The 106373-nt window shown below is 55.5% G+C and overlaps 4 protein-coding genes across 5 annotated transcripts; 3 read left to right on the top strand and 1 right to left on the bottom strand.

The window, feature by feature from the left end:
* Positions 1 to 10525: 10525 nt before the first annotated feature.
* On the top strand, positions 10526 to 40644 carry MYO15B (myosin XVB). The gene is given in 64 exon segments (XM_052658646.1): positions 10526 to 12579; positions 12969 to 13032; positions 13199 to 13308; positions 13480 to 13558; positions 13849 to 13971; positions 14222 to 14325; positions 14489 to 14552; positions 14706 to 14819; positions 14960 to 15121; positions 16050 to 16163; positions 16276 to 16334; positions 16410 to 16542; positions 17549 to 17644; positions 17891 to 18022; positions 18970 to 19095; positions 20213 to 20290; positions 20494 to 20612; positions 20701 to 20746; positions 20898 to 21022; positions 21420 to 21537; positions 21772 to 21935; positions 25039 to 25132; positions 25787 to 25843; positions 26154 to 26211; positions 26413 to 26543; positions 27534 to 27629; positions 27732 to 27967; positions 28054 to 28232; positions 28461 to 28533; positions 29010 to 29171; positions 29455 to 29555; positions 29651 to 29727; positions 29847 to 29931; positions 30121 to 30234; positions 30377 to 30480; positions 30579 to 30836; positions 31047 to 31128; positions 31503 to 31637; positions 31689 to 31947; positions 32065 to 32155; positions 32269 to 32488; positions 32941 to 33053; positions 33262 to 33321; positions 34060 to 34135; positions 34269 to 34387; positions 34523 to 34641; positions 34726 to 34867; positions 35072 to 35183; positions 35287 to 35444; positions 35852 to 35997; positions 36170 to 36230; positions 36328 to 36400; positions 36763 to 36839; positions 38076 to 38152; positions 38254 to 38369; positions 38462 to 38556; positions 38658 to 38735; positions 38864 to 38960; positions 39144 to 39289; positions 39431 to 39546; positions 39803 to 39948; positions 40060 to 40193; positions 40275 to 40415; positions 40585 to 40644. Coding segments are annotated over 64 exon segments (9258 nt in total).
* A 409-nt stretch (positions 40645 to 41053) lies between these two features.
* Positions 41054 to 70671, bottom strand: RECQL5 (RecQ like helicase 5). Its single transcript, XM_052657520.1, has 20 exons — positions 70529 to 70671; positions 69879 to 70016; positions 68763 to 68884; positions 67254 to 67772; positions 66351 to 66453; positions 65544 to 65655; positions 64218 to 64380; positions 62654 to 62733; positions 45316 to 45534; positions 44978 to 45077; positions 44810 to 44846; positions 44629 to 44687; positions 44469 to 44542; positions 43845 to 43938; positions 43481 to 43615; positions 42694 to 43232; positions 42460 to 42550; positions 42045 to 42263; positions 41797 to 41866; positions 41054 to 41707 (listed from the first exon to the last, which is right to left on the bottom strand). Exons 2-20 carry the CDS (start codon positions 70003 to 70005, stop codon positions 41607 to 41609), a joined length of 2964 nt encoding a protein of 987 aa, XP_052513480.1. The 5' UTR covers positions 70006 to 70016; positions 70529 to 70671; the 3' UTR covers positions 41054 to 41606.
* Positions 47602 to 54592, top strand: SMIM5 (small integral membrane protein 5). Its single transcript, XM_052657521.1, has 3 exons — positions 47602 to 47861; positions 53099 to 53258; positions 53676 to 54592. Exons 2-3 carry the CDS (start codon positions 53132 to 53134, stop codon positions 53783 to 53785), a joined length of 237 nt encoding a protein of 78 aa, XP_052513481.1. The 5' UTR covers positions 47602 to 47861; positions 53099 to 53131; the 3' UTR covers positions 53786 to 54592.
* Positions 70672 to 70850: 179 nt separating the features above from the next.
* On the top strand, positions 70851 to 103222 carry SAP30BP (SAP30 binding protein). Of its 2 annotated transcripts, none has more exons than XM_052657444.1 (11): positions 70851 to 70984; positions 72194 to 72303; positions 74624 to 74671; positions 91221 to 91263; positions 95893 to 95981; positions 98016 to 98107; positions 98888 to 98948; positions 99630 to 99681; positions 100653 to 100711; positions 101834 to 101918; positions 102134 to 103222. In XM_052657444.1, exons 1-11 carry the CDS (start codon positions 70879 to 70881, stop codon positions 102313 to 102315), a joined length of 927 nt encoding a protein of 308 aa, XP_052513404.1. In that variant the 5' UTR covers positions 70851 to 70878; the 3' UTR covers positions 102316 to 103222. The 2 variants fall into 2 exon arrangements, with proteins under 2 accessions (XP_052513404.1, XP_052513403.1); XM_052657443.1 differs by having other exon boundaries at positions 70856 to 71021.
* The last annotated feature ends 3151 nt before the right edge of the window (positions 103223 to 106373 follow it).

Below are 106373 nucleotides of genomic sequence, written 5' to 3'. Positions count from 1 at the left end.
GGCTGAAGCTGAAGCTCCAGTACTTTGGCCACCTGAAGTGAAGAACTGATTCATTAGGAAAAACCCTGATGCTGGGAAAGATTGAGGGCAGGAGAAGTGGGAGACAGAGGATGAGATGGTTGGAAGGCATCACCGACCCAATGGGCATGAGTTCTAGAGTTATTCTTCTAGAGACCGCTGTAGCTTCAACCCCAGCAAGTCACACTTGGACAAATTATTTACCTGCTCTGCATCAGTTTCTCCTGGCAAATAGGGTGATAATAGTATTCCTTCTTTATCTGTTGTGAAGTTTCTATGAGTCCATGTAGTTAATGGGTTAATGATGGTGCTGACCCTGTTCAGTTCAGTCGCTCAGTCGTGTCCGACTCTTTGAGACCCCATGAATCGCAGCATGCCAGGCCTCCCTGTCCATCACCATATCCCGGAGTTCACTCAGACTCACGTCCATCGACTCCGTGATGCCATCCAGCCATCTCATCCTCTGTCGTCCCCTTCTTCTCCTGCCCCCAATCTCTCCCAGCATCAGTCTTTTCCAATGAGTCAACTCTTCGCATGAGGTGGCCAAAGTACTGGAGCTGCAGCTTTAACATCGTTCCTTCCAAAGAAATCCCAGGGTTGATCTCCTTCAGAATGGACTGGTTGGATCTCCTTGCAGTCCAAGGGACCCTCAAGAGTCTTCTCCAACACCACAGTTCAAAAGCATCAATTCTTCAGCGCTCAGCCTTCTTCACAGTCCAATTCTCACATCCATACATGACCACAGGAAAAACCATAGCCTTGACTAGATGGACCTTAGTCGGCAAAATAATGTCTCTGCTTTTGAATATACTATCTAGGTTGGTCATAACTTTTCTTCCAAGGAGTAAGTGTCTTTTAATTTCATGGCTGCAGTCACCATCTGCAGTGATTTTGGAGCCCCCAAAAATAAAGTCTGACACTGTTTCTACTGTTTCCCCATCTATTTCCCATGAGGTGATGGGACCAGATGCCATGATCTTCGTTTTCTGAATGTTGAGCTTTAAGCCAACTTTTTCACTCTCCTCTTTCACTTTCATCAAGAGGCTTTTTAGTTCCTCTTCACTTTCTGCCATAAGGGTGGTGTCATCTGCATATCTGAGGTTATTGATATTTCTCCCGGCAATCTTGATTCCATCTTGTGTTTCTTCCAGTCCAGCATTTCTCATGATGTACTCTGCATGTAAGTTAAATAAGCAGGGTGACAATATACAGCCTTGACGTACTCCTTTTCCTATTTGGAACTAGTCTGTTGTTCCATGTCCTGTTCTAACTATTGCTTCCTGACCTGCATACAGATTTCTCAAGAGTTAGGTGGTCTGGTATTTGCATCTCTTTCAGAAATTTCCACAGTTTATTGTGATCCACACAGTCAAAGGCTTTGGCATAGTCAATAAAGCAGAAATAGATGTTTTTCTGGAACTCTCTTGCTTTTTCCATGATCCAGCGGATGTTGGCAATTTGATCTCTGGTTCCTCTGCCTTTTCTAAAACCAGCTTGAACATCAGGGAGTTCACGGTTCACATATTGCTGAAGCCTGGCTTGGAGAATTTTGAGCATTACTTTACTAGCATGTGAGATGAGTGCAATTGTGCAGTAGTTTGAGCATTCTTTGGCATTGCCTTTCTTTGGGATTGGAATGAAAACTGACCTTTGGCAGTCCTGTGGCCACTGCTGAGTTTTCCAAACTTGCTGGCATATTGAGTGCAGCACTTTCACAGCCTCGTCTTTCAGGATTTGAAACAACTCAACTGGAATGCCATCACCTCCACTAGCTTTGTTCGTAGTGATGCTTTCTAAGGCCCACTTGACTTCACATTCCAAGATGTCTGCCTCTAGATTAGTGATCACACCATCATGATTATCTGGGTCGTGAAGATCTTTTTTGTACAGTTCTTCCGTGTATTCTTGCCACCTCTTCTTAATATCTTCTGCTTCTGTTAGGTCCATACCATTTCTGTCCTTTATTGAGCCCATCTTTGCATGAAATGTTCCCTTGGTATCTCTAATTTTTCTTGAAGAGGTCTCTAGTCTTTCCCATTCTGTTGTTTTCCTCTATTTCTTTGCATTGATCGCTGAAGAAGGCTTTCTTATCTCTTCTTGCTATCCTTTGGAACTCTGCATTCAGATGCTGATATCTTTCCTTTTCTCCTTTGCTTTTCACCTCTCTTCTTTTCACAGCTATTTGTAAGGCCTCCTCGGACAGCCATTTTGCTTTTTTGCATTTCTTTTCCATGGGGATGGTCTTGATCCCTGTCTCCTGTACAATGTCACGAACCTCATTCCATAGTTCATCAGGCACTCTATCTATCAGATCTAGGCCCTTAAATCTATTTCTCACTTCCACTGTATAATCATAAGGGATTTGATTTAGGTCATACATGAATGGTCTAGCGGTTTTCCCTACTTTCTTCAATTTGAGTCTGAATTTGGTAATAAAGAGTTCATGATCTGAGCCACAGTCAGCTCCTGGTCTCATTTTTGTTGACTGTATAGAGCTTCTCCATCTTTGGCTGCAAAGAATATAATCAGTCTGATTTCGGTGTTGACCATCTGGTGATGTCCATGTGTAGAGTCTTCTCTTGTGTTGTTGGAAGAGGGTGTTTGCTATGATCAGTGCATTTTCTTGGCAAAACTCTATTAGTCTTTGCCCTGCTTCATTCCACATTCCAAGGCCAAATTTGCCTGTTACTCCAGGTGTTTCTTGACTTTCTACTTTTGCATTCCAGTCCCCTATAATGAAAAGGACATCTTTTTTGGGTGTTAGTTCTAAAAGGTCTTGTAGGTCTTCATAAAACTGTTCAACTTCAGTTTCTTCAGCATTACTGGTTGGGGCATAGACTTGGATAACTGTGATATTGAATGGTTTGCCTTGGAGACGAACAGAGATCATTCTGTCGTTTTTGAGATTGCATCCCAGTACTGCATTTCGGACTCTTTTGTTGACCATGATGGCTACTCCGTTTCTTCTGAGGAATTCCTGCCCGCAGTAGTAGATGTAATGGTCATCTGAGTTAAATTCACCCATTCCAGTCCATTTTAGTTCGCTGATTCCTAGAATGTTGACGTTCACCCTTGCCATCTCTTGTTTGACCACTTCCAATTTGCCTTGATTCATGGACCTGACATTCCAGGTTCCTATGCAATATTGCTCTTTACAACATCGGATCTTGCTTCTATCACCAGTCACATCCACAACTGGGTATTGTTTTTGCTTTGGCTCCATCCCTTCATTCTTTCTGGAGTTATTTCTCCACTGATCTCCAGTAGCATATTGGGCACCTAATGACCTGGGGAGTTCCTCTTTTGGTAACCTATCATTTTGCCTTTTCATACTGTTCATGGGGTTTTCAAGGCAAGAATACTGAAGTGGCTTGCCATTCTCCTCTCCAGTGGACCACATTCTGCTAGGATCAGGGAAAACATCGTAAGAGTTTGATGCACAGGATGTCTTTATCCTTTTTTCTTTGGCTGCACCGGGTCTTAGTTGCAGCATGTGGGATCTTCACGTGTGTCATGCGAACTGTTCGTTGTGGCCTGTGGGCTCTAGTTCCCCGAACAAGGATCAAACCCGAACCCCCTGCATTGAGAATGCAGAGTCTTAGCCACTGGACCACAGGGAAGTCCAAGACGTCTTTATCTTTTACCACAAATTAAGCTTTGCTGTTTCAAACTTAGGTTGGCACCGGGATCTTCAGTCTGTGGGTCAGGATCCTGCACCAAAAGTGGGTGCCAAGGAAGGAGTGGACCATCACACTGGGGGAGCTGGGCGGCCCTTCCCCTGCCTAGGAAGAAGGCATGCTTTTGTGACTGCCTGTTTATGGGGGCTTCCGTATGTTTTATCCATTTAGCTAAGTTAACTCACACAAATGGACAAGCGACATGAAGTTTCCTGCCAAGTAACTAAGGATTGGAGATACTACTACTAATGCAAACACCAATAAACCAGAAGAAAATGGCAGAGCCAAGACTTCCATGGCTCAGAGAAGCTTTGTGGCTGCAGCAATGATCCAGTTAATCAGCTCGAACAGGAAGTCAACAGCAAGTACACACACCTGAAAATACCTAAAGATCTCTTTGGAAATTTTGAAAATGGATTAACCCTGTGCCCATTAAGGATAAGCTTGGCCTTAAGTACTTCTAAGAGTGAGCTTATGGTGGTGGTTCAACTTTCAGTTCTGAAGAAAACATTGTCATATTGGGAACATGAGCGGCAATTTGTGTGGCCAGGCAGGCACACACGGAAGCACTTGGTGCGCTCTGGAAAGGGGATTAATCCCGGTGGAGGAGTGGGGTGTCCAGGAAGAGCAAAGCAGTCACTGAGAGGGTGAGTTGACCAGGAAGGCTGCCAGATGGACAGGATGCGTGAGCGGGAGGGTCACTGCCAATTCCAAGGGCCTTGGACACAGTTGGTCTGGAGACTTAGTTCTGAGGGCCTTCGGCATCCTATGTTTGAAAGTCAGGCCAGTCCTACCCTTTATCACTGGCTTTGTCTGTGACTGGCTGTGTGACCTTGCAGGTCATCTGACCTCACTCCTGCACCTTTGTTTACTTATCTTTAAAATGGGCTGTAATAATAGGGCGGACCTCAGAGGACGGTAAGGATTCACTGAGAATCTGGAACATCCTGCAGGAGTGGGCTCCCAGTTAAGACCCAAAGGAGGTGAAGGTTATTGTGAGGTGAGTGAGGCCAGGAGAGGAGGAGGTCGCTCAGGAGGGAGGGAGGGAGTGTGTGCGGAGCCAGAAGAGGACTCACACAGGTGGAGGAGGTGGTCACAGCCCTTGTGAGCAGAGCGGAAGAAGGACAGGTGGGAAGGAGGAGGCGGGGGTGGCACCCCTCTCCCCTGGTTTGTCTGAGGGCTTCCCTGGAGGCTGTTGGAAACCACACAGCCAGGAGGTGGGGGGCATGGGGAACCAAGCCTGTCTGGTTCCAAAGCCAATCCCAGCAGAAGTGCCGTGGAGCAGCATGGCAGGACCCTCGAATTGGATCCCCAGTTCCTCACTTACTGCCTACATGTCCTTAAGCCACTTACCCTCTCTGAGCCATTTCCCCATCTATGAAATGAGACCATATCCCCTTCCTAAGGTTTGGGGAGGTTTGGATGAAATGAAGCTTGGGAAGGGAGCTGAGGCTCAAGGGATCAGAGGCGGCCTTGCCTTCCCAGCTGTGTGCTGGTCGCTCAGTCATGTCCAACATTTTGTGACCCCAGGGACTGTGGCCTGCCAGGCTCCCCATCCATGGGATTCTCCAGGCAAGAATACTGGAGTGGGTTGCCACTTCCTTCTCCAGGGGATCTTCCCAACCCAGGGATCGAACCCAGGTCTCCCGCATTGCAGGCAGACGCTTTAACCTCTGAGCCACCAGGAAGTCCCAGCTGAATGCGAAACAAGTGCTGACCTGGATCAACAGGAGAGAGAGGAGGGCCCAGGAGAAGGCTGGAGACTGGAGATGGGAGTATGGAGCTCTCCGTCTGCTCCAGTGCTCACAGGACACACTGTAATGGGTTGGACAAATTGAAGTTCCATGTATAGCTGGTAGCTCTCCTGCCAGGTCTTGGAAGCCAGACTGAGTGGGCATCCCAGTTCTGACACTCAGCTGTGTGCCTCAGTCTTATCATCCATGAAATGGGAATCCTTATACCACCCATCCCTTGGAGTGCTCCTAAGAGTTAAACGAAGGCTTCCCTGCGGGTTCAGTGGTTAGGAACCCTCCTGCCAATGCAGGAGACTTGGGTTCAATCACTGGGTAGAGAAGATCCCCTGCAGAAGGAAATGGCAACCCACTCCAGGATTCTTGCCTGGGAAATCCCATGGGAAGAGGAGCCTGGTGGGCTACAATCAGCAAAACAGTTAGATACGATTTAGCAACTAAACAGCAACAAAGAGTTAATTGAATTTGTGTTAAGTATGTAGAACAATGCTTGTCATACAGTAAGCCCTGAAGTGTTAGCTATTTTTTATTATTTTTATTATTATCATCACTATTAGTCCAGAACAAAACAGAGCTCTTTCTCTATGCTATTTATTATAAAACACATACAGAATAACACAAGTCAAAGGAGTACAACCCAGTAAATCTTCACAGACTGAACAGTATCACCCACGGAGGCTTCCTTGTGACCCTCCTGGTCACTACCAACCTCCCACCCCCAACCCAGGCACCGCCCTGTAACTAACTTAGCTCAGTTTCCTCTTTTTGTCCTTTATATAAATAGAATCAGACAGTGAATTCTATAACTCTTTCACGACTGGTTTCTTCACTCACCATCATGTTTTGTGAAATAACCCAGGTATGTCGCTGGCAATGGTATGCCGTTATCAATGCGACAACTGATCGATCTGCTTTTGGCAGGTGAAAGGGGCCCTCTGAGCCTGATTGGCCATTGCCTTGCTCAGTACTGGTGGTGGGGAAGCAGAGTGTGGAGATTTTTAAAGACTCCAGTTTTATGAGTCAAATGTAACCAACGTTACCCGTTTGTTTGTGTTCCTTCAGGACAGCTGCTTCCTTGGCAAAGGCCAAGGCACTTTCAACTCCTTGCTCAAACCAGGCATCTGGGCTTGAGTGGCCCTCCTAGGTAACGTGAGTTCTTGTGGCAGCTCCACCCAGGTTCGCTCCAGATGTGCAGAGAGATGGGTGTGAGGCAGTTCAGTTCAGCTGCTCAGTCGTGTCCGACTCTTCGTGACCCCCATGGACCACAGCACGCCAGGCCTCCCTGTACAGCACCAACTCCCGGAGTTTACTCAAACTCATCTCCACTGAGGCAGTGATGCCATCCAACCATCTCATCCTCTGTCGTCCCCTTCTCCTCCCGCCTTCAATCTTTCCCAGCATCAGGGTGTTTTCAAATGAGTCAGCTCTTTGCATCAGGTAGCCAAAGTACTGGAGTTTCAGCTTCGACATCAGATCTTCCAATGAACACTCAGGACTGATTTCCTTCAGGATGAACTAGTTGGATCTCCTTGCAGTCCAAGGGGACCCTCAAGAGTCTTCTCCAACACCACAGTTCAAAAGCATCAGTTCTTCGGCGCTCAGCTTTCTTTAACTCTCACATCCATACATGACTACTGGAAAAACCATAGCCTTGATGAGATGGACCTTTGCTGGCAAAGTAATGTACCTGCTTTTTAATATGCTGTCTAGGTTGTTCATAACTTTCCTTCCAAGGAGTAAGCGTCTTTTAATTTCATGGCTGCAGTCACCATCTGCAGTGATTTTGGAGCCCCCCAAAATAAAGTCAGCCACTGTTTCCCCATCTATTTCCCATGAGGTGATGGGACCGGATGCCATGATCTTCATTTTCTGATTGTTGAGCTTTAAGCCAACTTTTTCACTCTCCTCTTTCACTTGCATCTAGAGGCTCTTTAGTTCTTCTTTGCTTTCTGCCATAAGGGTGGTGTCATCTGCATATCTGAGGTAATTGATATTTCTCCCAGCAATCTTGATTCCAGCTTGTGCTTCATCCAGCCCAGCGTTTCTCATGATGTACTCTGCATATAAGTTAAATAAGCAGGATGACAATATACAGCCTTGACATACTCCTTTTCCTATTTGGAACCAGTCTGTTTTTCCATGTCCAGTTCTAACTGCTGTTTCCTGACCTGCATACAGACTTCTCAGGAGGCAGGTCAGGTGGTCTGGTATTCCCATCCCTTTCAGAATTTTCCACAGTTTGTGATGATCCACACAGTCAAAGGCTTTGGCATAGTCAATAAAGCAGAAATAGATGTTTTTTTCTGGAACTCTCTTGCTTTTTTGATGATCCAGTGGATGTTGGCAATTTGATCTCTGGTTCCTCTGCCTTTTCTAAAACCAGCTTGAACATCTGGAAGTTCTCGGTTCATGTATTCCTGAAGTCTGGCTTGGAGAATTTTGAGCATTCCTTTACTAGAGTGTGAGATGAGTGCAATTGTGTGGTAGTTTGAGCATTCTTTGGGATTGGAATGAAAACTGACCTTTTCCAGTCCTGTGGCCACTGTTGAGTTTTCCAAATTTGCTGGCATATTGAGTGCAGCACTTTCAATCAGCATCATCTTTTAGGATTTGAAATAGCTCAACTGGAATTCCACCACCTCCACTAGCTTTGTAGTGATGCTTCCTAAGGTCCACTTGACTTCACATTCCAGGATGTCTGGCTCTAGGTGAGTGATCACACCATTGTGATTATCTGGGTCATGAAGATCATTTTTGTGTAGTTCTGTGTATTCTTGCCACCTCTTCTTAACATCTTCTGCTTCTGTTAGGTCCAGACCATTTCTGTCCTTTATTGAGCCCATCTTTGTATGAAATGTTCCCTTGGTATCTCTAATCTTCTTGAAGAGATCTCTAGTCTTTCCCGTTCTGTTGTTTTCCTCTATTTCTTTGCATTGATCGCTGAGGAAGGCTTTCTTATCTCTCCCTGCTATTCTTTGGAACTCTGCATTCAATGGGTATATCATTCCTTTTCTCCTTTGCTTTCCGCTTCTCTTCTTTTCACAGCTATTTGTAAGGCCTCCTCGGACAGCCATTTTGCTTTTTTGTATTTCTTTTTCTTGGGAATGGTCCTGATGCTTGTCTCCTGTACAATGTCAGGAACCTCCATCCATAGTTCATCAGGCACTCTGGCTATCAGATCTAGTCCCTTAAGTCTATTTCTCACTTTCACTGTATAATCTTAAGGGACTTGATTTAGGTCACACCTGCATGGTCTAGTGGTGTGAGGTAGGTAGGAGCTAACTGGAGAGCCCACCAAGGAAAGCGCCACAACCTGGAATGCCAACTTCCCCCACTTTGATTCTGGGTGGGGCTGCCGGTTGAGGAGAGGTCAGAGGTCAGCAGGGGCACAGGAGTCCTGTGGGGGCACTTAGATTTGTCATGTTTCAGAGGGGAAAAAATGTTGGATGATATCCTGCCTCGGTGCCATGTGAAGATGGGTGGTCTCCTCTCTTGTTGGTGGGAGTGTAAACTGGTACAGCCTCCACGGAGGAAAATTTGGAGCGCTCCAAGTTATACAAAAGCACACACCCTATGCCCCTGCAATTCCACTTCTAGGAATTGATTCGGCCTGGACACAGAGGGAATCAATGTTGTCTGTAATTGAAGCAAAAGGTTAGATGAAGGCAGCCTCCATTTCAGTCATAAAAGTCTGTTAACCTAAAATAATTTTAAGAGCCAATTATTTTACCAGCAACGAATTACAACATGGGACAGCAATTAATGCCAACTACACACACCTCTGCAGGAAGGAAAACTTTTTATAAAGGAAGCTCTTTTATAGAGGAAAAGGGGAAGCTGGGAGAGGCTGTTATAAACAAAAAGTCCATAGGAGGAAATTGGAAGTTTGAAGTATAGCAGCTTTTCATTGGCTTAGTTTGACAGTTTCTCATTGGCTGAGCTATTGCCAGGCAAGGGGAAAAACTTTCTTCCTCCAGCTGGCAGCAGTAAAGTCACTTCCTGCCTGAGATCCAAAGTACATCTTTTTCTCTTGGGCTCTATATCGAGGTGAACTGGTTAAGTGTATAAGGACTCCCCCTTCTGGCCTCTGGCCTCCATTTAGTGAGTGTTTCCTTTATTAATTTTCACACTATCAATAAAGAATTGGTTAAACTCTGGCACATTCATTTGCTGGAATATTACAAAGTTGTAAAAAAAAAAAAAGATTTTTACTATTATGAAATCTCCAAGTTAATCTGTTAGAGTGAAGCACCATGAGCTAGAAAAGCTTTCACCTGTTCTCAAAGGGAAAAAGAATACTTGCTTTTCTCTGCCTGGGTAGCTCTGGAAGGAAATACAAGAAATGGGTAACCTCAAGGGACAATGAATAGCTGTGGGTCAGGAATGGGAAACTTTCATCTTCTGGACTACCTGTTCAAAAAAACTTAAATATTAGAGCAACACACACATCTGGGTGCTCAGGAATTTATTGGGGTCCGATTATGTTCCATGACTAAGAAGCATTTACTTACACCAGTCCAAGGTGTACATTTATGTTTTATGCAGTTTTCTTTAAATTATATTTCACAATCTAGAACAACAACAAAACTAACAACCCTCACTGGCTTCTGGCCGTGCACCAAGGTCTGCCTGGTTCCAGCCTCCAAGGGGCTAAGGGAGGAGAGTGGGTCCCCTAGAGCCCCCCAGGACAAGAAGGATAACCCGAACAGGTTCTTTTGGCACCCGCCCCCACCCCCTGATGCCAAAGTAGTGAGGCAGGAGCAGAGCATGGGCCCCCTCGGTAGGGCCCAGTGCCAGGCTGACAGCAACTCAGGGCCACATGGTTGCCCTGTCCATGGCCTTTGTCCGCACCTGCAGCTCTTCTTTCCTGATTGGCCTCCTCGCTATTGTTGGCCTTGGAGGTCAGGACCGGCAGCCACCTGCATTATTGATGCCCTTGGGTAAGGCGGGAGATGTGGGGGGCGGGTAGATGGAGCCTATAGCCCCTATTAGCGCAGAGCCTGTGTGGTGTGCTGCTGAGGGCACGCCTGTGGGCAGCCGGCTCCTGGGGCGAGAAGAGGAGACAGCCACCAGGAAGCCATGGGCAGGAGCAAGGGCAAAGCGCCCCAGCACCTGGAGGGACCCGGGAGGCCCCCCTCGGGGGAGCAGGAATCCGGGTCTGCCAGCGCAGACAGCGTGCCCAGCCAGGGACACCGAAAGGGCCATCGTAAGGCCCACAGGGAGCCCAGCGCCGGGCGAGGCCAGGAGCCTCCCAGTGCCCACAGGAAGCCCACTGGAGGGGAGAACAGGGACTGCAGACAAGCAGAGGCGGGGCCACCGCCGGAGGCCGAGGGCAGAGGAGGCAGCGGGCATGCTCGAGGGGGATGCCAGGCTAAGGAGAGCAGCAAGCCGGGGGACGGCCACGGGGGGCGCCTGGAGGAGAAGGGTCTCCGAAGAGGAGGAAGGACACGGGAGCAGGACCGCGGCAGAAGGAGAGGAAAACGACGGGGACGCTCGGCTCAGCGGGCCCGCCGGGAGACACGGAGCCTCGACAGGGACACGTCGGGCGGAGATGGGGCCAGCTCCTGCCTGGACAGCGAAGCCCACGAAGCCCAGGAGAGCCGCAGCCAAGGTGGTGGGACCCCAGAGCGGAGGCTCAACTTGGAGCAAACGGACATGGCCTCGGGGGGCACTCAAACCAGTGCAGAGTCAGCGCTGGAGGCGCCAGGAGCTCCCCGGAACAGCGACAGCCCGAGCAGCAGCGACGACAGAGGCAGTGACAAGCCCCCCTCGCGGCCCCAGAGCCCAGAAGGATCGTCGGGGGCGAGGCCCCAGGGAGAGACCGAGGATTCCGGGACAGACCCAGACTCGAGTCAGGAGGGGGCCGGGCCGTGCCGGAGCCCAGGAGCAGCCCCAGGAACGACCCGCGGGGCCCTCGAGGCCGGCGAGGCTGACCATGGTAGAAAAGCCGCAGCTTCCAGCCTCCTCGAGAGCTGCATCCCCCGGAGCTCGTGGGGTTCTCAGGACCCCAGGCAGGGCGGGGATGCAAGAGACGATGGGGTGCAGCCCGAAGCTGAGCCGAGGGGCGCCCCGCCCGAAAGAGCCGAGGCCTCGAGCGCCCGGGGTCAGCGCCGCCAGATTGGAAAGGTGGGGAAGGCGCACGAGGCGGTGGGCGTGAGCGACGAGGGGTCTCGGGGAGACGGGCCGCGGGCCCCAGCGCCGCTGGCCGCCCTAGTGGCGCTCCGCAGGCTCCGCGCGAGGCCCCCGCCAGGCCCTGCTCCCCAGGCCGCCGGTCCCCGCCGCGGCAGCCTCAAGGACCGGCTCGTGCGCGTAGCGCGGGCCCTGGGGCTCCTGCGGTGGCTGCGGCTGCGGCTCCAGGGGCGCGCGGGCGGCGCGCGGGGCCCCGGGACCAGCGAGGGGACGAGCTGCGGGCCGGGGCCGCGCCGCCGCCGTCTAGCGCTGAGCCTGGCGGGCGTCGCGGGGCTGTGGGGGCGACCAAGGCCTCCCCCTGGCGGCGGCCCGAGTTCCCCGCAGGTTGCAGAAAGCCCAGCTCACGATCCATCGGAGGACGAGCACGCGACCCCAGATCCCAAGTTCGCCGTCGTGTTCCCCAGGATCCACGGGGCAGGGAGGACCTCGAGCCGCCGGAGCTCAGAGGAAGGGTTCGCGGACGCCCGCGCCGAGCAGGGGCGCGGTTGGTCCTGTGCGGGGGCGTCTGCGGACAGTGCAGGGCGCAGGGCCAGTGTCGAAGGGGTGGCGGAGTCTCCCCGCGGCTCTCTCGGCCCGAATCCCCACGAAGAGCCCCCGCTCGACGAGACGGGCTCCAGCAGCGAAGCGGAGCCCGAGAGCTTGGGAGCCGCGGCTCCGGTGCATTGGGCGCAGGGCTCTGACCCTCACAAGGGCCCCGGGCTTGGCACCGAAACACTGCTGCCCCGACTCACCTTGGAGACCCGCCGGCGGCCGGAGGGGACCCCCGGCCCCCGCGGGTCCTTGAGGGATCGGTGGGAGCCAGAGGACGAGGTGGAGGAGGCGCTGGAGAGGGACCTGGAGCTGAGCCTCGTGCCCGGCCCGGAGGAGCCTCCTTTTCCCGGCGGCGCCGACGGCTGGAGCGTGGGGGAAGGCCTGGAAGACACCGAGGACCTGGCCCGGCTGCGGTGAGTGGGCGCGGTTCCAAACCTGCCCTGCCTGGGTCACACCTTCTCTTATCCCACCCTACCTCCGATTTTTATGGAGGGTCTCCTTCGAAGGGGTTTTGCCATACAGAGTCGTCAGGCTGGAAGGGGCAGGAGAGGGGTGAGAATCCAGATGCCCTTTTTTTCTCTAATTGGCACAAAGCTTCCTTCTGAGTCAGCAGCCTAGTCCTGCCTATTGTGCCCACGGTGGGATCTCTTATTCAGCAGGGGCGGCGGGGGGAGGGCTGTGTTATGGACCAGCTTGGAGAGGGTGTGGGACTTGGTGGAGGTGTCTCTGCAGCCAGCGGGGGCGCTAACCCAGAACCTCTTTCTGCTCCCAACTCCCCTCTCCTCCACCCCACGGCCCGTAGGTCAGTGTGCGACAGCTCCATGCTGCTGTGTCTGAAGAAGAGGTTTCACCTGGGCCGAATCTATGTATGGGGGACCCAGCAGGGGGTGGTGGGCTGGCATTCCCTTTCCCCTGGGGTCAGAGGGCCCTCTGGGCACACCCCACCCAGAGTGTCCCCTTCCATCCTCCCTGGGCTGGGTCCTGAACCCTGTTCCCTCCACATTCTGATGAGAGCTTTCACTTTCTTCCCAGACCTTTGGGGGGCCCCACCTGCTAGCTCTGAACCCCCACCGGGCCCTGCCTCTCTACGCACCTGAGGTCCTAGCCAGCTACCGCCCTGGGAAGACCCCCAACACCACCCCGTATGTGAACTTGCCCCACCAGGCCTCTGCTCCCACCGGGTGGCTACCCCAGCACGTCACACTGACTGAGGTCCAGGGGACTGTGGGCAGGACCTGCCTGCACCCAGGAGACCGCAGGGTGCCCATCGCTTGGTAACCTTCTCTCTCATCTGCTTCCAACTCCTCCCCCAGACACATTTTTGCTGTTGTGGCATCGGCATATAGCCTGTCTGAGAGCACGGGGCAGGCCACCTGCATCCTTCTGGGGTGAGTGGTGGCTGAGCCCTCAGGCCACGCTGAGGGCCAGGAGGAGGGCGATGTGAGGTCCGTATTTGAAACTGCCTGTCCGGTCCACTGCTGGGCAGCAGCTCTGGACTTGCTAAGACCGTGCCCCTTGAACAAGGAGGCATCTTGGGAACTTTTTTTTCTGTTTGACCTCCTTGCCCTGGATCTATGTTTCTGCATTTCTGGGAGCCTCTCTTAGGGTGGGTGTCACTTCCAGGTGGGCACATCCCCACTTTGGGGCTCATTTGGGGTCACCCTATGTGCCCCTTCCTGGAGGCCCTGCCAGCCTTTCTCTCCTGCAGTGGGCACAGCGGCTCTGGGAAGACGGAGGCAGCCAAAAAGATGGTGCAGTTCCTACACAGCCTGGAGTGGGAGCAGACGAGGGAGAGAGGGTGTCGGGTGAGGGCAGCTCACCGTTGCCCAGGGGTCCAAGAGGGACCTTCCCACTCCTCTGGGCCAGGAGAGTGGTCTTCAGGCCTCTGGCTTCTCCTCAGGGGCAGCCCCAGGCATGGCCTACTGCGGGGAGGGTGGGCTGGGGAGACTGACCCCTCCCTGGCCCGGCAGAGCCCCTACGTAGTATCCTCGTCTGGGATGCCTCATCAGGGGCTGCTGCGCCCAGAGATACTTGAATGTCCCCCCTCCCACCCAGCTGGACACCGTGCTGCCCCTGCTCAGCAGCTTTAGCCATGCCAAGACAGTCCTCAACGCCAATGCCAGCCGCTTCGGCCAGGTCCTGTGCCTCTGCCTGCAGCGGTGAGTGACGGGGGTCCAGGTGGGCAGGGGCACCCACGGCCGGTTCCCCAGATTGGGAACCTGAGACTGCCACCCTTGGGTCCAGCCCTCGGTGGGTCCCACCCGAGCAGGGGCCCCGGGCCACGTGTGCCCTGGGCACCCTCACTGTGTCCTGTGCCCACAGTGGGGTCGTCGTAGGCACTTCTGCATCACATCATCTGCTCGAGACCTCGAGGGTGGTGTTTCAGGTACGACCCCGGCCCGCTGCTCCCAGCGCGGGGGAGAGGGAGGCGCTGTGACCCCTCATTCCCCCGGCCTGCCTTCCCCTGGGGGCTTGTCCTTGCTTCCCGGGGCACAAGACCTGGCTGCCGCTCCCCCTAAGCCAGTCCTTCTCCCCCGAGGCCCAGGCTGAGCGGAGCTTCCATGTTTTTTATGAGCTGCTGGCGGGGCGGGACCCTGTAGAACGGGAACAGCTCTCCCTGCAGGGGCCAGAAACCTACTACTACCTCAACCAGGTGAGGGGAGGCGCTCCCCGGTGCTGGGCGACAGGGCCTGCCCAGGGAGGGGTCCCCGCTTGGGGTGTAGGTGAGGGAGGCCATGGGAGGCCCGTCCTCATCCCCGGCCCCTCACCCTTGAGCTCTGCTGTGCTTGGCAGGGCCGCGCCTGCAGGCTCCAGGACAAGGACGATGCCCAGGACTTCAGAGGACTGGTGAGGGCCCTGCAGGCGCTGGGCTTGTGCACTGAGGAGCTGACCGCCATCTGGGCTGTGCTGGCCTCCATCCTGCAGCTGGGCAACATCTGCTTCTCCTCGTCAGAGGTGAGCTTCCGCCGAGATGCTGGATTGGTGGTTTGGCTCATCTGCATCATCAGCGGTAACCTCAGAGTGTGGGAGGCCACCCGCAGGGCCTCACTGCTGTCCCGGAAAGTGGATGGATTTCCATCTTTTTTTTTTTTTTTATAAATGTATTCATTTTAACTGGAGGCTAATTACTTTACAATATTGTAATGGCTTTGGATTTCCATCTTATAAATGAGGAAACTGAGACTAGGGTCTTCTGCCTCTATACTTATCCCATCCCACTAAGGCACCACCCTAAGACGGGTGCTTGGTGTTACCTGAGCAGCTATGATGTACCTGGGGCTTCACATATATGTGTGTGTGTGTGTGTGTGTGTGTGTGTGTGTGTGTGTGTATTTGGGTGGGGGTCTACACCGAGCAGTTTGCATGATCTTAGTTCCCCAACCAGAGATCAAACTTACACCCTCAGCAGTGATAGAGCAGAGTCCTAACCACTGGACCATCAGGGAATTCCCTACATAGAGTTTCTTTTTTTTTTCAATATTTATTTGGTTGCACCAGGTCTTATTTATGGCATGAGGGATCTAGTTCCCTGACCAGGGATCAAACCTAGGCCCCTTGCATTGGGAGCATGGAGTCTAAGCCACTGGGAAGTCCATTTAGTGCTCCAGAGAACACCATCACATAAAGCTTATTATTTCCCCTCTAACGACAAGACAGTGGAGGCTCAGGGAGGGGAAGAGACTTGTCGGGGCCACCAGCTAGCACAGAGGTAAAGTCGGATTCACACTCAGGCCCTCAGACTCCAGAGCCAGCCCCTCCCCCGGCCCAGGTCTACCTCTGGGTCACGGGCACCTTGCCGGTCTGAGCGTGGCGCTGCCCCCACCCATGGGAAGCAGCCAGTCCAGAAGCACAGCGCTCCCTGCTCCCTCCCGCCTCTGTCCAGAGGGAGTCCCAGGAGGTGGCTGCCGTGTCCAGCTGGGCTGAGATCCACGCCGCAGCCCGGCTGCTGCGGGTGCCGCCCGAGCGCCTGGAGGGAACGGTCACCCGGAGGGTCACGGTGAGCCTGGGGGTCCTGGGCAAGGGGGACCTGAGCAGACCACCCAAAGGCTTGGGGAGCCCCGGGGTGGGCCTTGGGCCTGGCGCACCAGCTGCACATTCTCCGCCCTCAGGAGACGCCCTATGGCCAGGTCTCAAGATCCCTACCGGTGGAAAGCGCCATTGATGCCAGGTAGCCCTGAGGACAGGAGAGAGCCGGGAGTGGGCCTGGCCCCTGCTGCATGGGGCTAACTCACCACGTTCCCAGGGACACCCTGGCCAAGGCCCTGTACGCACAGCTCTTCACCTGGCTTCTGAGGACCGCCAACGCGCGGCTGGCGTCCCCTGCGGAGGCAGGCAGCACGGTTACCATCTCTGTCGTTGATGTCTACGGCTTTGAGGTCAACCCGGGGGTGGGGCCGAGAAAGGGGTGTCCACCTCATCCTGGATATTCCTGGGGACCCCAGCAGCTCTGTGGGGCACACTCATGTGCTGCTTGCCTCTCTGACCATACGATGGTCCATGAGACAGCTGTGCGCTTGTAGGTACAGCTGCCTGCCCTGTCCAGGCGTGGTGTCACCTCTGGAGAGCCCTGCCTGCTTGGCTTTGTTGCAGAGTCTCATGGAGCCTTGAGGCGATGAAAGACCTCAGGATGAGTCAGTCTCACTTCCTGTGTCCAAGAGGCGGCGGGAGAAGGGGACTCCCCCAAATCACCCTGAGTTTCCATAAGCTCGTCACCCCTTCCCAGAATATCCGGCCCCCTCAGGCCAGGGAAGAGGGATGAGATGGGCACCGGTCACTGTCCTCTGCTCTTGCCTCCTCTCCACGGCACCTGTGTGTGTGTATGTATATTCATATGCACACTTGTGTGTATTTTAGAGCATGTACAAAACTCTGTACAAAGCTGCATGAAGCAGGGGCTCTGCTAGGCTTGCTGGCCAGGTGTTGGGGACACAGAGGAAGGAGCCTGGAATTCTAACAGGAGGACTCCTGGAAGGCTTCTTGGAAGCGGCAGCCTGGAACTCTGCTTATGAGAATGTGGCATTCGGATAGTCCCTGAGCTAGGCTGTAGGAAAAGGTGCCTTCCAGACCACAGGATGGCTGTGATCAGAGGCCCGAAGGCTCACAGCGGTGCTGAGGCAGAAGGCAGGGGGACAGCTTGCTGGAGGGGAGGCCCGGCTGGGGCTGGGGCAGCACTGAGGTGGCCGCATGCTGGGCCAGGGTCTTTGGACTTGACCCTGGAGGCGGCAGCATCAGCCCTGGGGCAGCATCCTGCCTGGTGCTGGGAGAATGTGGGCAGCGGTAGGAGCGGGGAGAAGGGCACCAGGCCTGTGTGCTGGGCCCCCTAGCTGCCCCGGCCCCCCCCACCTCATGTGGGTGCCCACCTCACTGCTCACGTGCCCCCAGGCCCTGCGGGTCAACGGACTGGACCAGCTGTACAACAACCTGGGCAGCGAGCGCCTGCAGCTGTGGTACAACCGGCTGCTGCTCGCCCAGGAGGAGGTACAGGACTGGGCTTGCAGGAGGCCGGGGATGCCCAGCTGTTTCCTAGAACAGAGGCCATCCCTGGGGGAGAGAGAGCACTGCACTGAGAGCCCGCCCCAGAGCCCCCTTGCTGTAGGCCGTCTCAGTCCTTCCGAGCCTCAGTTTACACATCTGTACAATGGGAGGGTCAGCCCTGCTCTGGGTCGGGTGAGGCCCCCCATGGACACGGGTGGTCTCCACAAACCAAGTGCTGGCTGTTCCCAGGAGGAGTGTCGGAGGGAGTTGCTGCCCTGGGTGCCCATCCCCCAGGCCCTGCAGGAGTCCTGCCTGGACTTCCTGGTAGACCAGCCACACAGCCTCCTGAGTATCCTGGATGCCCAGACATGGCTGTCCCAGGTGAGCCCCTCATGTTGGGGGACAAGGAGTGGGGGGTGCCTGGTGACCAGGCCAGGGCCAGCAGGGCCTCTCAGGGGAGAAATAAAGTCTGAGGTCCTGGGACCTTGCCCACAGGCCCTCAGCACAGCTTGGGAAGGCAGTGGCCACACTGGGTTCAGATCTCTAGTCTCTGGATAATCCTGAGTGAAGTGCTGACCTCTCTGAGAGTCCTCACTGCAGGAGGGGAACCATCGTGCCTGAGGGGCTGGGTGGTGCGGACTGTGCAGGCTGCGCGAGGGGCTTGGGGTTTCATCAAGAGTCTTGTTATAAGTTCTTAAACTCCATAAAATAGCCTCTTACTGGATGACTTTTTATATATGTGAATCTTTAAAAAAAAAACACACATCCCATCTGTTTAATGTTTCATTTGAATGTACTGTATCCTTCCGCCTTTTTTATTTTCTTGGCCACACTACAAGGCATGTGGGATCCTACTTCCCTGACCAGGGATCAAACCCACACTCCTCGCATTGGAAGCACAGACTCTTAACCACTGGCCCGCCAGGGAAGTTCCTGGATGGGTTCTTAAAAGTATCTGAAAAACTTGCTCAGAAACACCTGTAACTGTGAGACCAGTCTCCCAGGAGTCATTGCCAAAACTGCCTTCAAGTCCCCCAGCCCCGTTTCTTTTAAATTATTTTATCAAACGTCTCTAAGCTGCCATATCTTATTGACTGAGGTGTGCAAGTCTTCATGTTTTTTCTTGATTGTTCAAAATAGTCCCTGGGAAAGAGGTTGTGCCCTTTATAAAGACTCAGATATGGAGCGACTTTCGAAAAAAGCTTGGGAACCAAACCAAAGCTCGCCGTGTGTTCAGTGTCTGTGGTTTTGGGGGGCAGGGGAGAGAGGCACAGCCCCTCCAGGGGAGCCGCACCGGCAGAGGCCTGAGCCTCTCTTCCTCTCATCAGGCCACGGACCACACCTTTCTGCAGAAGTGCCACTATCACCATGGCGACCACCCGTGCTACACCAAGCCCCAGCTGCCCCTTCCCATCTTCACCGTGCGACATTATGCCGGGACCGTCACCTACCAGGTATCGGGTGAGGGCAGAGTGACCCTGGGGAGTCACCTGATGGGTGAGTGGGCTAAGTGTAGGGAGACCTCTTCCAAGGCTTTAACCATCTCTCTCTGCCTGGGCCCCTCTGCCTCACCTAGTGCATGACTCACTGAGCTCTGGGCAAGCATTGTGGGATGGGGGAGTCAAGGCCTTGGGACCTTCCAGACCCAGAGGGGCAGAGCATATGCATGGGAGCTGGCTCTGATGACCTCAGGGAGTCTGCTTCTCCCTCTGTGCCTCCATTGTCCTCATCTGTAAAATGGGAAGGGGAACCTGTCCTATAGCATTGTCCTGCGGATTAATGTAATTACATGGAAGTGGTGGGACAGGTGCCTGGCACATCCGGGTACCCAGTAAAGGGACCTCCTCTCCCCCTTCTGAGTTTCATGATGACTCCACACCTACCCAGGAGGAGAGCTTCAAGGGGGTGGGGGCCTGGTATAAATGGTATATTCAGGTGACTGGTTTGGGGTGGAGCAAGTCATCCTTGTGGGTGGGAAGTGGTATCTCATTGTGGTTTTGATTTGCATTTCTCTAGTGATTCATGAGGTTGAGCATCTCTTCATGTGCTCCTTGGTCATTTGTATATCTTTCCTAGAGAAATATCTATTCAATTCCTTTGTCCATTCTTTAATTGTGTTGTTTTTTTAAACTGAACTGTAGGAGTTCTGGATATTAATCTAAATATTAATCCCTTATCTGATATGTGATATTTCCTTCCATTTTGTGGGCTCTCTTTTCACTCTCAGCACTGTATTCTGATGCACAAGAGGTTTTCATTTTAATGAAATCCAGTTTATTTTTCCTTTGTTGCCTGTGCTTTTTGTGTCGATTCAGGAAATCATTGCCAAATCCAGTGTCATGAAGCTTTCTCCCTTTGTTTTCTTCTAAGAGTCTTATGGTTTCATGTCTTACATTTAGGTCTTTGATCCTTCTATTTTGAGTTGATTTTGGTACATGGTGTGAGATGAAAGGCCACCTTTGAAGCTGGACTGTTAACAGAGGGAAGAGGCTGGGTCACTTGCCAAAAGGACTGGCTTCCACTGCATTCTCTCCTTGACTTCCCCTCCCCACCTCACATTGTCTCTCGCAGGTTCACAAGTTTCTAAACAGAAACCGGGATCATCTTGACCCTGCCGTGGTGGAGATGCTTGCCCAGAGCCAGCTCCGGGTGCCCCTGCTGGCCGTCCTGTACCCCCGACCCTGTTCTGTCCTCCTCACCCAGACAGTCTTGCCCAAGGGGCTGGCCTTCAAGATCCTGGCACCTTGAACCTTTGGCTGGCCCACCCCAGTGCCCCAGGGAGGGGGGATGGGGGGCAGGCTGGGCTATCGACAGGCCCGGCGAGCCGGCGCAGTCCCTGTCTCACCCCGCAGCTGCTGAGCCGCCTGTTCCAGGAAGCAGAGCCTGATGAGTTCAGAGGAGGACCGGGCAAACCCACGCTGGCCGCTTGCTTCCAGAAGTCCCTGGGGGACCTCCTAGCTCAGCTGGGCAGGTGAGAATAGTGCCCCCATACCTGACCCCCGGGGAGTTTGAATAGGGGGCCAGTCTGTGCTCACGTGACTCCCCTTTCCACCCACGAGGAGCCATGTCTACTTCATCCAGTGCCTCAGCCCCAATCCAGGAAAGGTGAGCCCTCCCAGCACCTGGCTGCAGAGCCCTCCAGTCCCTGCCCTGCCGTCTCAGCACCCCCGCCCCTCCTGTGCCCTGCCCCGTGCTCCCCATGGCTGTGAGCCCCTCTACTCCATGTCCTTGGCTCTGCCATGCTGCCTGGCCACAGCTTCCAGGCCTCTTTGACGTGGATCATGTGGCAGAACAACTGCGCCAGGCGGGCATCCTGGAGGCAGTGTGTACCCGCAGCGCCAACTTCCCCATTCGCCTGCCCTTCCAGGCCTTCCTGGACAGGTAGGGCCCAGGATGGGGGGAAGCAGGCACCTCAGGGCCAGGACTCACTAGGCAGGCCCCCCTGGAGTGGCTGCCGGACCTGGGGCTCCTTCTGGGGAAGACGGACCCACTTTCCCAGGGACTCTTCTTCCATTCTCTCTCTCCTTCTCTCCCTCCATCTGTGTCTCCTTCCACTATTCATCAGTCACCCCCACGCCTCTGCATGCCTCTGTGCATTCAGGTATCTCTCCTCCTCTTAGCAAAACTCTCCTGGGTGTCTGGCACATAGTAGGTGCTTTCCATAATCATTGTTGAATGACTTACAGACTGAATGGACCCAAGGGGCTCGGGGATCAAATGAGTGTGGGGAGAGGTGCTCGTGTGCTTGTTCTGACTTGAGTTATCTATCCCTGGGCAGATTCCGGGCCCTGGGGACCGAGGAGCAGGGCGAGCTCTCTGACCGGGAAAGGTGTGGCATCATCCTGAACCAGGTGCTAGCGGCTGAGTCACCCCTCTGTCACCTGGGAGCCACCCAGGTGGGTGGTGTGTGTGTGCAGAGAGGCAGGGAGGGCTGGCAAGTAGGAGGAGCATTCTGGGATCCTCTCAGAATCCAGTGGTCCTTCCAGGTGGTGGGGAGACAGAGTGGGCTGGGTGTCCCGGGCACCCCAGGAGAACGGGTTGCCTGGAAGGAGGCTGAGGCCTCGGGAGAAGGGCAGGGTGGTCCCCGCCTGCACACCTGGCCCGCCTCCAGCCCACACCTCTGCCCCCAGGTACTGCTGCGGGAGCCGGGCTGGCAGCAGCTGGAGCAGTGCCGGGCCCAGCAGCGCGCCCAGGCCCTGCTGACCCTGCACCGAGGCGTCCGCGTCTGCATCTCCCACCAGCGCCTCCGCCTCCTGCCACGGAAGCAGGCTCATGTGCGTGGGCTCCAGGCCAGGTGTGCGGGGGGCGCTGAGACTGTAGGCCTCCTCAACGTGGCGGGGCAGGCTCTGGGAGACATAGGGCCTCGACGCAAGTCTGTCTGCCTGCATCCCATCGGCACTGGACTCTTCTTGCCAACACCCCTGCCCATACCTCTGCTGTCTCTTCTTGAATGCCCCCAGCCACAAGGAGCTCATTACCTGCAGAGGCTACTCAAACCTGCTGTCTTGACTCCTTGACTAGTGGTTTGCATTTTTTTGGTCTGCATTGGGTCTTCATTGCTGCATGTGGGTTTTCTTTGGTTGCAATAAGCAGGCGCTGCTCTTCGTTGCGCTGCAACGGCTTCTCGTGGCCGCGGCTTCTCTTGTTGCGGAGCACGGGCTAGAGTACAAACGCAGGCTTCAGTAGTTGTGGCTCATGGGCTCAGCTGCTCAATGGTATGTGGGATCTTCCTGGACCAGGGATTGATCCCATATCCCTCACATTGGTAGGCAGATTCTTAACCACTGGACCACCAGGGAAGTCCAACTGTCCTTTCTTCTAGTCCATTCTCCACCCTGCAGCAAGAATACTCTCTCTCTCTCTTTTTTTTTTTTGGCTGCAGTGGGTCTTAATTGAAGCACGCAGAATTGTTGGTTGTGGCATGTGCAATCTATTAATAGCTCCCTGACCAGGGGTCACACCCAGGTCTCCTCCATCGCAGGCAGATTCTTTACTGTCTGAGCCACCAGGGAAGTCCCTCCAAATCGTTTCATCACCAGCAAGAACTCTGTACCTGTTCAACAATCATACCCCGCGGCCCCTTCCCTCCAGCCCCTGGTAACTCCCAGTATACCTTCTGTTTCTGTGAATTTGCCTATTCCAGACATGTCATCTAAGTTGACTCTTACAGTATCTCCCTTTACATCTGGGTTATTGCGCTAAACATATTTTCAGGGTTTGTCCCTTTTATAACGTGTCAGAACATCATATATTTTTTTACACCTGGAAATTGTTCCATTGTGTAAGTGGACCACAGCCGTTCATCCATGTATCTGTTGAGTGTGCATGTGGGTTGTTTCTGCCTTTGGGCTTATTGCAAATAAGGCTGCTATAAACATGAACATGCAAGGTACAGTTCAAATCTCTGCTTTCAGTTCTTTTGGGTCTTTACTTTGGAGTGGAATTCCAAGTTATCTGGTAATTCTGTCTTTACCTTTCCGAGGAACTGCCAGATTGTTCTCCTTAGTGGCTGCACCATTTTGCCTTCTTACCAGCAGTGTGTGCACCTTCCAGTTTCATTACATCCTTGCCAAGACTTGTTATTTTCTGCTGTTTAAATTATCGCCAACCTAGAGGATGTGAGTCGGAGACGATTGAGCGACTTCGCTTTCTCTTTTCTCTTTTCATGCATTGGAGAAAGAAATGGCAAGCCACTCCAGTGTTCTTGCCTGGAGAACCCCAGGAACGGGGGAGCCTGCTGGGCTGCTGTCTATGGGGTTGCACAGAGTTGGACACGACTGAAGCCACTTAGCAGCAGCAGCAGCAGCAGTGGATGTGAAGTGGCATTTCCTTGTGGTTTTGATTTGCATTTCTCTAACAACTAGTGGTGCTGAGCGTCTTTTCATGTTCTCCTGGGCCATCTGTGTGTCTCTCTGGAGAAACAACTACTGAAGTCCTCTGCTTGATTTTTAATTGGGTGGTTTGTTTCTTATTGAGTTGTAGGCATTCTTTATATATTATGGATACTGAACTCTTATTAAATATTTGATTTACAAGCAGTCTCCTCTCTGTTTTTTATATATTTATTCTTTTTAGTCTCCCCTCTTGATAGTGTACTTTGATGTAAAAAAAAGCTGTAGATTTATTTTTTATTGAAGTATATTGGTTTACAATGTTGCAGGTATATAGCAAAGTAATTCCGTTACAAATATATACATGCACATATATCTCTCTATATATTCTTTTACAGATTCTTTTCCACAATAGGTAATTATAAGATAGTGAATATTATTCTATTATATATTGTATATAGATATATATGTATGTATACATTTGTAACTGAATTACTTTGCTATATACCAGCAACGTTGTAAACCAATATATTTCAATAAAAAATAAGATCCTTGTTGTTTATCTATTTCATATCTAGTAGTGTATATAGTGGAGAAGGCAATGGCACCCCACTCCAGTACTCTTGCCTGGAAAATCCCATGGATGGAGGAGCCTGGTGGGCTGCAGTCCATGGGGTTGCAAAGAGTCGGACATGACTGAGTGACTTCTTTTACTTTTCACTTTCATGCATTGGAGAAGGAAATGGCAACCCACTCCAATGTTCTTGCCTGGAGAATCCCAGGGATGGCGGAGCCTGGTGGGCTGCCATCTCTGGGGTCGCACAGGGTCGGACACGACTGAAGCGACTTAGCAGCAGCAGTGTATATAGATTAATTTTTAAATATTTATGATGCTCAGGGCTGCTTCCTTGAGAAGTCTGGTCTTTCTTATATCTGGAAAATTCTCAAAGATATTGTCTCTTCAGGGATCTATTAGACTTCCCGAGGTGTAATTTTTTTCATTTTTAGGAGTTCTTCTTGGGGGGAGGGGAAAAAAAGTTCTGCTTCTTAAATAGTAATGTGCCAGACTCTATTCCAAACACACCTCTTAATTCATTTCATCTTCTTGTGGAGCAGACAATCCAATAATTCTCCTTTTAGAGGTGATGAAAATAAAACACAAAGAGGTCAAGTAGGGAATTCTCCGGTGGTCCAGTGGTTAGGACTCAGCACTTCACTGTCAAGGGTGTGGGTTCAATCCCTGGTTGGGGACCTAAGATCCTACAAGCCACGAGCATATTCAAAAAAACCCCCAAAACCCAGAGAGGTAAAGACCTTATCCAAGACTGCTGTGACGAAACAGTAGAGGAACGCGCCAGGGTGGCCGGCTCCAGAGCCTCGGGCCTCAACCCCCTGTGCACAGCAGCCTCTGGGTTCACTTGCTCTTCTGTCCTGTCCTTTCCCTGTTGCTTGTTAGGCAGCTGGGCGCTTCACTGGGGTCTGGTTTTACACTCAGGTCTTGACTTGGAGGATCTGGGTATTGGGTGTGAATGCGGACTCCTCACTAGCCCCCTTCCCGGCCTCCAGGAAGCGTTACCTCCGGCGGCGGGCAGCTCTGGGGCAGCTGAACACCATCGTGCTGGCGGCCCGGCCCCTGCTCTGGAGACGGAGGAGACCACAGGTGAAGCCCACGGGTGGGGTGCTGCCTAGGGTGTGCTCAGGGGAGAACCCAAGCCAGCCTTTGCCGGTCAAGCTGGCCGAACGAAGACAGTGACCACCGTCCACGCCCAGCCACACAAGGGGCGAGGCCTCAGGGACCACTACTGGCGGAGTGTCCCATCCCCGCTGCCTGGCTAGGGCAGCCTGGGGCCTCTGGGAGCTCATCGCCTTCCTTCATGCCAGGGCCTGACTCTCTCTGCCAGCTGGGGTGCCTCCATCCCCTCCAGGGGCCCCTTGGGCTGCTCCCTGTCTTGCCCGATGACTCCGACGTGAGGGCCATAAAGCAGCTCGAAGGTCAATGCCTACACGCCGCCCTCTCTCCTGCCCCTCCCTGCCTGGACTTTGTCCCCCAGGGACCATTTCTTCCCTTCCTGCTGCCCTCTTCCCGGTCCTGGCAGACGGGCAGCAACACCCACAGCGCTTCAGCTGGTGAGGGCTCTGGAGGGCGAGGGGCAGACGCCAGCCCCCTGGGGTCCATCCACACCTGTTCCGCTGGTGCCCAGGCCTCCTGGGAGGAGGAGGGGTCAGCTGAACTGCCCAGCAAGCAGGGAACATCGAGGGAGCTCGGGGTGACGCTTCACGGGGACACCATCTCCTCCCGCATCTCCCCCAACAGCTTGGGCGTCGGCACAGCTGGCACAGCATCGGGGCCTTTGAGACGGTGCCAAGCATGGTAGGCGGCCTGGAAGCTGGAGAGTGTCTGCTGGGTTGTGAGCCTGCTGAACCTGGCCTGGCTTGAGGGGGAGCGTTGGGTCCCAGGGGTGCCGAGATGGGTCCTGTCCTCAGGCCCATCCATTGTGCCCCCCCAAGAAGAGGCCTGGGTGCCCTCGGTTTCCCTCTGAGGGCTCAAGGGGCCCCATTGGAGTGCCTAGGACTAGAATTCTTGGTCTCTGGAGGGGAAGCTTATAGCCCCAGGGGTGAGGAGGGCCCCTGGGTCCCTGTGCCCCTCCCTGAGTTTCTGGTCAATTGCTCCCATTCACCAGGAGCTGGGGCGCTTGGAGATCCCGGCTGAGCTCGCCACCATGCTGAAGACAGCGGAAGGTGAGTCGTGATGGGTCTCGTTCTTCCACAACCCCCTCCTCTCCCGGTAGCCACTCCCTCTGATGCTCTCTCTGGGTGCCCCCAGCTCACTGCCCGGCTCCCTCTGCACTGGAGCCAGGGGCTGATGCTGGGAGGTGGAGGCGACACCAGAGCCAGTTGCCTTACCTGGGCATTTCTGGGCTGCCTCCCGTGTCATCCCAGGCCGTCAGCACACCCGGGTCCAGAGCATCACCGAGGCCATGCCCCCGGAAGTTCCCGCCCGGCCCAGCCTGACCCTCCCACCTGACATCAACCAGTTCCCCTTCTCCAGCTTCATCTCCATCGGCTTTCAGGTGGGCTTCCAGGCCTCAGCTCTGCTGGCTGCTGCCCAAATTTCCCCAGACACGAGCCCCCAAACGCAGGCAAAAGCTGTGTTTTTCCTTCTTTCTCCAACCCTCTCCTCCATCTCCTGTTGTGGGGATTGTGGATGCAACTGCGTTGCTCGGAAAATCCGTTGAACCCACATCTCAGTCTATTGTTACTTATCAGTGATGCCACACCTTTGTTACACCTGCAGCATGGCCCTGCCATTGAACGCTGAAGTTGTGCCTTTAAAGCGTGTTTAATGACAAAGCAGAGTGTCCAGGCAACAGAGTTGGAAACAAAAGCAAGATTCAAAAGTGCCCATCGAGCACGGTCCCGATGTTCCAGGCAACAGCTGGGCGGGTGGGGAGATGACGTGTGTACCTTCACACAGGAAGTAAGACTAGGAAGAAAGAGGTGAAAATGTTAACTCTGGTTATACCCCGCAGTGGCATATTGATGGTGGTTTTTATTCTTCATCCTTTTCCCTGTTTTCTGAGTTTTCCATATGCACGGGCTTTAGTTTTCTAATCAGAAAGAGTAATTTAGGTGTATGGTTTTCAATATTTATTTTTGTTTTGGCTGTGCTGCATCTTTGGTGCTGAGAGAGCTTTCCCGGGTTGCGGCGAGCAGGCTTCACATTGTGGTGGCTTTTCTCGTTACGAAACAGAGGCTCTAGGGTGCAGGCTTCAGCAGTTGTGGTGTGCGGGCTCAGGAGTTGTGACGCATGGGGTTAGTGGCCCTGTGGCACGTGAGATCTTCCTGGACCAAGGAACAAACCAGTGCCCCCTACATTGGCAAGTGGCTTCTTAACCACTGGACCACCAGGGAAGCCCAATCAAGGTGTATTTTTAAGGCGCTTTTCCTCTCCAGCCCATCTTCCTCTCGTAGGTTCCTTCAGGGCTCCCCCGGCCCTGTGTCTGGCAGGTCAGCACGGATCAGCCTCTGCTCAGGCACGTGGCATCCCCCCTTCCTTGCAGGAGCCCTCCTTGCCCCACCCTGGGCAGCTGCTGACCAAGCCCCTCACCCAGCTGGACGGTGAGAACCCTCAGCATGCCCTGGATATCAACAAGGTGGTGAGTGACCCAGCGGGGAGGGGACAGGGTGGGCCTGTGCCGGGGTGCTGGCGGGCACAGGGAGCCCTGCACGACCTGCCTCCCCCGGCTTGGTGTCCGCAGATGCTGTGGCTGCTGGGGGACGGGTCGCTGGCGCCCTGGCAGGAGCAGACCATGGGCCAGTACCTGGTGCGGCAGGGGCAGCGCCGACCGGGGCTGCGCGACGAGCTCTTCAGCCAGCTGGTGGCCCAGCTCTGGCGCAACCCCGACGAGCAGCAGAGCCAGCGCGGCTGGGCCCTCATGGCCGTCCTGCTCAGCGCCTTCCCTCCGACGCACACCCTGCAGAAGCCACTGCTCAAGTAGGGGGCTCAGTGGGTGGGGGGGCCCCGCGGACAGGGTCAGCAGGCCACCCCAGGCTCACAGCGGCCCTGTGCTGTGCCCGCAGGTTTGTCTCTGACCAGGCCCCCAGGGGCATGGCAGCACTGTGCCAACACAAGCTGCTGGGAGCCCTGGAGCAGACGCAGCTGGACCCTGGGTCTGCCCGTGCCCACCCACCCACCCAGCTCGAGTGGACAGCTGGATGGAGGCGGGGCCGCATGGCACTGGATGTGTCCACCTTCAGTGGTGAGGCGCGCGTCCTGCTCAGGGCTCCCACGGCAGAGTCTGCCCGGCACCCTCGCCCTCCCCTGACCCCCTTCCCACCTCAGCCCTCCCGATGTGATCCTGACCTCCCGATGTGACCTTGACCTCCCTGTCATCCTGCTGGTGGGACCCCAATGGGACAGCACCCCTTTCCCCGTCAGGGTGGACCCTGCTGTCCCTCACTCTCACCGCTGCCCCTCCTCCTTGCAGAGGAGTGCTACTCGGCCGAGGTGGAGTCCTGGACCACGGGGGAGCAGCTCGCCGGGTGGATTCTACAGAGCAGGTCTGGGGGCCAGGGATGGGGGAGTCTGGCCGACACTGACCGTTGTCCCATCCTCCTTCTGAGTCCTCCTCACCCTCCCAGCCTGCTGTCCCACTGAGCACCTTCTGCGGCTGCTCCTGCAGGCCAAGGCCTGCAGCCCAAGGGGTAGGGGCAAGGTGTGGGGGTCGGCGGGCAGGGTCTAGACAGCAGATTCCAGATGGAGAGCAAGTAGGGAGTATTCCTGCTAGATTTGGCCCAGATTCTGATCAAATTGGTAAAGTAAATACAGCAGAAAAATACATAAAAACAAACAAAAACAAATACATCAGAGCCAACGCAGAGGTAGGGGGCCTTTTTTGCAGAAAAAGAACGGGAACCAGGTCCTCTCACCCCACTCTGCAAGCGCCTCCCCCCGCCGCACCCCCAGGTCCTTGCCGCTTCTGGACGGTCACCTGCCTGGCTGACCGCCCTGTCCTCCCTGCCCCTGTCTCGCCCAGAGGCCTGGACCCGCCCCCGCGCGGCTGGTCTGTGTCACTGCACTGCAGGGACTCCTGGAGGGACTTGGCCGGCTGCGACCTCGTGCTGGACTTGATCGGCCAGACCGAGGACCCGGGGGACCCGGCCAGGCCCCACAGCTACCCCATCGCCCCCCGTGGCCTGTAGGTGCCACCCCAGCACCCCTGGCCCGCTCCTGTCCCTATCCTGTCGTAGGCGACCCCACCGCCACCCTGTCATACCCTGGGGTTCCCCGGTGCTGCCGCAGGTCCAGCCCTCAAGCCTCCTCCCATCCCGTGGGGATGACCCCGACACCACCCCCCGCCGCCCCTCTCCACAGCAGCTTCTACACCTTGCCTCAGCCTGGGCACCCCACCTCCTTAGCTGGGCCTCCATGGCTGGAGGTGGCCCCGTGAACCCCTTAGCTGGGCCCACTGTCTCCTGCAGAGCCGAGAACATCCCCCTGGCCCCCAGCATCCAGGCCCCCTCATTGCCCCCAGGCCCACCTCCGGATCCAGCCCCAACACTGCCCAGCAGGGGGCGCACAGGTAAGATGGGGGTGGGCACACTCAGGTGGGCAGGGCGATGAGAATGGGTTTGCAGGAAGCCCCTGCCCCCAGCAGGTGACGCCAGCCCTCCGTAGGTGAGTCCCGGACCTCAGGGAGCCTGGATGGCTTCCTGGACCACCTCTTCGAGCCCGTCCTATCCCCCGGCCTCAGCGTGAGTGTCCTGCGCCCCAGCCCAGCCCAGTCCCTCCCGTTCCGGGGCCTCTGCTGCCCCTCCCAGCCCTCCTAGGACTCTAGCTCTGACCTTTTGACCTGTGACCTTTGCCTTCACAGGATCTGGAGCAAGGCAGGGCTCTGACTGGCCGCATGAAGGGAGGGGGTGCCATGGGGCCTATGCAGCAAGGCAGCTACCCCATGGGTGAGTGCGGGGCTGAGCCCATCTGGGGTCTCCCTGCCCACGGACGGGGCGAGGCGTGGCCCGGGCTTCCCACGCAGCTGCCGTCAGAGCTCCAGCCCACACCCCGGTGGCCCATGCTCATCTCCTCGCCTGGGGCTGGAGGGAGGCTGTCCAGGTGGGCACTGACGTGGGAGGACCCTGTCCCTACAGTGTACCCAGGGATGGTGCAGATGCCCAGCTACCAGCCAGCCATGATGCCGGCACCCATGCCCATGATGCCAGCCATGGGGCCAGTCCCAGGTAAGACTGGACTGTGGCTGCCCGGTCCCTTCTTTGGGGGGTGGGGGGGTGGTGGACTGGGCCTGGAGGAGGGAAGGTCCCACCTGGAGGGCACAGTGGGCAGGGGCTAGGAGCTCGGCCATGGCGCTAACCCGCCCTGACTGCCTGCCTGCCCACCACACCCCAGCCATGGTGGTACCACCACAGCCACAGCCCGTGCTTCCCAGCGTGGACGCGAGGCAGCTGGCGGCCCAGCAGCAGGACTTCATCAACCAGCAGGCGCGGATCCTGGTGAGGACGGGCAGGGCCCACAGATTGCCTCGTGGGTACCAGCCTGCAGGGAGAGGCAAGGCGGGCTCTCATCCGGCACATCACACCCTGTCCATCAGGCCCAGCAGATGACCACCCAGGCCATGACCTTGTCCCTGGAGCAGCAGGCAAAGCAACTGAGGCAGAGTCAGGCCCTGGCCCCAGCCCCAGCCACAGCTCCAGCCGCAGCTCCAGCCCCAGCCGCGGCCCCGGCCCCAGCCCCTAGAGCAGCTTCCCCGACCTCACCTCCTCCAGCCATCACCCACAAGCCCAAGAAGACACCCACCCGCCAGAAGGAGCCAGAGAGTGGCCTGGAGTTGGTAGGTGCCCGCCTGACGGTGAGGAGCCAAGGCTGGGGAGATGGCAGGGCCTGGGATGGGCAGCTGACTTCAAGGCTGCAGACGTGGGAGACAGGGGGTTGGGGATGGGGCCGCAGGGCGATGCAGAAAAGATGCTGCCCGGCCTCAGCCCCGCAGGTCCGAGTGGGTGCGCTGTGCGAGCGGCAACTTGGCCAGCAAGGCTGCTCCTTCTGTTCCTCTTCCTGCCAGCAGGAGGCCCCACAGGAGGCTGAAGACAGGCACCCACGGCCCAGGAGCTTCCAACAGAAACGAGACTATTTCCAGAAGTTGGGTGAGCGCCCTTGGGAAGACAATCAGACACAGAGACTCAGACACCGCCCCCGACTGGCCAGGGGATAGGGGGTTGCCCTCTGGTCCCGGTGGCCCGTCCAGGAGCCCAATGTGCTTAGTCGCTCAGTCGTGTGCAACTCTTCGTGACCCCATGGACTGTAGCCTGCCAGGCTCCTCTGTCCATGGGGATTCTCCAAGCAAGGATACTGGAGTGGGTTGCCATGCCCTGCTCCAGGGGATCTTTCCGACCCAGAGATTGAACCCAGGTCTCCTGCATTGCAGGCAGGATTCTCTACCATCTGAGCCACCAGGGAAGCTCAGAGGGGCGGGCCAAGTGGAAGGTAATAGACAGGACCAACTGGGGGGCATTTACAGGGCAGCAGCCGAGCAAGGTGAAGACCACGAAGCCTCCAGCCAAGGTGGCGATCCCCCAGGCAGAGGCGGTGCAGGACGAGGAGCCAGAAGAGGAGGAAGAGAGAGCAGGTGGTGAGGAGGCGGGGGGCAGGCTGGGCCTCTGGGGTTCTGCCCAGGGTCTCATGTCTTTCCTCTCCTCCTGGGCAGGGCCCTCACCTCCGCCTCCCCCGGTGCTGAAGAAGCTGCCACCGTCGCGAGGTGCAGCCAGAGCTGCCCAGGAGGCTGAGGCTGAGCCGGCCACGGAGCTGGGGCCTGGCAGGGGGCACAGGCCGGCCGGGGGCAAAGCCGTGGTGCGTAGCTCGGACCCTGAGCCCTGCCGGGCAGAACCCAGCAGGGAGATCCGCAACATCATCCGCATGTACCAGAGCCGCCCCGGCCCCGTGCCTGTGCCCGTGCAGCCAGCGAGGTGCCAGGGGAAGGGGGAGGGGAGGGAGGAGGGGAGAGGAAAGAGGGGAGGGGGAGGAGGGGCTAACCGCTCCCCAGAGAGTCACCCTGTGAACTCATGACCTCTTCCTTCTTTCAGGAAGCCCCCCCAAAGTTTTCTAAAGAAAAACAACCCTAAGGATGAGGCTCTGGCTAAGCTGGGGATCAATGGTGCCTCCTCGCCCCCTCAGGTGAGGTGCCCTCTGGTCCAGAGCATGGCCACTCCATTCTGGAATCCTCCTGAGGCTTCCCGGGGTGAACTTGGCCCTGAGTCACAGCCTCTGTGTGTTCCCTGCCTCCCCAGACGCTGTCCCCCAGCCCAGGGAAGGCCCCACCACCACCCGTGGCCCCTCGACCCAGGGCCCGACCACGGCTGATACCCTCCAGCTCCATCAAGGAGAAGCAGGGGCCCCTTCAAGAGCTGTTTGGCCAGAACCCACCCACTGCCCAGAAACTGCCCCCTCCGCCAGCACCTCCACTGCCTCCGCCCTGGGAGCCAGCGAGCCCTCCAGCTGAGCCCCGCAGTAAGGAACCCCACATTCCTGCGCGGTGGGCTTTGGGGGGGCGCGGTGGGGGGGTGATTTCCAAAGACCTCTCCGAGCTCACAGCGCCGAGGTCAGCGGCTCGGGCTTCTGGACTTTGGAGCCGTGGGCGAGAAGCCCCAGCTTCCGCGTTCCCGCGGGGGGCAGGGCCGGGGCACCCCCGGGGCCTGTCTGGCACAGACGGACTGTCACACACAGGGCGTTGGCCCCGGCAGGAATTTAGTGGCCCTGCTGATGTGGTCAGGGAGGCCCCACGCACGTCTGGGACAGCTGGAGGCGGGAGTTGGGATGGCAAGTGGGAGGGAGGCGGCAGAGGTGAAGCTGGCCGGGCGTGCGGGGCTCTGGGGAGGAGGGTCTTCTCTGCCTGTGCCCCCATCACCCCATGCCCCCAGGCAGGTCCACACCCAATGCTCATCGGCCCCTCCATCTGCCAGGCTTGGTGGAGCCCATGGGGGACGAGGGGGTCTCCACCCAGCTGCTCGTGCCCTCCGGCAGCGTGTGCTTCTCCTACGCCAGCGCCCCCTGGAGGCTGTTCCTGCGCAAGGAGGTGGGCACCAGGGTGGGCTTCAACCCAGCCGCTCTGGGTGGGGGGCGGGGCACAGGCTGTGGAGGAGCCAGCCTGGGACCCCAGCGTTGGCTCCCTACAGCCCACCTCCTGGCCTGGTTTCGTCTGAGCCCAGGAGGCGAGGTGGGGTGGGAGCCAGGCTGGCGGGGGACCACCCCGGCCACTCTCGGTCTCCCGTGCCCCCATCCAGGTGTTCTACCCCCGGGAGAACTTCGGCCACCCCTACTGCCTCAGGCTCCTCTGTGAGCAGGTGAGCACCCCGCCCCACAGGGGTATGTGCAGACAGACCACGCTCCGCACCCCTGGCCAGGTTACCACCGTGGGGCGCTGGCGTGCTTCAAGCCCTGCCTTCCTTTATTCCTCACAACATCCTTCCGAATGAGGACCGTTTTTGACTTCTGTGTGTTAGTCTCTCAGTCCTGTCCAATTCTTTGTAACTCCATGGCCCGCCAGGCTCCGCTGTCCATGGGATTCTCCAAGGCAAGAACACTGGAGTGGGTTGCCATGCCCTCCTCCGGGGGATCTTCCTGACCCAGAAATCGAACTCAGGTCTCCCGCATTGCAGGCAGATTCTTTACTGTTTGAGCCACCAGGGAAACCCCTTTTTGACTCATAACGAGGATTCAAAATGAAGCGTATGCAGCACCCAGCACAGGCCAGGCACAAGCAGGTGCTTGCCGGCGCCTGCCTGCCGCCTGTGGATGCTCCCAGAGGCTCGGGTTTGCTCCCCCCAGTTCTACAGCACCCCTCCTCCCCCAGGTCTGTTCTTTCAGGGATGCTTAGCTGAAGGAGGGATAGCAGCTCGACTAGTGCAGGCAGCTGGGGGGGCAGGTGGGAGCTCTGGGTGGACACGGCCCTGAGCTTGGAAGCCCCTGCGTCCCTCAGTGTCGCACCCACGGGGCTCTGCAGCTTTTCCTCCGTGCATGGCTGCATCTGGGGTGCGCTGAGGCCTCAGGACTGGGTGGTGACTGCCTGGCTTGCCCCCCAGATCCTGAGGGACACCTTTGCTGAGTCCTGCATCCGTATCTCCCAGGACGAGAGGCGCAAGATGAAAGACTTGCTGGGTAGGGTCCAGGGACTGCAGGAGGCTCAGAGAGCTGGGTGATGGGGGTTGGGCCTGTCCAGAGGGAGGGAGTAAACTCTGGGGTCCCCGCTGTGAAGGAGCCTGGGGACAGGCTGGGGCTCTTCCTGCCGCAGGAGACCTGGAGGTGGGCCTGGACTCACTGGACACGGCTGAGGACGGTGTCAAGAAGCGCATCGTGGTGGCCGCCAGGGACAACTGGGCCAATTACTTCTCCCGCATCTTCCCTGTCTCGGTCAGTGAGGCTGGGGATGGCAGCGGGCTGGGTGCCAGCTGGATCCCTCGGGAGCAGGATGAGAGCTGGGGCGGGCTGGGTGGACGGTGGCCTAGAGCTGGGAGCCGGGCTGTGACCCAACTGCCTTCCGAGCAGGGCGAGAGCGGCAGCGACGTGCAGCTGCTGGCTGTGTCCCACCGGGGGCTGAGACTGCTCAAGATGACCCAGGGCCCCAGCCTGCACCCCGACCAGCTGAAGACTCTCTGCTCATACAGGTGAGCGGAGGCCAGGGCTGGGGCTGGGGGCGGGGGTGGGCTGGTGAGACGGCCCCCCGGCTCATGCCCTCACCCTGGGCGCAGCTTTGCTGAGGTGCTGGGCGTGGAGTGCCCGGCTGGCTCCACCCTGGAGCTGTCGCTGAGGAGTGAACAGCTGGTGCTGCACACGGCTCGGGCGGGAGCCATCAAGGCCATGGTCGAGCTCTTCCTGAGCGAGCTCAAGAAGGCAAGTGTGGGCTGGCTGGGGGCCTCCACCACTGCTGCCTGCTGCCCAGTCTGCCTTGGCTGGTCTCGGGGCTGTCAGCCATGCTCCTTTGAGCTGCCTGGAGTCGGGGACGCTGGGTGGAGGGTGAGGCCAGCAAGGGAGCAGGGGGGACAGGTAGGAAGGGGTCACAGCAGGCTGGCCCCTCACCCGCCTGCCCACCTGCAGGACTCTGGCTATGTCATCGCCCTGCGAAGCTACATCACCGATGACCACAGCCTCCTCAGCTTCCAACGTGGGGACCTCATCAAGCTGCTGCCGGTGGCCACCCTGGAGCCAGGTATCTGCGGGGCAAGCAGGGTGGCAGGCAGATGAGGCGGCGCCTCCAGTGGGCACGGTGCGGGGTGGCGCGTGGGTGAGGCTCTGTCCTTGGGCGTCTCTAGGCTGGCAGTTCGGCTCCACGGGCGGCCGCTCCGGACTCTTCCCTGCTGACGTCGTGCAGCCGGCAGCTGCTCCGGACTCGTTCTTCTCGACGGAGCAGAGGAGCAGCCAGGGGCACAAGGGTCAGCTGCAGCGCAGAGAGTGGGATAGGGCATCGGAGGTGAGGAAGACGGGAGAGGCCAAGGCAAGGCCTCAGTAGGAGCCGAGGAAAGGGCTCCGTGGCCCCGGGCAGCCAAGGACCACCCCCCCTGCCTGGCGGGCAGCGCTTGGCCTGGAGCCGCCCCTCCGCCCGCTCCTGGTTTCTTGCCCTGCCGCTCCGCAGCAAGACTGAGCTCCCTGTGGGCCAGGGCGGGGCTGTCCGCCCCTCATGCAGCCCTCGTGGTACCTAGTACGGTGGCGCCTGAAAAATGCTCAATAAATGGCTCTTGACCTTCTGGTTTCTGGTGGTGTGCTCACTGCAGCTGCTCTGCCTGCTCCTCTTGGGGTGGGCGGGGCTGGGGGCTGGGGCAGGGCCTTGGGACAGGCCAGTGGACCCTTAGGTGGCACCAGGTCTCCTGTGTTTCCAAGTTCCCCACCCACCCCTGGAGCCAGGCGCGCAGTGACAACTCGGCCACCAGCCTGTCCCCCTCCGTGGCCTATGTGGCCCTGCCCATGGACTCTGACTACACCATGCAGGAGTTTGCCCTGCGCTACTTCCGGAAACCCCAGACCCTGTGAGTGCCCTTCCTGCCCCCACCCCGCGCCAGTCCATCCTCAGTCCCCCTGAAGTGGGCCTCCCTGCTTGAAGCCCCTGAGCCAGGGCTCTCTGTACCCTCTAGACCCGGCCTGGGATTGGGGGGTGGGAGGGCTGAGCAAGCAGGGGTGTACTCCCCCATCCCCCCTCAGGCCGGCCCAGACCAGCGGAGATGCTGAGAAGGCCACGGCCAGCCTGGTGCAGTACAGCAAGGTAAAGGGGACGGTGGGGGGGGAGCCAAGCCCGCGGACCTGCCCACTGGCCCTGCCCCACCGGCCCCAGACCTACAGCCCAGCCTCTTTGGCTGCAGGCTCCCATCCAGAAATCGCTCATCAGCTTCAGTGACGAGGACACGAACAGGCAAGCTGTGGAGAGCTTCCAGGGTGAGTGGCCACAGCCTCTTGGGTCCCTGTGCCTGCGACCTAGGAGTCCAGTCGCCTTCTTGAGTTTGCCTTCTCAGGGAGGCGCACTGGTGGCTCCTGTGCCACATGGCCCTCCCCACTTCGACTCATGCTCAAGGGGTTGTGGCTTGTATGGGGTCTGCGCTGGAAGGCAGTGGTGGGTCCAGCTCACTATGCGCTCTGCGTAGCCCTGGGGCCCACAGCATCCCTGAACCTTGTCTCACTGGTAAGGCTGGGACTGCCACCCCGCTTGGCTCCCATGCATCTTGACAGCAAGGCACGAGATGGCCCCACGTAGCGATGGCACCAGCCACGGCTCACCATGCATCTTGTCCTGCCCACAGCTCTGATGCAGTTTATGGGGGACCAGTCCAAGCAGCGGGGCAAGAACGAGCTGGATCTCCTCTACGGGCTGCTGAAGGTGAGCACGGGCTGCTGAAGGTGAGCACGGGCTGAACGTGCCGGAAGCTGCAGGGGAGACAGTGAGCCCTGGGGGCCCCTCTCGATCTTCCTGCTGGGCCTCCAGGGCATCCCCTTTACATGTTCAAATCATCCAGTAATGTTCATTGAGCAGCTGTTACATGCTGGGCCCAGGACAACTGGGCCAAGTTGGTCAAGCCCCCACAGAGCTTACAACCTAGTTACAGAGGAGACGGTTGGTAAACCATCATGCAACATGCCCGGGGCCAAGAGTGCCTTGGAGAGAGAGAGAGAGTAGGGGCGGGGCTGCTGTGGTGCAGCAGGCTTGGTGACAAGGTGATCCTGGAGCAGAGGCCTGAAGGAGGCCAGGGAGTGAGGCCTGCGTGCCTCAGGGCAATGCATGTGAGTGGGTGGTGGGGGGTTGGGGGGGGAGGGGAAGGAAACTGGTGCCAGCGAGTGAGGGGGAGTGGAGTGAGAACCGGGAAGGGCGGTGGGTCCAGAGTGTGGAGGCCTTGCCCTCCACTGTCAGGACGTCCGAGTTTTCAAGATTGGGGAAAGCACTGGAGAGTTTGAAAGACGACGTGTCTTACAATTCATGGGTTTGCTCTGGCTATTGTCTGTGATTCTGGGAGTTTAAGGGCAAGGGAAGTGTTACTGCCATGATCCTAGGTTAGACATGGTGCTGGCTCAGGCCCAGAGGCAGCAGGAAGGGTTTGTATAAAATGCATGTGGGGTGTGAGAGAGTGGCCAAGGATGACACCAAGGCTTTGGTCAGGGCACTGGCTGGTCTCCCACAAGGATGCCTGAGTGAGGGAGCAGGGCTGGCCTGTGGCGGAATCTGTTGAAGTCTGAAGTCCCAGTCTTCAAGTGGAGGGTCTGGGCTTCAGGGGAGATGTCTGGGCTGGAGGCAGGCCCAGGGTGTCATGAGTGCAGACAGAGGCCCAAGGGCACTGCAGCCTCTAGAGGTCCCGGTGGTGAGGGGAGTCAGCTGAGATGACTGGGACAGAGGGACCAGAGAAAGAGGACAGGACCCAGCTCGGCCTGGAAGCAGGTGAAGTTGGTGACTTGGTGAATGGCCAGCAGTACAGATGCTGTTGAGCGGAGTGAGACCAAGCCTGAGAGAGGACTGTCGCTGTCACCCCAACCTGGCCCCTGCCCGTGGCCATTAGCAGGATCTCTCTGACCTCAGATTCCATGCCATCCCAGCCCCACCGCCTTGCCCCTCCTGTTCCCACAGCTCTGCCAGGAGAAGGAGGATCTCAGGGACGAGGTTTACTGCCAGGCCATCAAGCAGGTCACAGGACACCCCCGGCCGTGAGTGGGGGATGGGGGTGGGGGGAGGCGGGGGGGGCCTCTCAGGGAAAGCACAGCACCGCGGCCTGGCCAGCCTGAGGCCCAGGCTCTCTGCCCTGCAGGAAACTCTGCGCGAGAGGCTGGCGCTTCCTCAGCCTCCTCACGGGCTGCGTCCCCCCGTCGAACACGCTGATGCCCTACGTGACCAAGTTTCTGCAGGACTGGGGTCCTCACCAAGGTGCTGGCAGGGAGGGGCTTCTGGGCTGGGGTCTTGGCTGCTCAGGGAGGGGCAGGGAGATGCTCACAGCCCGGCCTGGCTCCTCTCTGCAGAGCTGGCCCACAGCAGCCAAGAGCACCTCCAGCGCACAGTCAAGTATGGGGGTCGCCGGCGGCTGCCCTCCCCAGGCGAGATGCAGGCCTTCCTGGTACTGGGGGTGCGGGCCAGGCAGTTTTCCAGGATTCCCAGTGGGTGGCAGGAGCTGGGGCCTCTTTCACGGGTGGACTGACCCTGCGCTTGTCCTGGCAGAAAGGACAAGTAGTCCACCTGGTCCTAATTCATTTGCCTGGGGGTGTGGATTACAAGACCAATATCCGCACTTTCACGGTGAGTGCAGGGCCACAGCAGGGGGCGGGGAGACACGGGAAGCCGTGGGTCTCAGTTCTGGGAACCCCCCCCACCCCCGAAGTCCTGTTCCTTCCCCAGCACCATCACGGCTCTGTCCACATGTCTAGGTGGCAGCAGAGGTGCTGGAGGAGTTGTGCAGGCAGATGGGCATCACGGACCCCCAGGAAGTGCAGGAGTTTGCCCTCTTCCTCATCAAAGGGGATGGTGAGCCACCTGGCCTGGGGAGGAAGCACGGTCAGGGTGGATTCCACTGCTGTGGCCTTGAGGGAGGCAGTTCCCATGCTTGGGGCTGGCCGGGCCATGGGCGGGGCTTGGGTGGGCCGTGGGCGGGGCTTGGGCAGGCCCTGGTAAGCCTGTTCAGGTTGGGAACCTGGACTCTTGGTGCAGATGAGCTGGTGCGGCCCCTGTGGCCCCAGGAGTACCTCAACAGTGTGCTGGGGGGTCCGGACGTGAGCCTGCACAGCCGGCGGCTCGGCTGGGAGACCCGGCTGCACTTTGACAATCCCACCTACATCAGCACCCACTACAGCCAGGTCTGCCTTGCACAGTAGTACCAGCCTCAGCTGCCTGGGCAGGGACCCTCCAAGAATCCCTGCCCTCAAAGGAGAAGGGAGGGTGCCAGCAGTGGGCTTGAGGCTCAGGAGCAACCCCCTTGCTGCCCCCGTCCCGCTCAGGTGCTGCGGGACTACCTGCAGGGGAAGCTGGGGCTCAGCCCCCAGGAAGACACCCGACTTGCCAGATTGGCTGCCTTGCAGCAGCTCAGCAGGAACAAGGAGGAGCCCCCCTCAGAGTGAGCGTGAACGCAGCCCCCATGCCTCCTGTCACCCCCTTACCCCCTCCTCCAAAGTCAAGGCCACTGGTGCCCTTCATGACCCTAACCCAGCGGGCTGTGTACACCTGTCCCCCATCCTACCCCACACTCCTCCAGGGCAGGGCCCACACCTCATCCATGTGTCTGGATCCCTGGTCTCACCCACGGTAGCCACTGGTTCATTGATTTAGCACCAGCTGTTTGCCCAGCCTTGCCTGACCAGGCTGTGCCCTAGGCAAGACCTCCTGGCTTACTTGCCGAGGAAGCAGCAGTGGCAGCAGCAATGGCAGACGAACGTGGCCACCGTGAAGAGCCTGATGGGCCGGGAACTGAGGCAGCTACAAGGATACAGCTCCCAGGAAGCACAGATCAGCTTCATCAGTGGGTCTGGGGCAGGGGGCGGCCAGGGAGGGGGAAGGGGGCACCCAGGAAGGAGGGGCAAGGGTAGAGGGGCTAAGCAGCTTCTCCACCAGCCCTGCTCTCCGTCTGCAGAGGCCGTGAGCGAGCTGCCCCTCTTCGGGTACACGGTCTACCCGGTGCTGCGAGTGAGCAATCCGGCCCTGCCCAGCCCCGGCCTCCTGGGGCTGAACCGCCAGCACCTTGTCCTCATGGACCCCAGCTCCCAGGTGGGCCGGGCTCCTGCCCCCGTGCCGGCCTGGGCACCCTCGGGGCACTGGGCTCCCCCCGACACTGACCCCACCCCCCAGGAACTGTGCTGCTCCATCGCCCTGAGGGACCTGCAGCGGCTCCACCTGCTGAGCCCACTGGAGGCAGAGGGCTCCCCTGGCCTGGAGCTCAACTACGGCTCAGCCGACAACCCCCAGACCATCTGGTTTGAGCTTCCACAGGTGGGTGGCCTCCGCGTGCCCTGAGAAGGTGATAAGTGCCTCACCCAGGCCCGGTGTGCCCAGCCGCCTGGGCCCAGGCTGCTGCGCAGGGCTCTGGCATGGTGGGGCTGGGGGACAAAGGCGGGGGGCTGGCAGGGGAGCCCTGCCCTCATGTGCCACACCTGCACAGGCCCAGGAGCTGAAGCACACCATCACCTTCCTGCTGGACGGCAACCCTCCTTCCAGTTAGGGGCCGTGCTGCACCCAAGGGGGGGGCAGAGATGGAGATGGGACCCCTCCCCGGCCCATGTCTCACCTCGACAATCTCCTCTGGGTGTGGTGAGGCCAGTCTGGTTTGGACTTCAGCACCTGGCTGTCCTGGAATCCACTGCAGCATGGCCCAGAGTGGGGCTGCTACAGGGACTTCAACTGGGGAAGTTCTGCGAGCCTCGCTCTGGGGTGGGCCTGTGGTGGGGACTGCAGGAACTCGGCTTGGGTGTCTGGGGGGTCACCCAGCCTGGGAGAGATGTCCACCTGGGCCCTGGCCCCACATCAGCACGTGCCCAGACCTGGGAGGAGCGGCTGCTGAGGAAATAAAACTCCTGAGAGAACGGGGCTGCACGCGTGCGTGTCCAACTGGACACTTTATTCTCCTGTAAATGCTGATGTCCCGCCCGGTCTTCCTGACCAGGAGGTGAGCAGGGGCAGGGCGGGCTGCTGCCCCTCTTGGCATGAGCTCTGCCTCTGGGCTGGACTGCAGGCGGCATCGTGAGGGGAGAGGGCGGTGGGGGTGGACCAAGGGCAGCAGGGGCTCCTCCTGAATCGGCTCCATGGCCTTGGCCTGCTGGGCCTCGCCCTGAGTTTAAAGTGTTTTAAGAGGTGGAGGGACCATTTTCTTTCTGCTCCTCTGGCAGCCACCACACCATATGCCCCTTTCTCACCTGGGGATCTGGCCCAGAAAACCCAACTGCGAGGGCCAGGAAGGCAGGCAGGCAAGGAGAAAGAGGGCCTCAGGCTTTGCGAGCAAAAAGAAAGGTGGGCTGACCGCGCTTTGGGAGGTGTTCGGGCCCATTTCCAAAGTGAGGTGTGGCTGGAAGCGGGGAAAGCCTGGGAGCAGGCCGCCCACCCTCCCTGGTCCTGAGCGACGCTGGGGTGGGCCACGCTGGAGTCTGGGGGGCAGGCAGGAATGTGGGCCCCATCGGGCCCCATCGGTCATCTCTGCAGGCCACACAGGCCGTGCCAGTCGGCTTCACTCTCGCACCGGGCTCGGCCACGGAACAACTGCTTGATGACGTCCTGTGCCTCTTCCTTCACTAGATTTGGGGGGGAGGGGGCGTGAGGGCCAGTCCCCTCCTGGCAGAGCCCCCACAAGTCCCTCCCGGCCGGTGCCGCTCACACTCACCGCTTCTTCCCGGACAGAGGTTCTGGGTCAGTGAGTGTGAGAGGTGGCGGGCGAAGGCTTTAAACAGTTCCTGGAGAGAGAGGGTGGGGAGAAGCCAGGAGCACCCATGCCAGGACCCAGGGCAAGGCAGACCCTGGAGGGGGCCGCGGGCTTCCGCCTTTCTTGTCCTGGACTCACGCTTCCCCCACTCCGTCTGCACCCCAGTGCTCCAGACTCAGGGGAGAACAGGGCCCATCCACCTACCATACCTTGGATGCAAACTTGCCCTCCTTGTAGAAGGGGGTCAGACACTTGACCACCACACTCGCAGCCTCCTTCAGGGAAATGCTGGGTGCCGAGAGCTGGCAGGAGCCTTGGGGGCTCGGGGGGCTCTGGTCGCTGGCTGAGACGCTGCCCTTTGCCTCAGCTAGGATGGAGGCCTTGGCTGAGGGACGTGGCCTCTTCTGAGCCTGGCTCCCCGGGTTCTCCTGGGCAGGGCCACAGCGGAGGGTCACTCTGGGGTCCCCTGTTCCGGGCCCCTCCCTTCCTTCTGGAAGACGGGGTCTCTGCGTCCGCTGGCTCCCTCTGGCCCGGCCCATCTGCCCTGGGGTGTGGACAGTGGAGACAACTGTCTCGGGGCCCCCCAAGCAGGCTCCAGCATGGCAGCCTTGTGCCTCTCGGTACCTGCTGGGGTCTGGGCCGCTTGCCTCTCTGTGCCTCCTCTGTGGGGCTGGGCTGGCCTTCGGGGGGCCTCTGGTCTCTGAGCGGGCAGGCACTGGCCGGAGGGGGAGCAGGCATCAGGGTCCAGTCGCCTCCACCCCTTCAGCCCGGGCAGCCCTGCAAAGCCTGTGGCAGGAGCCAGCCCCGCTGCAGAGGCCCAGGGAGCCAAGGGGATGCCAAGACTGCCCACACGCTCACCTCGGCCCCTCCTCAGCGCACTCCTTGGTATCGGGGCGGGCAGCCAAACGCCCCACGGCTCCATCCTCCTGCCCTGAGCCCTTCTCCAGGAGCGTCAGGGGTCTCCACACCCCATCACGGGAGGGGCTGGTACTATCTACCCCTAGGGCTGCAGTGAGTGGGGGCGGGCTCTTGGTCCTTCGGCAGAAGAAGCGGGTGATGTTCTGAGAGTCCTTGAGTGCCGCGGCGGCCAGGAGCTGCTGCTTCTTATTGACCCGGACCTTGGTGGTGGGGCTGCCCCGGGCAGGGCCTCTCTCCTCCTCGGGGGAGGGCCCCTGACAAACAGCATCGCTCCCGGGGGCCTCTCCTTGGAGCCCGGGGAGGGGCTCGGCGCACTCCGTACCCTGGCGGTCACAGGGCCGGCTGGGGGCCCCCTGCTCACCACCCTGCTCAGGCCGGGGCTCTTGCTCTGGGACCCACGTCTTCTCCATCAGCTCTGTGGCCGTCTGGAACAGGCAGGAGCCTTTGGGGAAACCAGCTCCCACCCGCTTGGGCTTGAGCTGCGAGGAGGAAAGAGGCTGCTGACCACAGGCCCCTCCAGCACTCGCTGGCAGGTCCAGGTGTGGCCGCGGGGGCCGGGGAAGGCAAGGCTGGGCAGGCCAAGGCTTGGGTGTTGGGCTGGAGAGAGGTGCTGGCGGGCTTCCAAGGCAGGGGAGAGCAAGGGTCAGGGCTGTGATGCCAGGAGGAGCAAGGACAGTGCTAATATGAAGGGCGAGGGGCCGGGGCACCGGTGGCGTGGTGGACTCACCGAGTACACCTGGGAGGCAGGCAGGATGTCATGCTCGGTGGGCTCCGGGGGCTCGGCCTGGGCGCTGCAGCTGCTGGTGCTGCCTCCCACACGGTACAGCTGCCCCTCCTTCGAGGCTCTGTGGATCTCAGCCACCTGGGGCGGCGGGGGGGGAAACGCCCTGGCTGGCACCCGCTAGCTCCAGGCTTCCCATGAGTGGCTTCTGTGGCTCACGCTTGCAGGCAACTGGACACTGGACAAGTTCTAGCCCCATGGGGCTGGCTAGAAATCCCTGCAGCCACGGAAGGGGGGGAGCTGGGCTTCCCCCTACATGAGTGGTCCCCTGGGTGGGGAGCCGCCCCCCCCGCCCCTGCCCAGTGCCCACCTTCTTCAGCACGCTGGCCTTGTACAGGTTGGCCACCTTGGCACTGCGGAATGTCTCGTGTTCCAGCTCCACTGCCTTGGCCTGGAGGTCAAGTCTGAGGGCAGCAATGGGATTAAGGTGTCAGGCCTGAGGTCAGCCCTGTGATTCTTGCAGGGGACCCTGGAGATGGCTTCAGGGCCTGGTGGGAATGGCCTTGGGCACAGGGATTCCAGCCTGGACTGTCTGGGCCCCTATGGCTTTCTGTCCTTCGGCAGTTCCTGGCAGCCTGTCATGGCCCAGCCTGCCCCCGGTGGGGCTGTGTGAAGACCCACACCCCCTTGGGAAGAAGATGAGTCACAATTTGGGGAGAGGTGCACAAATAAACTGGAGGCTTCCTAGGAGGCTCAGTGGTAGAGAACCTGCCTACCAATGCAGGAGACACAGGAATGCAGGGTTGGATCCCTGGGTCGGGAAGATCCCCTGGAGGACAAAACAGCAACCCACTCCAGTATTCTTGCCTGGAGAATCCCATGGATAGAGGAGCCTGGTGGGCTACATACAGTCCATGGGGCCGCAGAAAGTCGGACACAACTGAGGGACAGGGCATGCACGCCCAAACAAGCCGGGGGGGCTGACGACACTCACCCATCAGCGGAACCTGTGGCCTGGTGGTTACTGCTCAGCGCCTCCTCCAGGAGCCCCAGGCAGTGCTCACGGGCCTGCATCAGGGCAGGAAGGTGGTCACACAGGTCCCAGGTGGGGGGAGGAGCCTGAGGGCAGGTGTGAGGAGCTGCCCACCTCCTACCTTCACAGTGAGCCTGGGGATCTTCCTACTGGCAGCCTCTCTCAGGGGACAGTCCTCATCTGCGGGGAGGAGAGGCGAGTCCTTCCAGCCTACTGCCTGCTCTCGCGCGTCCCTGACCCCCCCAGCGAGCTTTCCGCCACCCACACCCTGGGATCAGCCCAGGGGACGTCTCTGTACTGACCTGGGGGTACGAATTCTTCTGTCTTGGGGTCTTTGCCCTGGAAGATGACATGAAGTCCTGTGAGTCATCCTATCCCATAGCAACACAGCTCCGAGTCTAGCATAAGCGAGGGGCTGAGAGGGTGTGAACAGGGGCCACCCAGAGCCACCTGAACCCTGCCCCCTTCACCTTGCGCAGGCGCATCTGCTTCTGGTAGAAGAGATTCCATTCCCGCTTCTGGGCCTCGTCTCTGCCCTCGTCCCCGCTGCCTCCAGACCCTTCATCATACCTAGGCGACAGGCTGGGCGTGAGCTGTCCTGGGTCTGGGCTTTGCCCTCCCATCACACGTCTGGTAGGGCAGTGATGTCTCTGATGCCCTGGATGCTTGGGGGCAACGCTGATGTCCTGGCCCCAGTGTGGCCCTCGGGGTGGGGGCATGTGTCACTTCTGATCTGGCCTTGGCCCCAAGGAGAGAATGCCAGACTCTTTCTAGTGGGTTGGGGGGCCCTGGCCTCATGGCCCCTTACCTGCTAAAGCCCCCGTAACCCCTGCGGCCTCCTTCGTACAGCTCGGGGTCATAGCCGTTCCCTTGGGAGGGCCCAATGCAGGTCTTGTTCCAGCTGCTTCTCTGCTCCAAAGCGTCCAGCTGCTTCCGCACACCTGCGGGGTTCTGGCAGCAGTCACAGCCTTTGGTGCAGGCGGGGGGCAAGTCCCCGAAGTACTTGGCAATAGCAGCATGGCGGCACCTGGAGCAGGGGTGGTGAGGGACCTGCTCGGGCCAGCGTTTGTTTACCCAGCCCCCAAACTCTGCCTGAGCATGGCTGTCTGGCACTGTGGCCAGCATCTCAGGCAAGCCTCACAAGGCATCACTGGGCTGGGTGGGGTGCCCATTTTATAGATGAGGACAACGAGCTGAAGGAGATTCCTCAAAGCCATGTAACACATGTGCCCAGGGGAGCCAGGGCACGAACCCGCTCTGCTTCTCCATGGGGCACTCCTCTGGGCTCCAGGCCCCGGCACCCTCTCCATCCTCCGGTAGTGGGGCACCCTGGGAGGAGCATCGCCTCTGGGTGCAGACTCTGACTCTGCAGCTGAGGCTGTGTCCTTGGGGAAAGCGTCTGACCTCCTGAAATGAAGCTTAGGCACCTCGAGCATAACACGCCTACAACATGGTACAAGGAGAGCCCTGGCCTTCTCGGGCAGCGTAAGAGCCGAGACAGCGCTGCGGAGTGCGCCACAGCACTCAGCACTTAGGGCTCTTATTACCGCTCCTCACTGTCTGCTGAGTGGGAGAGGGAACAGCAGGAAGTAGCCCTACCCCACCTCGGCGCTCTGCTCTGCTTCTGTCTCCTGGCGACTCCTCCCTGTTGTCCCTAACAAGCCTCTGCCTGACCCAGTGTACACGGCCCGGAACCGAGAGACTGCTTGAGAACAGGAACCAGGCAGCTCTGGGCTAGCACCCCATGCTGGGCACTGGTGAGCACAGCCTTGGCCGTGGTCTTCCTCCTCACATCTTCCTCTGCCCTGACCCACCACAGCCCCCTTGGGGTGCCAGCCTCCAGCAGTCTCTCCTGTGGGGGCCCAGTGGATCACTGGGGCAGATGTAGAGACCGGGGCTGGGGGGGAGGGCACAGCTCCATCCGGGCCATTACAAACAATGGTCCCTGCAGCAGGCATGCAGCACAGGGTGGGCGAAGCCTCTGGAGAGGCCAGGGCAGAGGCAAGGCCATCCAGGTACCACATCCCAAAGACAAGAAGAGCTGGCACCACTGCTCTAGCTGGGACACGACTTAAACACAAGCACTGCCTGGGGCTGCAAGGAACAGGCTGAGGAGCCGAGACCCCAGGCCAGCTCGGAGAACACCGCCCAGAGGAAATGTGGGCTGGCTGCGCGGCCACCAGAGGGCGCCATCCCCGCCGCACCCAAACCCACGCTGCTCACCCCGCCGCCCAAGTCCGTGCCGCCTGCCTGGCCTCTGGGACACTCTGGCATCCGAGTGGTGAGGCCACAAGCCTGGCTTCCTTCCCCGCACCCTCCCCCAAGCCCTGACTCACTGGCGTTTTGTGCTCACACTCAAAGGGCTCCATTGACAGCTCGCAGATGCGGGCTAGGGTCGGCCCCTGTCCTGCTCCGGGCACCGCCTGGTCTGCTGGGGTGGCATGACCAGCCAAATGTCAAACGGCCCTGCTGGCCACTGGGCTTCTGTGGAGCCCATCCCTGCTGGCCGGGCCGGGAGTGTGGAGACAGCCCCAGCAGACACTGTCGAGAAAAGAGCAGCAGTGTCCTCTCTCCTCCGGGGCCACCTCCCGAGGGACGGGCTAAGCCTGGGATACTCCCCGGTCACTCAGGACTCCCGAGTCCTTCCCTGAGATGTCGCGCCAGAGGGCTGACAGCCTGGGTGGTCCAGCAGCTCCCCCTCTTTCTTTCCCAGGAGAAGAGAGGACGGGGGCCTGCTGGGGAGTCGCCTGAAGGACAGACTGGGGGCTGAGGGACATGGGTCCCCCAAGGGGGCCGGGGTGCCAACGGCTGGAGAGCTGCAAGCCCCCTCCCTCCCGACTTCGCCGCTCAGGTGGAGCCTCCCAGAGGTCATCCTTGCCAGGGAACGTGCGAGTCGCCCTCCTCTTTCATCAGCTCACAGCCCAGGCCCAGCCCACACCAGCCAGGAGGGAGGAGAGGAAGAGGAGGAGGAACAGGAGGGCAGACCTCAGGGAAGGGAGCAGGCACAGGAAGGCTGCAGGACGCCCTCCCGGCAGGGATTCCCTCTGGGCACAGCAGGGGCACTGGCTCCCCACTTGAGCGGCCGCCCCGAGTAATGTGACACTTGAATCTCCAGGACGACCAACAACAAAAAAGCGGAGGCCGAGACAGCAGCTGGCTGTCAACAGCCAGGAGCTCCGCTGCGCTGAGCAGAGGCACCCGGGGCGCAGCCGCGGGTCAGGAAAGACGCATCCGCAAAGGAAGGAAGAGGTGTGAGCCCGGCCCGGGCTGGCCGGGGGAGGCAGGGAGGAGAGACACTCGAGGCCGCTGGGCTGCCCTGCACCTGTGGCCGCCCCCGCCGCACCTGACTCGCAGGTGAGTGGCCGGTCACAGAGTGGGGAGGAGGGAAGGGCGCCGCCAGGGTCCCCTGCCTCGAGGGTGGATCCACCACGAACACGGAGAAGAGGGTCCTGGGGGACACACTAGGGCACAGTCTCCAGACAGCGTCCCCTTCGAGCCTGGGCTCTCCCCTCTCCCGCTGGGACCCAGCACGGCCCCGGGGCTGAGGCTACAGCCCTCGTCGCAGGGTGGTTTTCTCTGTTTGCTGAGCAGGCAGAGGGCCCTGGGGAGCCTGCTTACTCGACAAAAGTTAGTTTAAGCTCTTTCTATTCAGGGGGCTTAAACAAGGGATTTGGCTGGCCTGGCCGGGGAGGGAGCTCTCGCCTGCCCACTGAGCCTCCCTTTCCCCCCGGGATCAAGTACCTGCTTTCTCCCAGTTGAGGCCCAGCCAGTTCAAACCACCCAGGATGTGGATGTCCTGAACAAGAGCAGCAGCTCCCACCTCTTATAGGGGGACGCTTGTTCTTGGCTAGGGGGGGCTAGGCCCAGGTCCTCCTCCCAGTGCCCACTGAGATCTTCAGGAGCCCCCAAATCTCCCTGAGCACCAGGCTAGTGCTTGAGGGCCCTAACCCCAGGGTGGGGTAGAAGTGAAGCTGGGGGGGGACTGCCCTACCCCAGTACTGGGCCCACAGTGCGGACCCCTCCACACACACTGCTCCAGCCTCCCTGTCCTCACACAAGCAGCATTAAAGGCTCCCTCCCCAGCCACCCCCACCCCTACCCCCCAGATGTCTTCCCCAAGGCAAACAAGCCCACATCTACCTAGGAAGGAAAACAACCACCCAGGTTACGGTGGAAACCAAACATCAGCCTGTGTGTTCCTGGCTCCACTGAGGCTGTAGGAACTGGCCTGGGCTGCAGGCTGGGGAGGCTTAAAAGCCCTGCAGCGACAGGCGGTGATGACAGAGAGAGGGGACAGACGCCGAGCGAGGGAGGGACGCAGCGGTGAGCCACCGCGAGACGGCCCAGGCAGGCAGGTGGGGATTAGAGTCTGCAGGCCCAGAGGACGCAAGTGGACGGGGCCCCTCAAACACAAGTCCCTCAGCAGGGACACAAGGGTGATGCCCAGCTCTGGGACTGGGAAGAGTCAGCAGCAGCAAGCAGAGCTATGGGGCTGGAGACCCTGGGCTGCTGAGGGCTCAAGTGTCTCCCTTCCACCGCAAGGTGGGGCTAAGGCTGGAAGCGCAGCACACAGTGGGCACCTCTGCCTCGCTGGTTAGGCTTCGGGAATCTGCTAAGACACCCACGGCCTTCAGTTATGCCTCATTCCGGTTGTTTCTCCAACAAGTAAGGGTGGATGAACCCACCTTGATAAAATAACGAGGCAGGGCAAGAAGCCCTTGGACCCTTTAGGCACCAACACGCCCTTATCAGTCACCAAACAGCTGTGCCTGGACTTGGAGCGTCAGTTTGGCAAGAAGGAAACAGGGCCACTTCAGTACCAGGTGGCAGCTGTCTGGCCTGCAGGACGCCTGCTGCTCAGTTGCAAGGCCCTCTGTGCCAGGAGATGCCACCCAAAGGCATGTGTCCTAGTCCCTCCAGCTCTGCCAGCCTTCCCTCAGCCTGGCACATCTCCCCGCTCTGCAGGCTGCCCCTCTGGCTGGGGCAGGGCCATGAAGGGCCATACGGGCCGAGAGCCAGGGAAAGCCACCACTTGTTCTGGCTGCTCCTAACTGAGGTGCTACCGGGCGTGGGGCTGGGAGATACTCTAGCTTCCTTGGTTCACAGGCAGGAAGTACAGTCTGGGAAGGAGTGTGGCGGAACTGAGCTAGGAAGACTGGCAAAACATAGAGAGAGGCCCACAGGGCTTCCCTTCCCATCTCCCTCCAAACATGGGAGGAAGGTTAAAGGGACAAGAGGCAGCCCTCCCTGGAGTGCCCCCTCTTCCCGGGCCACACCTGGGAACGCTGAGGGCTCCCTGCTGAGCAACAGCTGGGCCACGGCCACACGGTCACCTGACGACGGCTGGTTATATCAGGCACCCGGCGTCAGGCACCCTTGGCCTTGCTTTAAATAGTGTGCTGGGAAGCCCGCCCGGGACCTGCTGGAATGTGCCTCCACCCTCTAGGAGTACAAGCCCCCTCCAACTCCCCCATGGGGCCCACTAAGGCTCCTTTCACTCAAGGCCAAGCTGGAAAGGATGAAATAGCAACTGGAGACCAAAGGGGGCTCTGGTCTTCGGGGCAGATCCACGCTTGTCCCCAGTGCAGACGGGATCCCACGGGCACCCCCAGGGCTGACCCAGGCGCAGCTGGCTGATTCCGGTCCCCACAGGCCCCGGCCGTGCGAGTCTGTGGCCCGCAGCTGGCGTGGACGGATGCTCTTCCCAGAGTGGGGCCCGGGCCCCCCGGGCATGAGTCTGCAGCTTTCTCACTTCCTAAGCCCTGAAGGGCCAACAGGCCCCGCCTTTACTGCACAGCGGTTCAGCCTCCGCTCCACCTTCCTCCTCCCTGCTTTGGGGATCACACCTGCACCCCCTCCGCACCCCGACTGACCAGGGTCTCCAAGCAACCTCTCGCTCAGAAGCGGAGCCACCCCCTCTGCAATCCCTCCTGAGCCTTTAGGCGTGGGGGCACAAGTGGAAAAGCCCCCCTGCCAGCCTGCGCTCCCTGCTTCCTCTGAAGGAGTGTCTCTGATGGCTCCATTAGGCAATGCAGGCCCTGGGCCAATCAAGCTGAGAAAGACAGGCCAAGTGCAGCTAAAGAAGGGAGGCAAGAGCAGCCCAGCCCTGGAGCCTGGTGCACGCTCCCTGAGGGCTGCGGTCGGCCCACTGGAATGGGCCAGGCGGGCAGGCTCTCATCCTCCAGGAAACCCGGGGTGTGGGACGCCCAGGGGCCCAGGACCACGCTCCTGTGCACACCTGCTCCACGGGTCAGCGGGAGGAGGTCTGCTCGGTGTGACCTGAGGAAAGGGGTCCTCATGAACTTGACACAGAAAGACTCGCAAGATCTGCCCTTTGGTGACAAGTCACAGGAGGTTCTCAAAGAGCAGGCGCGGCCCAGTGAGTGAAGACGCTGTGCTCCAGACTCCCATGTGTGGGTGGGGCTGGTCTCCGCAGCCCTGGTCACACGAGCCAGGCCCTCGGTGCACGGCTCCTGATCTTGTCTGCAAAGATCAGGCTTCCCAGGACAGGCGTCCAGGGAGGCACAGTGTGACCGCGGAGAGGTCCCTTCCTCTCTCCAGTCTCAGGGTCCCCAGGTGCAGAAGAAAGGAGGCAGAAGGGGGTGACGCATGGCATTCCAGAATCGTATGCCTCCCAGGACATTGGAAGACTGGGCTCCTGATCTCCTCTGCAGAAAGGTGCAGACCCTGGGCTGCGGCATGGGAGAAGCTGGGGGGCTCTGACTCCAGGAGCTTTGCCCTCTGACAGAACACCATCCAGTCCTCCACGGAGCCATCGCCACCTGCCTGCGGTAGCATCATCACTTACAACACAGCTCCCCGCCTCCAGCCGGCCCCCCACCACCTTCCTTCACCTCACACACCACAGACATCCTGGCATGAAGGACGCAGACGACACTCCCCAAAGGTGCTGGAGGAAGGCGTGCGCAGGGAGGGGGCCGTGACGGCCCCCAAAGGCCGTCTGGCCTCTCCCCACCCAGAGCGGAACCACGTGCCCCGGGCACTCCCGGAGCCCGGCGCTGGGCCCACCCCTCCCTCCTGACAGCCTCAAGGTGGGCACCCCGTCTTCATGTAAAATGAGGGGAGGAAGAGACCCAGAGAGACAAAGTGACTCCGAGTCACAAAAGCAGGGAGGAGGCCGGCAGCATCAAACCCAGGGTGATTCAAATGCTGTGCTACAGGGCCGGCTGGCCAGACGGGAGCAGGAACCCTGTGGAGGAGGCACCTGTGCCAGCCACCATCCAGGCCCTGAAGGACCGCGAGGCGGACGGGGGTGGGGGGGCAGAAGTGGCCTAGGTGACCACAGGTGGGGCTTATGAGGCCTCCAGGAGGTCCCACCCTCTAACGGCCAGAGCTGCCCAAGAAGGAAGGGCTGGGCAGGACGGGGGCTCCCCTCCTTGAGCAAAGGCCGCATGCCAGAGAGGGCAGGGAGCCAAGGGCAGCGCAGAGGGCCCGGCGGATGACCTTCCAGGCGGCTCTAAGGACGCTCCGCTGCAGTGGCAGGGCCGGGGGTGACCACAGCCCGCACCGGGCGAACCTGCCAGGCAGAGATCAGGGACGGGGCGGTGGCAACAAGAGCTTAAGGCCTGGCGCAGGCCCGAGGCCGCTGGCAGCCCCGCCTCGGTGAACAGGTTGAGGCTGGGTTGGCCCAGGCTGTCTCTGAGCCCTCTCTCAAGAGGCACTGGCTCCCTCGTGCCCACCGGTAAGGCGCTAGGGGAAGAAAGTCTCGGGTATAACGTGCCTTGACTCACTGACTTGGCCTGGGCCTTCACCTTCGGCCCCTCAGGCAGGACGGGCCGGAGGAAGCCCTGGGTCAGGGGGCCTGGAGGCTGACCAGCCACTCAGGGGGGCGGGGGGTGTGGGGGAGAAAGAGGACCCTCTTGAGAGCCAGAAGAGCAGGTCCCAGCCAGTAAGAGCGGGGCGGTTACACCCTCCCTGGGACGCCTGGTCCCATCCTGAAAGAAGACTCCTTGGGGAAAACTGGAGGAGTACGGTGTCACCCCACCTTCTCACAGGAAGACACCGAATGAGGAAAGAAACGGGGCTGATGAGAGGGGTGGGGACCCCAGGGGGCCTCAGACCACCCCCTCAGTCAGCGCTCACCTCTGGCCGACCCTGGCCAGCAGCCCCCAACAGCCTGCTCCCGGGAGAAGCCAGCCCGCTGTCCCCAAAAGTGACTAAAGGGAAGGGTGCCAGGCTGGGATCCCAGAGCCCCGTGTCCCTACCGGGAAACCAACCGGGAAGCTGTGTCCATACCAGACACCCTGACAACACCTAGGAGTTGTGTCTCAAAACAAAGGAGTGGAACAGGGCAGTCACCTTCACGGCCAGCAAGTGTGGCTGACCCTGGCTGCTGGCAGAGCCCTCCCGGGGCTGGCTGTGCCCGGCGGGGCCTCAGCCTCCCCCGTGTCCCTGGCTGGAGCAGTGCCAGTGCTGAGCGAGGGCCCCCACGGCTCGCTTCCTCCCTGGTGAGCCACCGGACTCTGATGGGCGAGACCTGACAAACTCGTTCTGCGGGCCGGGGTGGGTGAGAGGGCGGACTCTCGGGAGCCAGCTCTGCGGGGACGCCAGGCCCTCTCTCTGCTCTGCAGCCCAGGAGGCACCCAGCAGGGGCCCGGCGCAGCATGGCAGCCAGCAAGTTCGTGCAGGAGATACACTCCATCGGGGACAGGCTGCTGCTCAAGCTGCAGAGGCTGCCGCAGGCCGAGCCCGTGGAGGTCCTGGCCTTCTCGGTCCTGGTGGTTTTCACAGGTAAGCCGGGGCTCCCGGAGTCTCCTCGGCACCCAGGGCTCTTCCTTGCGTCTGGGAGAGGAAACCACGGTGCCAGTCGGAGGGCTGGGTGGTTCCCCAGACAGAGGAGGAGCAGCAGATGTCTCCAGAGGGTGGGGTGGGGGGCAGGGGATCTCCCCCTATTCTCCGACATGCTGCGCCTGGGGATGGGGTGTGCTGAAAACCAGGGCCCAGGGATGAAGGGAGCAAAAGCTCTGGGGGCCGGCGTGGGGACAGTCACTCCTCTCCCCAGATTCTCGCTGCTTCTGACCCGTAAGCAGACCTTTGGGGAAGGTCCTCCAGGCCCCCAAGGGGGCTTCTTCAGAAGTGAGGTGCGCGCTTTCTCCCCTACCCGGTCTGAGTTTCCCGTGCTCTCTGCTGTCTCCCCACCCTCTCCAGGCACTGTAGTGCTGCTGCTACTGATTGCCTGCGGCTTCTGCTGCTGTCAGTACTGCTGGCCCAGGCGGAGAGGCAGGAGGACCCAGGTGGGACCCATGACCCTACCCTGAGGGCCAGGGAGATGGCCGAGAAGCCGGAGAGGAGACTGCCGACGCCACGACCCAGGTGTCAGCCTGGCCCCGCAGCCCTCACCCCTCAAGACAAAGACCCACGGCTCAGCCCTGGCTGAGCCCAGGGACCCGGACGCTGACTGAGAGACGTGGAGCCTCAGCAAGGAAACGTGCTGTTTCAGCCACAGAACTCTCACCTGCAAGGTGCCCAGGAGGGATCGATGGTTTCGAAGATAGAAAACCACCAGGGATTCTTTGCCGACCTGAGTTTTTTAACAAAGCACAGAGCGTGGTCCCCGTACTCACAGAACAGCCCGCATCTGTGGGGAGCTGGCCCTCGGGGGTCCCATGCCAGAGAGAAGCAGGCCAATCAGAGGGGCTCTGTGCAGGAGCTACTGGGTCCCAAGCGCCCCCCAGAGTGGGGAACATGTCAGTGTTCTATTCCAGGGTTTGCCTGCTTCTTTCCAGTGTTTGCCTGCTTCTTTCCAGTAAAGGCTTTCTGGTTATGTGTTTCTGCGGTGCCCCACTCCCCGGGCTGGGCCCTGTGCATCGGGAGGGCGGCATGCCAGGAGACCCGGGGTGTGGCCAGTGACTTTTCCTTGCAGCCTCTGCTCTCCTTGTGCCCACGGAAGCTGGAGAAACACGCAGGCAAGAATGCCACGTTGGGGGGAAGGGGGCAAGCGGGCAAGACTCCGGAACCAGGGGAGGGCTGCCCTCCTGCCGAGCGCCGCTCCCCGATGCCTGGTCGGCCGCGACGGAGGCTGCATCTGCCCCAGGCAGGTGCTGGGCTCAAGAATGCCACGCCACAATCACCACGGCCATTAATTGTAGGCGGCATGCCCTGTCCTAGCAGGTCCCCTCAAACTTCCGGAATAAGAGACGTGAGGTCCCTACTGTCGTCCATAACCTGCCTCCCGACCGCAACATCCTCTCCCCAGTGGGCCAGACGGTCTGGGTTCCAATCCTCACCACCACCCCCCACCCCCGACCAGCTACATGAACAGATGTGACTCGACCTTCCAAGGCTATGTTTCCTTCCCTTGTGAAATGGGGACAATCCTGGTACCCTCCTCCTCGGGTAAGCCTGTGAGGATAAACCAAGATGGCCTTGGCACGATGACCTGGCCCAACACTGGGCATGTCCTAAGAGCTCCACCGATACGAAGCATCCTTATTTGCCCCTCCATTTGGGGGGCTGAGCCAGAGCAACGTGGACCCGTTTTAAGGACTGTTCCTGCTGACACGCAGCACTGCCTGCCTCCTGCCCTCCAGTTTACTTTCTCTCCACAGAACTTTCCAGGTAGAGCTACAAACCCAGGAATGAGTGTAGGGGAGGCAGAGGCTCTCACAGTACCTGATGCCCTCCCCCAATACCGGTCCATCAGAGCCATGAAGAGCGCTGTGTTCTTTACACACCTCCGTCTTCTCGGCCTGTGCAGCCTGCCCTGGTTGCCACTCGGGAAACAGGGAGGGGAGAGGGGATGCCAGCCCCCGCCACTCCACCATCTCCAGATGGCAGGCCAGCAGGAGAAGCCCTCTCCCTGGTTGGTTTCCCTCCCCGGTGTCCAAGGACTTGTCTAACGGGTTTGGTTTGGGTGGAAGTCCCAGAGAGGAAATGGTTCCACAGAAAATAAAAGAAATGCAAGAATCTGTCTGTACACTCTACCCTTCTACCACCATCAGAAAAGAATGGGGTCAGAATAATAGTGATGATAGTAATAACAATAACAGTGAGGACAGAGGCAGCTAAAATGCACCCAGGGCTCATCCCACCCGCAGGCGTGTCTGAAGCCTTTTGACACAGATAAATCCATTTAATTGTCACAACAACCTAATGCCAAAGGGACCATTCTGATCCCCTTTTCAAAGGTGAGGAAGTAGGTAACTTGCCTAAACTGGACCAGCTGAACAGTGGCAGGACCCGCCTGTCTGGCTCACCACACCCAGGCCTCCAGCTGCAGTGCTGATAAGGCTCCACTCCATCACCCACCACCTAACAATCTCAGGCCCCAAAGAGCCGCACCCCACACCCTTCCCTGTGAGCGGGTGTGGCCTAGGAGTTAAGAGCTGGGGTGGGGCCCATCTTCAGCTCCCTCCCAGAAGAAAAACACAGGGAAGGCGGGAACATGTGAAGCCCTGCCTTTCCTGGGCCTAGCACCCGAAGCTGGAGGCTCCCCAGGAAGGCGTCGGTTCAGAAGACACAGCCCAGTGTGATCTTCCTTCAGCAGGTTCATCAGCATCGAGAACATCCTTCGTCAGGGTAACTGACACTGAGCCTCTTTTCTAGAAAAGATTCAGGCTCCTGGGTGCAGCTGCCAAGAACTGGGGACCACGGGCAGCCCTGGCCACCTGCAGGTGGACAGGAAGTTCACTCGTGTTTTCCTCCTCCAGGCCAGGCAGCACCTAACTGCCGAGTCCAAATAAGATGCCGTCCCCGCCCTCGCGGGATTCCAGGAGCACAGCCCCGCCACCAGCGGCTCCCCCGCAACTGTCCGGTCAGGTCCCAAGCAGGCTCCAAGCCCCCGCGGCTCAACCAACCAGACCTCCTTGCGCACAACAGCAGCCTGACACACTCTGATCGGCCCTCTGGGGAAGATAGGCATGGAGAGGAGACAGCAATCCCCCTCTATTGTAGGAAGGAATATACAAGGAGGTACAACAAGGCAGCTGGGGGCCAGGAAAGAGGCGCTGTCAGGCCGCCCAAGCCCAGAGAACACCCGGCTGATGCTGGCGACCAGACCTCTCTGCTCCCACCACCGTGCCACCCTGGACCAGGCCGCCAGTCGCATCTACCTGCGGTCTCTGCCGCAGCGTCCCACCGTCTCGGCGCTGATCTCCGCGCCTCTTCATGCCGCAGCCCCTGCCTGTGGCCTCTGCTCCAACAATGCCCACGATTGTGCTCTCGGTGTCTCACAAGGGTTTTTCACTCCCCGCTTCGGATCTGCACAGTTCACTGTCCAGACATCACACCTCAGAAACTACAGTCAAGCCACCGGTGCAAGAATCTCATTAGCAGAGGCCACACAACACCGTTTTCTCTGAAATCTGTTTTCCTGAACCTTAATGTTTGAAAGCAATCTACAAATAACAACCTTCAGGACAATATATTTGCTTATGGGTAACAACAAATTCCACAGCCTAAAAAACAGAGGACAGGGAGTTCCCTGGTGGCCTAGTGGCTAGGATTCTGGACTTTCACTGCCGTGGTCCAGATCCAGTTGTGGTCCAGATCCAGTTCCTGATGAATCCCCTGGCTTAGGTTCCTGAGATTCTGCAAGCCACACGATACAAACAACAGCAAAATGATCATTTAAAAAATTAACGAAAACAAAATAATTCTGTACTTAGAAAATGTTTCTTCATTCTCCTTGGGAAGCAGCTGGCTGCTGTCCCCTAATTCTAACTCTTACATCATCTTCACATCTCAACTTAATCATTGCTCCTCCCAGGGGAGTCCCCTGGGCCCCAGGCCATGCCAAGGGCACCAACAGCATTCTCTACCTCTTCCCATCATATCACTCCCTTCCTGGTGATTATTTCAGAAGAATTTTTTGACCTGGGCCAGCAATTAATAGAAAAAGTCAATTAAAGCAATGTTTGCGTATATGAGACATACATACTCTCCACTCCTCATCTGAGATGGAAAGAAACACAGACACACACATCTTTTCTCTGAGTGTGGGTTTGCTGATCAGGTCTCCTGACTCGTCTATTTGCTAATTTTTCTTTCTTTGAGGCAGAATAAGGGGACTTCCCTGGTGGTCCAGTGGTTAAGAATCCACCCTGCAATGCTGGGGACTCAGGGTCGATCCCTGATCAGGGAACTAAGACCCCACATTGCCTCGGAGCAACTAATCCCACGTGCCACAACTTCTGAGCCTGTGCACCACAACCAGAGAGTCCATGCACTGCAGCAAAAGATCCCATGTGACTCAACTAAGACCCGACACGGTCAAACAAGCAAATAGCGCTTTAAATTAAAAAAGTAAAAGTCGGCTTTCTAAAAAAAGGCATCTGCAAAGAAACCTGATTGTGAAATCCTCTGCATTTTTAGGAACTGTTAACAGCTGTCTTGTCCACATCTATTTTTGACAGAAATGCCATCTGAATGATTCTAAAGTGGTCAAGTAGTATTTACAGAAAGAAATACGTTCCCTCTCTGCTTGTTCTGAGGTCCAACATAGTGCTTCAGAGCTCAGATTGTGCAGCTGAGTGGAACAGCTGGGTCCAAACCTCAGAGCAGTAACTTCTTAGTTGTGTGACCTTGGGTAAGCTACCTAACTGCTCCGTGCCTGTTCCCTGGTTGTAAAACTGGGGTTTCGGCTATTACCATTGCTTCCTTTTCATGTAATGTTAAGTGCAATTATGTAATTATAATAACAACTACAGCTGCCACAAAACAGGTTGGGGAACAAATAGCTGACTCTTGATAAGAATCCAACTAAGCTGATGGAGTGGAAGCCCAAGGGTGTGCTTAGACCCCGGCAGGCCAAGGGCATTCATTAGTCAGTGTGTTTTACAGAAGGAAATGTGAGGCAGCAGGTGAGCCCGGGTCAATGAGGCCAGGAAAGTTAAGAAGGACTTCACGGAACTCGGCCACCACCTTCTCCAGCTCCAGCTGCACGTGAGAATCACCTGGCGAGCTTTACCAAGCACAGGGTTCTAACACACCCAGAGGAGGGGCCTTCAGAAATACTCCCACATGACTCTAACAGGCCGTAGAAAGGAACCCCTGGGGGGGCAGAGCCTGCTTCTCTTGCTCACAACTGGACACAAGGTGCCCAGCGCAGTTCCTGGCCACTGTGGACACTTGACTCCCGTCTTTTAAGGAGGGATGGCGGCCACCAGGTTCCATGCACCAGGGCACAGGCCCCACTCCCGCTTCCTGGCCGCTCCATCACACCATGGGTGGGAACCCACAAGAAACAGCTGAGGCCAGGCCTGAGAGGCAAAGATACCAAGGGAGAAGTCAGGGCTCCGCAGGAAGCCGGGGCCTCGCTGGTGATAAACACCCCCATGTTGGTTCCAGGAGGTGCCAGCAGGAGCTGTGGTTAATCATCTACCTGGTGCCATGGAAAGCAAGCAGCCATGGGTGGCGCCCCAGCCTGGGGCCTCCTGAGCAGGTCCTTTCAGTGGACACAGGTGAGGGGGACAGGTGGCCTGGGGCAAGGGCCCTGGAGCCATTCTCTTCCCCCCGCCGCCGACTCCAATTCTGATTTGTCTCAGCCAGGACACTTCAACCCACATGCCCTGAGCAGCCCTCCAAAACAGCATCGCAAGAGGGCAGAACACAGCAGAAGGGGTAAGTGGGAAAGGCTGAAAGGGAATGCGGTTGCTCGGCAACAGGCCCTAGGCCACCTTTGTCTGCTCTGGTGACAGCAGGCAGGTCTGGTCAGGGCCAGCCATCAGAGTGACCCCTTTTCTTCCCCAAAGTTGCTTCTCTGAGTCGGGGAAGAGCTCTAGTCTCCTGGCAGTGTCTTCAGCTCGGCCCCACAAAGCGTGGCTCTGAAGGGTTCCCCTGACCCACCCTCTCTTAGGACACAGAGCGAGAGCAGCAGAGCCGGGTAATAGCACCTCCCTTCTCCGCCTTCACTCCCTTCAACTGGCTACCAGCTTGTAGCCTGCCCGGCTCAGCCGTGTTTCAGATGACGACTTGGTCCTGCCTCTGAGGAAGCCGGCTGAGCTCCCAGCTTGAGTCTGTCCACGCCTTGACTCCAGTGCAGACCTCTCAGTTCACAACTGAGGCAGGAAAACCGGGAAGGGTCTATATCAGTGCTTTTCACTTATTTTTTGGCCGTGTCACATGGTGTGCAGGCTCTTAACTCCCTGACCAGGGATCAAACCTGTGCCCCCTGCACTGGGGTCAGGATTAGAGTCTTAACCACTAGGCCACCAGGGAAGGCCCTACAGCAGTGCTTTTCAGGTTCTGGCTGAGCAGGTCTCAGGGATGGGAGAGAAAGTCCCTGATCACAGCAGGGCTATTCAGGAAAGGCCTGGGGAAGGCAGAGCGCACCGGACCACCCCCACCCCTGCCCTTGGTGCCAGTCCCTGCTTTCGCTTTTGCGGAGGAGGAAAGCCCACTTGCTGCCTGCCGGAGGCACCGAGCCCCATGACCCAGCGTGCCTTCAATGCCCACTAACTGCAGAGGTGGCCGCTGCTCTGAGACGGCACCAGAGAATGGAGTTAGGGCAGCAGGGAGCAGCGCATGGGGAGGGCTGTGGAGAAGCCCTGGCATTCAGGGCCTCTGTCCCCGCCTTCCAGGTTCAAATGGACAGAATGCTATCAAAATACTCCTGGAAGATGGAGTTCTGGCAGAACCCCTGGGACCTGGGGGGCCTGGCAGTGATCATCCTGTTCTTCACCACGGTCCTGTCTCTCGTCTTGTTTGCTATCATCTTTGGTTTCCTCCCCATGACCAAAACGACCAACCAGAATGAAGAGTCGTGACCTGACTTTCTGCAGGCCAAGGGGGCCACTCTCAAAACACTATGTACTCTTTCTTCAAAGCCCTTTAACAGTCTGGAATTAAACATTTTTCATATGATTATCTGATAAATGCCTGTCTTCCCCACTGGTTCAAGTACCAGAAAGCAGGGGCTGGGTCTCTTTCTGTTCCCCATTGTACCCCCTTTTCTGGTGTGCCTTGCCCAGAGTCAGTACCAATCAATGTTTGCTGGTTGAACAAATGAGCAAAGGAATGGATAAACAGAGGGATGCCTGAACTGCTGGCTCTCTGAGTCTGGAGACCCTGGGAGACAGCAGAGCCCAGTATAATCTAGGCCTAAACCAAAGCAGTTCTTCCCATCTCAGGGTGCAGAGGTCTCTAGGCCAGAGGTTACTTTCCACCTAATTACTATTCCTTTTTACACTCAAAGGTAAATTTGGCCACGTCATCAGTAATCAAATGCATTTCATGGTCGTGCTCAGAGAAAGTAGCTGCACACAGAAGAGAGGAAGCCGGCTGGATGCCCCACACTGGCCTTCATATGGCCTGCATGTCTTTTCTCTTGGTCCCAGAGGCGCCCAGGTATCCCTCACAGAGCCCCCCAGCCCCCATGCACCCCCTACAATGCAGCCTTTGTAGACATGTCCCCGCCTCTGCCGACGCCATCAGGCTGGCCTGCCCCTTGCTGCCAGGTGCCCTCCCTTCGCAAACAGCTGCTTCAATGTCAACCTCAAACCAGGCTATTCTTAGAAAAGCGGCAAATGTCTGGTGGAGAAGGGGCTTTGCCTTTGTGCTATGTACCATTTGTGCAATAAAGAGACATTCTCTTTCATTCAAAGAGCAATTTCAAATCTAGCCACACCAGCCATGCTGACTCCATCCCAGGGCCTGGAAGTCCTGGCATCAGACACCCTCACGTGCAACAAGAGAGACAGGAGATAAGGCGGCTTACAGGGCAACAGGAAGCCCCCCAATGCCCGGCCCCTGACACATTAAGAGGCCCCACTTCCCTGGGCTGAGATAGAAGGCAGAGGCCCCTGGGAGGACCTGGCCTCTTGTGTGGTGAGCTGCTGCAGCGTAGAGGTAGCAGAGCTAAGCCTCCGGACAGCCTTGCAGAGCCTCAGACTCATCCCCAACAAGAACCCAGCCAGGGCGCTTTCCAGCACAGGGGACTCTGATACCCAGCAAGGACACAGAGCCCTTTCAGGACAAGCGCTTCTTCACTCAAGAAGCTGAAGGAGGCCTAATTTAGCAGTTCATAGTAGGAGTGCCTACAAAGGGCTCTGGTCACAGGGGCTGTGGGCAAGGGTCCTGACCACCTCTGCTGGGCGTGGTCTTGCGAGACCAAATGAGAAATGGCCGCTTAGAGAAGGGAACAGCTTCAACCCAGGGGCCACCAACTCATCAGTGAGCAGGAGGGGGTGAGAGTCAGAACGTACGGCCCAAGTAAGAGCCTCTCTGGTCTCCAGAGGAAACCCTCAAACCTCTGCTGGACACGAGCATCGTGCACTTAATCAGCTCCGTGCTTCCAGAATCTAGTCTGGCAAAAACCAAGGTGGCGTGTGTGTATGGAAACGTGCACGTCCCTGACAATCAGAAGATGGGGATTAGCATCTGTCCCACTGTGAGCTTCGTGACCACGACCTCTCTGGTCCACTCGAAGTCTGAAGCCATCAGCTCTGCATCTACCTTACAGGTTGTCCAATGAGATCTAACCAATGAGAGCAGAGGAATCAAAGAGCTTTCTTGAGCCAAGCGCTATACAAATGCCAGGGCTCCCAGCCTGTCTCGAATGCTCCTGGATGTCCCGCACACAGTGTGCCCCCAGCTGCTCGTGCCCGGCACCCACCCTGAGCAGCTATCAGGCTCTTTTATAGCCCCTCTGGCAGCAGACGTGGATCAAACAGATACGTGGTTTCCAAAGTGGGCAGGCTGCTGTTACGTTAGAAATATGGTGTCTCTCCAAGCACAATACCGCCCCCTCCGCCTCCTAAGAGATAAGCTGAGCCGCATGTTTCTGTTTGGGTCTGGGATGAGACTGACTACCCTACAAGTGAAGCCAGTGGTCCAGCTCCGCGGCACGTGACAACCACAACGCCAGTGGCGCAGAACTGGTCGCATCTCTTGGAACTGAGTCATTCACGGGGCCAGCCACTCTGGAAGTGGGTAGAGTGGGATGGGTGGGTGACCGCCCAAATTACGCAACGAATCCTCACAGGGCCAGAGTTTCTGAGGCCCTCCATGGAAAAGTGGGCGGTACCACCTTCCATGCTCCCTGACAGGAAACATCCCACACGACGGCCTTCAGCAGGCAGGGGTCCCTTGCTGGCCCAGGAGCTGCCCTGCATGAGCTGGTTAACGCATGGTGACGGGGGAGGGAAAGGTCTCAACACTTGGCTCCACACATGAGATACGTCACTCACCCTGACGCTTCACAGAAGGCCACCAGGGCATCAAAGGCCAAGACTGCAGCTTTATCAGATGCTTTGTTCCCTCTCTTTTCCTGGAGACAAGAAACAACTGTTCAGCAAAAGTCTCACATAATTGGATGACCACACAGCCCAACAAATGATGAGACAGAAAAACAGCAAGGGACACTAATTAAGACATTCACAAAAAAGCCTCCTCCACACCTGACCATGCATCACCTGAGCAGCTTTTGGAATATAGAAATTCCCCAAAGTTCCAGCTCTAGTCAGGGCAGGTCCCAGTCACTTTTTTAAAGCAATTTCAGGTGACTCAGTTCCAGAAATAGGCTATGTATATATACTCTCTATCTTTTTTTTTTGGCATGTGGGATCTTAATTCCTAGACAAGGGATCAAACCTCACCCCTTGTGGTGGAAGCACAGAGTCTTAACCACTGGACCAGAGTCTTAACCACCAGACCACCAGGGAATTCCCGACCTGTATTTTAAAATTTAAATAGATATTGCCAGATTGCTTCCCTCCGCAAAAGACTGTAACCCTGCATTTTTCTCCTGGCAAAGTGTAGACACTCCTTCCTACGTGTGCCCACTAGCAGCAGGGTTTAAGCTCATTACACATGTGTCAGACTTAAGTTTGATTTGCACCTCCTTGACTACTACCAGATTTTAACATCTTTGGATATATTATTTGATAAGATTTTCTGGGAATTTTTGTTTCATATCCTTTATTTTTTCTTGTCAGTTGGGGAAAGCTCTCTATTAATTGCCCACTTTAACCTTTTTTCCAGGTCTATTATTTATCTATTGCCTCTCTTGATGGTACCTTCACCACACAGAATTTTTCCATAGGTTCAAGATTTATAGAAATTTAAGATTATTTATGTATCCAAGTATTTGGTTTTTTGAAAAGGTAGCTTTGTGGATGTTTAATTTACATTACAAAAGTATCTTCACCGGATCTCCAGCCCCAGGTGACACACAGGACTAATGTTAATCCTTTTTCTTTGGGCCACACAGTTTTTAGGACCTTAATTTCTTGACCAGGGACTGAACCTGGGGCCATGGCAGTGAAAGCACCAAGTCCTAACCATTGGACCACCAAGGCAGGATTGATCCTGACTATGGGCTCAGAGGTAAAAGCGTCTGCTTGCAATGCGGGAGACCCGGGTTCGATCCCTGGGTCGGGAAGATCCCCTGGAGAAGGAAATGGCAACCCCCTCCAGTAGTCTTGCCTGGAGAATCCCATGGAGGGAGGAGCCTGGTAGGCTACTAGTCCATGGGGTCGCAAAGAGTTGGACACGACTGAGCGACTTCACTTTCTTTCTATATAAAATAACACACACACAACAGACTGTATGAAGATAAACTAAGTATAAAGAAAAAAGTCTAACCTTGTTACAAGCTATCTACCAACAACACCGCATTCACCCCCTTGTAGTTTCAAGCCTCAGAAGCACCCCTCCAGATTACAGAAGCTCCATCTGGGTTTAGAAATACGCTGTGTGAAATGGTGGAGCGGTGGGTTCGGGCAGGAAGGGCTCTTACTGTCCAGGACTCACCTGGAGTTTTGCAACTTCCTTCCTGATCAGGAAGCTGACTTGGTCGCGGTCGCTCCTGGAGTAGTAGAGGCGGCACCAGGAAGGCTTTCCATCTCTGCCCGCCCGGCCAGACTCCTGGTAGTACCCAGCCATAGACTTGGCAATATTCCAGTGGGCAACAAACCTAGGATCCAAGGGACAACCAGCATGAGATGTGGTGGGGAAGCCGAGGGGAGGAGAGACTCTGGGATGGCTGAGCAGGGCCCTTCACAGGTACCAGGAGTGGGGAGGCTGGCAGGGAGAGACAGGACCCCAGAGTAACAAGGCTAGGACACCTGCAGCCTGCCAGCAGGCCTCCCTGCCGTGGAGCAGCCCATAGAAAACGTGGTGGATTTAAATAAGATTAGGACACTTAGGAGCCGGATAAGTCCTCGACAACATCTTTGAAGAGCAAAAAAGATAACACTTACTAAATACCTACTATGAGCCAGTGTACATGTTTGTCTTGTTTAATCATTACAGTCATCACCACGTGAGCTAGCCTCATTTTATAGACAATAAACTTGGGATTCAGGAAAGTAAATTCGTACTAGGGGATGGTAGAGCTAGGATTTGAGTCTAGGGGTGTCTGATTCCAAAGCTGGCCCCTAACAAGACACAGCTGACCCAGGGTTCAAGCCCTGATTCCAAAGTCCATGTTCTCTCAAGTGTAGTTCATGGTCTAATTCCTACCCTGACCAAGGCAGGGTCACTGTGAGACTTAATGAGACCAAATGTGCAAAAGTGCTCTGTAAGTCACACAAGGCATTACTGTTGGTATTAATCTGAGCAAAGGACTTGGGGCTGTAGCTCATAATGTCTCCAGAAGGTCAAGAGTGGCTGGAGGTAAAAGATACCCCAACAGTGGCCAGTGTGGGGCTAGGAGGCTGGAACGCACCCATCTCTGCTGGACTGTCCAGTAAGCAGCAAGAAAGGGAGACAGTAACAGGATCTTTGCCTTTGCCTTCCCATAGGGAGTGGCTTTAAGATACTTCATTCCACTCTCTCACAAGCTCCAGTTGCTAAGATGAAAGTGAGCGGGACTGTGTTAAAGGGTGAGCCTGAGGGTTGGCCATGCTTCTCTGCCGCCACGCGGCAGACCACACAAGGACTGTCAGCATCTGGACTATGTACCAGGGACGCTGTCCCGGGGCCTCCATTCCCCGCTCCCTCCCCCCGGCCCCCGGCCCCCGGCCCCTGGCCCTAGAAGGACACAGAGTCCTGGTCCTCCAGGCAGAGCACCAGGTGGCTCGCCCCCACCCTGAGCCAGGGCCCGAATGGCAGAGTCAGACAAGAACCAGAACTCACCTGACATTGGCTTTGTCCACTCCCATCCCAAAACTAATGGTCGCCACAATTACAGGGACCTTCTCCTCCATCCACTCGTTCTGCACCAGTGTTCTTTCAGGAGCCTTCAGCCCTAGAACAGAGAGGGTGAGGAAGGGAACTCGCATCTCTTGTGGGTTTCCCTTGGGGCCTACCTGCACACACACTGTGAAACCATCACCCACCAGGTGTATGACCTTGGGTCAGGCACTTAAGCCGCCGAGCTTGAGCCAGTCAACATAAAGACACTGGCCTGTGGGTGGCAAAGGTTCTCTCATAAGTGTGAGAGCCAGGATTCAAACCCAAGTCCAGGGACTTCCCTGGTGGTGCAGTGGCTAAGATTCCGTGCTTCCAATCAGGGGGCCTGAGTTCGATCCTAGTCAGCAGCTAGATCCCACATGCCACAACTGAGAGTTCGCATGCCACAAGGAAGTGCCACGACTAACACCCAGTGCAGCCAAATAAATATGACAAAAAGCAACCCCCAAACACCCACGTCGTTATTGGCCTCCAGAGCCTGTGCTCTTGCCACAGCACCAATTCCTGGACTAAAAAAACTCATCACCTGCTGCTGGGTGGGCATAGGGTGACGACAAGAGTTCAGGAGATCCTTTTCCATCTCATTCATGTCTAGGCACCTTTTTGTGGATTTAAGTGAATCATTTTAGCTCTGCCTGGTATCTGGAACTAGATGATGGACCGTCTGATCAGCAGGATTCTTAAGGAATAAGAGACTGGCTAAGAGGCTTCTCCGAGTGAGGAGAGCCACGGAGCCCAGGCACCCCTTACCTGCATGGTACGCCTTGGCATTCACACCCCTGTAACTAAGCTCTATGGCCAGCTGTTCACAGGCCTCTCTGGTTCTGCAGTAGATGATGCCGCCGCCGGACAACTGAATGTGGAGACACAGGGAGAAAACAAGCATTGGGAAAACAAAACACTCAGCCCATCGTACTATGGCCGCTTCAGAAGTGGCTCTTTCAGCCTCATGGTCTCCTCTGAGGCAGACCACCTAGCACAGCCCCGCCACTTTCTAACAAGGCGGGACCACACTGGCTCAGAACTCAACCTTTCCAACCTTTCTGCCTCCTCCCCTCAAGCCCTGGATAGGTCTCCAAAGGAGGAGTCCAGGAACCCCAGCAGTGAAACAATGCCAGGAAACCAAAACGCTTGTGTGAGAGTTTTAAGAAGCTACAGCTGGGGCTTCCACCGCAAGGACCACAGGTTTGCACCCTACTCAGGGAACTAAGATGCTCCATGCCACACAGTGCTGCTGCTGCTGCTAAGTCCCTTCAGTCGTGCCCGACTCTGGGCGAGCCCATAGACGGCAGCCTGCCAGGCTCCCCCGTCCCTGGGATTCTCCAGGCAAGAACACTGCAGTGGGTTGCCATTTCGTTCTCCAATGCATGAAAGTGAAAAGTGAAAGTGAAGTCACTCAGTGTCCGACTCTTAGTGACCCCATGGACTGCAGCCTTCTGGGCTTCTCCATCCGTGGGATTTTCCAAGCAAGAGTACTGGAGTGGGGTGCCATTACCTTCTGCGCCACACAGTGCAGCCCCTCAAAAAAAGAAGCTACAGCTAGTCCTGGCTAAGAAAGCTGGAAAAAAACGAAGTTTTTAGAAACGAGAATCTATCTCTATGCTGCGGCTAGCACCCCGCTGGCCCTTCGACCCCTGACTTCAGTGCCCTCACCCCTTTATCAGCCTTCTGTCCAAGAGCCTTAAGGCAGAAGTCCCTCAGGTTCCCATAAGGATCAGGAAGCAGTTCCTTGAACTGCACGTCATAGAAGAGGTTGGCCCGGAAGCAGGGAGTCTTGAAGATAGCAACTGGCTGCTTCAGGTGCAGGGCAGCAAACACATCCTCTCGGACCTGCGGGGTGGCCGTGGCGGTCAGAGCCACGCACGGGGCATCTGCCAGGCGGGAGCGCAGGGCTCCCAGACGCAAGTAGTCAGGGCGGAAGTCGTGCCCCCACTGGGAAACACAATGAGCTTCATCCACCACCAGGTAGGAGAGCAGGTGGCGAGACACCAGGGAGTTCAGGGTGGGCTGGAAGGAGGTGGAAGCCGCCATCTCTGGCGTGATGTACAGAAGCTTGGTCTGGGGCTTTTCCTGCTCCAGGTCGGAAAGCAGCTCCTTCCTCTCCTGCACCGACAGCTTCGAGTTCAGGGAACTCACTCGGACCTTCAGAGCCAGCAAGTGGTCCACCTGGTCCTGAAGGCAGAAGGGGGAGAGGCCCAGAGCAGACAGTAAGTGGCCCTCAGGACTCAGAGATAAATGTCTCCATGACTCCCTGAGGGTAGTTCACAGGCATAAATTATCCTCCTTCCACCCTCCAACGTGTCTTCTCTGCATAAAAGAGGTAAAGAGGAAGTCGTGGAAGTGTGGAGCTAGACAGACACGGCTTTAATCCCAGCTCAATTACCACATGCTCTTCAGCTGGTCCTTAAACTTTCAACTTTCTCATTTTCTTTCTCTTTACTATAAAGAGTAAAACTACCTAATAGGATTGCTGCAAGGAATAAATGAACTTTTATGCCTCAGAGGCAAGTTGACACCCCGAAGGCACTTAGCACAAAGCCTGAGACTAGGGCACACTCACGAAGCACGGTCACTGTTGTTCTCTGCCTTGCCTGCTCTCTTTCTCCTTTTCCTCATGGTGGATGGCTCTTACCCACACAGCCACACTTCCTCATTTCTGATTCTACCGGCCCAGCTGCAGGCTTTAAATATAGCCAGAAGTACAGTTAACAACATCCCAACAAGTTTCTCATCTGTTTTTCTGTCTCACAGCTGTGTACCCACCAGAAGCAAGCAGAACATACGAGGGATTCCCCCATATCAATTTACCTCTCGACCCATCTGTATCTTCTAGAACATCAACAGTGCACGTGTATACATATGAGAATGTATGTGTACATACACATACAGTTCCATGTTCCTCCAGACAAAAAGTTACAAAGGAAGGTAAGAACCTCAGGCCATCAAAACAGAGAGGACTCAATCATAACCCACCAGAGTGATATGCACGAGTGGAGAACCCCACACTTAGGCAATTCAGAAACCCAATACAGAGGAACAAAGACAAATCAAAGAAAAGCAAGAGGCAAAAGACCAGTGAAAGAAGTAAAACTTCCAGCTACCAAAAAAAAAAAAAGTCCCCTAAACTTTCTGGCCTGCCATCTTCATTCACCTGAGCCTCACCTGAATCAAAGCAATGAGAGGAGAGACCACGATGGTGATGCCTTTAGCCAACAGAGCAGGGAGCTGATAGCAGAGGGACTTTCCTGCCCCAGTGGGCATGCACACAAAGACATCCTTATCACCTGCAAAAGACAAGAAGACAACATCTCAACGCTCCTGCCTTTTATATATTCCCCTCATCAAGGCTGTTGACAGTTAAAGGATAATGTAAGAAAAACCCCTAGTAGAGTGTCTGGCACATGGAAGGGTCTCAATATCATTGCAATTCCCTTCCCACCCTTTCTAGGAAAAGGGGAGCGATCCAGGGAGATTTAGCAATGCCAGCCAATCATTTTCAGAACCGGTAACAACTATAAGGGTAAGGAGTAGGAGTCTGCTGGGACACGGATGGCTGAACTGAATCAGGTTGAGCTGAATCAGGATTCAACGAAAGCTGAATCCTTCTGGATGGGTGATCGTATCTGCGTAGACATGGATACAACATCACTTAGAGGGATTTTGTTTATAAATGTTACAGTGTCACTGACATTACATTCCTGCTCCCCCCTTGACAAGCTTCATCTATCAACACAGCTCCGGTTTATAATGTTATTACTCCTTCCCTACCAGGGACCCAAGCCACTCTATCTTCAACAAAAAAATTACCTGGAAGATGACTGCCTTAAGACTATTCCTGCCAACTACACCCCCACCCCCCACACACACACTGCTGTCTACACCAAACAAAAGAGAATGGAAATATATAGTGTTTTCAAAGACAACCTTAGCTCTGACTGTGAACTATCAGAATCAGAACAGTTGGGTGGTTCTGCCGATAAAACTGTAAGTAAGTTAAGGGTGACACGTCTACATCTCCAAAACCAAATATGGCCCAAAGGCGGGGAGGTAGGAAGGGTTAGAAGGAAAGTGCTCTGCAGGGAATTCCCTGGTGGTCCAGTGGCTAAGACTCCGTGCTCCCGATACAGGGGGGCTGGGTTCAATCCCTGGTCAGGGAACGAGTTCCCACGGGCCACAACTAAGACTCTATGCAGCCAAATAAATAAAAATAAATATTTAAAAAAAGGAAAGTGCTCTGCAGCAGCACAAATGTAAACACAGGTAGTTTGGTAACGTTACCTTTCACTACAGCCATGATCGCCCTCTCCTGCAAAGGCGTCTTAAAAGAGTCAAACCCAAAGACCTTTTTCAACATGCTCCGGACTCGACGCTCAGGGTCAAAAGGAGAGGAAGGGTGGGTACTCATCTTTACCAACAGTGGCCAAAGGTTAAGGCAAAGGTGATGATCATATGGTTGCAACTAGAAACCTCTGTTCTGCTTTTAAAAGACTGCTTATTTTATAATCTCTATGAGTATAAATTTGCTTTATTATACTCAAACAATGCACTATTTTCAAGTAATATAGCTCCAGGTGAAGAGCCTGGAGCAATACATTCTTGAGTAATTAACATCTCTATTTTTATGCTCAGTGAAAATAAAATCTTCGAACTATCCCAGGGCACCGTACAGCGCAGAGCTAGAAATCAGATCACGAGAAGAAACACAAATGTCAGGAACAGTTTGGAGAAGATGGAATTTTTTCCCTAAGATCCACCCTCTACTCCATAAGCGCTGCCACTGACAACCATTCTTCCTCTGGGACCTGACCCCTTCTTCCCATCACCCTCTCCCCCACCCCCCGGAGGGCAGCTCTCCCCTTTACTCAGCCTCAGATCTGCTCATTTCTCCCTTTCCCAGCGAAAGCCTCCCTCTCTTAACCCCAAGATATCAGAGCCGGCCGTGGGCTCCGAGAAGCGAAGGGCTCTTGTGGGGCCGCTGATGCCCGCTGGCTCGGGAACTACTCGAAGACCCTCATACGCCTCAGGTAACTGAAAAGCCAAACTGCTGGGAAAGCAGTGTCAGGTAAATCCCACAGAAGCTTGTGTCCGTCGCGCAGTGATGACGTTATGCAAGCGTTGGCACGAGGGGCGGAGCCAGGCGCCGAAAGAGCCGTTTTGATTGGTTCTCGGTCTGGAAGGGGCGCGGGGTCTCCTGGGATCCGGAAGAAGTCGCCTTTCTGCGCGGAAGTCGGCTCTTTCGAGTCATAGAAGTGAGCCACACCGGGGCTGTGGAAATAAGATGGCGGGGAAGAAGAATGTTCTGTCGTCTCTGGCAGTTTACGCGGAAGATTCAGAGCCCGAGTCTGACGGAGAGGCTGGAGTTGAAACGGCAGGCAGCGCGGCTGGTGAGGCCCGAGCAGGGAACCGGAAAGGGAGAATCAGGTTACTGCTCCCCTAGCCGGCGGGAGGGAAAGAGATGGTCATTGTACCCCAAGTATCGGGCCCCGGAGCCCTAAAGGGCGCTCAGGATCCTGGGCTAGACCGAGCATTATACGCTCTGTAGCACGAATGGACCGTCTCCTTCCTTGGATTCGATTATCCTTCCGTAATTTACTTAAAGTCTCCGTGCTGGGCATGGTGCTGGGCAGAAGGATGGACAAAGGGGATAGAGGATCCAAGGCTACTGAACCACTACCTGTTTTCTCCGGGCTTGTTTGTGGGGAAGAGCGAATCTTTTAATTGATAATATGCCCTAGACATATCTTGGAGCTTTGTACCTCCGGTCTCCACCGCGAGAGAGTCTTAATTCCGTAGATCTGGGGAAGGACCTGAGTATTTGTGATCCTTCCAAGGCTTCTTGGCGATTCCGTTACTTTGTGAGTTGTTCAAAGCCCATCAATATTTTGTTACCGTATTCACGTTGAGAATAACAGTAGTAAGAAGTGGGAACAGATTTATATGGGAGTGAAGAGAGGCAGCAAGTTACCCAACATATTTGAACCTTGGTTTCCTCATCGGGAAGTGATGGAGGGGCTTGGACTGTTAGCTTCTCAGTGCAAGTGGTCTTGGCCTGTCTGGAAGTTCTCTGCTGGTAATTTGCATTGTTTGGCGGGGGTTGTTGTTTTTGTTTTAAACATAGAAAAAGATTTTGTTTCTCAAGTAGATACGATTGGGAACCTCTCAAGGCACCCCTGTTTTAAGATCCAGTTCCTAGGGGAGGACTCACAAAAATGAGGGTGACAGAGTCCTCATCTTGTATGAGAAGACTAGTTCATTGGTGCCTATTATACAAAGTAGACATAGGCAGATCAAAAGAGGGGCTTAAACAACGTGATATAACAGTTGAGAGGAAAGTATGCTTCAGTTGGCATAGGTGGATTGGAAGCATTAAAAATGAAATTTAATATTACTTGGTTTTCTTTCCTGTTCTTTTAATGAATTCATACACTAAATTTTGTAGTCTTCCCCAAAACGGAATCTGGGCCAGTGGTCACTTAAATGAGATTTAGGTTTTCCTTGTCTCTTAAGAGATAGTCCTGGCCACTCAAATGACTCAAGTGTTTTTCTGCATTCTTTTTCCCAGTCATTCATCTTATTTTTCTCTTCTGTTTAAGAGGAGAAAGGCGGCTTGGTATCCGAAGCCTATGGAGAAGATGACTTCTCTCGCCTTGCGGGTGATGAAGATGGTTATGAAGAGGAGGAGGATGAGAACAGCAAACCGTCGGTAGGTAAATCTATTCCCAAATCCACAGCTGCTCAAAGCATCATTTCATTTGTCGGAAACTTTCTGACCTGTACCAATAGTGTTCCATTTCCCCCTCCCCTCCTTTTTTGGTGTGTTTAGTATCAGTTGAGAGAATTAGATTGGATATCTGTAGTTCTCTTTGAAAATCTAATTTTTTTCACCTGAACCATTTTGTATTAACCTTTGTATTGAAACTTGGAGGCAACAATTGTGGACAATTTTATTTAACCCAGATATCAATAGGTGTTTTATGTTGGTTTTCCCTGCTTAGATAATTGATTCCATTTGAAACAGTGCATTCATCCCAACTGATGTATCATTTATATCTGCAGTCAATTCTGTGTTATTTGTAATCTCGGTTGGGGCTCATTTGAATCTTTCAGTTTATTAAAAAGACTGGGAAGAACCGTTATTTGTGATTTGATATTTATTAAATCCTTTCTTGATGTTCTACTTGGCACTTTTTATCAGAGTGTTCTTGATCATCAAATCTTGCTTAAAGTTTAGTATGTGCTGACTAGCAAAGAAAAAACTTGCATCTTAATTTAACCAGAAAGACTTTAGATACACTGTCACCTAAAATTTAAAAGTTCGGAGAACTTAACTCTAGAGAAAAACAAGGATTCAGACTGGTGCTTAACACAGACATACAAACTTGTACCTCAGTATAAAATCTGGCTGGTTAGCAACAGCTTTAATTAAAACACCTAATGAATTGGTGATGGACAGGGAAGCCTGGCGTCTGCTGTCCGTGGGGTCGCAAAGAGTCGGACATGACGGAGCGACTGAACTGAACTAAATGTTCTGTATTATTTGTTTGAAAATGTTATGCATTGCTACATAAACGTTAGAGTTAAAATGCTTTACAAATTAAACAAAAAATACCTTTCGTATATTCTGTTCTTTTGGAAGATATTTTTATCCCTTGAGGTTTCCCCTTCCCTATTATTGCTGATAATTCAGAATTGACTAAAATTGTTTAGAAAAGCTTTGTAAGTTGTTCCATTTTCCTGACTGCTCTTAAGTGAGTACATACTGGCTTAACATCCAGTAACTATTTTCTTAAGGAAATTTGCATGATGTGTGTTTTTGAGGTGTTCTTCTGCATTTACTTTGCATAGAATTTTCACCATATTTAAGCTTATTTCACATTTTAGTAAAATCCTCGCATCCAGTCTGAATGTATACATTTCTAAAATGTGCCTGTATTTAGCTGAGCTACATCTCTGATTATTTGGCCTGATGGGTTTCATTTGCAGCAGATTGTATTTAAAAGCTGTGGCTCTCTTGACACCTTGCAGAACAATTCAATCTCAGAACCATCAGGCTAGTTGAAGTCTCTCAGGTGGTGGTTATATTCACATCTGGTGTGCTCTTTCATATGGGGAGGGGGTCATTTAGAGTGACTGAAAACAGCATTTTCAAATGAAACTTTCCATTGGATGTGAAATTACAGCTCCCGTGCATTGGGGTGTGCTCATGGTGGAACAGACACGGGAGACAGCTGCCTGACAGGGTAGCTGATTTTTGACCTTCATTGGGTTTCAGTGGAATGGTGGACTAGCTTGTGTGAGGCTGGGGCACACATTGGAAAATGTCATGCCCACATGGTGCTCCGTGTCAGGCAGGCCATTTGGATAAGGAACAAGGCTGCCTAGAATGGGTTAGTTCTCCAAAAGCCTGGATGGAGGCGTAGTCCCCTCAGCTGGGTCCCAGGACAGTCCTGCCTTTCCCAGATCACTTGCCCTGGTCATTTGATGCCTGCCTTCCTACTGTTCATGCTGATGCAGATATTGCTGGGTTGACGCGCTCGGGTATAGCGTTAGGTGAAAGGTCATGGCACTCAGGGAGGTGAATGCTGTCCCGGGACCTCGGAGTCTGATGTCTTTGTGTACATGAAAGGCAAAGAAGGAAAAAAGGATTCCTGTTCTTTGAAATCATGGGTATTTCATTGGCAGCTCCATGCCTGCTTTATCCTGTGGGGCCTGATCTTCTTTTCTCAAGTGTATTGCAACCTTTCTCCGTTTTTGTGTGTGTAGTCTTTAATCTCAGGCATTTTCATTGATATAGACTATGGCCCTGCTGGAGTAAGGACTTTGAGCGGCTGATGTTCTGTTTTTCCTACCCAGAACATCTCTTTTTCCCCTCCTCTTTCTCTGGAGCCTGGGTCATATGGTAGGGGAGGGATTCTTGGTGGGACGACCCAGGCTGGGTAAATTTGTTCCATACCCTAGTTGTGCATGTGAGAACCTCAGGCCCACTCCTTTAAGCTTAATCCTCTAAATTCTTTGTCTTGTAGGAAGATGACGATTCAGAGACTGAAAAACCTGAGGCTGATGACCCAAAGGTATTTGGTGTTGGCTGTGGTGGGGTGGCTGGATATGAACAAGGCATTTTTAACATTATGGCTCAGTTCATATGTCTGGTTCCAGATCTGTCCCACTAACATACCATGCAACCAGTGTGATTTGAGGGGGTGGGGGTGGGTATCAACCCAGCTTTAAGAGAACTGGAGACCACCCTGGACTGTCTTGAGGCAGCTTAATTTGCAGCCCCCTACCTGTTCTCTAAATCCAGGTGGGCTTTGTAGGGTCTGTGCCCCATCAGGTGGGTTAGGTGTGGGAATGTTTTTAGAGTCAGGAAGCTACAAGGGCTGCCTCATGCACTGTGGGTTCTCTTTAGTTGTCCAGACGTGAAGAAGGGCCGTAGAGGGCCAGACAAAATGAGACCTCTCCCAGCTATTGGGGATGTTGAGCCTAAGCCTTGTTTTTCCAAGCAAGTGCCCTTCCACCCTCCAGTAAACCATACAGAATGGTTTGTTTTGAAACAGCATGGTCATTTCTTATTTTTCATCCCAGTAGCAGCTGAGAGTAATTCACACATCTTTGACCCCATTGTGATAAAGGTTAAGACACAGACACACAGCCCGCCTGCATCCCCCATGTTAGGGAGCCCTTGGAAATCAACACAAAACCCAGCTTTCAGGGTGACCCGACGCAGTTCTTGTGGAGGGTGAGCGTCGGAACCAGACTGAGCTCCACCAGCCCAGACACAACACAAAACCCAGCCTTCGGGGTGACCTGACGCAGTCCTCGTGGAGGGTGAGCGTCGGAACCAGACTGAGCTCCACCAGTTCAGACATCCTCTGGTCCCCAGTGGCCAGCAGAGGCCCCGTGACGGGGGTGGGGCAGAAAGACCGAGTCCCTGTGGCATCTCCCAGGACTAGAGATGGTCCCCAGCATGCGTTTCCTGTGTTCCCTGTGCTTCGTCCTGCTCCAGCTTCCTCTTCTGCCTAAGCTGGCGTCACACTGTCTTCCAGGTCTTAGTCTCCGCCTCAAACCCTTCCCACCCCTCCCTCTTCAGGAATTTTTCTGTCACATTTAAGTTTTACTTCAGTCAATATTTAACAATACTTTTGCTTTTCAAACCATTAATTTTGCATATTTCTGCCTTAAGTATGTGAAGTTTCTAGTGTTAGGATGTGTCACTGGAGATGTCATTTATTCTGTCAGCAAATGAGTTGATGTCATAACTCTCTTTTCCGCTAGATGGCCCTCCTTCCTACATTGGCTTTTTAAGATCTGCTTTTAATTTTTTACTATAGCACTTTTCAAAAGTTTTTTTTTTTAATTGGAGGATAATTTTTACAGTGTTGTGTTACTTTATGCTGTACAACAGTGTGAATCAGCTATAAGTATACATATATTCCCTCCCTCTTGAACCTCCCACCCACCCACCAATTTGGTTTCTTTACACAGTCAAAAGCAAGAATCCCAAAGAACTTCTGTTCATTTTGGTTTTATCTTTTGATGTTTTAAATACATTTTTAAAATTTTAAAATAACATACCTATTACATACTAACATAAGTAACATTTTTATGAGAAATTATCACCAAAAAAAAGAACAAAATTTTAGCATTTTACAAGTCTCCTTAATGTCTAATGTCTAGTTGAATAGGCAGCTATTAATAAGTTCTTATAGCTACTTCTGTGTTCGGTCTGTTGCCTTATGTTGTTTTGGTTGAAGAATTTGAGGAAACTGGCTTGATGCAGGCAGGTCATTGGAAAACAGTATTTTGGTAGCCCTACAAGTCCTTGTGGGTATACTCTGACGCTTCATCAAAACTCAGCAGATGGTAGTTTCCTAAAGATTAGTTGCATCAGGAATGTGAATCCCTATCAATGAACTGTTCGTTCTCTGCTTCGTTAAAATCCTTGGGTCTCTCCCACTATAAATGCCTGTTTTTCTCCTCCTTGATATCACATCATTAAACACTGGTGATTTGGACAGTGTCGGCTCACTGCATTATGTGGGTCCCCTAAATGTTGACACATTTAGTTCTACAGTGTCAAAAAAAGATGCTTATTTGTTAACAACATTACTGATCTCATCAGGCAAGTCAATAAATATCAGACAGCGATCATGCTTACAGTGGGAAGTAGGTATTTTCTCAGATTCTAGTCTTTGCTAGAGAATATGAATCTTATCGCCAGTAAATAACCATGAGAGAGTGACAGATTTAGTCTTTAAGAAAATGCCTGCCAACTACGTAAGTCTGAATAACTAGTTTGTCAGTTACTTTTTCAAGCGGAAATGATGTTCCATGAAGAAAGCAGCTTGTTCAGCTTGTAACCCAGTCACACAAAATGTTAAAAAAAAAAAAAGAACTCAGGTCAAGGATCAAGGTTAATCATTTTTACTGCTTCACCAGGGATATTCCTAAGTAAAATTGACTTTTTTTTTAATCGAAAATTAATTATTGCTAACTCTGTGTCCCTGCCTCAGTTTATTCTAAAGGGACAACAAGTTACATTGTTACTTCTATAAATGTAACAGTGAAAGTGAAGTTGCTCAGTCATGTCCCACTCTTTGCGACCCCATGGACTTTAGCCTACTAAGGCGCCTCCATCCAGGGGATTTTCCAGGCAAGAATACTGGAGTGGGTTGCCATTTCCTTCTCCAGGAGATCTTCCTGACCCAAGGATTGAACCCGGGTCTCTTTCATTGTAGGCAGACACTTTACCATCTGAGCCACCAGGGAAGTCCTGTAACAGTGAAAAGGGCAAATAAATATCTTACTCAGTGTTATACAAAGGGGTTTTGACCCTGTAGACCCCCAGGGGTCCACAGATCAACTTTGAGAACCACTGTTCTTCAAAACCAAAAATCTTAGGTGGGTAATGTTAGTTAACTGATAGCTGCTTTCATTGCCCTCTGCATGTCCATTGGCTGCTAACCTCATGGGGGTCTTGAGCCATGTTGAGGGCAGCAGAGCATCCCAAGGATGATAAACCTGCATCATCAAATCTGCCTCGTTTGTTTCATGAGGATTAACAAAATGTAACAGACACTTAGCTTTCAGTAGTTAGTTGTGATGACCAGCGCCCCCTTGGCTCGCTTCCCAGGCCAGCCACACGTGTCACTGGGCTTGTTTTGGGATTTTGGAAGCCGCATTTTAAACCGGAGTGTGCTCTCTCTGAGGAGAGCAGAGGTGAGGGGACTTAAAATGACGTCAGGTGGAGAAAGTTAAGGAGCTGGGCGAGGGAAGACCAGGGCATTGCTGGAAGTTCTGTCTGTTTGAAGGTCTGATGAGGGCAGGGTGGTGGCAGCCCCATGCGGAACTCAAGGAATGCAGAGAATTTCAGGGAAGATGTTTGCCTTCACATAATGAAGTCAAGTGGGCCTTAGGAAGCATCACTGCGAACAAAGCTAGTGGAGGTGATGGAATTCCAGTTGGGCTTCCATTTCAAATCCTAAAAGATGATGCTGTGAAAGTACTGCACTCAATATGCCAGCAAATTTGGAAAACTCAGCGGTGGCCACAGGACTGGCAAAGTTCAGTTTTCATTCTAGTCCCAAAAGAATGCTCAAACTACTGCACAGTTGCACTCATCTCACATGTTAGTAATGATCAAAATTCTCCAAGCCAGGCTTCAACAATACGTGAACCGTGAACTTCCAGGTGTTCAAGCTGGATTTAGAAACGGCAGAGGAACAGATATCAAATTGCCAACATCCGCTGGATCATCGAAAAAGCAAGAGTTCCAGAAAAACATCTGCTTTATTGACTGTGCCAAAGCCTTTGACTGTGTGGATCACCATAAACTGTGGAAAATTCTTAAAGAGATGGGAATACCAGACCACCTGACCTGCCTCTTGAGAAATCTGTATGCAGGTCAGGAAGCAACACTTAAAACTGGACATGGAACAGCAGATTGGTTCCAAATCGGGAAAGGAGTACGTCAAGACTGTATATTGTCACCCTGCTTATTTAACTTATATGCAGAGTACATCATGAGAAATGCTGTACTGAATGAAGCACAAGCTGGATTTAAGATTGCCAGGAGAAATATCAATAATCTCAGATATGCAGATGACTCCACCCTGATGCCAGAAAGCAAAGAACTAAAGAGACTCTTGATGAAGAGGAAAGTGAAAAGGCTGGCTTAAAACTCAACATTCAGAAAACTAAGATGGCATCTGGCCCATTACTTCATGGCAAATAGATGGGGAAACAGTGACAGACTTTATTTTGGGGGGCTCCAAAATCACTGCAGATGGTGACTGCGGCCATGAAATTAAAAGACACTTGCTCCTTGGAAGAAAAGTCATGACCAACCTAGACAGCATATTAAAAAGCAGAGACATTACGTTGTCGACAAAGGTCTATCTAGTCAAAGCTATGGTTTTTCCAGTAGTCATGTATGGATGTGAGAGTTGGACCATAAAGAAAGCTGAGCGCCAAAGAATTGATGCTTTTAAACTGTGGTGTTGGAGAAGACTCTTTGAGAGTTCCTTGGACTAGAGAGAGATCCAACCACTTCATCCTAAAGGTAATCAGTTCTGAATATTTGTTGGAAGGACTGATGCTGAAGCTGAGGTGAAGAACTCACTCATTTGAAGACCCTGATGCTGGGAAAGATTGAAGGCGGGAGGAGAAGGGGACGACAGAGGATGAGATGGTTGGATGGCATCACTGACTCAATGGACATGAATTTGAGTAAACTCCTGGAGTTAGAGATGAACAAGGAAGCCTGGCATGCTGTAGCCCATGGGGTCGCAAAGAGTCAGACACGACTGAGCGACTGAACTGAACAAAGAACCACCCATCTTCTCAGGCCAAAAGTGGGTCAAGCTGCTTCAGGAGGTAGTGAACTCTATTTCTGGGCCTTTTATGAAACCACTAGTCACCAGTGTCCTAAAAGAAATGTGAGGGTTTGAGTTGGAGTAAACCCCCAAGGTGCTTCTTTGGAAAGGACTTGGCATTGTGGATAAGCAAAGTTGTGTATTTTCCAACTTTATTATCTGTTGACTTTGGGAATACAAAAGTAGAATACGGAGACTGGAAACGGCCCTCATTTTTATCCCACTGATGTTTGGAGTTACCTATGAGTGCTGCTGCTTCTAAGTCGCTTCAGTCATGTCTGACTCTGCAACCCCATAGATGGCAGCCCACCAGGCTCCCCCGTCCCTGGGATTCTCCAGGCAAGAACACTGGAGTGGTTGGCATTTCCTTTTCCAATGCATGAAAGTGAAAAGTGAAAGTGAAGTCACTCAGTCGTGTCCGACTCTTAACCAACCCCATGGACTGCAGCCCACCAGGCTTCTCCGTCCATGGGATTTTCCAGGCAAGAGTACTGGAGTGGGGTGCCATTGCCTTCTCTGACCTTTGAGTGCAGAGTCCCATATTTGGGAGTTTGAGGAAGAAATGAGACTCTCCAGGTCCCACTGCCCCCCACCCCCCTACTCCCCCAACAGAGGGAGCATGTGTTCCTGATCCATCAGCCCAGGGTGGCAGGGATCGGACCCTGGGGTTGGCCCTAAACCAGAGAAGAGGGGCTTGGAGGAGATGGCAGAGTGTCCCGCAGGAAGCAGGACGCGGGGCACTTATCAGATCTTGTTCTCACCTCGCCTCAGCAAGCAGCCAGACTCAGGTGTTCTGGTTACTGAACAGAAGGTGGCGCTGCTGTCCTAGACAGAGGCAGACTGGGCGGGGCAGCCCTCTGGCTCCTCACCGCAGGGATGGGCCCCTGAAGCTCAAGTGCTTCCTCCATCTGTTTGCCCTTGGCCCACAGGTTTCCCTTTCTCCACCCTCCTTTGTCCTTGTTTTACCTTGGTTGCCCTGGAACTTTTCCCCTTGTTTATTTTTTCCCCACTCCCACTGTTCCTGTAGATAAAGGTATTTCCACTCAACCCACTGTCCCTGACACGCTCTCTTCCTCTGCAAACAAAACACAGGCACTGATGAGCTGGCACAGGTGAGCTGGAGCAGCCTGTGGGCAACTCACTGGGAGGCCCAGCCTCCCATTGCGGGGCGAGGCGCGCTGGTCCAGGCTTTGACCCGGGGAAGGAATCCTCCAAGCCCAAGGAGCAAACATCTGTCAAAACAAAATAGTGTTTCTGGGTCAAGAAGGTGACATTGGGTGGAGAAAAAAATTGTTCCAGCATTTTTTAAAAGGCGTGAACAACCCCAGTTCAGAGAAAGCATTTCAATAATCCTTTAAGCCCCAAAAGTAGTGCAAAAATGGGGAATTCACAACCCAGAGCCAGTCTAGTGGGTTTGGAGTCGGAAGACCTGGGTTGAGCGCTGGCGTGGCTTCCATCCAGTTGTGGGCCAACAGGCAAACTTCAACCACTCTGGGCACGTCTGAAGTCAGGGCTGTGATACCAGGCAGTGATGGCAGCGATAGGGGAGAATGTGTAGGAATGTCTTCTTTCTCAGCCTAAGATGGAGTTTTGAGCGATGTTCGGCAGTCTGATTCTATGTCCCCATCCTGGAGGTCAAAAGTTACTATAGTTTCTCAGTTCACAGCATCCTTGGTGTCATGGGAATTTTTCACAGAACTCCTAGGCCAAAAGAAATAACAGTTCTGTTCAGTAAGTAATGTTCTCCAGTCAGCATCAGTGTCCTCGTGATTTAATGTGTTACTGTTCGGTGGCTAACTCTTGACTGTAGCCCACCAGGCTCCTCTGGGATTTCCCAGGCAAGGATACTGGAGTGGGTTGCTGTTTCTGTCTCCAGGCAATGTTGCCAACCCAGGAATTGAACCTGCGTCTCCTGCAATGGCAGTCAGGTTCTTTACCACGGAGCCACCTGGAAAGCCCCACAATTTAGTGTAGCCTCGTTGGAAAAACAACCCATAAATTGGTGTGGTATCAGACAAGATGTCGAGTAACTGCTGTTTCCCTTGAAATTTGTAAATTTCATGGCCACTTCCTGGGGTGCCTTGACAGACAGTTTGGCAGTGTGGCACTGCTGCATTGGTGGATACTCATAGAGTTTCAGAGCAGTGGGGCTTGGTGGAGGCCTGGCTCAGCAGGGTGAGTGGGCTTCTGCCTTCAGTGGCTGCATGTACACACCTGAACTCCCTCAAGAAGAACCAGCGTCCTGGTCACCAAGTGTTATTAATTGACCTGGAACTGAGATGAAGGATTTGCCTAGGGCAGAACTGACTCAATAACTTGTACTCTTCCTGTCCTCTCCAGCCGCTTCTCCCCAGCCCAGCATTATTAATGATCTTTGAAAATGTCAGAATCAAAGGCCTGGAGACTGAAAGCAGCCCACAGAGCTTGTTTCCCAGGAGTTTGTTGTTGACACCCATTCTAGGAAAAACTTCAGGAGCCTGCCAGCATTCTCTTAGTGACCACGCAAGGAAAGAGGCGCCAGCTTCCGCAGGATCTGTGCAGAGCAAGATGCTTTCCTCCCTGGGCTTTGGGTCTGTTGGCTGTACCTCTGGAATCAGAAAGGGAGACGCCAGACTTTTCATGAACAAGCAGCATAGGGTTCTAGTCATCCTGAAGGATACTCCAGAGACAGGCTGTGGGGGTGGCAGAGGAACCAGAGGGTCTTTGCAGCCAGCGGAGATGGGCCATTGTGTGCCTTTGCTTGGTGAGCTTCTGGGGAAGCCTCCCTTGTGGATTGTTCTACTGAGAATTCTTTTTCAGGATGGGAGAGCAAAGGTTATCTTGTTAGAGTTTAAATGTGGGCCTCTTAGAGGTCTTTGACATGGAAAGGGTCATATGGCTCTTTTTCTGGTGGTTATCCTGTCAGGGTTTTGTTTTTGTGTGTATCTTGTTGTCAGACTATCATAATAGCAAGACTAAATATTTAATGAAAGAAAAAAATCACCTAATACCATGATCCTGACAGTGTAGCCATTTTCATTCTTCCATCTTTGTTGGTTTGCCTGTGTAATAGGGTAACTATTTTGTATCTGGTTTTGTTCTCGTTTGTATTATAAACATCTTCAGTGTTGCAGTAGTCTGGGTAATTCTATAATGTTGTTTTAGTCTGACTCTTTTGCGACCCCATGGACTAGTCCATCAGGCTCGTCTGTCCATGGGATTTCTCAGGCAAGAATCCTGGAGTGGGTTGCCATTTCCTTCTCCAGGAAATCTTCCTGACCCAGGGATCGAACCTGTGTCTTCTGCATTGGCAGGTGGATTTTTCTTACCTCTGAGCCACCTGGGAAACCTAATTCTATAATAGCATGACATAAATGAAAAATTACACCTGAGAATTACAGGTGGGTTTTATATCTCAATAGAACTGCTTTAGGAAAGATTGTTTTTATACTTTTCTAAATACCTTCAACAAATGGAGAATGATGACGAGGTTGAGATTCACCAACATTTGTTCTAGTAGTAACAACACATTTTTTAACACCAATTCTCTTAGTCCTTCTCATATTCAGCTAAGATAAAATCCAGAAATGGCACATCAGAGTAGCAAAATATGAAAGTATTTTTGTAGTTGTTGGCTAAAGTGTTGTATAGGCAATTTCTTTTCAGTGAGAGTGACAGACAGGAAATGTGCCGTGCTCTTCACACAAGTCACAAGAAATAATTCATTCTTTAAAATGTAAGTTCTCGTTGGAAGTCCGCGGGATTGTTCACCCAGTAAGGGAGGCTGGCTCAGTAGGATTCAGGATTTAGTAGCATTTCTTCTGTAAGCCCCCAGGAAGTCTCTAGGCTAAGGACGGGGTGGCAGCACCCAGTGTGTAGGTGATTAAGTCCTCAGGACCTGCCCTTCCGTTCACGTAAACTCAGACATTACTCACTGGGGCCTGATCACTGTAGTTAAAAGATAATAGATCTGGCCGTCTTCTCCTTAAGTGGAGGGTGTAATACCTGCCTGCCTGTGACCTACTGTGGAGTCATTGCTGGAGAGGAATTTCACCTCCTGGCTCTTCAATGTTGGGTGGCCCAGATAGTAAAGAATCTTGCCTGCAATGCAGGAGGAGACCCAGGTTCAATCCCTGAGTCAGGAAGATCCCCTGGAGAAGGGAATGGCTACCCACTCCAGTATTCTTGCCTGGAGAATTCCATGGACAGAGCAGCCTGGCTATCTCTAGTTCATGGGGTCACAAATAGTCGGACTTAACTGAGCAACTAACACTTTCACTTTTTCCAATGGTTGAACCAAGGGTTTCATAGAAATTGTGGCTATTCACAGCCTCCTAGTCTCAAGGGAGGAGGCAATAAGTTGGGAAATGGTATTTCTAGGCTTTGCAGTCAGGCTGGGGTTTGAATTCCAACGTTGACATTTACAGGCAAGAAACTCCTTCATTGTATTTTGCCTCGGTTTGCTCCTCTGTGAAATGGAAATAATAGTTTGCCTTACGGTGGTGTTATGAGACTTGATGGATGTATGTTAATGTCTGGTGAGTTCTGTCTAGGGTATGAGGAGGAGGATATATGTTTGGTCCCTCCATCTTGGTTTTCATTTCCTGCCTGCCCCGGTGTTGTGGCTTCCAGACCCATGATCCTTTTAAGTACTGATTAGAAAGAAAAAAAAAGTATGACTCACCTAAGCGCAGAGAAGGAAATGGCCCTTGACCATTCCCGGCTTGTGAGCCATCCAGTCTTGTCTTCTGGCTGTTGTATTTGGCCTTTGAACTGTTGAAAATACCCAGGCCTATTTACCACCAGCATTGCCTTGCTATCACCACAGTGAGTGGCCATTTGGCCTTCTTTTGGGCTGCTCTTGAACAAGGCAGAGGTGGTCTTCACAGAGTAAGTGACAGAATTTGCACACCAGGGAGAACCCACCCACCCCAGGCTAGGGTCTGCAAGTCCATTTGGGTGATGATCTGATCTGAGCAGCAGACAGAAGGACAGAGGCAGGGCAAGCTGTGCAAATAGTTCTCTTGTCCAGATTGAAAGAAATTCAAGGTAGGTCCTTTGTCTCACCGCCTTCAGAAGGCAGCTTGGCTACATGTGTAGCCGAAACACCACTGGGAGAAACGTTGCGGTTGCTGGGAGTTGTGATCTCCTGCAAAGGGAAGAAGGACCACTACTGTCCCTCTCACCCCCCATCCTGGCAGCCCCGCAGCTGCCAGCAGGACCTTCTTGACTGCACTTGCCCCGCTCAGCTGAAGTGGAGACTCCCAGGCGCCCCACCCTGCCCCTGCGCGGTTCTGCATCCAAGAAGGAGCCGCTGCATGCCCGGTCCACCCGCCCATTAGCCGAGCAGGCCCCAGCAGACTTCCTTCCCTTCGGGGCCACATGCCACGGATTTCTAACCAAGGTGTGGCTGGGTGCCTCCTTCCCCAGTGAGGACTTAGCTTTTCGAAATTTGTGTTGTAGAAGGGAAGCTGCCTGTCTTTAGGGATCCAACACTTCTCACCTCTGTTTCTTGCTTCAGTCCATGTCCCTTGAGATGCTACTGTAGGATTCCTGGGTTTGATAGGATTTTACTCATTTGTATTGAAATTGGGCTTCCTAGGTGGTAAAGAATCCCCCCGCTGCATCTTCAAGTGTCTTGAATCAGATCTGTGGTTTCGTTTGAAATAGTCAGCATAGTCTCCCCTTGGGAGGTGGCTCCAGCCAGAGCTTGCCTTCACATGGAGCCTGGGTGGGTCCACGTGACAGAGGCTCAGCACCATGCGGAGCCATGGGCATTACCAAAGCCAGGATTTCAGAGAGACTGTTCCTCCCCCCTCCCTGCCTTTGCTTCCATCTCCAAGGCCAGCCCTGGAGCTGGCTTAGTTTGTCTTGGCAGACGCCTGTTTAACCCTTTCCTGTAAAAACCTCTCTGCTTGTGGAGCTGAGCCTTTCCAGCAGTGAGCTGGGGGTGAAGGCAAGTCCATTGAATCCGAAATGGCCCCACTAGCTTCCGCCCATTTTTCTGATAAGTTGAGTGTTTCCATCCGCAGGCGGGCAGCCTGCCGTGGCAGTGGCCCAATCCTAACCATCAGGATACAACTGAAGGAAATGGGCTTTCTCCTGGGCTCTCCTGGGTGTGTAGGTTAAGCAACCCCTGCCGGGGGGCTGCGCCTCATGGGGCTGCCCCCACTCGGCTGGGTTCAGTGACAGCCGCTGAGTCTTGGGGTTCCTGCCTCTCGGTCCATGCCCCCAACACTGTCAGACCACGATGATTTTATTCTGGAGCTTGGAGCCATTTGGAATGGCTGCTTTCTGGGCATCCTGAAGTGACTCAGGTGTCACAGAAAACCTCGTTTGTCCATCAGCTTGAAGCCTTCAGGCAGCCTTCTCGGGGCTTCCTTGGCTCTTGAAACAGCAGGATTGTCTGCCCACAAGTTCACGAGGCTGTCATGAGAACTAGATGAGATCTTTCACTGACGTGCTTAGCATGATACCTAACATTATTCTCCAAGACTGAGTTCTGTTCGATTCACATGCCCAGTGTTTGGCCCATTGCCTGGTATGTAATAAATGCTTGATAAGTTATTTGTGGAATAAATAGATGAATTAACTTTATAGTAATTTTTTTTTTTTTTTTGCCTTCAGATCAGAAGCAACAAGGTAGACTTGAGGTGTTTTAAATTCGGTATTGGTGCGTGCCCCCGCCACACACACACCTCCCTGCCTATCCCGTCACCAGCCTCTATTGCAGTTCTGCTCCTTTAGCTCCTCTGCTACCTTTCTTTCTGATGTCGAGTCCACACGTTGAAACTCCCTGTGGCCTTTAACAGGTTTGGAGTCTGGGGGTTCAAGCACTGAAGGTGATGTTTGCTTTGAAACCCTAAACTGGACTGAAGAAAAACTGACCACTGGCTGGTTAGGCGTGGGTGGCGGCGGGGAGGAGGGGAGGGTGTGTGGCGGTGTGTGTGTCTGTGATCAGTGTTTGAGCACCTGTTGTAGGCAGGGCACTGACTGTTGCAGGTGCTGGGAACACAGTGGTAAATAAGACAGAACACAGAACTGGGCAGATGTCCTCTCGTTGGCCAGATGGGGGTGGGGTGGAGGCCTGCTTCCTTGAGTGTAGGTCTGAAGTCTAAAGGGGGCTTCCTAGGCCGGAGTGGGGGACGGGATGATCCAGGGAGCTGCCTTGCCGGGAGCCTGGTGCAGGGGAGGAGGCCAACATGACCAGCAGAGCGTGCCCGGGGCCTCAGGCCACAGTGAGGGTTCTTTTTAAGTGGGATCTCTGCTCATGGAGTGCGACATCACCAGGGCTTTGTAACTGCTCAGGAGCCCCAGGTCTCAGAGGACAGAAGATTTGGGAGGCTTTGTTTCTCTGATCTGCCTCCCCAGCTGCCCCCTACTTTTAAGATGCAGCATTTCATCATCGGCCAGAAAACCTAGTCTGGAACATTTCTTTCCCCTGGAGTGGGGCGCAGCTGTCCTTTGCCCTCTGCTCAGAGGGTTTTCTCTGTGCATAGTGCTCCCGAACGTGGGGAGAAGAGGCAGAGTTTAGATTTGGCGGAATCCAGCTGCCAGCTTGCCTTGTCTCAGGTTGGACCCCAGAGCTTCGAGTGCACTTTGTGGGGCTGGCTCTCAGAAGGGTTCATGAAGTGTTGGCTGTAAATAAACCTCCATCCTTGCCACTAGGAGCTGCCGCTCCTCTGCTGAGTAAACCCTCCAGCTCCCGTGGCCGCTTGTCGCGCGTCATGGAGCCATATTGTTTTCACTTCCTTCCTCTGCTCTGGTCACGGTTTTGCTGGTGGCTGGAGTTTTACATTCTCTGCAGGGGAACCACATCTCAGATTCCGTAATTCCTAAAAATGCGGCCCCTGCCACAGGGCTGTTAGATTCTTCCAAGTCTCAGGCACGATTAACTGCACAACCAAAATTGTGAGGTTCAGATCACAGCCCTCCCGGGATGGCCCCAGCCCACGGCAGCTGCCTCACACCCTGGTTGGAGGGACTTAAGCCCTGGGAGAGTAGGGGGTGCAGATGGTCTGAAGAGAGGCGTCAGGGTTCTCCTTCCTCCTTTCTCACTTGGCTCCGCGGGACGATGCGGATTTTGTTTTGCTTTGTTTTTCCTGTGTCTGAACAGGACTTGAACTGGAGAGCAGAAACCAGGTTTGCCTGGCCTCTCCCCCTGGGAACTGCTGTGTGCAGTGCTCTCCCAGGCAGGATGCCCTGTCGCCACTTTCCTGAGGAACCGGGTGAAAAGCCCCCCGGGGTGTCTGAGGGGGCGTGTGCTGTCACGCCAGGTCTGTCCAGGTCTCCGAGACTCATGCCTTCCGGCTGATGCAGACAGTTATCTGTCTGATAACTGGATCTCCAGGCTGAGTTCATTTCTGTGGCCAACGGAATATCCACCTGGAGGCCAGGGAGGGTGGATTCGTGCAAGTCAAGGCAGGTGTCCTGTGAGCCTTCTGAAACCCTGCTTTGAGGGAAGGAAAGGAACAGTGGGTTTTTGTTGCTTTTTGCTCGTGTCCTCTCCTGCTCCCCTCCTGCTTCTTTAAGGATATACCAAGTCTCTCGCTAGCAGGTTTTGTCAAACCGGTTTCTTGAACTGCTGGCAGTTTAATGTGTGAACCTTCCTTCAATCTCCTAAGGAGATAGCCCTTTTAAATACTTCATCAGTTGTTTTTTCCAACACCATGGCTGGCTTCCAAGATAACTATCCTGCACTTTGTTCATTTTTGTGCTGAATTCCTGGTATCTGAGGCATGACTATCCCTATGGGTCTTTGGGTTGAATGTGAAGCCCCGTTCTCACCCCTAAAGCAGCTTTCATTGGATGAAAGTTGCCTCGATGGACAATTGAGCATAAGTGGTTCTAAAAAGCATCTCTGGGGTATTTGACGCCTGTCCTCAGTGGTCTCACCGGACGCCCTGACTCTCCTTCCTTGCTGGACTTCCTTCAGCATCCCCTAATGTCCTGCAGCCAACTCCATTCCGAGAACATGTGTTGCCATGGCTCCAGGTCCTTATGGCGTCTAGTACAGCCCCTCTCAGGCTCACGTTGGGGCAGCGGGGGGTCAGGCTCCTTTCGGATCTGGAAGCACTTGGGTCGTCGGCTTTCTTCTTCAGGGGCACCTTGGTACCAAGCCAAATGCCCAGGAGCTCAGCAAACCCACAGCCCTCTGGTCCACGTCAGAGGGCAGAGGAATTCCCTGCTAAAGCGTAACAAGGTGTGGCCAGCAGGAGGCACAGAGTCCCATTGTTGGATTCTCCAGGGCCTTAGGAATCACACAGGCGCCTGTGACGCAAGTTGGGGATCTCAACAAGCAGATTCCAAAGCCTTGCTGTAGTTTGTGGCTCCCAGCCTGCGGAGGCTCAGTTAGGTGTTTGGCTTTTGGGGTTGTCTCAAGGCAGGAGGGTCTTTGCTTTCGGTCGGGTCCCTGTGCTTGCAGAAAACGTGGAGCCGAAGTCCAGCTGGGAAGGGGCGAGGGTCAGAGCTTCTTTCCGGGGGTGCTGGTTTGGAATTAAATAAGAGGCTGTAGTTTCATGGGACTTGAAGTGCACGCTCTGAGAGTAGAAAAGCAGAGACTAGTTGTCCTATTGAAACCAACTACCAGGTTAATTTGGGGAGGGGAGCATGTATAGAAAGATAAATCTGGGAGAAAATGAGGAGCCAGGTCAAAAAAGGAAAGCCTGAAAGTAGTAGAAAAAAGACTTCCTGTGTGTGATTTTGCCCCATCATCTCTTTTTCTCCCCAAGATGTGACTAAATAAAGCTCAGCTAAGCCAGCCCAGGCCCTTGTGAAATGCAGGAATCCCCGCCTCTGCCCACCCACTCCACCTCCCATCACCGGGCAAAGGCAGGCCCAGGAACCTCACACCTTTTAATCTTACGAGGAACCGGTCCTTTCTCCTTTGAAGAGACTCCTCACTTGTCTGGTGACTAACTTCCTGTGCCCCCGGAGCAGGCAGCAGAATTCCCACGTGGCTGGCTTGCCTCCTTCCTTGCTGCTCTGCATTTTGGCCTCCAAAGGGCCCAGGGCAGCGCTTTGGGAAAGAGCGCTAGGAGGCCTTTGAAGGGTTAATGCATCAGGCCTGTGGGACCAGCCAGATGGCCCCAGAGGGGAGGTAGGATGTGTCCAAGTGATGTTTTCCCACAGTGAGCACCCGGACAGCTGTCCCCTGGAGGAAGAATTAAGGACCTTTTACAGCCCAGTGTGCCACACTCTTTAGCATGGATTCCCCCAGAGTCACAGCTACAAAGGGATCGTTGTGGGGCCCGCCGAGACCCACTTTCTGTGGAGCAGCTGATTGATGACCAACCTGAATTTGGTGTGGCAGCCCTCTGGGGCTGCCTCCACTTTGCCCACCTGATTGGCAGGGGGCGGGTGACTGGGGGCGATCGTTGCTAAGCAGCCTGGCCTGGACGTTATGCCCATCCAGGTCGAATGAATAGCTGCAGTTTTCCAAAGAATGAGGGGGTTTTGGCCTATCCTAGGGACTTTTTGGAGAAGGGGGTTAAGAACTGCTATTCTGGTCTTAGAGCCTGGGGGGTAGGGGGTTGGTGGCCTCCCTGTGCCTGCCTTCTGAGACGTCACCTTGGTGTCAAGTCGTATCGTGTGAGTGGCATACACAGCACTGCCCAGCCCCCTCCACGTGCCCATCGGGTCCACGATTGTTGCTGTCTTATCTCCTCCCTCGCTGACCAAAGGGAGGGGACACAAGATCCAGCCTTGTGAGCACAGCTTCTGCCATTGTGATCATTACCACGTCATGGCACCTGAGACCCCGACCTGTGCTGAGGGGCTCGGTTTCTCCAGAAATGAGGAGAACAGGTATGTTTTTACCATTGTGTGTTTGGGGCAGCAGAAGCAAGGAAAGTAGGTGCCTAGCCATGTGACCGTGGCCAGAACTGGATTTTCTTGACTACGACACATGGCACATGGGGGTCTTAGTTCCCCAACCAGGGATTGAACCCGTGTGCCCTGCATTGGAACGACTGGATCAGCAGGGAAGCCTTTACTTTGAGCAGTGAGATCCAGAGTGGTCTGATGAGAAAACTTTGCCCCTAGGGCTCTGTATACCTCCAGAACAGAGGACACAGCGTGGAAGTGGGTGCTGGGGGCAGGGGCTTGCATGAAGGGTTAGAGAGAGCTTTCTTTGGAGAGACTGAGCTAGTGTAAAGAGAACCAGCAGGTGAGCTGGGAGACAGAGCCATGTGCCTTGAGCTGGGCTGTCCTGAGGGCGGTGTGTGACTCCCTGAAGGTCTGCTGCCTGCCTGCTCCCAGTTCCGTGAACTGCCCCCTTGTGATAAAGCCTCCCTTTTTTGCTGAACCTGAAAGTGAGAAAAATCTCTTAGGAGGAGATAGTGTCTTGCATTTTGGTCTTGAGATTCTCTAGCCACCTCTTGCTTCCTGGGCGCCAGGCGGAGGTGCTGTGTTCTGGGGCGGCTTGCCAGGCCCGGGGGAGCCCTGGGCAGGGTGCAGGTTTGCAGGTGATGGCTGGCTGGCTGCTGGTTGCTCTCCTTGGCATTAGGGGTGCTGGTCACTGCTTTAGGCCGTGGAGGAGAGACTGAAGCAGGTGGCTGGAGCATCCCAGCTGCTCTGATGAAGGAAGAAGGGATATTTGGAGGTTCAGGGGTCTCAGGACCCCCAAAGTGTCGGCTCGCTCTCCAGGTTCCTTGCAATGCTTCCAACTTTCCTCCTTCCTAAAAAAATTCTGAGTGGTGTCAGTAAGGAGAGTGACTCTGGGTCGGGAGCCCCACACTTACTCCTTGTGTTTTTCTTTTTTCTCTTACAGGATAACCCGGAAGTAGAAAAGCGAGATCCCCAGGAATTAGTTGGTGAGTACCCTGGGGTGGAAGGTGCCAGGGGCAGGTCTCTGAGCCTCACCCAGAGCCAGCTGGCTTCCAGCCACGCAGGTGGCTTCTCTCTGCTGCTGCCGAGGCAGCAGCTGAGCTGCAAGCCTGTCTCCGGACTCTAACTCTCAGGGCTTTTGGCATTTCCTAAGACGTCTGGGTGAGACACCCAGGGAACGGTTCTTTGAAAACCATATTTATGGTGCATCTCACGGAGCTTTGGTCAGTTGCCAATGTCGTCAAGAGGGACTCGGGCCCCTCTAGCTGGGAGCTTGTTCTCCTTGTGCTCTGTGCCTGGCCTCCGGCCTTGGACCCCCCGAGCCTCCCCGCTGGCGTATTCACGGGCTCAGGGTGCAAGCATGTGGCCTCTGCTGGCATGCTGCTCTGTCCCCGGGAGGGAGCATGCCTCCCAGCCCTGGAGCCTGGGGCCCTTTGTGTAACTGGCTAGGGCGGTTACGGTTCTGGAACACAGCCCACGTGTCATCCCAGCCCCAGGTTAGCCCAGCCTCTGAAGCCTTTCAGAAGGTCTTTTGACTCCTTTCATTTCTGCCATGGACTTTGTCAGGGCTCCCCCGAGGCCTGGCCCAGCCTCACATTTTGGGGGGTTGGCCCTCCCCCTCCGTGGCGAGACTGCCCGTCTCTTCCCGCCCGTTCCATTAATCCTCACAAAGCGGAGTTCCTGCTCCCCTCTCCCAGATGGCGCCTTTGCGGCTCACTCGCCCTGCCTGGGGGAGCCCCAGGCTGGAAATGATGTATCCGGCAGCCCCTCCGACCTGTCCTTTTTCTGGACAAGATGCCTTCAGCAGGGATGGCAGGTGGGGACCCATTCTGGTTATCGTGACTAAAAGAACTGAACGTCATTCGTTATGTTTGTCTCCTGAGGGAAGGACTGGGTAGGACCTTGACCACGTGGAGCAGCCTAGATGCTCAGCGGGATTCTGCCCTTCAGCCCCGGGTTTTCTGATGAATGGGGTATGAGTCTTTCCTCTCCTATTAAAAAAAAAACAAACAAATTTTCCTAAAATCAAAGAGCCTGATCTTGGGAAAATGGCGCCATAGGGGTGGCGCAGTTGGCTTCACAGGCAGAGGGAGCAGAGCAAGCCCCCCGGGAAGCCCGTGGCCTTCCCCGAGCAGGCGGTCTGCAGGGCGGCCCTGGACTGCAGCCTCGCCCTCCCCGCTGCCTGTCCCTGCTGTTCACTGCAGCCGGGGTCGGGGCAGCGCCTCCCCCCACGAACGCAGCCAGGCAGCACTCTCTGCTCCTCCTAGCGGCGCTCGCTTGGCAGGAATGTGCGTGGGCTCCAGCCATCTCGGCCCTAAACTCGCCCATAAACAGCTTTGACTTTTCCTCTCCTTGTCACTGTTTGAAAGCAGCTTTGTGAGGTGCCGCTTACATAGCATGGAACCCCCGCCGCAGTCCTGAAGATGTCTCTGTGACTGTAGAGTGTCCCTTGCACACGTTTCCTCCTCTGGCCTCAGGCAGCAGTGATCAGCATAGTTTTGTCTCTTTAGAGTTTCTCATACGTTGGTTTCTTTGTTGGCCTCGGCGCTGCGGGCCCTCGGGTCTGGGTGGCCGTTTGTCGTGGCGGCCTGGCCTGTGCGCTACACAGTGCTTAGCAGCTTCCTTTTTCTCTACCCACTAGAGGCCAATAGCATCTCCTCTCCCTGCCAAGTACGGCAACAAAAAATGATTCTAGATCTTGCCAAATGTCAGCTTGGAGGCAAAATTGCCCCTGCCCAGGAACCATTAATACAGACGGACTCATTGTTTGTTTTGTCTGGCTTCTTCATTTCCCATAATGTTCTTGAGACCCTTCCATGTTTTTGAGCATATCCATAGTTTTTTTTGTTTTGTTTTTTTTGATTGGTAATATTTCGTTGTGGGGTTACACCAGTTTCTTGAATCCATTCTCCCATAGAAAACATGGGTAAAACTTGAAGCCTCATAGTTTGGATTCCTGTTCCCATTTCTCACTGAGGAGATGGTGGACAACCTGCAGAGTGGCTTCCGCTCATGGCGCCCTGGTTGTCCCCCCTTTCTCTGGGCCCAGCGCCTTCCATCCGTGCCTCTGGCTGGCGGACTCAGGTTGCTCCGCTGGTGTGGACAGCGTTTTCACTTGTGTAGACAGTCCCAGGTTTAATGGAGCAAAGGGGAGCAGAGAAGCTGGCTGAGGGCTCCCCAGCACTGTAGCTGCTTGACAGGTGAGCGGACACCCAGTCCTCCCCTCCAGGTTCCCCGTGGGCGGTCATCCACTCGAGTTCTCTGTGTCTCTGGTGAGGCAGAGACACTGCACTGCCTCCGGCTTCCAACCCCACAGCATCCACCAGGCGTGCCTTCACTCCCACCGTTAAACACGCCCCGCTGACGAGCCACTCCTGTGCAAATCCATGCCTGGCAGCTGTGGATACCTGCGCTGCTTTGTGAGGTGGGCGTGCACCCGGGGTGAATCACCCTGACGTCACCCTTCTCAGAGCCTGAGTACGGTGCCCGCCCAGAACACCCCAGCAGACCCAGAGCAGCCACAGACCTGGGCTGCCCCTGAGGGCCTGGACACACATCTCGATGTGTTTCCAGGGAGATTGATTTGAGGCTCTGTGGCGGCTCCAACCACCCTATGTGCAGGTCTGATGTCTTCTGCTTTAGATGCATTCTGAGAGGAAGGACAGAGTTGCAGGAAGATTGCTCCTGAAATCTGCAAGAGAAACTTTTACCGCGTTTCCTGAATGTGTCCCTTCATTCGCTGTTGCTCCAGAGAGGAACTCTCCTGTTCCCAGCCCAGTTCTAGCCCACAAGCTTGGGAGGACCTCTTCCCCTCCCCATGACACTGTACCACTTCAGTGGTTGGGTTGCTAATGGCAACAGCGTCACACCCTGTTTTTCCAAAAGGCTTTCCTGGCAAATGCCAAAGGGCACTCTTTGTCTCTCTGTCACGTGCACAGACACACTCCCCACCCCAGGGAAGCCGTCTCCCACTGCTGTGCACCCAGAGCCTGCCCTGGCCTTCCTGGCTTTTGGTGCTGATGCTTACGAAACGCAAGAACCAGCACAGCCCAGGTAATCCCACTCTCAGCCGGCCTCTGCAGCCTGCTTGAGCCTCGGGCTTAGAACTCCTGCCTTTCCCAGGGCTGGGAGGAAGGAGGAAGTTGGGATGAGATCAAGGTGTCACCCTTGCTTCAGGAGACAGGAGACAGAAGGGGCTGAGCAAAGAGAAGCACACGGTCCCATGGTGGAACGTGCTCCCAGATTGCACTGGTGTCTTGGTCCACAGCAGGATGACACACCGATGCCCTGTTCTGGGGCACATTCAGGGAGGCTCCTCCAACAGTGAGAATCGGCACTTGTAGACTTGTTAGGAGATGGTCCCTGGGCTTGAGCTCCAGCTGCAGTGTGTGCAGGCTCATTTGGCAGCAGCTGAGAAGTGAAGCTCAAAGCAAAAATCAAAGCACCTTATCTGCTAAGAAAATATTAATCCAGCCCCGGGAGAGAAGGGACAGGCTCACCCGGCCATCCACTGGCAGTCTAGGCGGCCGCTTGGGGGCTGAGAGAGTCCCGCCAGGGCCGGCACATGTCGGGTACCCAGTGAGTACTTGCTGGGTGTTAGTGGTGCTGGGTTGTTCATTCTTTGCCTTCATCCTGCCCCACCCTGCTCCGCCTGCTGTTTGCTCATTGTATAGTCCTTTTCATGAGCGAATGTCTTAAAAAAGCACAGACAGAATCTTAAAACAAGTAGCATATTGTCTGGGTGATCCAGAGCACGACTCTGCAGTTGCCAGAGTGGCCGGAGGCAGCAGGGAGGGGAATGGAGGGAGAGAGAAACTTGGGTGGGCAGGGGCACATCGCCAAGGGAATTGTCCCTTGGGAGCTGTGGGTCTTCACTGCAGAATCAGGCCTTTTGTTCCCAGGAGTGAAGTGGACCGAGTAAGGGTTGATTGGTTTACTGCTGAAGGACCCGAAGCAAATAACCAGCGGGTCATTTTGTATTGAATAGATGTCATTTATGTACAAAGCAGTTTTGAATGCTGAGTCCCGAAGCCCAGGGAACCCTGAGCTTCTGGTGGACCCTGGGTAGCAGAGCCTGAGGTGGGAGGACAGCACCAAGCAGCTCTGAGTCCCCGGGATCCTGGGAGGGTGTTGCAGGGGCAGAGCCCATGGGAGGCACAGCCATGTGTGCATGTCTTCCCAGCCCTGAGCTCCTGACTTCACACTGGTAGCTTGAAATTGATTGGCCATGACGGGAGAATTTACATCAGAGAAAGGGGCAGATGCTGCGGGTCGTGGGTCTGCCCCTCCCACTTCCCAGCTGGTGTTAAACGCTCACCAGCACCCCCAGGACACAGTCTCTCCTCTGGGCCCGGCTGTGATGTGGCCGCTCATGCCCTCTGCCTGAACTTCTTTCCCCACTGCACCTACCGGTTCCTTCAGGTCATTTAAGTTCAACTCAGAGGCACCCTCCGAGAGCCACTCCGCATGCCCTGTTTTACTATTTTATAGTGTGTGATCCCTCCTTGAAAATGCTTTCTGTGCCTTTCTTGTCTTGAAGGGTTTTTTATTGTCCATGTCAGGCCCCCACCCTGACCCTCCCGCGCACCCACAGAACTCCTCTGTTCTCTCCACAGCCTCCTTTTCTGAAAGAGTCCGGAACATGTCACCTGATGAGATCAAGATCCCTCCAGAACCCCCCGGCCGGTGCTCAAACCACTTACAGGTACGCACATGCTCAGCTGCTGAGGCCCGTGCAGACTGGGTGGGTGTCTGGCTGGGTCTGACTTTAAGTGGCTTCTGGGAAAGAAACAGCCCAAGTGGGAAGGAGCCTGCAGTCCTGGTGACCTTGCTTAGGCCGCTCCCAGGAGCCGGCGCCCTAGCCCCGGCTGCCTCTGCAGCCTCAGCTGGGCCCCCGCCTGCCCCGGGACACTGCCAGCAGAGCAAACAACATCCCTTTTCTGGGCATCCCTGAGCTCAGGGAATGTCTCCGAAGGAACTTGGCTAAGAACCTGAGGGGTCATCAGAATGTTCAGGAAACAAGTAGGAATGCAAATGCATAGCATGTGAATGTGTACACTTCAGCCCTCGTTTTCCGGAAATGGCGGTTCACGGGCTTCTTGTGTGATGATCCCTGACTTGCGGAGATGGAGTGTGGAGTGCGGTCACCTCGGGAGCAGGCCCACAGGGAACAGCTGGCCTTACTCCTCCCTGTCAGCCTCAGTGGCGGTTTCTCCTTGTCCCTCTGCGTGTTCCCCTTTGAAGGGGACCTTACAGTAGGGCAGACACCCACGGCTGCCCCCAAGTGGGGCCTCTGGCTACGCTGCAAGCCCTCGCACACGCTGACGGAGGGGTGACTAACGGGGCCTGGGGCTGGAAATGCGGCGACCTGGGTGGGTGCTGAGCGGGGCAGGGCTGCAGCACACAGTCCTGTCTCTTCCTGGAAATCCGTTCCCTTTGCTGAGTCGTCTCCCCATCACCACCACATAGCACCCCACCCCCGGCCCCGTGTCGCTCACACTCCAGGCAGCAAGCCGCAGCCTGTAAGGACAGTCCAGCAGCCACCAGGCAGAGATAGCCAGCCCCAGCCTTCAAGATCAAAATGTTTCTCCTTTTTAGATCCTGCTAGTGGCAGAAACCATGAGCAAAGGTTTTAGTTCCCCTGAGGTAGGAGAACCCGCCTGACGGCCGAGGGCACACAGAGAAGTCATCTGTAAGATACAGCGGTGCCTCCACCTGCTGAGCCTCCCGGGAAGGCCTGCCTCCATCACCCACAGAGCGAGGACATGGAGGCATGTGCTCGGCTTTTCTCTTCCTGGCAAGCGTGTTACAGACCTCTCTCCCCAGCTCAGTGCTTTCCCTGGGCAGTCTTGACTCCTGACAGGAGTGAGTCACCTTTCCTGATGTTCCAGAGGACCTCGCTCAGGCGCGCCACCCCCCCCGCCCCCCGCCCACCTCCTCTTGCAGGTGAAGAGCACTCCAAGTGGTTTCCTCCTGGACAGTCTGTGTTTAGCTGCCACTAGTGGGGGAGGCTGCCGAAAGACCCTGCCCTGGGCTAGCGCCAGCCTCGCTGGGTAAGCCTGCCCCTCCTCAGAGGTGGCCCTGCCCTGAGGCTCGGATTCCTGGGGCCTCTTCAACTCCCTGGGCAGCCCTGACGCCATCTGTTGCCAGCATCATCTCTGTGGGCCTGGGGACACCTGTTACACTGGCCTGGACCCCGCCAGGTGGTTCTCTGGTTTCCCATTGAGCCAGAGCAGGGCTTGGCTCTTGACCCCCAGCAATGCCTCTTGGTAAAGTGGCAAGGACCGGCCAGCAGTGAGCCTCCCCTCAGAGGACACTGGGGAGGCTTGTGACACCTCTCCTCCTGCCTTCCCAGGTCTCCTGCTGGGTCTGACTAACCCCGTGTTAAAATTAAAATCCAGCATTCAGCCCCCACCTGTCAACACTAACTCTTGAAACTCCTCTTCAGATGATTCAGCAGCTGATCCCCAAGTGAGGGTTTGTTCACTGTCTTCGCCATGGCTTCTCTAGCTCCACCTTCTTATTCCTCCCGCTGCTGACCACCCAGAGGGGATCAGGAGAAAGCACAGCGAAAGCAGGCTGGTCTCCATCTGTCTCGTCTGCGCTGGGTGGAGGAAGACCGTCCGGCCGGAGCAGGGCTTCACGCGGCTCCTCCAGGTCCTCGTGTCCACAGCACGTGACCACAGGCTGGGATTGCAAGAGGTTCCGTCACCATCATCTTTCTGTCTCCCTTCTGTAGGACAAGATCCAGAAGCTGTATGAGCGGAAGATAAAGGAGGGGATGGACATGAACTACATTATCCAGAGGAAGAAGGAATTTCGGAATCCTAGGTGAGTTTTCCATGAGCCAGCAGGGGGGCGGTGGGAGGAGTGATGTTGGACTGGGGACAAGAATGCCTCCAGAGAGGTGCAGGGAGAAGCCCGGCTCAGATCCCAGCTGAGCCCAGAGAGACCATCACCCGGACTGCGTTAACCTCACTGAGGCTTCGTCTGCCGTTGAAGAGCCAGGCAGCAGGTGCAGGGGGGAAGCCGCGAGACGTGGGCTGGATGGGGCCTGCCTGGGCTCTCATTCCCTCTCTCCTCCTGGAGCGCATGACCTGAGGCCTTAGTGTCCTCAGCTGTACGAGGAGGGGATTGTCTAGATGGTCACCCCAGGTCCTCCTACCTCTAGAAAGCTGTTGACTCTATGCAGGTTTGACAAACAGACCTGTGTCTGGGTCTCACTGTCTCCAACATTCAAGCAAGTGACACACCCAGGAAAGAGCCCAGGGCGAGAGCTGCCCTTGCCCCTGTGGGCCTAAGTGGGGATGCTCCAACCAGCCCCACAGACTGAAGGTCTGACGTCCAGTTGAAACCTCATCTTGACACCATACTTGCTCTGCCCACTGGCCCCAGTCCCTCTCTGTGGAAGGTTGGAAGGCCAGAAGTGACTTTTAATGTCAAGTCAGCGGACATTTGCCCTCCCATTTGGAAACTTGTTTAGAACAGTTCACCTGGGCTAAAGACTTGGTCTGCATGCAAGTGCTAAGTGGCTCTGACCTCCTGAGATCCGGTGCTGCGCAGGGCCTCGGGCTCGGGCCCACTCAGCACCCTGTGGCCTTCTTCTTTCAGCATCTATGAGAAGCTCATCCAGTTCTGTGCTATTGATGAACTCGGCACCAACTATCCAAAGGTATGTGCCACCTGCAGAGGCAGCGGGTGAGGGAGGGGACCCAGGGCCGTGTGCCCTCCCCACTGGCTTCAACCTGGACCCACTGAAAGGTCCGTGTGGCACGCTGCCAGCAGAGGAGAGCCGTCCCCATCTCTCTTGTCTGAGCCCCGGGGCCTCTGCATGGTTAGGGGCTAGCGTGGACTCGCCGTGCCCTGTAGATCAGCCTGTCCACAGTGCTTCTCTGCCCTCACTGTCCTAAGAAGGGTTGGCTGGAGACGGGATAGCATCTGAGCCTCCCTGCCCTTGAAGGCCAGAAATTCCAGCCCAGGAAGATCCATGGAAAGACGTGGGGAGAAGCATGTGGTTTCTGAGTCATTTCCATTTATTGGCCCTTTCTGCACCTTTGATGGAGAAGGCGATGGCACCCACTCCAGTACTCTTGCCTGGAAAATCCCATGGGCGGAGGAGCCCAGTAGGCTGTAGTCCATGGGGTCGCTAGGAGTCAGACACGACTGAGTGACTTCACTTTCACTTTTCACTTTCATGCATTGGAGAAGGAAATGGCAACCCATTCCAGTGTTCTTGCCTGGAAAATCCCAAGGACGGGGGAGCCTGGTGGGCTGCCGTCTCAGGGGTCGCCCAGAGTCGGACATGACTGAAGTGACTTAGCAGCAGCAGCAACTTTGAACTTTTCTTTTTCAGGATATGTTTGACCCCCATGGCTGGTCTGAAGACTCCTACTATGAGGCATTAGGTGGGTAGCCGTTCATCTGCCCGCTCACCCATCCGTCTGTCTGTCTCTCCAGTCATTAGGCAACACAGGTTTCAGGGTCTCCTCCATGTCCGGCCATGTCTGAGGAGCTGAGCATGCGGCCTTGAACCATCCAGACCCCCGTCCCTGACTTAAGCTTGCAACACAGCGAAGAAGACAGGATCAAAGGAGAGACTCCGGGAGTAACGAGTGGGGTGATGAGGACGCAGGCTGGGCCACCTCACCGGGGCCCGGGGCAGGGTGGGCAGCCTCGTGGAGGACACCGTGTCTGAACGAGGTCTGAAGGTGCACAGAGGCTGGCCGAGCAGGTGTGGACGGGTCCCAGGCAGGGGGCTGGCGGGAGTGCAGCGCTCTGTGCGGGGGCCTGGCTGCGAGAACTGGGAGGAGTTTCAAGGGGCCCGCTCCCTCGGGTGCCAGGTCCCAAACCAGTGGGCTGTGGACCACCAGATCTGGCCCGCAGGCATGTGTGGTTGGGCCTCTGTAAGTTCTGTCTTGCTTTAATTTGCATTCACCACTAGTGTTTTATCTAAAAGTCCAGAGACTTCTCTGGTGGTCAGGTGCTTAAGACTCCGCACCTCCACTCTAGGGGGCTCGAGTTCGATTCCCTGGTCAGGGTAGTAAGATCCCACGTGCCGTGCAGCCAGGCCAGGAAAGAAACGATGCAAATCTAAGACCCGGTTGCTGAGAAGGTGGTTTCCCTAGGCCAGCATTACCCCGTGGCTGCAGCCTGCTGGAGCCCAGGAGCAGTTCACCCCTCCAGACGGGGTGCGGAGCCCCAGCTTCAGGGCCTTTGGACTGTGAGGCCTGGCTTCATGCTGCCTCGTGACTCTGCCGATCACAGAGATGCTGCAAACAGCAGCCCCGGGAGAGCGGCAGGCGGCAGTCCGGGGTTCTTTGGCCTGAATTACCTTGTTTAATCAGCTGCTCTGTAACTGCCTGTCCTGTCTTCATAGCCAAAGCCCAGAAGATTGAAATGGACAAGTTGGAAAAGGCCAAAAAGGAGCGAACCAAAGTAAGTGATGGGTGGATGTCCTGATGAAGCGGGCAGCTGTCTGGGGCGCACGGGTCCTGCAGGCTGAGCCAGGGGGCTTCCCTTACCCCCGCCCCCCACCGCGGTTCATCACCCAGCCACGCTCTGAGCAGCCTTAGATGTGCTGGATTTTAAGCCTCCATGACTCAGCCTGAAGATGCTTCCCGGGCTGCTTCCACTTGACTTCTCGGGGTCTTAATGTTGGCTGCATTGTGTCCCCTCCCCTCCCGATACACACCCTTACAGCTTCCGAGCCCTGGGGACTTTCTCCCTTTGGGCCCATCGGCAGTCTCCTCGGCCTGAACAGAGGACGGGCGCTCTGGTCTGTGCCGTCCTTGGCTCCCAGCACTGGCCTCTGCAGCCCGCCTGAGCGTTTCCGTGTGTCTCCATGGCCAGGTGACCCTCACGCCAGGACCCTGAGCATGCTGCTTGCCTCTGGCCTGGGTCCTTCAGGGGATGGAGACTTGGCCATGAGACCAAGTCCTCTGGGCTGTGCCCTTTTTGACCAGAGTCTGAGAGAGAGAACACAGCCGCAGGACGCCTGCCCTTCCACCTGCAGTTTAGCCTGGTCCCCCTCCCGCAGCACATGTGGCCTCCAGGACGTGTGTCCCCCACCCCCTTCCCCAGGGCCACAGGGTTGATCCCTCTGGGAGACGGTGCTGGGGCGATCAGGGGTCCTCATTCTTAACCCTTGATTGAATTTCCCAACTCTCTCTCCTTCCCCCTTTCCAAACCCCAGGCTTGTTGCAGGGACGTGTCTGCAGCACCTGGGGGCTGGAGCTGTCCTTCCCCTATGCGCACGGGCACCGCCTCCCCCGAGGTGTGAGGGCGGGGCCTGGGCGGGCAGGGGTGCCCCAGCACGCGCAGAGATGGCCATGGCGGGAGGGGCCCGGTGTCTGCGGGAAGCTCTCTTCCGAGGAGTAACCGTCCTCTCCAGGCGCCTCTCCAGTGCCTCCCCCGCTCGACAGTCACAGCTGGTTCTCAGTGCTTCCCTCGTGCGGTGCCAGGTTGCCTCCTGTCCCCCCAGGAGCGGACAGCTGGCAAAAAGACGTGGATGCACGCTATGCGCAGGTCCTAACGCACGCTCGTCCCTCTCGCCCCCAGATTGAATTTGTGACGGGCACCAAGAAGGGTACCACGACCAACGCCCCGGCCACCACCACCACCACGGCCAGCACAGCCGTCGCAGGTACGGGCGGCTCCCCCCACCCCGGCCCCCCGCAGACACAGCCAGGGCCTCCCCGCCGTATCTGCGGGCGCAGGGCCGTGGCGCTGCTTGCCTGGGGTGGGTCCCGGCTCCCCGGCTGCCCTCGGCTTCCTGGGGCTGTGGCCTGCCGTTTCTGCTCCCTGGTCTCAGACCACTGGCCTAGGTGGGTCCTGACTTCTCTCTGGCCTCGTCCCCAGACGCCCAGAAGAGAAAGAGCAAGTGGGACTCGGCCATCCCGGTGACGACGATAGCCCAGCCCACCATCCTCACCACCACGGCCACCCTGCCAGCTGTTGTCACCGTGACCACCAGCGCCAGCGGCTCCAAGACCACCGTTATCTCTGCCGTGGGCACCATTGTGAAGAAGGCCAAGCAGTGACGCAAGGGACCCCAGGGACCGGTTTAGGGTGGCTCGGACAGTTTCCCCTCCATGGAGGGGAGGAGCCACTCTGGGACCTGATGAGACCTCGGCCTCCTGGGAGGTTCCCCATTCTACGTTTCAGGACTGGGACCCGTTCCCCTCCCTCCTGCCTGCGAGGAGCTCCGGGTGGTGTTTGGCCTGGAAGAGACGGGGCTGCACAGGAGCAGGGCTCTGTGGACAGTGGCCCCCGCGGGGTCTGCGCCCAATTAAAAGTGCCGCGTCCTCACATCTCGGCGTCTCGGACGCCCTGGCCTCTTCTACAGTCTGTTTTCAGGCGAATGTGAAAACTCAAGTGTCCTCTCATCTTTTCGGTTGGGATCCTCACCTCGGGCACAGCGGGGTGACCGCAGCCTGCAGCCGGCTCAGGGGGTGGCCCGAGAAGTCACCTCGGTCATTCCCAGTGAGTGTCTCTTGGCGCGGGCAAGCAGGGGTCCTGAGAGGGGGGAAGGCCCAGGCTCCCGCTGCCCTGGTCCTGGAGCTCTGAGCCCCACCAGTTGTCAGGCAGGAGCCCAGCCTGTCCTCCCCTGGGCGCAATTGAGCCCTCCTCCAACCATCTCTTGGACACACCCTGGCCTTTGAAGTATCACCAGTCACCAGAAGGGCGGGAGCTGACCCCTGGCCCACGCAGGGAGAGGGCAGGTTGCAGTGGGGAGATGAATCACCTCCTGGCCTGGCTGGGCAGCCATTCATTGTTTACGTAAAGTCCAGCTCCTGGGAGGATCCGCCACCCCGCCCTTCCTGCGCCTGTTATCTCTGCGCCACAGCAGCCCTCGGGCAGCTCCAGTGGCTTCTGGGCTCCTCTGGGGCCAGAACAGATTTCCCAGCAGCTGGCAGGCCTGGAGTCCCAGGTCTGGAGGGAAAGAGTGCTTTTCCTGCTCTTGGGCAGCTCTCTCCCCGCCAGCGGAAGGGCCGCGCGTCAGAGAAGGAAGCCAGGCTGTGAAGAGCTGACCTGCTTCCCCGGAGCGGGCAGGGGTTCAGAAAAGTGGTCCCCAGGAGGCACCGGATGCTGGTGCATAACTGGGGGAGTGTGACAACCCAGCCCTGCGGCCCCCAGAGCAGAGATGGAGCCACCCCTGCCCTCTCCCCCCAAACACATCCTCAGCTGCAGAAGAGATCAGGTCTCCCTGTCCTTTGAGGAACTTCGCAGCCCTCGAGAGAGAGAGGGCTTCCTGCCTGCAGCCTCCGCCAGGGCCCCAGGGAGCTCATGTGGCGGCAGCTGGGACCTCGGAGTCAGCACCTCTGCTCTGGAGCCCACGTTAAAACAGACTGTGTTTGAGTCGTGTGTGTCTCAGGCCATTTGCTCTGTAAGTCTTCTCTCAAATCATGGTAATAAAGCCTTTTGAGCTGGTTGTGAGCAATCTACGAGATGATTTATGCATCGCTGCTGTTGCTCAGGCATGTCTGACTCTGTAGCCCCGCAGACTGTAGCCCACCAGGCTCCTCTGTCCACGGGGTTTCCCAGCCAAGAATACTGGAGTGGGTTGCCATTTTGTACTCCAGGGGATCTTCCCAGCCCAGGAATTGAACTTGTGTCTGCTGCATTAGCAGGCACTAGTGGCTAATTTACCACTGAGCCACCAGGGATACATTTATAGAGTACTCTCCCCAGGCTTGCTGTTGGTCAGTCCAGCTCCTTGTTTTAGACCAAGGAGGGAAGCACCCTCTAGAGATGATAAAATCAACCTGATTCATGGCCTTCGACTCTTCCAGGCACTCCCAGACGTGCCACCGAGCCATCTGATCAGTAATGGCTATTCCCCCTCGGGGCCCGAGTCGCAAGGGCCCTGGGGAGAGAAGTCTGGGAGTTGTACAGCCCGGAGTTACAGCTGCTGCACGTACTAGCCTGGTGAGTAGGTGAAGGCCTTTAGTCCTGCTGAACTTCGGTTGGCTCTCCTGTGAATGAGGTTTAATGCCTGCCCACCGCAGTCCCACTGAGGGAGCCACAGGGGCAGGTTCTCTGCCTTCTCTGAAGGCTGGGTGTCCCAAAGTGCCCTGTCCTTGCTCATAGTCTGTCCAAGCTGAACTCTACTCCCGCCCACCCACACATCCCCCCCCTCTCCCCACGGTCCCCATCTTTGGTGATGACATCAGGATTACCCCAGGCTCGCCGCTGCACCCTGGTCCCCCGTGTTCTCCCTGCATCCTGTGGGGCACTTCAGGAACCCCTCCCCATCTTTGTCGCCACTGCCCCGGCCCCCAATTGCTCCCGCCTCATCTGCTGACTCAAACTCTTCCATCCAAGCTCCAGTCTGGCCAGCATCTTCCAGCCCCCCAGCTCTTACAAAGTCATGTGGTCTTCCGCTGACCACGGGAGAGCCCACTTGAGCCAGGCAGGCAAGGCCACCAGCATTCTCATCACCTCTCCAGCCTTCCTCCTCCTCCCCACCCCCCACACCCTCATGCTCGGCTCCTCCCAACTTACTCACAACCTCAGCACCGACACTTGCAAGATTTTCTTAATTGCAGGTCAGATTGTCTTAATCCTTTCCTGATTTCCCCCGGGCGTTAGTTGCTCCTTTCTCGGTGCTCCCTACTCTTTCTTGCATCTCAGATAACACTACTGCCTGCAGAATCTCTCCCAAGTACCCGGCGGAGATGAGAGCCCAGGTGACGGGAGGGAGGGAGGGGTCATTTTTTGGCCACAGCATGCAGGATCTTAGTTCCCAGATAGGCGAGGGTTAAACCCATGGCCCCTGCCTTGGGAGCACTGAGTCTTAACCTCTTAACCACTAGATCAGGCTTCCAGGGAAGTCCTGCACTCTCTAATTTTATGCATGAGGGGTTTTTTGTTGTTCTTTTTTTGTTAAATCAGAGTGTGAAAGGTGCATACAGAGAAACTGTTTGTTTATTTAAGACAGGAGCACAGCAGAGATACACACCTGCAGAGAAAGGGTGTGGGTGTTCTCCCTAATGCGGAGGAACGCCTTCATGCATGTTGAAAATCTCCAGGGACTTGCCTGGTGGTCCAGTGTTCAGATTCCACACTTCCACTGCAGGGGCGCAGATTCAATCCTTGGTCAGGGAACTAAGATCCCACAGGCCTTGTGACCAAAACTATAAAATCTTTATAATTAAAAAAAAAAAAAAATCAAGTTCCTTTGAACCATAAAGAATAAGAAAAGTCTCCGTGTCCAGATTTGGAATGGTCCTCAGGAGAAAAAGAAAGAGCAAGGTGCTAACAGTGCAGGGAATATGCTTTTGTTTAAGACAGGGAGGAAATACAAAACCAAAAGTATAGAGAGGAAAGACACAGAAAATGCATTTTAAATTTGAATTGGAAATATCAATATGAGCTCATGATTCAAAAAATAAAAAGTCCCAGCTATGTCCTTCGGAAGGACCCAGAAGCAATGGCTGGCCCGTTGTAGCAATAAGCACATGTAGCACCCGAATCTTAACCTTCCCTCCCAAAAAGGAACCAGGGCTGCTCGCAGAGAAAGGGCTAATCCAGAAATCTAAGTGAAACTGCACCAGTGTTTCCCAGAAAGCAGGGAGGACTGCAAGGAGGGTTTCAAAGGTCAAAGGAACTGGTTTGAAAAGACCTCCCACTGACCAATTATTGTGAAAAAGGAAAAACTCCCTTGCTGCCTGTACACTGCTATGCTCTCACACCAAGTGCGTGGGCTTTTCACAACCAAGCACTTCTGATGCCAACTGCCCAGAGTCAGCACCAACCCCACAGGTGAAAAGGGCTCCATCCCATAAGACTGTCTGCTGCCCAGAAGCCAATTGCAAGTCCTGGCCTCCCCAGCTTCCCACTGACTGGCTGTAAATTGGGGGTTCCCATGACCCCTCCTTGGGCTCAATAATTTGCTAGAAGGACTCATAGAACTCAGGAAAACAGTTTACTTACTAGGTTACCGGTTTATTGTGAAAGGATACAACTCAGGATCTCAGGATGGGCCAGAAGGAAGAGAAGCACAGGACTCAGTCCAGGGTGAGTTTCTCCACCCTCCCTCCCAGCGCTCCACGTACCCAGCAATCTGGAGGTGTCAGAACCCACTCTGGTTATGGTT

The sequence above is a fragment of the Budorcas taxicolor genome, chromosome 19 (genome assembly GCF_023091745.1).
Source record: "Budorcas taxicolor isolate Tak-1 chromosome 19, Takin1.1, whole genome shotgun sequence".
In the NCBI taxonomy this organism is placed as follows: domain Eukaryota; kingdom Metazoa; phylum Chordata; class Mammalia; order Artiodactyla; family Bovidae; genus Budorcas; species Budorcas taxicolor.
Note: the sequence above shows the minus strand (reverse complement) of the source record. Positions and strands in the feature narration are given on the sequence as shown.

Bases quoted from the DNA above. Each gene is read 5' to 3' on its own strand.
- SMIM5 (XM_052657521.1), top strand. From the start codon at position 53,132: ATGGCAGCCAGCAAGTTCGTGCAGGAGATACACTCCATCGGGGACAGG. The intron at 53,259-53,675 runs GTAAGCCGGGGC...CACCCTCTCCAG, and splicing joins GGTCCTGGTGGTTTTCACAG to GCACTGTAGTGCTGCTGCTA.
- RECQL5 (XM_052657520.1), bottom strand. From the start codon at position 70,005: ATGAGTACCCACCCTTCCTCTCCTTTTGACCCTGAGCGTCGAGTCCGG. The intron at 43,939-44,468 runs GTGAGTGTCGTC...TGCTGCCCTCAG, and splicing joins GCCACAGGTTCCGCTGATGG to ACTTGACCTCCAGGCCAAGG. The intron at 43,616-43,844 runs GTGGGCACTGGG...CCGCCGCCCCAG, and splicing joins AGGCCAGCGTGCTGAAGAAG to GTGGCTGAGATCCACAGAGC.
- SAP30BP (XM_052657443.1), top strand. From the start codon at position 70,895: ATGTTCTGTCGTCTCTGGCAGTTTACGCGGAAGATTCAGAGCCCGAGT. The intron at 98,108-98,887 runs GTGAGTTTTCCA...TTCTTCTTTCAG, and splicing joins AAGGAATTTCGGAATCCTAG to CATCTATGAGAAGCTCATCC. The intron at 98,949-99,629 runs GTATGTGCCACC...TTTCTTTTTCAG, and splicing joins TCGGCACCAACTATCCAAAG to GATATGTTTGACCCCCATGG.